Source organism: Coregonus clupeaformis, chromosome 37 (assembly GCF_020615455.1).
Source record: "Coregonus clupeaformis isolate EN_2021a chromosome 37, ASM2061545v1, whole genome shotgun sequence".
Classification (NCBI taxonomy): Eukaryota; Metazoa; Chordata; class Actinopteri; order Salmoniformes; family Salmonidae; genus Coregonus; species Coregonus clupeaformis.
The window spans coordinates 16,261,488-16,405,666 of NC_059228.1; the positions used below are offsets into that span (position 1 = coordinate 16,261,488).

At 42.9% G+C, this 144,179-nt stretch overlaps 7 protein-coding genes and 1 long non-coding RNA gene across 9 annotated transcripts; 6 read left to right on the forward strand and 2 right to left on the reverse strand.

Moving 5' to 3' along the window:
- The first annotated feature begins 12,202 nt into the window (after positions 1 to 12,202).
- Positions 12,203 to 16,212, forward strand: LOC121553250 (neurofilament light polypeptide-like). The gene is made up of 4 exons (XM_041866273.2): positions 12,203 to 12,994; positions 13,248 to 13,372; positions 14,707 to 16,040; positions 16,199 to 16,212. The coding sequence occupies exons 1-4, from the start codon at positions 12,203 to 12,205 to the stop codon at positions 16,210 to 16,212; spliced, it is 2,265 nt and encodes a 754-aa protein (XP_041722207.2).
- A 79-nt stretch (positions 16,213 to 16,291) lies between these two features.
- On the forward strand, positions 16,292 to 18,891 carry LOC123482735 (cell surface glycoprotein 1-like; the record flags this gene model as incomplete). Its single annotated transcript, XM_045211437.1, has 1 exon — positions 16,292 to 18,891. A coding segment is annotated over one exon (2,214 nt), but the record flags the coding sequence as incomplete, so codon positions are not given.
- Positions 18,892 to 29,731: 10,840 nt separating this feature from the next.
- LOC121553249 (neurofilament medium polypeptide-like) lies at positions 29,732 to 32,745 on the forward strand. The gene is made up of 3 exons (XM_045211476.1): positions 29,732 to 31,297; positions 31,565 to 31,689; positions 32,214 to 32,745. Exons 1-3 carry the CDS (start codon positions 30,269 to 30,271, stop codon positions 32,743 to 32,745), a joined length of 1,686 nt encoding a protein of 561 aa, XP_045067411.1. The 5' UTR covers positions 29,732 to 30,268.
- A 5,389-nt stretch (positions 32,746 to 38,134) lies between these two features.
- Positions 38,135 to 42,908, forward strand: LOC123482753 (neurofilament medium polypeptide-like). The gene is made up of 4 exons (XM_045211477.1): positions 38,135 to 38,811; positions 39,540 to 40,077; positions 40,161 to 40,773; positions 41,644 to 42,908. Exons 1-4 carry the CDS (start codon positions 38,135 to 38,137, stop codon positions 42,906 to 42,908), a joined length of 3,093 nt encoding a protein of 1,030 aa, XP_045067412.1.
- A 24,202-nt stretch (positions 42,909 to 67,110) lies between these two features.
- Positions 67,111 to 78,348, reverse strand: LOC121553204 (voltage-dependent anion-selective channel protein 2). The gene is made up of 9 exons (XM_041866208.2): positions 78,243 to 78,348; positions 76,730 to 76,801; positions 76,357 to 76,406; positions 73,741 to 73,893; positions 73,481 to 73,533; positions 71,522 to 71,749; positions 71,013 to 71,163; positions 68,281 to 68,338; positions 67,111 to 67,438 (listed from the first exon to the last, which is right to left on the reverse strand). The coding sequence occupies exons 2-9, from the start codon at positions 76,794 to 76,796 to the stop codon at positions 67,347 to 67,349; spliced, it is 852 nt and encodes a 283-aa protein (XP_041722142.1). The 5' UTR covers positions 76,797 to 76,801; positions 78,243 to 78,348; the 3' UTR covers positions 67,111 to 67,346.
- A 30,869-nt stretch (positions 78,349 to 109,217) lies between these two features.
- Positions 109,218 to 115,768, forward strand: LOC121553709 (solute carrier family 22 member 7-like). The gene is made up of 9 exons (XM_041867033.1): positions 109,218 to 109,595; positions 109,894 to 109,997; positions 110,785 to 110,939; positions 111,089 to 111,257; positions 111,376 to 111,499; positions 111,808 to 111,917; positions 112,263 to 112,477; positions 115,129 to 115,237; positions 115,510 to 115,768. Exons 1-9 carry the CDS (start codon positions 109,218 to 109,220, stop codon positions 115,763 to 115,765), a joined length of 1,620 nt encoding a protein of 539 aa, XP_041722967.1. The 3' UTR covers positions 115,766 to 115,768.
- A 1,503-nt stretch (positions 115,769 to 117,271) lies between these two features.
- Positions 117,272 to 137,524, reverse strand: LOC121553512 (cysteine-rich protein 3). Of its 2 annotated transcripts, none has more exons than XM_041866661.1 (7): positions 137,387 to 137,524; positions 133,606 to 133,700; positions 129,714 to 129,771; positions 126,233 to 126,358; positions 119,744 to 119,818; positions 119,327 to 119,421; positions 117,272 to 118,142 (listed from the first exon to the last, which is right to left on the reverse strand). In XM_041866661.1, the coding sequence occupies exons 1-7, from the start codon at positions 137,427 to 137,429 to the stop codon at positions 117,990 to 117,992; spliced, it is 645 nt and encodes a 214-aa protein (XP_041722595.1). In that variant the 5' UTR covers positions 137,430 to 137,524; the 3' UTR covers positions 117,272 to 117,989. The 2 variants fall into 2 exon arrangements, with proteins under 2 accessions (XP_041722595.1, XP_041722596.1); XM_041866662.1 differs by lacking the exon at positions 137,387 to 137,524 and adding an exon at positions 133,885 to 133,963.
- Positions 137,525 to 138,551: 1,027 nt separating this feature from the next.
- LOC121553701 lies at positions 138,552 to 141,559 on the forward strand. Its single transcript, XR_005997563.2, has 4 exons — positions 138,552 to 138,650; positions 140,854 to 140,921; positions 141,106 to 141,219; positions 141,350 to 141,559. It is a non-coding gene; the product is annotated as an uncharacterized LOC121553701 (long non-coding RNA).
- Positions 141,560 to 144,179: the final 2,620 nt, after the last annotated feature.

The window sequence follows — 144,179 nt, forward strand, 5'->3', positions numbered from 1 at the left end:
AACGTGATCAGAAGGAGCGCAGAGAGTCAGACCAACCTCAAGAGGTAGAGAGTGCTGTGACAACACAAGGGGCAGAGTGCGATGTGAGAACACAAGAAGAGGATCTCCCTGAGACCACAGAGAAGGGCATGGAATCCCCTGATATCACTGCAGAGCTGAAGAGCAGTTCAACCAAAGCGGCAGTGGAGCAGGTGAAGTCACCAGATGATTCTGGTGTAAAAACGACACAGGATGACACAACAGTAGGAAGTAAAATTCCAGACGGAATTCCCAGCACAACAAGTGAGTGTAAGGAAGAGCCTGTGCCAAAGAATCCTGAAAAGGAGGTGGGTCCGAAAGAGCCAAACGTGGGCAACAAGGATGATAGTGTAAAAAATGTTGAGCTGAATGAATCGAATGGCAGTGAAAAGTTCACAAAAGATGTCTCAACAGCTGAGGAAAAAGTGAAAAAATCTGAGACATCCCCTAAACCAGACAAAACCGTCACCCCAAAAGAATAAACATTCCCAAAACCAGACCCCACTTTCACCCCTAAAGAAGAAACATCCCCTAAACAAGATAACACTGTCACCCCTAAAGAAGAAACATCCCCTAAAACAGACACCACTGTCACCCCTAAAGAAGAAACATCCCCTAAACCAGACCCCACTGTCACCCCTAAAAAGGAGACATCCCCAAAACCAGACCCCACTGTCACCCCTAAAGAAGAAACATCCCTAAACCAGACCCCACTTTCACCCCTAAAGAAGAAACATCCCCTAAACCAGACCCCACTGTCACCCCTAAAGAAGAAACATCCCCTAAACCAGACCCCACTGTCACCCCTAAAAAGGAGACATCCCCAAAACCAGACCCCACTGTCACCCCTAAAGAAGAAACATCCCCTAAACCAGACCCCAATGTCACCCATAAAGAAGAAATATCCTCTAAACCAGACCCCACTGTCACCCCTAAAGAGGAGACATCCCCTAAACCAGACCCCACTGTAACCCCTAAAGAAGAAACATCCCCTAAACCAGACCCCACTTTCACCCCTAAAAAGGAGACATCCCCAAAACCAGACCCCACTGTCACCCCTAAAGAAGAAATATCCTCTAAACCAGACCCCACTGTTACCCCTAAAGAGGAGACATCCCCTAAACCAGACCCCACTGTCACCACTAAAGAAGAAACATCCCCCAAACCTGACCCCACTGTCACCCCTAAAGAGGATATATCCCATAAACCAGACCCCACTATCACCCCTAAAGGACAAACATCCCCTAAACCAGACCCCACTGTCACCCCTAAAGAACAAATATCCTCTAAACCAGACCCAACTGTCACCCCTAAAGATGAAATATCCTCTAAACCAGACCCCAGTGTTGCCCCTAAAGATGAAATATCTTCTATACCAGACCCCACTGTCACCCCTGAAGAAGAAAGTTCCCCGAAACAAGACCCCACTGTCACACCTAAAGAACAAACATCCGCTAAACCAGACCCCACATTCACCCCTAAAGAAGGAACATCCCCTAAACCAGACCCCACTGTCACCCCTAAAGAGGAGACATCCCCTAAACCAGACCCCACTGTCACCCCTAAAGAAGAAACATCCCCTAAACCAGACCCCACTGTCACCCCTAAAAAGGAGACATCCCCAAAACCAGACCCCACTGTCACCCCTAAAGAAGGAACATCCCCTAAACCAGACCCCACTGTCACCCCTAAAGAGGAAACATCCCCAAAACCAGACCCCAGTGTCACCCCTAAAGAAGAAACATCCCATAAACAAGACCCCACTGTCACCCCTAAAGAGGAGACATCCCCTAAACCAGACCCCTCTGTCTACCCTAAGGAAGAAACATCCCCAAAACCAGACCCAACTTTCACCCCTAAAGAAGAAACATCCCCTAAACAAGATAACACTGTCACCCCTAAAGAAGAAACATCCCCTAAAACAGACACCACTGTCACCCCTAAAGAAGAAACATCCCCTAAACCAGACCCCACTGTCACCCCTAAAAAGGAGACATCCCCAAATCCAGACCCCACTGTCACCCCTAAAGAAGAAACATCCCCTAAACCAGACCCCACTTTCACCCCTAAAGAAGAAACATCCCCTAAACCAGACCCCACTGTCACCCCTAAAGAAGAAACATCACCTAAACCAGACCCCACTGTCACCCCTAAAAAGGAGACATCCCCAAAACCAGACCCCACTGTCACCCCTAAAGAAGAAACATCCCTAAACCAGACCCCAATGTCACCCCTAAAGAAGAAATATCCTCTAAACCAGACCCCACTGTCACCCCTAAAGAGGAGACATCCCTAAACCAGACCCCACTGTAACCCCTAAAGAAGAAACATCCCCTAAACCAGACCCCACTTTCACCCCCTAAAAAGGAGACATCCCCAAAACCAGACCCCACTGTCACCCCTAAAGAAGAAATATCCTCTAAACCAGACCCCACTGTTACCCCTAAAGAGGAGACATCCCCTAAACCAGACCCCACTGTCACCACTAAAGAAGAAACATCCCCCAAACCTGACCCCACTGTCACCCCTAAAGAGGAGATATCCCATATACCAGACCCCACTATCACCCATAAAGGACAAACATTCCCTAAACCAGACCCCACTGTCACCCCTAAATAACAAATATCCTCTAAACCAGACCCAACTGTCACCCCTAAAGATGAAATATCCTCTAAACCAGACCCCAATGTTGCCCCTAAAGATGAAATATCTTCTATACCAGACCCCACTGTCACCCCTGAAGAAGAAAGTTCCCCGAAACAAGACCCCACTGTCACACCTAAAGAACAAACATCCGCTAAACCAGACCCCACATTCACCCCTAAAGAAGGAACATCCCCTAAACCAGACCCCACTGTCACCCCTAAAGAGGAGACATCCCCTAAACCAGAACCCACTGTCACCCCTAAAGAAGAAACATCCCCTAAACCAGACCCCACTGTCACCCCTAAAGTGGAGACATCCCCTAAACCAGACCCCACTGTCACCCCTAAAAAGGAGACATCCCCAAAACCAGACCCCACTGTCACCCCTAAAGAAGGAACATCCCCTAAACCAGACCCCACTGTCACCCCTAAAGAGGAAACATCCCCAAAACCAGACCCCAGTGTCACCCCTAAAGAAGAAACATCCCATAAACCAGACCCCACTGTCACCCCTAAAGAGGAGACATCCCCTAAACCAGACCCCTATGTCTACCCTAAGGAAGAAACATCCCCTAAACCAAACCCCACTGTCACCCCTAAAGTGGAGACATCCCCTAAACCAGACCCCACTTTCACCCCTAAAGAGGAGACATCCCCTAAACCAGAACCCACTGTCACCTCTAAAGAGGAGACATCCCCTAAACCAGACCCCACTGTTACCCCTAAAGAAGGAACATCCCCTAAACCAGACCCCACTGTCACCAATAAAGAACAAACACCCCCTAAACCAGAACCCACTGTCACCCCTAAAGAAGAAACATCCCCTAAACCAGAACTATCTGTCACCCCTAAAGAGGAGACATCCCCTAAACCAGACCCCTCTGTCTACCCTAAGGAAGAAACATCCCCTAAACCAGAACTATCTGTCACCCCTAAAGAGGAGACATCCCCTAAACCAGAACCCACTGTCACCACTAAAGAGGAAACATCCCCTAAACGAGACTCCACTGTCACCCCTAAAGAAGAAACATCCCCTAAACCAGACCCCACTGTCACTCCTAAAGAAGAAACATCCCCTAAACCAGACCCTACTGTCACCCCAGAATCAACAACCACCCATAAACCAGGCTCAACTCTCACCCCAGAATCAACGACCACCCCTAAACCAGACTCAACCCTCACCCTAGAATCAACGACCACCCCTAAACCAGACTCAATCCTCACCCCAGAATCAACGACCACCCCTACAGAAGAGAGTGAAACGATCAGCAGTGGTGACAAAGCTAAGACAATCACACCACCAGAGAAACAAGTGTCTGCAGTTGCAGAGAGCATGGATTCACACAGGGAGGTGCCAGAGAGCAAGATAACTCAGGAGAAACCAGAGGAAAGTATGGCCAAAGAGCCTGAGAAGGTTACAGATCCCAAAGATGAAACCCCAAAGACAGAGAGCGTGAAGACCAAGTCCTCTGAGTTAAAACCTGAACATGTGGAGATATCTATTACAAAGACATCTCCAGTGAAAGAACAGGACGTATCAGACATAGTTTTAAAAGAGAAAACTGTTGATGGTAAGATAACAGAACAGGCGCAATTTAAAATAGACGAGAACGGCTTTACAGGAGGTGATGGAGACAACTTTGAAGAAGACAACAGGACAAGATGCTGAGCCAATCGCAGAGATGCAAGCTAAACCTAAAACTTGGGACTTAACCTCTTTTTAGAATGACTCGATTTAGAGGTCAGTAGAGGTTTTCTGTAAAACTGCATGGTTAGTGCAAGCCTTTAAAGCAATATGAGCACTGCTCCGCCTTAAAAAATTAACTGACACTTAATATGTACAGTATCATGGTTCGTGACTGTCAATTATGAGGGACAGTTAATGAACTCCTGTGAGAGAGATGTACTGTAATATTGAATGTAACAAATCAAAAGCTGTATTTTGCTGTATCTATTTACTTCTGCCCAATGGATGATAATGTGCATAGGAATGAAAATGTGAATGGTTGATAATGTGATTTGATCATGCTTGAATGTGCTGAGCAATAAATGCTATTTGAAGAGCACTTCTGTTTCCAGCTATTCTGACATGCTGTGCTGTATTTCGCCTGATAAAATGCATCACATATAGAATTTCTCCCCTATGTAGAAGCTAGGTGAATTCCAACAACACTAGGCTGAGTTCAAAATAAATCTCCCCTTCCCCCGCATCCTATTTCCCCATAACATGGCAGAGACTCACGGTTGAGCCTTTTATACTGAACAACAATATAAATGCAACATGCTGAGTTACAGTTCATATAAGGATATGAATAAATGTATTAGGCCCTAATCTATGGATTTCACATGACTGGGAATATAGATATGCATCGGTTGGTCATGGATACCTTAACAAATAAGTTAGTGGCATGGATCAGAAAACCTGTCAGTATCTGGTGTGACCACCATTTGCCTCATGCAGCGTGACACATCTCCTTCGCGTAGAGTTGATCAGGCTGTTGATTGTGGCCTGCTGAATGTTGTCCCACTCTTCTTCAATGGCTGTGTGAAGTTGCTGGATATTGGCGGGAACTGGAACACGCGGTCGTACACGTCGATCCAGAGCATCCCAAACACGCTCAATGGGTGACATGTCTAGTGAGTATGCAGGCCATGGAAGAACTGGGCAATTTTCAGCTTCCAGGAATTGTGTACAGATCCACACTGCCCTTTCCCACCTGGACAAGAGGAACACCTACATCAGAATACTATTCATTGACTGCAGCTCAGCGTTCAAAACCATAGTGCCCTCAAAGCTCATCACTAAGCTAAGGACGCTGGCACTAAACACCTCCCTCTGCAACTGGATCCTGGACTTCCTGACTGGTGGTAATGGTAGGTAACAACACATCTGCCATGCTGATCCTCAACACAGGGGGCCCCTCAGGGGTGAATGCTCAGTCCCCTCCTGTATTCCCTGTTCACCCATGACTGCATGGCCAGGCACGACTCCAAAACCATCATTAAGTTTGCCTACGACACAACAGTGGTAGGCCTGATCACCGACAACGATGAGACAGTCTATAGGGAGGAGGATGTCAGAGATCTGGCCGTGTGGTGCCAGGATAACAACCTCTCCCGCAACGTGATCAACACAAAGGAGATGATTGTGGACTACAGGGGAAAAAAGAGGACTGAGCACGCCCCCATTTTCATCGATGGGGCTGTAGTGGAACAGGTTGAGAGCTTCAAGTTCCTTGGTGTCCACATCACCAACAAACTATCATGGTCCAAACACACCAAGACAGTCGTGAAGAGGGCACGACAAAGCATATTCTCCATCAGGAAACTTTTGTCATGGGTCATCAGATCCTCAAAAAGCTATACAGCTGCACCATCGAGAGCATCCTGACTGGTTGCATCACCGCCTGGTATGGCAACTGCTCGGCCTCCAACCGCAAGGCTCTACACAGGGTAGTGCGTACGGCCCAGTATATCACTGGGGTCAAGCTTCCTGCCATCCAGGACCTCTATACCAGGCGGTGTCAGAGGAAGGCCATAAAATTGTCAAAGACTCTAAACACCCTAGTCATAGACTGTTCTCTCTGCTACCGCACAGCAAGCGGTACCGTAAGGCTTCTTAACAGCTTATTCCCCCAAGCCATAAGACTCCTGAACAGCTAATCATGGCTACCCAGACTATTTGCATTGCCCCCAACCCCACCCCAACCCCCTCTTTTACGCTGCTGCTACTCTGTTTATTATTTATGCATAGTCACTTTAACTCTACCCACATGTACATATTACCTCAATTACCTCGACTAACCGGTGCCCAAGCACATTGACTCTGTACCGGAACTTCCTGTATATAGCCTCCCTACTGTTATTTTATTTTACTGCTGCTCTTCAATTAATTGCTATTTTTTATTTTTTACTTATCTATTTTTTACTTAACCCTTTTTTTTCGTTTCTTAAAAACTGCGTTGTTGGTTAAGGGCTTGCACAATTGAGAGCATCCTGTGCACAATTGAGAGTATCCTGTCGGGCTGTATCACCGCCTGGTACGGCAACTGCACCGCCCGCAACCGCAGGGCTCTCCAGAGGGCGGTTACCGGGGGCAAACTACCCACCCTCCAGGACACCTACAGCACCTGATGTCACAGGAAGGCCAAAAAAATCATCAAGGACATCAACCACCCGAGCCACTGCCTGTTCACCCCGCTATCATCCAGAAGGCGAGGTCAGTACAGGTGCATCAAAGCTGGGACAGAGAGAATGAAAAACAGCTTCTATCTCAAGGCCATCAGACTGTAAAATAGCCATCACTAGCACACTAGAGGCTGCTGCTGCCTATTGAAATCACTGGCCACTTTAAGAAATGGAACACTAGTCACTTTAATAATGTTTACATACCTTGCATTACTCATCTCATATGTATGTACTGTATTCTATAATATTCTACTGTATCTTAGTCCATGCCGCTCTGTCATTGCTTGTCCATATATGTATATAAATTCCATTCCTTACTTAGATTTGTGTGTATTGGGTATATGTTGTGAAATTGTTAGATATTACTTGTTAGATATTACTGCACTGTCGGAGCTAGAAGCACAACCATTTCGCTACACCCGCAATAACATCTGCTAAACACGTGTATGTGACATAAACATTTTGATTTGATTTGATTTGAGTTGTAAGTAAGAATTTAACTGTAAGGTCTACACCTGTTGTGTTCGGTTCATGTAGCAAATAAAATTAGATTTGATTTGATTTATCATGCTGAAACATGAGGTGATGGCTGCGGATGAATGGCATGACAATGGGCTTCAGGATCTCGTCACGTTATCTCTGTGCATTCAAATTGCCATCGATAAAATGCATTTGTGTTCATTCTCCGTAGCTTATGCCTTCCCATACTATAACCCCACCGCCACCATGGGGCACTCTGTTCACAAAATGGACATAAGCAAACCGCTCGCCCACAGGACGCCACACACGTGGTCTGCGGTTGTGAGGCCAGTTGGCCAAATTCTCTAAAACGGCTTATGATAGAGAAATTAATATAACATTCTCTGGCAACAGCTCTGGTGGGCATTCCTGCAGTCATCATGCCAACTGCACGCTCCCTCAAAACTTGAGACATCTGTGGCATTGTGTTGCGTGACAAAACTGCACATTTTAGAGTGGCCTTTTGTTGTCCCCAGCACAAGGTGCACCTGTGTAATGACCATGCTGTTTAATCAGCTTCTTGATATGCCTAACCTGTCAGGTGGGTGCATTATCTTGGCAAAGAAGAAATGCTCACTAACAGGGATGTAAACAAATGTTTGCACAGAATTTGAGATAAATAAGCTTTTTGTGCCTATGGAAAATGTCTGTGAAAATTTCAGCTCATAAAACATGAGACCAACACTTTACTTGCTGCATTTATATATTTTTTCGTTTTGTCAGACACCAGACAACACAATGACACAGATGTCTCAAGTTTAGAGGGATCTTGCAACTGGCATGCTGACTACAGGAATGTCCACCAGAGCTGTTGCCAGAAGTCATTTTAGAGAACTTGGCAGTATGTCCAACCGGCCTCACAACTGCAGACCACGTGTAACAATGCCAGCCCAGGACTTCCACCTCCTGCTTCTTCACCTGCAGGATCGTCTGAGACCAGCCACCCCGACAGCGGATGAAACTGAGGAGTATTTCTGTCTGTAATAAAGTCCTTTTGTGGGGAAAAACTCATTCTGATTGACTGGCTCTGGCTCCTAAGTGGGTGTGCCTATGCCCTCCCATGGCTGCGCCCTTCCCAGTCATGTGAAATCCATAGATTAGGGCATTATTTCAATTGACTGCTTTCCTTATATGAACTGTAACTCAGTAAAATCGTTGAAATTGTTGCATGTTCCGTGTATATATTTATTCAGTATATTATGAAAATATTATGAAATTACAATGCAAAAATTCAGAATAATTCTATGAGTAGCACCTTTCAAAGTGCAATTTGCAGAAACCGAATTGCTTTCAATGAGAATGACAGATCTATAAATCCAATCAAATTTTATTTGTCACATGCGCCGAATACAACAGGTGTAGACCTTACCGTGAAATGCTTACTAAAAAGCCCTTAACCAACAAGGCAGTTTTAAGAAAATAGAGTTAAGAAAATATTTACTAAATAAACAAAAAAAACAAGTAACACAATAAAAGAACAATAAAGAGGCGATATACAGGGGTTACCAATACCGAGTCAATGTGTAGGGGTACAGGTTAGTCGAGGTAATTTGTACAGAACTCCACCTACCCCGCAGGCCCAGAGAGCAAATCAAGTGCACCTATAGGCCTACCACTGGCCAATCAAATAGTTCAGATCACCTCGAGCCATAGACTGTTTAAACAGTAGCGATGCATGGGTAATATCACCGGGGAAGCCAAGCCAGATAAAAAAGCCATATTACAACCTATCTGTCGTGATAATTGCATTGTTTGCTCTATAACCTGTTAGTTCATATGCCTTGCCACCGTGATATATAGGCCTAAGGCCGAGACAATAAGAAGACAGTGGCAGAATAAATTCAACCACACCCTTTTTTCATCACAAAACCAGAGAGTAACCTCTGTCCAGTGAAGTCCTCAAAGCATATTGCATGTAACAAACAGTTAGTTACATGACCTACAGCATGGTCAAGCAAGTTAATGTTTCCAACATTTTCAGACTACTAAACAACTATTGATTTAGAGCCACCAATAATTATTGCAAGTTGCAAAGAAAACAGTTGCTGCCTCCACTATTCCAGCACCATTTCAACTTAAACATTTCAACATCATCAATTCACCTATGCTTAGTCTAATTCAACTAAAAGATACCAAAAACGATTTAGTCCAATCAACGTAAGCTAAATATGATGTGGCTGTCCATGATTCCGGTTTTGTGTGTGTGTGTATGTGTTTATGTGTGTGTGTGTGTGCATGTTCATGCAAGTAGATAAAACATGTTGACTCAACTTACTTGTAGAGAAATGTCAATGCCATCCTTCATATTGACGAGACGGTCTATGACTGTTATACAGTACACACTTTTATATTTTGTTGTCCTAGGCTACCTAGCTAAAATGCTTGCTCGCTAGCCTAACTTCCTTTCATGGGCAAAATTAGCTAGTTAACATTAGCCTTCTACATCTAGCTACAAAATGAACTTCCATCCTCTCAGGCCTCGGGAACAACAATGTATGAATTTATGGTTAGATCAGAATCGCCGTTATAATCATTGGCCAGTACAAGAATTAAGTAAAACCACAAGTCCAAATCCCTATCTCCATCCATGGCTAATTTAGGAAAGGGTCAATGACGTATTGCTCTCGATGTGATGTTATTGGAGTGAAGCCAAATCCAAACTGGCTTCACTTGACACTTTATTTTGGTGAGCCAGGACCATTCACAGTTGAGCTCACACAACATAATGCCACAGATGTTTCAAGTGTTGAGGGAGCGTGCAATTAGCATGCTGACTGCAGGAATGTCCACCAGAGCTGTTGCCAGATAATTGAATGTTCATTTCTCTACCATAAGCCACCTCCAACATAGTTCTAGAGAATTTGGCAGTACGTCCAACCAGCCTCACAACCACACTCCTCGTGTAACCTCGACAGCCCAGGATCTCCACATCCGGTTTCTGATACCAGCCACCTGGACAGCTGATGAAACTATGGATGAAACTATGGGTTTGCATAACCGAAGAATTTCTGCACAAACTGTCAGAAACAGTCTCAGGGAAGCTCATCTGCGTGCTCGTCGTCCTCACCAGGGTCTTGACCTGACTGCAGTTCAGCGTCGTAACCGACTTCAGTGGGCAAATGCTCACCTTCGATGGAAACTGGCACGCTGGAGAAGTGTGATCTTTACTGATGAATCCCGGTTTAAACTGTACCGGGCAGATGGCAAACAGCGTGTATGGCATGGTGTGGGTGAGTGGTTTGCTGATGTCAACGGTGTGAACAGAGTGCGCCATTGTGGCGGTAGGGTTATGGTATGGGCAGGCATAAGCTACGGATGACAACAAACACAATTGCATTTTATTGATGGCAATTTGAATGCACAGAGATACCGTGATGACATCCGAGGCCCATTGTCGTGCCATTCATCACCTCATGTTTCAGCATGATAATGCACGGCCCCATGTCGCAAGGATCTGTACACAATTTCTGGAAGCTAAACATTTCCCAGTTCTTACTGGGCCTGCATACTCACCAGACATGTCACCCATTGAGCATGTTTGGTTACAAATGAAATATTACAATGCCCCGAAATTATACAAATTTTGCCTATGAAACGTGTTAAAATATGTGAATCACTGTGTATCCTATTCTAACGTACATATATCAAGTGACAGGGATTTAATTTAGTGCTTATTGTTGTGATGATACACTATTTTACAATAAAATATATTTTTTCTGAGAAATTGCTTTGTTTTCTATTTAATATTCTCTTTTCATGTCTGATCAAGTGAGTAAATATCATATTCTGATATCATATTCATATGATTCATTCAAATACATCATTGATTTCTATGAGCAACCTACCGTATACTGCTTGTAGTGGGGTGCGAATGAAGGCTGTAACACGGGAACAGATCCAGGCCATTTGCTTGTTTTCTGGCTTTTCAGCCAAGCAGACCCATGCATTTTCCTCATGTAGACATTAGTAAAAAGGTGCAAGATTACAGGGCAACTCCACCCCTTTTCAAGCTCATTTTCACAGGTTTGGTGCTGGAGATGATGAATGTGAGGTTGAAAAGTGTCTGGAATGCCCTTTAAAAGTGCTGCTTGACTGAGAAATGGGAGCAGTTATGTCTAGGCTTAGGGTCATTCTTAATTACTATTTTACACTTGCATTACAGTCTCTTGTATACAGTAATATACAGTTCTATTACAAGGCAAGCACATTCAGCCAAACCAGAATTTGCAGCCCCTTTCGATAATATCAAGAAAATCATCAAAACAAGGAAAGCCCCTTGGATAAAACAATAGTCTGAACACCTGACAATTTATTGAAGACATATGACTTATAATTTTGAGGCGACATTGTTGACTGCCGACGTTTCCAAGTGAAATTATCTCCTATGCGTAACTGCTGTCTGCGACAAAACGATGAGGGAGAGAGAGAGACAGATACGCTCGCGTTGGCAGACAGCCAAGCCTACAGCTGATTCTATACATTTTCAGCACTATGGACAGTTCTATTCTGCAGCCCGAGCAGACTGAGGGGGTATAAAAGGTAGGAGCCGTGCTGTTTAGCCTGCACACCAACACGGCTGAGTCTTCTGAGACAATATGAGCCACAGAATGGAGTATCGTTCGGGCTCTCCGCATAGGGGAGCTCAAGCTGAGTATTCCCGCTATCAACTCAAACTGACTGGATCCCCCTCTGCGTCCAGGACAATTGGCTTTGAGTCGACTACCGCATCTATAAACAAAGGATATGCAAACACACTGAATAGCGAATTCGGATCCGTTCCGAGATCATCGGAGAGCTTTTTTTATTTATCAAACCCATTTACCGGGGTGTTGATGAAAACGAATGAGAAAGAACTGCTCCATGGGCTGAACGATCGTTTCGCCGGATTCATAGAGAAGGTGCGTCATTTCGAGCATCAAAATGAATTGCTCGAGAGGGAAATCGAGGAAATAAAACAGAAAGCACAGTCCCCTGCGTCTCTGGCCCAGGAGCACGAGCCGGAGCTTATGGATCTGAGGAAACAAGTTCATGACATCACCCTTCAGAAGCGTCAGATCGAGATAGAGCATCAGAACCTGGAGGAAGATTTCCTCACCTTGAGAGACAAGTACGAGCAGGAGGCGCGTGACCGCTCGGACGCAGAGAACGGCATCCTTGTGCTAAAAAAGGACGCCAACGATGCATACCTCGCCAAACTTCAGTTGGACAAGAAAGCGCAGTCTCTAGTGGACGAGATCCACTTCCTGAAGAAGAACCATGAGGACGAGGTATCGGAGATGGTGGCCCAGATCCAAGAGGCTCAGGTAACGGTCAAGGCGCACAACTTTGGCAAACCCGAAATCACTGCGGCTCTCTGGGACATCCGTGCACATTTAGAAGGTCACGCTGCCTCCGACATTCAGCAGGCGGAGGAGGGCTTCCGTGTCCAGTTCGCAAAGTTAACCAAAGCGGCAGAGAGCAACAGAGAGGCGCTGAAGGCGACCCAGCAGGAGATCCAGGAGAATAGAAGGCTGCTGCAGGGAAAAAATATTGAGCTGGACTGCGGGAAAGGAACGAGAGAGGCCCTGGAAAAACAACTACACGAGCTGGAGGAGCGTCACTATGTGGAAATGATTCATTACCAGGTAGGCTGTGGTTTATTTTGTACCTCTAATCAATGTAAATAAACATGTGCATTTTTATGATTCATATTTGTATTCAGGCCTATGTTGTAGGTGTCGGCCACAAATATAGGCCCCATGTGAACTATACCATTATTGGAATATAATTTCCTCATATAAATATTATTTCCCCCCCTAAATTTCTCCCTGTTGTCATACCAACTAAAGTGGCTGGTGGACACTATTATTGACTCTATTTGTGTGCTTTTCTGTCCAGGACACTATCAGGCAGCTGGAGAATCAGCTGACCAATGCTAAACTAGACATGTCTGGCTACCTGAGAGAGTACCAGGACCTGCTGAATGTCAAAATGGCTTTAGATGTGGAGATTCTCTCTTACAGGTAAGAGACATCAGCTCCGTCTATTAGGCTTGGTGGGGGACTCAGGTGCAGAGACGGACACACGGACAACAGAGGGTGAATTAGGATGTCGTTTATTCAGCGTGAATTGGCAGAGAGAAACAGTTCAGGGTGGAATAGCTTCAGACCGGGGTAGGAGCTGAGTGGGGGGGAGAGCCAGTAGTCCGGAGAGCTGGATGACGAGGATATCAGACAACAGATGAGCAGGTTGCGGCGTGGGAATGGCAGGTAGGCAGGCAGCAGGAACAGACGGGATCACAGGTAGTGTAGGAACGAACTGGCGCTGGAGAGGTGTCCAGCCCGGGTAGATAACTGCTGGTTGATTGATGACAATGAGCCGCAGCTGGAAGTAACGGAGCATGAGAGAGAATGGCCACGCCCCCTGACCTAGATCCTCTGACTGGGCTGCACAGCAGGGGGAGACAGACACAGACAACACACACACACAGGGGAAAAAGGAAAAGGGAAACAAGCGGGAACCGGACCAACAGTGCCGAACCGTAACACCGTCTCTACCATATATAATATCATTGACTGAGGAAAATACCATATATATCATAATGTGTTCCTGGATCTTTTTCTGAGGATAACCAAAGGGTGTGCATTTTATTCTAGCCCAGCACTAACACATCTGATTCAACTTAGTGCTGGGTTAGAGCAAAACTGCAATAGTGTTAGTGAGGGATTACTACAAAACACAGTAAATAGTGAACAATGAAGAAAGACCAATCAAAATAAACAGTAGACATTTTATTGAAATAGTTTGATTTCATATTTAACCTCAACTGACCATAGACCATATCACAACACAGAATGACACTTTAATCATAATATGGATATTCAGACACATCCACACACATTGGTAGCGTCGCAAGCCACCTGATCTGGCGAGCTCACATGGATGTGCACAGCGGTGATCAGTCTGGTATTTACGAGGCTAACACATTGTGTCTGTACACATGTCTGTAACTTGTGAGGTGTGGAAACATTTTGTTGCTTTTATGAATTTTGTCTTGCTGCTTTTTGTTCTATGTTGCTCGGTCTGTATGCTACGTCTTGCTTGTCCTATGTTGCTATGTCTGTATGCTATGTCTTGTTCTATGTTGTTATTGTCTATATTGTAATTGTTTTTAATAACCTGCCCAGGGACTGCGGTTGAAAATTAGCCGGCTGGCTAAAACCGGCACTTTTACTGAAACGTTGATTAATGTGCACTGTCCCTGTAAAAATAAACTCAAACTCAACTCAACTCAACATTGGGACATATCCATATTATAGTCATGACGGTAATAACAGGTCTTTCTGTCTCCCTATAGGAAACTCCTGGAGGGTGAGGAGTCCCGTCTGTACACCATCTCTGACACCCACATCTCCATGCCCTGCATCTACAACCAGCCCCCCGTCTACACCCTGCCTTGCCTGGCCCGGCAGGGAGGTCCCACACGCAGATCTGTGCCCCAGTACAAGTTTGTAGAGGAGATTAAAACTGAGACCACCAGAGAGGTGGAGATGTCCGACATCGAGGAGACAGGCTCTGAGGAGACAGAACCTAAAACAGGAAGTTCAATAAAGGGTGAACCACAGGTCCCCATGGAGGACATCTCCAAAGAATCCAAAAAGTTGTCAGAGGAGAGAAAAAAAGAAATAGATCTGAAAGAGGAGAGTTTTTCAACAGAGCAACAGCAGGATAGCCCAAAAGAAAGTCCCATCAAAGAGAGAAAAAAGGTAGATATGACAGAGCAGAGTGCCCCAACACCGGAGCAGAAACCTGATCAGAAGGAGCACAGCAAGTCAGACCAACCTCAAGAGGTAGAGAGTGCTGTGACAACACAAGGGGCAGAGTGCGATGTGAGAACACAAGAAGAGGATCTCCCTGAGACCACAGAGAAGGGCATGGAATCCCCTGATATCACTGCAGAGCTGAAGAGCAGTTCAACCAAAGCGGCAGTGGAGCAGGTGAAGTCACCAGATGATTCTGGTGTAAAAACGACACAGGATGACACAACAGTAGGAAGTAAAATTCCAGACGGAATTCCCAGCACAACAAGTGAGTGTAAGGAAGAGCCTGTGCCAAAGAATCCTGAAAAGGAGGTGGGTCCGAAAGAGCCAAACGTGGGCAACAAGGATGATAGTGTAAAAAAGGTTGAGCTGAATGAATCGAATGGCAGTGAAAGGTTCACAAAAGATGTCTCAACAGCTGAGGAAAAAGTGAAAGAATCTGAGACATCCCCTAAACCAGACAAAACCGTCACCCCAAAAGAAGAAACATCCCCTAAACCAGAGCCCACATTCACCCCTAAAGAGGAGACATCCCCTAAACCAGACCCCACTGTCACCCTTAAAAAGGAGACATCCCCAAAACCAGACCCCACTGTCACCCCTAAAGAAGAAATATCCTCTAAACCAGACCCAACTGCCACCCCTAAAGAGGAAATATCCCCCAAAACAGACCCCACTGTCACCCCTAAAGAAGAAACATCCCCTAAACCAGACCCCACTGTCACCCCTAAAGAGGAGACATCCCCTAAACCAGACCCCACTGTCACCCCGAAAGAAGAAACATCCTCTAAACCAGACCCAACTGCCACCCCTAAAGAGGAAATATCCCCCAAAACAGCCCCCACTGTCACCCCTAAAGAAGAAACATCCCCTAAACCAGACCCCACTGTCACTCCTAAAGAGGAGACATCCCCTAAACCAGACCCCACTGTCACCCCGAAAGAAGAAACATCCCCTACCCCAGAACCCACTGTCACCCCTAAAGAAGAAACATCCCCTAAACCAGACCCCACTGTCACCCCTAAAGAGGAAACATTCCCTAAACCAGACCCCACTGTCACCCCTAAAGAGGAGACATCCCCTAAACCAGACCCCACTGTCACCCCTAAAGAGGAGACATCCCCTAAACCAGACCCCACTGTCATCCCTAAAGAACAAATATCCCCTAAACCAGAACCCACTATCACCCCTAAAGAGGAAATATACTCTAAACCAGACACCACTGTAACACCAAAAGAGGAAATATCCTCTAAACCGGACCCAACCACCACCACTAAAGTAAAAACTTCCCCTAAACCAGACCCAAACATCACCCCTAAAGAGGAAATATCCCCAAAACCAGACCCCACTATCACCCCTAAAGAGGAAATATACTCTAAACCAGACACCACTGTAACACCAAAAGAGGAAATATCCTCTAAACCGGACCCAACCACCACCACTAAAGTAAAAACTTCCCCTAAACCAGACCCAAACATCACCCCTAAAGAGGAAATATCCCCTAAACCAGACCCCACTGTCACCCCCAAAGAAGAAACATCCCCTAAACCAGACCCCACTGTCACCCCTAAAGAGGAGACATCCCCTAAACCAGACCCCACTGTCACCCCTAAAGAAGGAACATCCCCTAAACCAAACCCCACTGTCACTCCTAAAGAGGAGATATCCCATAAACCAGACCCCACTATCACCCCTAAAGAACAAACATCCCCTAAACCAGACCCCACTGTCACCCCTAAAGAGGAGACATCCCCTAAACCAGACCCCACTGTCACCCCTAAAGAAGGAACATCCCCTAAAGAAGGAACATCCCCTAAACCAAACCCCACTGTCACTCCTAAAGAGGAGACATCCCCTAAACCAGACCACACTTTCAACCATAAACAGGAGACATCCCCTAAACCAGACCCCACTGTCAACCCTAAAAAGGAGACATCCCCAAAACCAGACCCCACTTTCACCCCTAAAGAGGAGACATCCCCTAAACCAGAACCCACTGTCACCTCTAAAGAGGAGACATCCCCTAAACCAGACCCCACTGTTACCCCTAAAGAAGGAACATCCCCTAAACCAGACCCCACTGTCACCAATAAAGAACAAACACCCCCTAAACCAGAACCCACTGTCACCCCTAAAGAAGAAACATCCCCTAAACCAGACCCCACTGTCCCCTCTGAAGAGGCCACATCCCCTAAACCAGACCCCACTGTCACCCCTATAGAACAAATATCCCCTAAACCAGAACCCACTGTCACCCCTAAAGAGGAAATATCCTCTAAACCGGACCCAACCACCACCCCTAAAGAGGAAATATCCCCTAAACCAGACTCAACTCTCACCCCAGAATCAACAACCTCCCCTAAACCAGACTTAACCCTCACCCCAGAATCAACAACCTCCCCTAAACCAGACTCAACCCTCACCCCAGAATCAACAACCTCCCCTAAACCAGACTCAACCCTCACCCCAGAATCAACAACCTCCCCTAAACCAGACTCAACCCTCACCCCAGAATCAACAACCACCCCTAAACCAGACTCAACCCTCACCCCAGAATCAACGACCACCCCTAAACCAGACTCAACTCTCACCCCAGAATCAACGACCACCCCTAAACCGGACTCAATACTCACCCCAGAATCAACGACCACCCCTAAACCAGACTCAACCCTCACCCCAGAATCAACAACCTCCCCTAAACAAGACTCAATCCTCACCCCAGAATCAACGACCACCCCTAAACCAGACTCAACCCTCACCCCAGAATCAACGACCACCCCTAAACCAGACTCAACCCTCACCCCAGAATCAACAACCTCCCCTAAACCAGACTCAACCCTCACCCCAGAATCAACAACCACCCCTAAACCAGACTCAACCCTCACCTCAGAATCAACGACCACCCCTACAGAAGAGAGTGAAACGATCAGCAGTGGTGACAAAGCTAAGACAATCACACCAACAGAGAAACAGGTGTCTGCAGTTGCAGAGAGCATGGATTCACACAGGGAGGCGCCAGAGAGCAACACAACTCAGGAGAAACCAGAGGAAAGTATGGCCAAAGAGCCTGAGAAGGTTACAGATCCCAAAGATGAAACCCCAAAGACAGAGAGCGTGAAGACCAAGTCCTCTGAGTTACAACCTGAACATGTGGAGATATCTATTACAAAGACATCTCCAGTGAAAGAACAGGATGTATCAGACGTAGGTTTGAAAGAGAAAACAGTTGATGGGAAGATAACAGAACAGGCGCAATTTAAAATAGACGAGAACGGCTTTACAGGAGGTGATGGAGAGAGCAAAGATGACACAACTTTGAAGAAGACAACAGGATAAGATGCTGAGCCAATCGCAGAGATGCAAGCTAAACCTAAAACTTGGGACTTAACCTCTTTTTAGAATGACTAGATTTAGAGGTCAGTAGAGGTTTTCTGTAAAACTGCATGGTTAGTGCAAGCCTTTAAAGCAATATGAGCACTGCTCCGCCTTAAAAAATTTACTGACACTTAATATGTACAGTATCATGGTTTGTGACTGTCAATTATGAGGCACAGTTAATGAACTCCTGTGAGAGAGATGTACTGTAATATTGAATGTAACAAATCAAAAGCTGTATTTTGCTGTATCTATTTACTTCTGCCCAATGGATGTGAATGTGCATAGGAATGATCATGTGAATGGTTGATAATGTGATTTGATCATGCTTGAATGTGCTGAGCAATAAATGCTATTTGAAGAGCACTTCTGTTTCCAGTGTGGTGTCGAGACAACGATGCTGATATGCTGTGTAGACAAGGAATCCGCTGACACTGTAATTGATTATAAAGATTTATTATATCAAAGGTTCCAGCATCAATTTAAAGATTTCTGCAGAAATCCGGAGAACAACTAACCCAATCTAAAAATGATTATTCTCCCAGTCCTTTGTTCAAACATGGTATTTATCCTATGTAACACAATATGGGTGTTTTGAATAGACCAATCCCTGGCTTCCACATATCCAAGTCTCCTCTGTTTCAGGGGGCCCCTATATTAATGTTTTCCAGATGTTTCAGCAAGGCAAAATTTGCAAACGTCAGCCAAAATTATAAACTGTTCAGATACTACATATTTCCCCCCTTCGAGACTAATTAAGTCTCGAAAACAAAAAGAATAGGATTATGACAAACAACAATTTTTCTTCTTGAGTAACTTCAGCAATACAACAAAATGTATGGAGAGTAAACACATTTTTATATAGACACATTTTTGTGGAGTGTAAACCAATTGTTATGGAGTGTAAGAGCGAAAAACCTGTCTTTCATTCCAAATATCCATCAATTAATCAAGACAGGAAAATTCTCTCACGGCCCCTCTGCCCCAGGCGACCACCTAAGTACTCCAGATCAATTTATAAATCTTTATCAATGCATTTTAAGCTATGATGCAATTGAATACACATGAAAACCTCCGAAAACAAAATACAATCAAAAATGTCCACATTCAGTCTGGTCGACCCATCGGACCCTCCTGTGGATTCTCTCTGTCCCTGCCTAGACCCAATATTCCTAAGCATTGTCGACTTTCAATGTAACGTCGATGATGGAATCTGAACATTTCCACACCTTCCTTGTTCCACTTCCTCCTGTCCATTCATATTGTCCATGTTTGAGTATTTGAATCCCACTCTACACATCCCCATATACTTCTGGAAGAAAAGAAAACACCAACCAGTATCTTTTGCAAAACAACACATGCAAATTAAAACATCAATATCAAAAATAATATAAAAATGATATATAAAATGAATCACATTCCATTTCCCCCCTTTGATTCATAAGAAAATACTAAATATCACAATAATATGTAAAGACGTGAAAAATGATTGGATATTCTAAATGGATATCTATCCATCAATACTCCATCCAGTCCCACTTGTTTATCTCCATCTAGATCAGTAAAAGTTAACAACGGCATCTGAGTGTTGTCTCCAGGCATCACAACTCCAACCATCTCAATATCATAGCCTTTGCAAAAGTCAATAACAAAGTACAAAAGCAAAATATCACACACAGCGCTACAAGAGCTGCTACTAAAATCTGAACTATCACTGCTCCCACTGGGCCTAACTGATCTTGCAACCAAGCCTTCGCTGACCATCCAGCTCCTTCAGATTGACCAAACGCATCCCTTATACTCTTCAATGCATCTATAACACTAGTGATATTATCGGAACTATCGGGGATCAAAGTATAATAATCGTCCCCCGTCAAGTTCATAGCCACACATAAGCCACCTTGTTTGGCTAAAATATAGTCAAGAGCCATGTCATGTTTCAATAGCGTCAGTCGGTGACTTTTCTGAGTATTTGACAGAAGGTTAAACCCTCGTATCATTTTGTTTGCAAAACCCTGCAACGTATAGGTAATATTATCAATATGATCAGCCAAAAATGTTACACCATACCATGGAAAAAGTCCAAGTCCCCACTTCTCTCCTAGACTTATCCTACAATGGTAAGATTCCAGATTATGAAATTGCGCCATTTCCCTTTTCACCCTATTTCCAGACCTAGAATCAGATTGAGCTGTGTCCGGTGCTTCCCCCTTTTGAATGGTATAAACCTCATATGGAAGCTTCAACGTCGACATGTAACAACATCCTATCCATCCATAGGGTAAGAATATATAGGCTTTATCACCACAAACCCACCAAATATCTCGAAAATTCCCTATAGTCACATTGCCAGGCAAAAGCTGATCTTTTACCATCAAAGTCCTGCTCTTCTTACTAAATTGAACAGAAAAAGTTACTTTATATATCTCATCACTAACCTTACGGTCATGCATACCCAAAGTCATCATATAATCATTACAATCTAATACTCCCATAAACATACCCGGTCCATCATATGTTTTATTTGAACAAAAACAGCTTTTAGCCCTCACACGTTTTACCTCCAGTGCTTCAGGAATCGCTGTTAACTTATTTTCCTTCCGATCTAACAAATTCACATAGGGTAATTCATTTAACCAAGAACAATTAAACCTAGGCCTAAACAAATGCTTCGACAACGACATCATTATATCTGTTAATGATTGTTGCTGATACAACAGCCATGATAAAGCATAAGATTGACACGCAGTTGATAGAGGTTGAGCCACCGTCTCTAAGATTGAACCCCATGTGCCTGGTGCTGGAATTCTCAACAGACATGGACCCTCAAGATTCCTCACTGATCTTACAGAATGAGTTAACTGCTGGAACCATAGATTCCTACCTGCCCATCCATCTTTAATTTGCAAAACAGAAGAATCATATCCATATGCCTTACATTTAGTTTCTCTCTTCCCTAACGAGCGGTATTGATCAGATATATCTTCTGTTGTTCCATCAAAATTAAAGAACTCATCCTGTACCTCCAGGATAGAATTCTGCACTATTTCAGATGAATCTTCATCATTCTCTGCTACCATCTGCTCTCCTATTTCAACACTGTCCTTACTGCCATTTACACCAATCTCCATCTGTATCATAGACTTCTGAGTTTACTACATCCTTTAATTTCAGAAAAGCTGTTGTTGGTGTCTGTGTCACATTTCCGAAATGTGTTATCGCCGTCGTAACATTAATCTCTTTCAGAGTTACTGTTAAGATAGTGGCTTTAGTTGATGTATTAACACTCTTAATTATTTCCAGGGGCAAAGTGGCAGATATCCTCTGTGTATTATTTACTCTTGGAGTGACTACTGTAATATACTGCTCCTGAACTCCTTTGGTGACTGTGGAAACTTCAACAGACTTTAAATCTTTCATCATAAGCGTCACCTTACGAGTTACATAGCCTTCTAACCAGTAATTCTTAACCGGAACAAATTTGAACGCTGGCTCTAAATAAGTACAAGTATATTCTCCCTGATCTTCCCATGTAACATTACGCAAAAGAAGTGAGCAATCACTCATAACCCTCTTCCACTTCATATCGTTGTACAAAATATACTTCCTTTGACTAGGGGGCACAGCTTCTACTTCTGTTCCTGATAACAACACTTCTTCTCCATAATTATCTCTCCATGTGGGAGGAATGTCACCACCCCCACTCCGTCTCTCACATCTACAAGGAAGATGAGCTGCACCACCCATCCTAACCCTAATGACAGTCTTTTTTTTCTAAAATTGGTGTTGGAGCGATTTTCTGAGGCGCCATTGTAATCAAATGTGATACATTTATAGCTTTAATAACTGTCAACGTTAAAAGAGTTGAATTGCTTCTCATTGTTGTTGTATTAGGCTGAAGTGTTGATGTCATTGTTGATGATTCATCTATTATCCCTACAGCTTTTAGCTCTTTACTTGTATTTCCATTTATCACCACTAGTGTCACTACATCAACTTTCAGTCCTGACTCTAATCCCTCACTTTCAAACTGTGGATTATAAAAAATACATTTATAATCACCTTGATCCTCCTGCTGGGAATTGTACACATAGAGACTGCAATCACCCTCAATCTTCAGTCTTCTTTTATCATTCAGCAACGCATACTTTCTCAATGCAACTGCTCCTAACAAATCTAAATTCCTTCCATAGCTATCTTCCCACTGAACTCTAAATTTCCCTTCACCACTGTTCTCTCTCGTACACTGACATGGGAGCTGAGCTGACTTTCCTAGAGTTACTTCAACCCTAGTTTTCGTAACGTTTTGGTCTGACTTTTTTCCTAACTGGTCTGGGGCTACTTTGTCTAACTGAATCACCAGCTTCTCCTGTAACAGAGTTGCCCTTGGTGATCTCTGCGGTTTCACATTCCACTGAAATATGCCCTGTTGTTTCTGGGACGCATTGAAAATCAATGTCCCCAAATCTCCTTTCCTGTCCATCCATTGCAGAGTCATCTCTGGCATCATCAGAAGTGTACACATCATCATCAACGTTGTCCACCGCATGGACAATCTCTCCTTCTGGGTTTTGACTCTGGATATTGTCATGCATCTCTCCTTCTGCCTGTTCTTCCCTATCTTCATCCTGCTCTCTTGAGCCTTCAACATCCTGTCTCTCTGCGCGTGGCACCTCTTCTCTAGGCGCTTTAACACAATGTGACAAATTATACCACGTTGGAGACCCTTTAACCTGGACAGCCGTTCCAGTACTACGAACAACTTCAAATGGTCCCTCACGACGTTCGTTATACCACTTCCTTCTAAATACCTTCACGAACACTTTGTCCCCAGGTTGCACTGTACTCCTTTTTTGCTCATCAAGCTTCTCCTGCACCTCTTCTTTTCTTTGCCTGTCAGAAACATATGTGGACAACTTTTTATGAAAATTGGCCATATATGTAACGTACGCTCTCATTTCATCTTCCAAAAGAGCCAAACTTGGACCCTTTCCGCTTGTTCGCAAACAAGGCGTAGGCATCCTTCTTCCTGTGACCAGTTCATGGGGTGTTATACGTAGATCACGCAACTCACTTGAGCGACACACCATTAATGCTAAAGGAAGCGCCGCTATCCAGTTTAGACCCGTATGCTGGCAAATTTTGACAATGCGATTTTTCAAAACACCGTTCATTTTTTCACAAATCCCTTGACTTTGTGGGTGATAAACTGCTCCAAGACGTTGCTTAATTCCCAATTTTTGCAACATCAATTTCACTGATTTATCCACAAATTCCTTCCCATTATCTGAGGATATTCGATCGGGAAGTCCCCACCTGCTTATGACTTCTTTACACAAGAACTTGGCAACCGACTGAGCGTCTTTTCGCTTGGTTGGACAGGCCTCCGGCCATCGTGGAAATCTATCCACAACCACCAGCATGTATCTTTTCCCTTCAACTGGTTTTATCATATCAACAAAGTCGATAACCAACTCACGCATAGGACCTCTCGGTGTAGGAATGTGACCAGGAAGAACAGTCACACCCCTGCGAACATTATTTTTCAGACAGATTGTGCACCTGCCTATGACATAGTCAACCTGTTCAAGCAAATATGGTGCCCAAAAACCATACTCCTTTGTAATCTTTCTCCTAACCACCCCCCCTTGCAACATGAGCTAACCCATGTGCTTCCTGAATCATCAGACCTAATAGGTCTAGAGGCGCTACTATCAACCCCTCATGGTTTCTCCAAAGACCAGTAGCATCTTTGATGGCACCTCGGTCTAGCCATAACTGTTTGTCGATCGTAGAAGCAGCTTCCTGCATCAAAATCACATCCTTAAGCGTAATTTTGTCTTCCAAGTCCACTCCATGAGTGACCAGAAAAACTTTGCCCAATTTGTCCGCTCCTGTGATGGCTTTTGCAGCTTCATCAGCAGCTTTGTTCCCTTGTGTGACTTTTGACACATCGGTTTTATGAGCTGCACACTTAGCTATCGCTATCTCTTTAGGCTTCATCATAGCATGCAACAATTTCATTATTTGCGCATGATGTTGTATTGGAGAACCATCCATTTTCTTAAACCCTCGACCTTTCCACACTGCTCCAAACAAATGACATACACTATGTGTATATGCTGAATCAGTGTATATCGTCACTCGCTTTCCTTCTGCTAACAAGCACGCTTCTGTTAGCCCCACAAGTTCAGCAAGTTGTGCAGACGCAGGCTGTGGTATTACTTCAGCCTTTTCAACAACAAATCCAGTTCCTTGGGCTTTAACTACTGCATAGCCAGCACACAATTTATCTCCCACACAATAACAAGACCCATCAGTCCAATATTCCAGGTCTGCCTCACGTGATGGAAAGGCTTGCAAATCTGATCTAAGCCTCTAGTATTTATCTGCTTCTTAAACAGAATCATGTGGCTCACCATCCTCTGAAGTTGGCAAATTCTCGGTTGGATTCACCGTATCACACCTCACTAGGGTGACATCTTCCTGCTCTAAGAGCCTATGATAGTCTCTGAGCCTAGGCATAGTCAATGTATATTACCCATAGTTCAGAAGATTTCTGAGACTATGAGGGGTAAGAATTGTTAAATTATAAACTGTTCAGATACTACACCAGCTATTCTGACATGCTGTGCTGTATTTCGCCTGATGAGATGCATCACATATAGAATTTCTCCCCTATGTGAAAGCAAGGTGAATTCCAAAAGCACTAGGCTGAGTTCAAAATAAATATCCCTTCCTCCGCATCCTATTTCCCCATAACATGGCATAGACTCACGGTTGAGCCTTTTATACTGAACAAATATATAAACGCAACATACTGAGTTACAGTTCATATAAGGAAAGCAATAAATGTATTAGTGATATAGAAATTAAAATATATACAGGTTAAAAGTAATGACTAAATGTTCCACCCTTAAATATAGTTGTGAAATGTTCTTGTTTTAAGTATGATTAGTACTTTCTTAGTAGTGACTAATTATTACACTCCGAAACTGTGTGAAAAGTGTTAGAATCATAAGACTATAAACTGATAATATGTGTAGCTTAGTTAGATGTACAATGAGGCAGTCAGAATATTGTGAGAACGGAGATAACTGAGGAATGCAGAGAGTAGACTATGATAAGAACATGTGTGTGTATGTATGTGTGTATGTGTAGTGTGTGTGTGTGTGTGTGTGTGTGTGTGTGTGTGTGTGTGTGTGTGTGTGTGTAGTGTGTGTGTGTGTGTGTGTGTGTGTGTGTGTGACCTGATGGTCAGGAGAGCAGTTTTCAAGTGGAAAACTACAACCCGCCTATAGAGGGTGGGATTTTTGTATGACGTGTGCGTATAAAAATATTTTACGACCATTTTGTGGCGGAATTCTCAATTAATAAAGATCTATGACTATGCAGACCGGAACTCTGTCCGTTTCTTGATCCAAAAGCATTACAACCTTTTGGGAGACACACAGAGACACTGAAATAGTTAGTTAAATAGTTCTCATAACAATTAGGCCCTAATCTGTGGATTTCACATGACTGGGAATACAGATATGTATCTGTTGGTCATGGATACTTTATCAAAAAAGTTAGGGGAATGGATCAGAAAACCAGTCAGTATCTGGTGTGACCACCATTTGCCTCATGCAGAGCGACACATCTCCTTCGCATAGAGTTGATCAGGCTGTTGATTGTGGCCTGCGGAATGTTGTCCCACTCTTCTTCGCTGCTGCTACTCTGTTTATTATTTATGCATAGTAACTTTAACTCTACCCACATGTACATATTACCTCAATTACCTCGACTAACTGGTGCCCAAGCACATTGGCTCTGTACCGGAACTCCCTGTATATAGCCTCCCTACTGTTATTTTATTTTACTACTGCTCTTTAATTAATTGCTATTTTTTATTTTTTTTACTTATCTATTTTTTACTTAACCCTTTTTTTAATTTTCTTAAAAACTGCATGTTGGTTAAGGGCTTGCACAATTGAGAGCATCCTGTGCACAATTGAGAGCATCCTGTCGGGCTGTATCACCGCCTGGTACGGAAACTGCACCGCCCGCAACCACAGGGCTCTCCAGAGGGCGGTTACCGGGGGCAAACTACCCACCCTCCAGGACACCTACAGCACCCGATGTCACAGGAAGGCCAAGAAAAACTGCTGCTGCCTATTGAAATCACTGGCCACTTTAAGAAATGGAACACTAGTCACTTTAATAATGTTTACATATCTTGCATTACTCATCTCATATGTATGTACTGTATTCTATAATATTCTACTGTATCTTAGTCCATGCCGCTCTGTCATTGCTTGTCCATATATGTATATAAATTCCATTCCTTACTTAGATTTGTGTGTATTGGGTATATGTTGTGAAATTGTTAGATATTACTTGTTAGATATTACTGCACTGTCGGAGCTAGAAGCACAACCATTTCGCTACACCCGCAATAACATCTGCTAAACACGTGTATGTGACATAAACATTTTATTTTATTTGGTTTGAGTTGTAAGTAAGAATTTCACTGTAAGGTCTACACCTGTTGTGTTCGGTTCATGTAGCAAATAAAATTAGATTTGATTTGATTTATCATGCTGAAACATGAGGTGATGGCTGCGGATGAATGGCATGACAATGGGCCTCAGGATCTCGTCACGTTATCTCTGTGCATTCAAATTGCCATCGATAAAATGCAATTGTGTTCATTCTCCGTAGCTTATGCCTGCCCATACTATAACCCCACCGCCACCATGGGACACTCTGTTCACAAAATGGACATCAGCAAACCGCTCGCCCCCAAGACGCCACACACGTGGTCTGCGGTTGTGAGGCCAGTTGGCCAAATTCTCTAAAACGACGTTGGAGGCGGCTTATGATAGAGAAATTAATATAACATTCTCTGGCAACAGCTCTGGTGGGCATTCCTGCAGTCATCATGCCAACTGCATGCTCCCCTCAAAACTTGAGACATCTGTGGCATTGTGTTGCGTGACAAAACTGCACATTTTAGAGTGGCCTTTTGTTGTCCCCAGCACAAGGTGCACCTGTGTAATGACCATGCTGTTTAATCAGCTTCTTGATATGCCTCACCTGTCAGGTGGGTGCATTATCTTGGCAAATAAGAAATGCTCACTAACAGGGATGTAAACATATTTGTGCACAGAATATGAGAGAAATACGCTTTTTGTGCCTATGGAAAATGTCTGTGATCTTTTATTTCAGCTCATAAAACACGAGACCAACACTTTACTTGTTGCATTTATATTTTTTTAGTTTTGTCAGACACCAGACAACACAATGACACAGATGTCTCAAGTTTTGAGGGATCTTGCAACTGGCATGCTGACTACAGGAATGTCCACCAGAGCTGTTGCCAGAAGTCGTTTTAGAGAACTTGGCAGTATGTCCAACCGGCCTCACAACTGCAGACCACGTGTAACAATGCCAGCCCAGGACTTCCACCTCCTGCTTCTTCACCTGCAGGATCGTCTGAGACCAGTCACCCCGACAGCGGATGAAACTGAGGAGTATTTCTGTCTGTAATAAAGTCCTTTTGTGGGGAAAAACTCATTCTGATTGACTGGCTCTGGCTCCTAAGTGGGTGTGCCTATGCCCTCCCATGGCTGCGCCCCTTCCCTGTCATGTGAAATCCATAGATTAGGGCATTATTTCAATTGACTGCTTTCCTTATATGAACTGTAACTCAGTAAAATCGTTGAAATTGTTGCATGTTCCGTATATATATTTGTTCAGTATATTATGAAAATATTAAAATTCAGAATAATTCTATGAGTAGCACCTTTCAAAGTGCAATTTGCAGAAACCGACTTGCTTTCAATGAGAATTACAGATCTATAAATCCAATCAAATTTTATTTGTCACATGCGCCGAATACAACAGGTGTAGGGTTAGTCGAGGTAATTTGTACAAAACTCCACCTACCCGGCAGGCCCAGAGAGCAAATCAAGTGCACCTATAGGCCTACCACTGGCCAATCAAATAGTTCAGATCACCTCGAGCCATAGACTGTTTAAACAGTAGCGGTGCATGGGTAAAATCACTGGGGAAGCCAAGCCAGAAAAAAAAGCCATATTACAACCTATCTGTCGTGATAATTGCATTGTTTGCTCTATAACCTGTTAGTTCATATGCCTTGCCACCGTGATATATAGGCCTAAGGCCGAGACAATAAGAAGACAGTGGCAGAATAAATTCAACCACACCTTTTTTTCATCACAAAACCGGAGAGTAACCTCTGTCCAGTGAAGTCCTCAAAGCATATTGCATGTAACAAACAGTTAGTTACATGACCTACAGCATGGTCAAGCAAGTTAATTTTTCCGACATTTTCAGACTACTAAACAACTATTGATTTAGAGCCACCAATAATTATTGCAGGTTGCAAAGAAAACAGTTGCTGCCTCCACTATTCCAGCACCATTTCAACTTAAACATTTCAACATCATCACTTCACCTATGCTTAGTCTAATACAACTAAAAGATACCAAAAACGATTTAGTCCAATCAACGTAAGCTAAATATGATGTGGCTGTCCATGATTCCGATTTTGTGTGTGTGTGCATGAGTTCATGCAAGTAGAAAAAACATGTTGACTCAACCTACTTGTAGAGAAATGTCAATGCCATCCTCCTCTCTTTCATATTGACGAGACGGTCTATGACTGTTATACAGTACACACTTTTATATTTTGTTGTCCTAGGCTACCTAGCTAAAATGCTTGCTCGCTAGCCTAACTTCCTTTCATGGGCAAAATTAGCTAGTTAATATTAGCCTTCTACATCTAGCTACAAAATGAACTTCCATCCTCTCAGGCCTCGGGCACAACAATGTATGATTTTATGGTTAGATCAGAATTGCAGTTATAATCATTGGCCAGCACAATAATTAAGTAAAACCACAAGTCCAAATCCCTATCTCCATCCATGGCTAATTTAGGAAAAGGTCAATGACGTATTGCTCTTGATGTGATGTGATTGGAGTGAAGCCAAATCCAAACTGGCTTCACTTGACGCTTTTCAGCCAAGCAGACCCATGCATTTTCCTCATGTAGACATTAGTAAAAAGGTGCAAGATTATAGGGCAACTCCACCCCTTTTCAAGCTCATTTTCACAGGTTTGGTGCTGGAGATTATGAATGTGAGGTTGAAAAGTGGCTGGAATGCCCTTTAAAAGTGCTGCTTGACTGAGAAATGGGAGCAGTTATGTCTAGGCTTAGGGTCATTCTTAATTACTATTTTACACTTGCATTACAGTCTCTTGTATACAGTAATATACAGTTCTATTACAAGGCAAGCACATTCAGCCAAACCAGAATTTGCAGCCCCTTTCGATAATATCAAGAAAATCATAAAAACCAGGAAAGCCCCTTGGATAAAACAATAGTCTGAACACCGGACAATTTATTGAAGACATATGACTTATAATTTTGAGGCAACATTGTTGACTGCCGAAGTTTCAAAGTAAAATGGTATCCTACGCGTAACTGCTGTCTGCGACAAAACGATGAGGGAGAGAGAGAGAAAGATGGAGAGAGAGACAGGGAGGACAGGTTAAGACGCGCGCGTTGGCAGACAGTCAAGAACAACAGCTGATTCTATACATTTTCAGCACTATGGACAGTTCTATTCTGCAGCCCGAGCAGACCGAGGGGGTATAAAAGGTACGAGCCGTGCTGCTTAGCCTGCACACCAACACGGCTGAGTCTACTGAGACAATATGAGCCACAGAATGGAGTATCCTTCGGGTTCTCCGCATAGAGGAAATCAAGCTGAGTATTCCCTCTATCAACTCAAACTGACTGGATCCCCCTCTGCGTCCAGGACCGTTGGCTTTGAGTCGACTACCGCATCTATGAGCAGAGGATATGCAAAGACGCTGAAGAGCGAATTCGGATCCGTTCCAAGATCATCGGAGAGCTTTTTTGATTTATCAAACCCATTTACCGGGGTGTTGACGAAAATGAATGAGAAAGAACTGCTCCATGGGCTGAACGATCGTTTCGCCGGATTCATAGAGAAGGTGCGTCATTTAGAGCATCAAAATGAATTGCTCGAGAGGGAAATCGAGGAAATCAAACAGAAGGCACAGTCCCCTGCTTCTCTGGCCCAGGAGCACGAGCCGGAGCTTAGGGATCTGAGGAAATTATTTCATGACATCACCCTTCAGAAGCGTCAGATCGAGATAGAGCATCAGAACCTGGAGGAAGATTTCCTCACCTTGAGAGACAAGTACGAGCAGGAGGCGCGTGACCGCTCGGACGCAGAGAACGGCATCCTTGTGCTGAAAAAGGACGCCAACGATGCATACCTCGCCAAACTTCAGTTGGACAAGAAAGCGCAGTCTCTGGTGGACGAGATCCACTTCCTGAAGAAGAACCATGAGGACGAGGTATCGGAGATGGTGGCCAAGATCCAAGAGGCTCAGGTAACGGTCAAGGCACACGACTTTTGCAAACCCGAAATCACTGCGGCTCTCCGGGACATCCGTGCACAGTTAGAAGGTCACGCTGCCTCCGACATTCAGCAGGCGGAGGAGGGCTTCCGTGTCCAGTTCGCAAAGTTAACCAAAGCGGCCGAGAGTAACAGAGAGGCCATGAAGGCGACCCAGCAGGAGATCCAGGAGAATAGAAGGCGCCTGCAGGTAAAAAATATTGAACTGGACTGCGGGAAAGGAACGAGAGAGGCCCTGGAAAAACAACTACACGAGCTGGAAGAGCGTCACTATGTGGAAATGATTCATTACCAGGTAGGCTGTGGTTTATTTTGTACCTCTAATCATTGTAAATAAACATACGCATTTTTATGATTCATATTTGCATTCAGGCCTATGTTGTAGGTGTCAGCAACAAATATAGGCCCCATGTGAACTATACCATTATTGGAATATAATTTCCTCATATAGGCCTATTGGGGTAGAACATTATCCCCCCCCTAAATTTCTCCCTGTTGTCATACCAACTAAAGTGGCTGGTGGACACTATTATTGACTCTATTTGTGTGCTTTTCTGTCCAGGACACTATCAGGCAGCTGGAGAATCAGCTGACCAATGCTAAACTAGACATGTCTGGCTACCTGAGAGAGTACCAGGACCTGCTGAATGTCAAAATGGCTTTGGATGTGGAGATTCTCTCTTACAGGTAAGAGACATCAACTCCATCTCTCCCATATATCATATAATTGACTGAGGAAAATACCATATATTTTATAGTGTGTTCCTGGATCTTTTTCTGAGGATAACCAAGGGGTGTGCATTTTATTCTAGCCCAGCACTAACACATCTGATTCAACTTAGTGCTGGGTTAGAGCAAAACTGTGCAAAAGTGTCATAGTGTTAGTGAGGGATTACTACAAAACACAGTAAATAGTGAACAATGAAGAAAGACCAATCAAATTAAACAGTAGACATTTTATTGAAATAGTTTGATTTCATATTTAACCTGAACTGACCATAGACCATATCACAACACAGAATGACACTTTAATCATAATATGGATATTCAGACACATCCACACACATTGGTAGCGTCGCAAGCCGCCTGATCTGGCAAGCTCACATGGATGTGCACAGCGGTGATCAGTCTGGTATTTACGAGGCTAACACATTGGGACATATCCATTCATAGTCATGACGGTAATAACAGGTCTTTCTGTCTCCCTATAGGAAACTCCTGGAGGGTGAGGAATCCCGTCTGTACACCATCTCTGACACCCACATCTCCATGCCCTGCATCTACAACCAGCCCCCCGTCTACACCCTGCCTTGCCTGGCCCGGCAGGGAGGTCCCACACGTAGATCTGTGCCCCAGTACAAGTTTGTAGAGGAGATCATAACTGAGACCACCAGAGAGGTGGAGATGTCCGAGATCGAGGAGACAGGCTCCGAGGAGACAGGCTCCGAGGAGACGGTCGGGGGACAGGGAGAGGAGCTGAGACAGAAGCAGGGAGAAGAGCGTGACAAAGCTGATAGGAGGAGTGGGGAAGAGGAGGATGAAGAGAAAGAGAAAGATGGAAGTAAAGTGGATCTTGAAGTGGACGCCCCCAGAGGAAAAAGGGGTGAACAGGAGGAAGAGTCTAAGAGACAGCAGATGGAAACATCAGCAGAGGTAGCGATGAATGGAGATGGAGTTAACCCTAGCGAGGGAGAAGATGGAGAGGAAGGAGATGACGAAAGAGAGGAGGAAAAGGGGGGATGAGCCAGATGAAGTAAAAAGACAGAGGACATTGACAGAGGTGAAAAAACACCAAGTGAAGTCAAATCAGCTGAGGCCACCCGTAAGGGAGAGAAGGAAAAACTGGACACAACCGAGGAGCTAGACACCAAGAAAAAGGAGACATTAGAAAAAGATGACGCCCCAAAACATGACGAGTCCAAACCAGAGGTTCCCATGAACGGTGACAGCTCAACAGAACCCAAAACAGGAAGTTCAATAAAGGGTGAACCACAGGTCCCCATGGAGGACATCACCAAAGAATCCAAAAAGGTGTCAGAGGAGAGAAAAAAAGGAAGTCATTTAAAAGAGAAAAAAGAGATAGATCTGAAAGAGGAGAGTGCCTCAACAGTTTTTTTGTTTTAAGTATGATTAGTACTTTCTTAGTAGTGACTAATTATTACACTCCGAAACTGTGTGAAAAGTGTTAGAATCATAAGACTATAAACTGATAATATGTGTAGCTTAGTTAGATGTACAATGAGGCAGTCAGAATATTGTGAGAACGGAGATAACTGAGGAATGCAGAGAGTAGACTATGATAAGAACATGTGTGTGTATGTATGTGTGTATGTGTAGTGTGTGTGTGTGTGTGTGTGTGTGTGTGTGTGTGTGTGTGTATGTGTGTGTGTGTGTGTGTGTGTGTGTGTGTGTGACCTGATGGTCAGGAGAGCAGTTTTCAAGTGGAAAACTACAACCCGCCTATAGAGGGTGGGATTTTTGTATGACGTGTGCGTATAAAAATATTTTACGACCATTTTGTGGCGGAATTCTCAATTAATAAAGATCTATGACTATGCAGACCGGAACTCTGTCCGTTTCTTGATCCAAAAGCATTACAACCTTTTGGGAGACACACAGAGACACTGAAATAGTTAGTTAAATAGTTCTCATAACAATTAGGCCCTAATCTGTGGATTTCACATGACTGGGAATACAGATATGTATCTGTTGGTCATGGATACTTTATCAAAAAAGTTAGGGGAATGGATCAGAAAACCAGTCAGTATCTGGTGTGACCACCATTTGCCTCATGCAGAGCGACACATCTCCTTCGCATAGAGTTGATCAGGCTGTTGATTGTGGCCTGCGGAATGTTGTCCCACTCTTCTTCGCTGCTGCTACTCTGTTTATTATTTATGCATAGTCACTTTAACTCTACCCACATGTACATATTACCTCAATTACCTCGACTAACTGGTGCCCAAGCACATTGGCTCTGTACCGGAACTCCCTGTATATAGCCTCCCTACTGTTATTTTATTTTACTACTGCTCTTTAATTAATTGCTATTTTTTATTTTTTTTACTTATCTATTTTTTACTTAACCCTTTTTTAAATTTTCTTAAAAACTGCATGTTGGTTAAGGGCTTGCACAATTGAGAGCATCCTGTGCACAATTGAGAGCATCCTGTCGGGCTGTATCACCGCCTGGTACGGAAACTGCACCGCCCGCAACCACAGGGCTCTCCAGAGGGCGGTTACCGGGGGCAAACTACCCACCCTCCAGGACACCTACAGCACCCGATGTCACAGGAAGGCCAAGAAAAACTGCTGCTGCCTATTGAAATCACTGGCCACTTTAAGAAATGGAACACTAGTCACTTTAATAATGTTTACATATCTTGCATTACTCCTTTCATATGTATGTACTGTATTCTATAATATTCTACTGTATCTTAGTCCATGCCGCTCTGTCATTGCTTGTCCATATATGTATATAAATTCCATTCCTTACTTAGATTTGTGTGTATTGGGTATATGTTGTGAAATTGTTAGATATTACTTGTTAGATATTACTGCACTGTCGGAGCTAGAAGCACAACCATTTCGCTACACCCGCAATAACATCTGCTAAACACGTGTATGTGACATAAACATTTTATTTTATTTGGTTTGAGTTGTAAGTAAGAATTTCACTGTAAGGTCTACACCTGTTGTGTTCGGTTCATGTAGCAAATAAAATTAGATTTGATTTGATTTATCATGCTGAAACATGAGGTGATGGCTGCGGATGAATGGCATGACAATGGGCCTCAGGATCTCGTCACGTTATCTCTGTGCATTCAAATTGCCATCGATAAAATGCAATTGTGTTCATTCTCCGTAGCTTATGCCTGCCCATACTATAACCCCACCGCCACCATGGGACACTCTGTTCACAAAATGGACATCAGCAAACCGCTCGCCCCCAAGACGCCACACACGTGGTCTGCGGTTGTGAGGCCAGTTGGCCAAATTCTCTAAAACGACGTTGGAGGCGGCTTATGATAGAGAAATTAATATAACATTCTCTGGCAACAGCTCTGGTGGGCATTCCTGCAGTCATCATGCCAACTGCATGCTCCCTCAAAACTTGAGACATCTGTGGCATTGTGTTGCGTGACAAAACTGCACATTTTAGAGTGGCCTTTTGTTGTCCCCAGCACAAGGTGCACCTGTGTAATGACCATGCTGTTTAATCAGCTTCTTGATATGCCTCACCTGTCAGGTGGGTGCATTATCTTGGCAAATAAGAAATGCTCACTAACAGGGATGTAAACATATTTGTGCACAGAATATGAGAGAAATACGCTTTTTGTGCCTATGGAAAATGTCTGTGATCTTTTATTTCAGCTCATAAAACACGAGACCAACACTTTACTTGTTGCATTTATATTTTTTTAGTTTTGTCAGACACCAGACAACACAATGACACAGATGTCTCAAGTTTTGAGGGATCTTGCAACTGGCATGCTGACTACAGGAATGTCCACCAGAGCTGTTGCCAGAAGTCGTTTTAGAGAACTTGGCAGTATGTCCAACCGGCCTCACAACTGCAGACCACGTGTAACAATGCCAGCCCAGGACTTCCACCTCCTGCTTCTTCACCTGCAGGATCGTCTGAGACCAGTCACCCCGACAGCGGATGAAACTGAGGAGTATTTCTGTCTGTAATAAAGTCCTTTTGTGGGGAAAAACTCATTCTGATTGACTGGCTCTGGCTCCTAAGTGGGTGTGCCTATGCCCTCCCATGGCTGCGCCCCTTCCCTGTCATGTGAAATCCATAGATTAGGGCATTATTTCAATTGACTGCTTTCCTTATATGAACTGTAACTCAGTAAAATCGTTGAAATTGTTGCATGTTCCGTATATATATTTGTTCAGTATATTATGAAAATATTAAAATTCAGAATAATTCTATGAGTAGCACCTTTCAAAGTGCAATTTGCAGAAACCGACTTGCTTTCAATGAGAATTACAGATCTATAAATCCAATCAAATTTTATTTGTCACATGCGCCGAATACAACAGGTGTAGGGTTAGTCGAGGTAATTTGTACAAAACTCCACCTACCCGGCAGGCCCAGAGAGCAAATCAAGTGCACCTATAGGCCTACCACTGGCCAATCAAATAGTTCAGATCACCTCGAGCCATAGACTGTTTAAACAGTAGCGGTGCATGGGTAAAATCACTGGGGAAGCCAAGCCAGAAAAAAAAGCCATATTACAACCTATCTGTCGTGATAATTGCATTGTTTGCTCTATAACCTGTTAGTTCATATGCCTTGCCACCGTGATATATAGGCCTAAGGCCGAGACAATAAGAAGACAGTGGCAGAATAAATTCAACCACACCTTTTTTTCATCACAAAACCGGAGAGTAACCTCTGTCCAGTGAAGTCCTCAAAGCATATTGCATGTAACAAACAGTTAGTTACATGACCTACAGCATGGTCAAGCAAGTTAATTTTTCCGACATTTTCAGACTACTAAACAACTATTGATTTAGAGCCACCAATAATTATTGCAGGTTGCAAAGAAAACAGTTGCTGCCTCCACTATTCCAGCACCATTTCAACTTAAACATTTCAACATCATCACTTCACCTATGCTTAGTCTAATACAACTAAAAGATACCAAAAACGATTTAGTCCAATCAACGTAAGCTAAATATGATGTGGCTGTCCATGATTCCGATTTTGTGTGTGTGTGCATGAGTTCATGCAAGTAGAAAAAACATGTTGACTCAACCTACTTGTAGAGAAATGTCAATGCCATCCTCCTCTCTTTCATATTGACGAGACGGTCTATGACTGTTATACAGTACACACTTTTATATTTTGTTGTCCTAGGCTACCTAGCTAAAATGCTTGCTCGCTAGCCTAACTTCCTTTCATGGGCAAAATTAGCTAGTTAATATTAGCCTTCTACATCTAGCTACAAAATGAACTTCCATCCTTTCAGGCCTCGGGCACAACAATGTATGATTTTATGGTTAGATCAGAATTGCAGTTATAATCATTGGCCAGCACAATAATTAAGTAAAACCACAAGTCCAAATCCCTATCTCCATCCATGGCTAATTTAGGAAAAGGTCAATGACGTATTGCTCTTGATGTGATGTGATTGGAGTGAAGCCAAATCCAAACTGGCTTCACTTGACGCTTTTCAGCCAAGCAGACCCATGCATTTTCCTCATGTAGACATTAGTAAAAAGGTGCAAGATTATAGGGCAACTCCACCCCTTTTCAAGCTCATTTTCACAGGTTTGGTGCTGGAGATTATGAATGTGAGGTTGAAAAGTGGCTGGAATGCCCTTTAAAAGTGCTGCTTGACTGAGAAATGGGAGCAGTTATGTCTAGGCTTAGGGTCATTCTTAATTACTATTTTACACTTGCATTACAGTCTCTTGTATACAGTAATATACAGTTCTATTACAAGGCAAGCACATTCAGCCAAACCAGAATTTGCAGCCCCTTTCGATAATATCAAGAAAATCATAAAAACCAGGAAAGCCCCTTGGATAAAACAATAGTCTGAACACCGGACAATTTATTGAAGACATATGACTTATAATTTTGAGGCAACATTGTTGACTGCCGAAGTTTCAAAGTAAAATGGTATCCTACGCGTAACTGCTGTCTGCGACAAAACGATGAGGGAGAGAGAGAGAAAGATGGAGAGAGAGACAGGGAGGACAGGTTAAGACGCGCGCGTTGGCAGACAGTCAAGAACAACAGCTGATTCTATACATTTTCAGCACTATGGACAGTTCTATTCTGCAGCCCGAGCAGACCGAGGGGGTATAAAAGGTACGAGCCGTGCTGCTTAGCCTGCACACCAACACGGCTGAGTCTACTGAGACAATATGAGCCACAGAATGGAGTATCCTTCGGGTTCTCCGCATAGAGGAAATCAAGCTGAGTATTCCCTCTATCAACTCAAACTGACTGGATCCCCCCTCTGCGTCCAGGACCGTTGGCTTTGAGTCGACTACCGCATCTATGAGCAGAGGATATGCAAAGACGCTGAAGAGCGAATTCGGATCCGTTCCAAGATCATCGGAGAGCTTTTTTGATTTATCAAACCCATTTACCGGGGTGTTGACGAAAATGAATGAGAAAGAACTGCTCCATGGGCTGAACGATCGTTTCGCCGGATTCATAGAGAAGGTGCGTCATTTAGAGCATCAAAATGAATTGCTCGAGAGGGAAATCGAGGAAATCAAACAGAAGGCACAGTCCCCTGCGTCTCTGGCCCAGGAGCACGAGCCGGAGCTTAGGGATCTGAGGAAATTATTTCATGACATCACCCTTCAGAAGCGTCAGATCGAGATAGAGCATCAGAACCTGGAGGAAGATTTCCTCACCTTGAGAGACAAGTACGAGCAGGAGGCGCGTGACCGCTCGGACGCAGAGAACGGCATCCTTGTGCTGAAAAAGGACGCCAACGATGCATACCTCGCCAAACTTCAGTTGGACAAGAAAGCGCAGTCTCTGGTGGACGAGATCCACTTCCTGAAGAAGAACCATGAGGACGAGGTATCGGAGATGGTGGCCCAGATCCAAGAGGCTCAGGTAACGGTCAAGGCACACGACTTTTGCAAACCCGAAATCACTGCGGCTCTCCGGGACATCCGTGCACAGTTAGAAGGTCACGCTGCCTCCGACATTCAGCAGGCGGAGGAGGGCTTCCGTGTCCAGTTCGCAAAGTTAACCAAAGCGGCCGAGAGTAACAGAGAGGCCATGAAGGCGACCCAGCAGGAGATCCAGGAGCATAGAAGGCGCCTGCAGGTAAAAAATATTGAACTGGACTGCGGGAAAGGAACGAGAGAGGCCCTGGAAAAACAACTACACGAGCTGGAAGAGCGTCACTATGTGGAAATGATTCATTACCAGGTAGGCTGTGGTTTATTTTGTACCTCTAATCATTGTAAATAAACATACGCATTTTTATGATTCATATTTGCATTCAGGCAAATTCATTCTTACAGGTAAGAGACATCAACTCCATCTCTCCCATATATCATATAATTGACTGAGGAAAATACCATATATTTTATAGTGTGTTCCTGGATCTTTTTCTGAGGATAACCAAGGGGTGTGCATTTTATTCTAGCCCAGCACTAACACATCTGATTCAACTTAGTGCTGGGTTAGAGCAAAACTGTGCAAAAGTGTCATAGTGTTAGTGAGGGATTACTACAAAACACAGTAAATAGTGAACAATGAAGAAAGACCAATCAAATTAAACAGTAGACATTTTATTGAAATAGTTTGATTTCATATTTAACCTGAACTGACCATAGACCATATCACAACACAGAATGACACTTTAATCATAATATGGATATTCAGACACATCCACACACATTGGTAGCGTCGCAAGCCGCCTGATCTGGCAAGCTCACATGGATGTGCACAGCGGTGATCAGTCTGGTATTTACGAGGCTAACACATTGGGACATATCCATTCATAGTCATGACGGTAATAACAGGTCTTTCTGTCTCCCTATAGGAAACTCCTGGAGGGTGAGGAATCCCGTCTGTACACCATCTCTGACACCCACATCTCCATGCCCTGCATCTACAACCAGCCCCCCGTCTACACCCTGCCTTGCCTGGCCCGGCAGGGAGGTCCCACACGTAGATCTGTGCCCCAGTACAAGTTTGTAGAGGAGATCATAACTGAGACCACCAGAGAGGTGGAGATGTCCGAGATCGAGGAGACAGGCTCCGAGGAGACAGGCTCCGAGGAGACGGTCGGGGGACAGGGAGAGGAGCTGAGACAGAAGCAGGGAGAAGAGCGTGACAAAGCTGATAGGAGGAGTGGGGAAGAGGAGGATGAAGAGAAAGAGAAAGATGGAAGTAAAGTGGATCTTGAAGTGGACGCCCCAGAGGAAAAGGGTGAACAGGAGGAAGAGTCTAAGAGACAGCAGATGGAAACATCAGCAGAGGTAGCGATGAATGGAGATGGAGTTAACCCTAGCGAGGGAGAAGATGGAGAGGAAGGAGATGACGAAAGAGAGGAGGAAAAGGGGGATGAGCCAGATGAAGTAAAAAGACAGAGGACATTGACAGAGGTGAAAAAACACCAAGTGAAGTCAAATCAGCTGAGGCCACCCGTAAGGGAGAGAAGGAAAAACTGGACACAACCGAGGAGCTAGACACCAAGAAAAAGGAGACATTAGAAAAAGATGACGCCCCAAAACATGACGAGTCCAAACCAGAGGTTCCCATGAACGGTGACAGCTCAACAGAACCCAAAACAGGAAGTTCAATAAAGGGTGAACCACAGGTCCCCATGGAGGACATCACCAAAGAATCCAAAAAGGTGTCAGAGGAGAGAAAAAAAGGAAGTCATTTAAAAGAGAAAAAAGAGATAGATCTGAAAGAGGAGAGTGCCTCAACAGAGCAACAGCAGGATAGCCCAAAAGAAAGTCCCATCAAAGAGAGAAAAAAGGTAGATCTGACAGAGCAGAGTGCCCCAACACTGGAGCAGAAACGTGATCAGAAGGAGCACAGAGAGTCAGACCAACCTCAAGAGGTAGAGAGTGCTGTGACAACACAAGAGGCAGAATGCGATGTGAGAACACAAGAAGAGGATCTCCCTGAGACCACAGAGAAGGACATGGAATCCCCTGATATCACTGCAGAGCTAAAGAGCAGTTCAACCAAAGCGGCAGTGGAGCAGGTGAAGTCACCAGATGATTCTGGTGTAAAAACGACACAGGATGACACAACAGTAGGAGGTAAAATTCCAGACGGAATTCCCAGCACAACAAGTGAGTGGAAGGAAGAGCATGTGCCAATGATTCCTGGAAAGGAGGTGGGTCCGACAGAGCCAAAAGTGAGCAGCAAGGATTATAGTGTAAAAAAGGTTGAGCTGAATGAATCGAATGGCAGTGAAAATTTCACAAAAGATGTCTCAACAGCTGAGGAAAAAATGAAAGAATCTGAGATATCACATAAACCAGACACAACCGTCACCCCTAAAGAAGACACATCCCCTAAACCAGACCCCACTGTCACTCCTAAAGAAGAAACATCCCCTAAACCAGACCCCTCTGTCACCCCTAAAGAAGAAACATCCCCTAAACCAGACCCCACTGTCACCCCTAAAGAGGAAATATCCCCTAAACCAGACCCCACTGTCACCCCTAAAGAGGAGACATCCCCTAAACCAGACCCCACTGTCACCCCTAAAGAGGAAACATCCCCTAAACCAGACCCCACTGTCACCCCTAAAGAGGAAACATCAAAACCGGACCCAACCATCACCCCTAAAGTAGAAACTTCCCCTAAACCAGACACAACCATCACCCCTAAAAAGGAAATATCCCCTAAACCAGACTCAACTGTAACCCCTAAAGAAGAAACATCCCCTAAACCAGACCCCACTGTCACCCCTAAAGAAGAAACATCCCCTATACCAGACCCAACTGTCTCCCCTAAAGAGGAAACATCCCCTAAACCAGACCCCACTGTCACTACTAAAGTGGAAATATCCTCTATACCAGACCCCACTGTTACCCTTAAAGAGGAGACATCCTCTATACCAGACCCAACCATCATCCCTAAAAAGGAAATATCCCCTAAACCAGACTCAACTCTCACCCCAGAATCAACGACCACCCCTAAACCAGACTCAAGCCTCACCCCAGAACCAACTACCACCCCTAAACCAGACTCAAACCTCACCCCAGAATCAACGACCACCCCTAAACCAGACTCAACCCTCACCCCAGAATCAACGACCACCCCTAAACCAGACTCAACCCTCACCCCAGAATCAACAACCTCCCCTAAACAAGACTCAACCCTCACCCCAGAATCAACGACCACCCTTAAACCAGACTCAAGCCTCACCCCAGAATCAATGACCACCCCTAAACCAGACTCAACCCTCACCCCAGAATCAACGACCACCCCTAAACCAGACTCAAACCTCACCCCAGAATCAACGACCACCCCTAAACCAGACTCAAACCTCACCCCAGAATCAACGACCACCCCTAAACCAGACTCAATCCTCACCCCAGAATCAACAACCTCCCCTAAACAAGACTCAACCCTCATCCCAAAATCAACGACCACCCTTAAACCAGACTCAACCCTCACCCCAGAATCAACGACCACCCCTAAACCAGACTCAACCCTCACCCCAGAATCAACGACCACCCCTAAACCAGACTCAACCCTCACCCCAGAATCAACGACCACCCCTAAACCAGACTCAACCCTCACCCCAGAATCAACGACCACCCCTAAACCGGACTCAATCCTCACCCCAGAATCAACGACCACCCCTAAACCAGACTCAACCCTCACCCCAGAATCAACGACCACCCCTAAACCAGACTCAACCCTCACCCCAGAATCAACGACCACCCCTACAGAAGAGAGTGAAACGATCAGCAGTGGTGACAAAGCTAAGACAATCACACCACCAGAGAAACAGGTGTCTGCAGTTGCAGAGAGCATGGATTCACACAGGGAGGCGCCAGGGAGCAACACAACTCAGGAGAAACCAGAGGAAAGTATGGCCAAAGAGCCTGAGAAGGTTACAGATCCCAAAGATGAAACCCCAAAGACAGAGAGCGTGAAGACCAAGTCCTCTGAGTTAAAACCTGAACATGTGGAGATATCTATTACAAAGACATCTCCAGTGAAAGAACAGGATGTATCAGACGTAGGTTTGAAAGAGAAAACAGTTGATGGGAAGATAACAGAACAGGCGCAATTTAAAATAGACGAGAACGGCTTTACAGGAGGTGATGGAGAGAGCAAAGATGACAAAACTTTGAAGAAGACAACAGGACAAGATGCTGAGCCAATCGCAGAGATGCAAGCTAAACCTAAAACGTGGGACTTAACCTCTTTTTAGAATGACTAGATTTAGAGGTCAGTAGAGGTTTTCTGTAAAACTGCATGGTTAGTGCAAGCCTTTAAAGCAATATGAGCACTGCTCCACCTTAAAAAATTAACTGACACTTAATATGTACAGTATCATGGTTCGTGACTGTCAATTATGAGGGACAGTTAATGAACTCCTGTGAGAGAGATGTACTGTAATATTGAATGTAACAAATCAAAAGCTGTATTTTGCTGTATCTATTTACTTCTGCCCAATGGATGATAATGTGCATAGGAATGATAATGTGAATGGTTGATAATGTGATTTGATCATGCTTGAATGTGCTGAGCAATAAATGCTATTTGAAGAGCACTTCTGTTTCCAGCTATTCTGACATGCTGTGCTGTATTTTCGCCTGATAAAATGCATCACATATAGAATTTCTCCCCTATGTAGAAGCTAGGTGAATTCCAACAGCACTAGGCTGAGTTCAAAATAAATCTCCCCTTCCCCCGCATCCTATTTCCCCATAACATGGCAGAGACTCGCTGTTGAGCCTTTTATACTGAACAGCAATATAAATGCAACATACTGAGTTACAGTTCATATAAGGAAATCAATAAATGTGCAATTTTCAGCTTCCTGGAATTGTGTACAGATCCTTGCGATACTGGGCTGTGCATTATCATGTTGAAACATGAGGTGATGGCGGCGTATGAATGGCACGACAATGGGCCTCAGGGTTCCTCGTCACTGTATCTCTGTGCATTCAAATTGCCATCGATAAAATGCATTTGTGTTCATTGTCAGTAGTTTATGCCTGCCCTACCATAACCCCACCTCCACCATCGGGCACTTTGTTTACAAAATGGACATCAGAAAACCGCTCGCCCACACAACGTCATACACGGGGTCTGCGGTTGTGAGGCCAGTTGGCCAAATTCTCTAAAACGACGTTGGAGGCAGCTTATGGTAGAGAAATTAATATTACATTCTCTGGCAACAGCTCTTGTGGACATTCCTGCAGTCAGCTAGCCAATTGCACGCTCCCTCAAAACTTGAGACATCTGTGGCATTGTGTTGAATGACAAAACTGCACATTTTAGAGTGGCTTTTTATTGTCCCCAGCACAAGGTGCACCTGTGTAATGATCATGCTGTTTAATCAGCTTCTTGATATGCCACAGGTGGATGCATTATATTGACAAAATGAGAAATGCTCACTAACTGGGATTTGTGCACAAAATGTGAGAGAAATTAGCATTTTGTGCCTACGGAAAATGTCTATGATCTTTTATTTCAGCTCATAAAACACGAGACCAACACTTTACATGTTGCATTTATATTTTTGTAGTTTTGTCAGAGAACATATTGCCACTGATGTCTCAAGTTTTGAGGGATCTTGCAACTGGCATGCTGACTACAGGAATGTCCACCAGAGCTGTTGCCAGAAGTCGTTTTAGAGAACTTGGCAGTATGTCCAACTGGCCTCACAACCGCAGACCACGTGTAACCATGCCAGCCCAGGACTTCCACCTCCGGCTTCTTCACCTGCGGGATCGTCTGAGACCAGTCACCCCGACAACGGATGAAACTGAGGAGTATTTCTGTCTGTAATAAAGCCCTTTTGTGGGGAAAACTCATTCTGATTGACTGGCTCTGGCTCCTAAATGGGTGTGCCTATGCCCTCCCAGGCCCACCCATGGCTGAGCCCCTTCCCAGTCATGTGAAATCCATAGATTAGGGCATTATTTCATTTGACTGCTTTCCTTATATGTAACTCAGTAAAATCTTTTTAAGGTGCAATTTGCAGAAACCGGTCTTGCCATTTCCTTTGGCAAAAAATCCAATCGTTTCAGTTTATGTGACAAAACAAGCAATGGATAGTTTAGATAATCATTGTACCATCTAAACCGCTGTGAAATATATTTTAATTAAACCAAAAATATTAGTTTTGCTGTTTGACACTGGTGTACAAACCCGAAAGTAAAAGACACAGAAATGAAACTTAAGAACGGGAAGTATAGGAATAGAGCACATAGAACAATTCTACCGCTTCAGATCTATAAATCCAATCAAATTTTATTTGTCACATGCACCGAATACAACAGGTGTAGACCTTACCGTGAAATGCTTACTAACAAGCCCTAAACCAACAAGGCAGTTTTAAGAAAATAGAGTTAAGAAAATATTTACAAAAAAAACGAAAATAAAATACGAAAATAAAAAGTTACTTTTTATATACAGGGGGTACCGGTACCGAGTCAATGTGCGGGGGTACAGAGGTTAGTCATGGTAATTTGTACATGTACAGTTGAAGTCGGAAGTTTACATACACCTTAGCCAAATACTTTTAAACTCAGTTTTTCACAATTCCTGACATTTCATCCTAGTAAAAATCAGTTAGGATCACCACTTTATTTTAAGAATGTGAAATGTCAGAATAATAGAAGAGAGAATTATTTATTTAAGCTTTTATTTCTTTCATCACATTCCCAGTGGGTCAGAAGTTTACATACACTCAATTAGTATTTGGTAGCATTGCCTTTAAATTGTTTAACTTGGGTCAAACATTTTGGGTAGCCTTCCATAAGCTTCCCACAATAAGTTGTGTGAATTTTGGCCCATTCCTCCTGACAGAGCTGGTGTAACTGAGTCAGGTTTGTAGGCCTCATTGATCGCACAGGCTTTGTCAGTTCTGCCCACAAATGTTCTATAGCAGGGGTGTCAAACGTACGGCCCGCGGGCCGGATCAGGCCCGCAAACGGGTTTAATCCGGTAAAGTATATAAATGCGCTGCAATTTTTCAATAAAATGAACTGCTGTTCCAATTGCGTCCACTGGATGGCGCAATAGCAATTGTGTTAAGCAAGCAAACTGTTTATACCGGGGCAGAGCAAGTAGGTCAAGCACGTGCAGCCAATGAGCTACTTTGTTTTGCCCGCGATATTTATTACGGCTTCTACTTTTAACATTATGTGCTTTGGCACCCTCATTGCCCCAATATGTCTCTGTCAAAAAAGAGAAAAGTGGACGCAGAGTGCAGAGTGTTCCAAGAAAAATGGTCATCCTATTTATTTACGGAATTGAATGGGAAAGCTGTATGTTTGGTGTGTTCAGAGCATGTTGCAGTGCTGAAAGAATATAACCTTCGTCGCCACTATGTGAGTCTTCATGCCGACAAATATGACAACTTTCAAGGACAGCGGAGATGAGAGAAGGTGAATGAACTGTTGGCGGGTCTGAAGAAACAGCAGTCTGTGTTTACTCACAGCCGAGACATCAGTGACGCTGCAGTGAAAGCTAGCTACCTCATTGCTAATGAAATCGCAGTGGCTTCAAAACCATTTAGTGAGGGTGAATTTGTAAAAACATGCATGATGAAGGCAGCGGAGATTGTGTGCCCTGAAAAGCGGCAGGCTTTTGCAAATATCAGCCTGACAAGAAACACAGTTGCAGACAGGATTTCCGATCTTTCAGTGGATTTGGACAGCCAGTTGAAGCAAAAAGTAAAGTCATTTATTGCGTTTTCGGTTGCAATTGATGAAAGCACGGACATTACAGATGTTGCACAACTGGCCATTTTCATCCGCGGAGTTGATGACACATTGACCGTCACCGAGGAGTTCGTGGAGTTGGTGCCGATGACAGATACAACGACAGCAGCTGATATTTTTACCGCACTCGTCGGCGCGCTGGACAGGGTCGGAGTGGACTGGTCCCGCGCTGTCAGCCTGGCTACAGATGGTGCGCCCTCAATGATCGGGAAAAAAGCAGGCGTTGTGACAAAGTTCAGAGAGAAAGTGCAATCTGCAAATGGAGGACGTGATTTTTTTATTTTTCACTGTATTTTGCACAAGGAGGCTTTGTGTTGCAAGTCATTAAAGATGGATAACGTCATGAAGGTGGTCATCCAAACTGTTAATTTAATCCGATCCAGAAGCCTGAATCACCGTCAGTTTGACAGCCTTCTCAGAGAGAAAGACCACATCTATGGCCTGCCATACCACACTGAGGTAAGATGGTTAAGCCGAGGTGCTGTGCTGAGGCGTTTTTTTGATTTACGAGAAGAAATTGAACAGTTCATGGAAGAAAAGGGCAAACCAGTGTTAGAATTTCATTCCGCAGAATGGATGCAGGACCTTGCATTTATGGTGGATGTTACAGAGCACCTGAATAACTTGAACAAACAGCTGCAAGGGCGCAACAAAGTTGTCACGCAGTATTATGACAGCATACGTTCTTTCAAGTTGAAGCTGTCATTGTGGGAGACGCAACTTGCCGGTGGTGATGCAGCTCACTTCCCCTGTCTGAAAAATGTGTGCGCCACCCAACATGTGGCAGACATGAAGCGGTTCAAATATAAAATAACGGGACTGTTACGGGAGTTTGAGCAACGCTTTCAGATTTATGTTTATATGTTTTTATGTTGATGTGCTATTGTTTTTAATTGATTTTATTTTATTTGTATATTTAACCTATTCTTGACTCTGTGGTTCTTGCACTTGTTTGGGGAACAGGATTTCATTATTTTTATCTACATTTCTGCCTGAGAAATGACACCCTGATATAGTTCTGTGATCTGTGATATACTTCTGTGAATCACTGAGGCATTGTGTGTTTGTGTGTTCTTTGTCCTCAGAACTTTCAAATAACTTGAGGTGTTTTATGATTAATAGTGATGTTGTGCTTTTGGACACTGTCCTCAGGCTCCAGCTTTATATTTATATGTTTTTATGTTGATGTGCTATTGTTTTTAATTGTTTTTATTTTATTTGTATATTTAACCTATTCTTGACTCAGTGGTTCTTGCACTTGTTTGGGGAACAGGATTTCATTATTTTTTATCTACATTTCTGCCTGAGAAATGACACCCTGATATAGTTCTGTGATCTGTGAAACAGTTCTGTTAATCACTGAGGCATTGTGTGTTTGTGTGTTCTTTTTCTTTAGAATTTTCAAATAAACTTGACGTGTTTTATGATTAATAGTGATGTTGTGCTTGTACTATTTTGGACACACTGTCCTCAGGCTCCAGCTTTATGTTGTATGTTGATAGTATTAAAATAAAGAAAACAATCTGAAGTTGTTGTTTTTAAGTTATATATACCATGATTTTTCCGGTCCGGCCCACTTGGGAATAGATTTTCCTCCATGTGGCCCCTGAGCTAAAATGAGTTTGACACCCCTGTTCTATAGGATTGAGGTCAGGGCTTTGTGATGGCCACTCCAATACCTTGACTTTGTTGTCCTTAAGCCATTTTGCCACAACTTTGGAAGTATGCTTGGGGCCATTGTACATTTGGAAGACCCATTTGCGATCAAGCTTTAACTTCCTGACTGATGTCTTGAGATGTTGCTTCAATAGCCACATAATTTTCCTTCCTCATGATGCCATCTATTTTGTGAAGTGCACCAGTCCCTCCTGCAGCAAAGCACCCCCACAGCATGATGCTGCCACCCCCGTTCTTCACGGTTGGGATGGTGTTCTTTGGCTTGCAAGCGCCCCCTTTTTCCTCCGAACATAACAATTGTCATTATGGCCAAACAGTTCTATTTTTGTTTCATCAGACCAGAGGACATTTCTCCAAAAAGTACGATCTTTGTCCCCATGTGCAGTTGCAAAACGTAGTCTGGCTTTTTTTATGGCGGTTTTGGAGCATTGGCTCTTCCTTGCTGAGCTGCCTTTCAGGTTATGTCGATATTGGACTCATTTTACTGTGGATATAGATACTTTGTACCTGTTTCCTCTAGCATCTTCACAAGGTCCTTTGCTGTTGTTCTGGGATTGATTTGCACCTTTCACACCAAAGTACATTAATCTCTAGGAGACAGAACAAGTCTCCTTCCTGAGTGGTATGATGGCTGCGTGGTCCCATGGTGTTTATACTTGTGTACTATTGTTTGTACAGATGAACGTGGTACCTTCAGGCATTTGGAAATTGCTCCCAAGGATGAACCAGACTTGTGGAGGTCTACAATTTATTTTCTGACATCTTGGCTGATTTCTTTTGATTTTCCCATGATGTCAAGCAGAGGCCCTGAGTTTGAAGGTAGGCCTTGAAATACATCCACAGGTACACCTCCAATTGACTCAAATGATGTCTGTAATGATGTCATGTCATAGTATTGTGTGGACCAGGGAAGAGTTACTAGATAAGTGGTTTGGGGCCATGGAGTCTACATTCCTTATGTCAAAGGAGATTACTGATGTTAGGATAGCATGATGGATGGACAGGATATATGACTTGGGGTAAAGAGTAATAACATCAAAGAATGGGAGTGCTCATTGATGATGACCAGATGTATGTGAAAGGAAGGATAACCAAGAGCATAAAAGCTGTGAGATTTGTGTGTGTGTTCAATTGACAAAGGGCAGAGCTATGTCCGTTTGTTAGATGAACCGACTAGCTCGTGATCCAATAAATACTTGGTATAAAATCTCCACAGAATGTCTAAGTAAATTCTTGCATCTTGAACTTCTCAATACCAGAAACTCATCATAACAGATTGGTGTCTTCACGAACAGGATGCAGTCTACAGCTCAACTAACAGGTAAGCAGACTTTCATTCTATTATTATGTTAAAATCTGCTTATCTGTGGTAAAGCTGAACTGTAACGAACGTTTGAAATTCAATATTTTTATAGGGGGACAATGAGTTGTATTGAGTTATGTAATGAGATGTAAGGAGTTAATTAAATTTGACGATAATAGGGTGCTATTATTCTAAACAGGGTTTGGTCTGAGTAAAGGACCAAACATAAAACAGAAGTAGTAGAGTGGGTTTTAACAACATTGGGTGTAGGCTCTTTTATTATGATAAGTTAGATTTGTGTCCTAAAGTAAGGTAGATGGGTTATGTCAGTCCCGTGACAACAGGATAGACATTATTAGATGCGAGGTTCAAGTCCTCAGCGATAAACGTCTTTGGTAGACAAACGTAGAAAGATGCAAGGTTCGAGTCCTCAGCGATAAACGTCCTCGGTAGACGAACGTAGAAAGGTCAGAGGTTCAAGTCCTCAACATGACGAGATTATACAGTGTACGACATCATGAATGTTTAAGGACATTAAGGATATGGTTTGAGGCCATGTATGTAGGTTTGAGGCCTACGGTTGAAGGTTACAGTCCTTAGTGCAGAGTTGTGAGGTTCGAGTCCCCAACAGAGCAGGAATAAAGGTTTGAGTCCTTTATTGTGATGTTTAACTAATAATGGTAATAAATAAAACATTATAAATTAGTGGGTTTGAGGCCCTTTTTGAATTAATATTTTGATGAATTACTCAAAATGGCCAGGAGATGGAGCCAATGCAATGTAACATATTGAATAAAAGCACCAAAATGGCAGAAATAGGCAAACAACATTTTAATACAGATGGGGATTTTATTTAAGAATTTAATTACTAATATTGCATGTACTAATAACAGTAATGAATGACCAGCTTAGTAGACCGGTATATATATATATATATATTTTTTTTAAGTCACCATTAAGAGTAAATCAGAGCTTCATTTAATTTGAAGTGAGAGATAGGAAATGACAGACAAAATGATTACAGGCAAATCCGCAGTTAGAATAAGTATTTTGTAAAAAATAATGTAAAGTTAAGTAATTGAATGGGACAAAATTGGCTATCTTATGAACAAAGAGCAGAAGGTAATTTGAATCTGAAGGGTGCAAAATAAGTTCTAAAAATGGGTATAATAATTTGATATAAGTTTGGATAAGAAGTTACGATATATAACATAATAAGGTCATAGAATATCAAGGAGTGGTAAATAGAGCTTGATGTTATTTTAGAGAGTTGTGGAAAGTCTGTGTTTTCTGGGACATGCATGGCAGTGTCCTTGGAAATTACAGGCTGTTTTTTGGTTCCGCTGGGAGAATGAATGAGAGGCTGATTTGGGTTGAATGAGGATTGTTAAACTAACTAAAGTATTCTTTGATGTGAGTACCTAGAAGTTTCTAACGGTCTATATGGAGTTTGTGACAAATGTGAAAATATGATCCATTTTACGTGTGGGTAGGTGATTATTAGAGATTTCATAAAATAATAATTGGAATAATAATTATATATTGGCTTGCTCACCCAAACGTAGACATACGTCATGGGTGGGACATAATTAATATGGGTTTTCTAAGTTTGTACCGTAGTTGGATAATGTGATCGAGGTAAGATTTAAGGAATAAACTGACTGTGAGTAAAGTGGTTAAAGACGTAAGTTATACTATTGTACAAAGCCAATTTAGGGTTTCCATCAAAATAAAACTCATTATGGAGCGAATATGATGTAATAAAGGGATTTCATTATGTCGCAAGGGAAAACATATTCCGTTTTATTAAAATCGCCAGATCTATTTCCAAATCAATGAATGTGGATTTGACTCGTTGATTGCTAATTTATTCATTTTGAGTATGTGAGATCTTTGCAAAGAAACACTTGAAATAGTTTTTTAAGGCTACTTTCTTGTAATTGTGTCGTTATTATGTACCAGAGGTTAAGACTACAAACCATTGCAGTTGGGCTATTTGTGGGACTTACAGTGGGGAAAAAAAGTATTTAGTCAGCCACCAATTGTGCAAGTTCTCCCACTTAAAAATATGAGAGAGGCCTGTAATTTTCATCATAGGTACACGTCAACTATGACAGACAAATTGAGGAAAAAAAATCCAGAAAATCACATTGTAGGATTTTTTATGAATTTATTTGCAAATGAAAAAATAAGTATTTGGTCACCTACAAACAAGCAAGATTTCTGGCTCTCACAGACCTGTAACTTCTTCTTTAAGAGGCTCCTCTGTCCTCCACTCGTTACCTGTATTAATGGCACCTGTTTGAACTTGTTATCAGTATAAAAGACACCTGTCCACAACCTCAAACAGTCACACTCCAAACTCCACTATGGCCAAGACCAAAGAGCTGTCAAAGGACACCAGAAACAAAATTGTAGACCTGCAGCAGGCTGGGAAGACTGAATCTGCAATAGGTAAGCAGCTTGGTTTGAAGAAATCAACTGTGGGAGCAATTATTAGGAAATGGAAGACATACAAGACCACTGATAATCTCCCTCGATCTGGGGCTCCACGCAAGATCTCACCCTGTGGGGTCAAAATGATCACAAGAACGGTGAGCAAAAATCCCAGAACCACACGGGGGGGACCTAGTGAATGACCTGCAGAGAGCTGGGACCAAAGTAACAAAGCCTACCATCAGTAACACACTACGCCGCCAGGGACTCAAATCCTGCAGTGCAAGACGTGTCCCCCCTGCTTAAGCCAGTACATGTCCAGGCCCGTCTGATGTTTGCTAGAGTGCATTTGGATGATCCAGAAGAGGATTGGGAGAATGTCATATGGTCAGATGAAACCAAAATATAACTTTTTTGGTAAAAACTCAACTCGTTGTGTTTGGAGGACAAAGAATGCTGAGTTGCATCCAAAGAACACCATACCTACTGTGAAGCATGGGGGTGGAAACATCATGCTTTGGGGCTGTTTTTCTGCAAAGGGACCAGGACGACTGATCCGTGTAAAGGAAAGAATGAATGGGGCCATGTATCGTGAGATTTTGAGTGAAAACCTCCTTCCATCAGCAAGGGCATTGAAGATGAAACGTGGCTGGGTCTTTCAGCATGACAATGATCCCAAACACACCGCCCGGGCAACGAAGGAGTGGCTTCGTAATAAGCATTTCAAGGTCCTGGAGTGGCCTAGCCAGTCTCCAGATCTCAACCCCATAGAAAATCTTTGGAGGGAGTTGAAAGTCTGTGTTGCCCAGCGACAGCCCCAAAACATCACTGCTCTAGAGGAGATCTGCATGGAGGAATGGGCCAAAATACCAGAAACAGTGTGCGAAAACCTTGTGAAGACTTACAGAAAACGTTTGACCTGTGTCATTGCCAACAAAGGGTATATTACAAAGTATTGAGAAACTTTTGTTATTGACCAAATACTTATTTTCCACCATAATTTGCAAATAAATTCATTAAAAATCCTACAATGTGATTTTCTGGATTTTTTTTCCTCATTTTGTCTGTCATAGTTGACGTGTACCTATGATGAAAATTACAGGCCTCTCTCATCTTTTTAAGTGGGAGAACTTGCACAATTGGTGGCTGACTAAATACTTTTTTTCCCCACTGTATTGTCTTTTCAAAAGGCATCGGTTCAATGGTACTGACTAAAATCTGTATTTCTGAGTGTAAGTTTTTGTCTGCGGGTGTTAATCATTGGGGCTCGCTGTAACGTGAGAGCGATGTAAGGGGTTGATGGTTGGTATGAAAGGGCTAGCTAGTTAGTGGTGCATACTTTTATTTTTTTATTTATTTATTTCACCTTTATTTAACCAGGTAAGCCAGTTGAGAACAGGTTCTCATTTACAACTGCGACCTGGCCAAGATAAAGCAAAGTAGTGCAATAAAAACAACACAGAGTTACATATGGGGTAAAGAAAAAAAACATAAAGTCAGAAAATACAACAGAAAATATATATACAGTGTGTGCAAATGTAGCAAGTTATGGAGGTAAGGCAATAAATGGGCTATAGTGCAGAATAATTACAATAGTATTAACACTGGAATGCTAGATGTGCAAGAGATTATGTGCAAATAGAGATACTGGGGTGCAAAAGAGCAAATTAAATAACAATATAGGGATGAGGTAGTTGGGTGGGCTAATTTCAGATGGGCTGTGTACAGGTGCAGTGATCGGTAAGGTGCTCTGACAACTGATGCTTAAAGTTATTGGGGGAGATAAGAGTCTCCAGCTTCAGAGATTTTTGCAATTCGTTCCAGTCATTGGCAGCAGAGAACTGGAAGGAATGGCGGCCAAAGGAGGTGTTGGCTTTGGGAATGACCAGTGAGATATACCTGCTGGAGCGCAGACTACGGGTGGGTGCTGCTATGGTGACCAATGAGCTAAGATAGGGCGGGGATTTGCCTAGCAGTGATTTATAGATGGCCTGGAGCCAGTGGGTTTGACGACGAACATGTAGTGAGGACCAGCCAACAAGAGCGTACAGGTCACAGTGGTGGGTAGTGTATGGGGCTTTGGAGACAAAACGGATGGCACTGTGATAGACTACATCCAATTTGCTGAGTAGAGTGTTGGAGGCTATTTTGTAAATGACATCGCCGAAGTCAAGGATCGGTAGGATAGTCAGTTTTACGAGGGCATGTTTGGCAGCATGAGTGAAGGAGGCTTTGTTGCGAAATAGGAAGCCGATTCTAGATTTAACTTTGGATTGGAGATTCTTTATGTGAGTCTGGAAGTTGAGTTTACAGTCTAACCAGACACCTAGATATTTGTAGTTGTCCACATACTCTAGGTCAGACCCGTCGAGAGTGGTGATTCTAGTCGGGTGGGCGGGTGCTAGCAGCGTTCGATTGAAAAGCATGCATTTAGTTTTACTAGTGTTTAAGAGCAGTTGAAGGCTACTGAAGGATTGTTGTATGGCATTGAAGCTCGTTTGGAGGTTTGTTAACACAGTGTCCAATGAAGGGCCAGATGTATACAAAATGGTGTCGTCTGCGTAGAGGTGGATCTGAGAGTCACCAGCAGCAAGAGCGACATCATTGATATACACGGAGAAAAGTGTCGGTCCAAGAATTGAACCCTGTGGCACCCCATAGAGACTGCCATAGGTCCAGACAACAGGCCCTCCGATTTGACACACTGAACTCTATCTGAGAAGTAGTTGGTGAACCAGGCGAGGCAGTCATTTGAGAAACCAAGGCTATTTAGTCTGCCAATAAGAATGCGGTGGTTGACAGAGTCGAAAGCCTTGGCCAGGTCGATGAAGACGGCTGCACAGTACTGTCTATTATCAATCGCGGTTATAATATCGTTTAGGACCTTGAGCGTGGCTGAAGTGCACCCGTGACCAGCTCGGAAACCGGATTGCATAGCGGAGAAGGTACGGTGGTATTCGAAATGGTCGATGATCTGTTTGTTAACTTGGCTTTCGAATACTTTCGAAAGGCAGGGCAGGATGGATATAGGTCTGTAGCAGTTTGGATCTAGAGTGTCACCCCCCTTTGAAGAGGGGGATGACCGCGGCAGCTTTCCAATCTCTGGGGATCTCAGACGTTATGAAAGAGAGGTTGAACAGACTAGTAATAGGGGGTTGCGACAATTTCGCGGCTAGTTTTAGGAAGAAAGGGTCCAGATTGTCTAGCCCAGCTGATTTGTAGGGGTCCAGATTTTGCAGCGCTTTCAAAACATCAACTGTCTGAATTTGTGTGAAGGAGAAGCGGGGGGGCATGGGCAAGTTGCAGCAGAGGGTGCAGAGTTGGTGGCCGGGTTAGTGGTAGCCAGATGGAAAGCATGGCCAGCTGTAGCAAAATGCTTGTTGAAATTCTCGATTATTGTAGATTTATCGGTGGTGATAGTGTTTCCTAGCCTCAGTGCAGTGGGCAGCTGGGAGGAAGTGCTCTTATTCTCCATGGACTTTACAGTGTCCCAAAACTTTTTGGAGTTAGTGCTACAGGATGCAAATTTCTGTTTGAAAAAAGTTAGCCTTTGCTTTCCTGACTGCTTGTGTATATTGGTTCCTAACTTCCCTGAAAAGTTGCATATCGCGGGGGCTATTTGATGCTAATGCTGTACGCCACAGGATGTTTTTGTGCTGGTCAAGGGCAGTCAAGTCTGAGGAGAACCAGGGGCTATATCGGTTCTTAGTTCTGTATTTTTGAATGGGGCATGTTTATTTAAGATTGAGAGGAAATTACTTTTAAGGAACAACCAGGCATCCTCTACTGACGGAATGAGATCTATATCCATCCAGGATACCTGGGCCAGGTCAATTAGGAAGGCCTCCTCGCTAAAGTGTTTTAGGGAGCGTTTGACAGTGATGAGGGGTGGTCGTTTGACCGCGGACCCGTTACGGACGCAGGCAATAAGGCAGTGATCGCTGAGATCCTGGTTGAAGACAGCTGAGGTGTATTTAGAGGGTATGTTAGTCAGGATGATATCTATGAGGGTACCCATGTTTAAGGATTTAGGGTTGTACCTGGTAGGTTCGTTGATAATTTGCGTGAGGTTGAGGGCATCTAGCTTGGATTGTAGGATGGCTGGGGTATTAAGCATATCCCAATTTAGGTCACCAAGCAGTACAAACTCAGAGGATAAATGGGGGGCAATCAATTCACATATGGTGTCCAGGGCACAGCTGGGGGCTGAGGGGGTCTGTAGCAAGCGGCAACAGTGAGAGACTTATTTCTGGAAAGGTGGATTTTTAGAAGTAGAAGCTCAAACTGTTTGGGCACAGACCTGGATAGTATGATAGAGCTCTGCAGGCTATCTCTACAGTAGATTGCAACTCCACCCCCTTTGGCAGTTCTATCTAGACGGAAAATGTTATAGTTGGGGATGGAAATTTCAGAATTTTTGGTGGCCTTCCTGAGCCAGGATTCAGACACTGCTAGAACATCAGGGTTGGCAGAGTGTGCTAACGCAGTGAATAACTCAAACTTAGGAAGTAGACTTCTGATATTTATGTGCAAGAAACCAAGACTTTTGCGATTACAGAAGTCAACAAATGATAGCTCCTGGGGAGTAGGAGTGATACTGGGGGCTACAGGGCCTGGGTTAGCCTCTACATCACCAGAGGAACAGAGGAGGACTAGAATAAGGATACGGCTAAAGGCTTTAAGAACTGGTCTTCTAGTGCGTTGGGTACATAGAATAAAGGGGGCAGATTTCCGGGTGTTATAGAAAAGATTCAGGGCATTATGAACAGACAAGGATATGGAAGGACATGAGTAAAGTGGAGGCAAACCTAAGCGTTGGGTAACACTGAAAGAGATAGTATCTCTAGAGGCATAAATTGAGTCGGTCTGTGAGTGTATGGGTGGAGGGACAAAGGGGCTAACCAAGGCAGGTTCAGCTAGGCTGGGGGGTCTACAGTGATATAGTACAATTAGAAATAACCGAAACAACAATAAACTAACCATGTTTGGGCTGAGGCTAAACATAAACAGGATGTAGTACCGTAAAAAGGAACAGTCCAGCAGATATCAGCTGTATAGCTGAGTTATCACAAGGTCCGGTGGTGAAGCGCCAGTGAGCAAGAGGCCACGGCTAGCGTGTGCTACGTCCGTTTTGTTGTAGCCAGCTGGTAGCGACGGAAAAACTGATATGTTCTGGGTCGACAACGCGCAGTGCTGACTGTCCGAATATCCGGCGATCAATGTCCAGTGATTAAAACCAATCCCGCGGGGAAAAAAAAAAATCAAATGTTCTGGGTGAAACACCGCCAGCTGTGGCCAATAGCAAGTAGCTAGTTCAGTAGCTAGTTCAGTTTAGTGAGTAAGCGTGTGCTAACGGGCCAGGGCTAGCAGATGGATGGAATCTTCGTGGTTACGTCGTAACCACATCAGACGATTTCGTCGGCAGACCAGTCGTGTAGGATCGGCGGGGCTCCGCGTCAATCCTAGGTGGTCCCGTCCAGTTGATAGAGAGGTAGATAGCCGGGAGATGGGCCTAGCTCAGGTTGATTAGCCAGACCACAGCGTCCGTTTTGTTGTAGCCAGCTGGTGGCGATGAATCCGGAGTTAGAGGTCCAGTGAATCAGTGAATCCGGCGGAAGAACTGATATGTTCTGGGTCGATAACGCGCTGTGCAGACTGGCCGAATATCCGGTGATCAATGTCCAGTGATTAAAATTAATCCTGCGGAAAAAAATCCTATGTTCTGGGTGAAACACCGCTAGCCGTGGCTAATAGCAAGTAGCTAGTTAGCTGGCTAGCTAGTTTCAACTGGAGATTCTAGATTCTGGATAAAAGGTAAGTCAATAATAGAATCCGTTCCACATTGAGTGAGGCAGGTTGCAGGAAAGTATATTTTGTAGAAGGATGAAAAGTCTGATAGGGAAATATGTACGAAAAATACAAAAAAACTGGGTATTTACAGGCTATTTACAGACACACGACAGAAACAAGACTGCACTACTTCGCCATCTTGGATACTAGTGACGTTTAGAGTGGTGACGTAACTTGCTATGCGACGTGGAACTAGTTGTTTAACCTTTTATGCAAGGATCACAGATTTTGTGGTACGGATAATGGTGTTTCGAGGGTAAATGTTGTCGATATGTGTAGAGAGTCCCTGGTTCGAGCCCAGGAATGGATAGAAAGCAAATATTCTACATTGATGCTATTGACGTGAATTACTGGTTTCATTGATAACATTATAGGAAAGATGTTGTCCTACCAGTCCATGTCGGATAGGATAACATAGTAATTAAAGTTGCATATCGGTGAATAGATGTTTTATTTGTTTTTACTATAACTTTACAATAATTTGTCATCTGTTGAGGTAACGTTATATGGAAAGGTAGCGATAGAGAATAATAGATATTGTAGAGGGTTTACAAAGTAAGTAAGTTCATAGAGTGATGAGACATGCTGAATTAATGTTGAATTGAATTGTTTGAAGAAGGTTAAGTAGGTTTATTGGGATGATATGAAGAACATGTCTAGATAGTTGAATATGGAACGTTATTTGATCATTGGTAATTATTATTATTACATTATATAGTTTGTTTAAACAACATTGAGTTATGCAGACAGTTCATTAATAAAAAGAAAAACGATAATCAGTTTATGGTATGTTGAATAATGGGATATCGTTTTTACTATTAGGATGATGGATTAAATAAATAAAAAAATTTGTGAGTTATGAAGTTATTAAACAATAGGTTTATATTTTATAACATCAATACAACAGGTAGCGAGGATTAAATTAATAGAAAGGGGTTATAGGTTTATATTAGAAGGTGTGGTGTACTTAATGAAACGTGATATTATCTAGTGTCTTCTACGTGGGAGTTTTTTTTCCAGGTTTGATGGAAGTCTACTATGGTATTGTGTTAAGGGTAAAGTAGGAGAAAACATATCAAACAAATTTTTTAAATAGATGCCTGGGATAAAATATAATGTCTTACTTAACCATGATTATATTGGCTAATGAATGTCACACCCTGGCCTTGAGAGGCCGGTTGTCTTTAGTTGGTTTGGTCAGGGCGTGAGTTTCTATGTGTATATCTATGTTTAGGTCTAGGTTTATATTTCTATGTTTGGCCGGGTGTGGTTCCCAATCAGAGGCAGCTGTCGCTCGTTGTCTCTGATTGGGGATCATACTTAGGTAGCCTGGTTGCCTACCTTAGTGTGGGATCTTGTTTGTGTTCCTGTTAGGCTTGTTTCTTGTATAGCCCATAGGACTTCACGGTTTCGTTGAGTTTGTTATTTTGTCTAGTGTTTATCCAGTTTAATAAACATGTTTGCATACCACGCTGCACCTCGGTCTGACCCGTCTCTCAACGATCGTGACAATGAATGACATATGACATGTACAGGGGTTAAAGGAACAATAGAAGGGTAAACAGATATTTCCTATGTTGTTGATAAAGTAAACGATAATCGATCATTTGATATGGGATCACATGGAGCAGATATTGGGTTCAATAATCATTGTGAGAAGTAAGGAGGATATGATCTGAAGGGTAATCAATTAAACATAATTATTGTATACTCAAGGAATTTTGAGTGGTTTTCATCTTTTGAGAGATTTTATATAATCTTTTTATGGAGTAGTTATGAGGAATTAGATTGATACAAATGATTATTGATGAGATAGGACTGTGTATATCTGTATCATGTTTTGGGTGTAATTACTATCTTTGGATTGCTGATTGTATGCTAATGAAATGTATACTTTCTCTTCCAGGAGAATGGGGATTTCCTTATATCTCATTGGGATGTTTCAAACGTCTGTAGGCTAGGTGGAACAGTTAGTAAAATTCAGTAGTCTTATTTTTAGGTCGTAAAAGGGAGCTACCAAATTAGGTAAGGCCTGGCTATTTTTGTTTGTTGTTTTTCAATTGGGTTTTTCATATAAAACACAACACACATAGTATGGTGTGTATAAAGGGTTGTTATTGTGATTTGAGGGAGTTTTCAACAGGTCAAAGGTGATAAGTGTTAAAGGAGCACACACAGTGAATTTTATTTTAAAAAATTGACTGAGTTTTGGGTATACAGTGGGGGAAAAAAGTATTTAGTCAGCCACCAATTGTGCAAGTTCTCCCACTTAAAAAAATGAGAGAGGCCTGTAATTTTCATCATAGGTACACGTCAACTATGACAGACAAATTGAGAAAAAAATATCCTGAAAATCACATTATGAATTTATTTGCAAATTATGGTGGAAAATAAGTATTTGGTCACCTACAAACAAGCAAGATTTCTGGCTCTCACAGACCTGTAACTTATTCTTTAATAGGCTCCTCTGTCCTCCACTCGTTACCTGTATTAATGGCACCTGTTTGAACTTGTTATCGGTATAAAAGACACCTGTCCACAACCTCAAACAGTCACACTCCAAACTCCACTATGGCCAAGACCAAAGAGCTGTCAAAGGACACCAGAAACAAAATTGTAGACCTGCACCAGGCTGGGAAGACTGAATCTGCAATAGGTAAGCAGCTTGGTTTGAAGAAATCAACTGTGGGAGCAATTATTAGGAAATGGAAGACATACAAGACCACTGATAATCTCCCTCGATCTGGGGCTCCACGCAAGATCTCAACCTTCGTGGGGTCAAAATGATCACAAGAACGGTGAGCAAAAATCCCAGAACCACACGGGAGGACCTAGTGAATGACCTGCAGAGAGCTGGGACCAAAGTAACAAAGCCTACCATCAGTAACACACTACGCCGCCAGGGACTCAAATACTGCAGTGCCAGACGTGTCCCCCTGCTTAAGCCAGTACATGTCCAGGCCCGTCTGAAGTTTGCTAGAGTGCATTTGGATGATCCAGAAGAGGATTGGGAGAATGTCATATGGTCAGATGAAACCAAAATATAACTTTTTGGTAAAAACTCAACTCGTCGTGTTTGGAGGACAAAGAATGCTGAGTTGCATCCAAAGAACACCATACCTACTGTGAAGCATGGGGGGTGGAAACATCATGCTTTGGGGCTGTTTTTCTGCAAAGGGACCAGGACGACTGATCCGTGTAAAGGAAAGAATGAATGGGGCCATGTATCGTGAGATTTTGAGTGAAAACCTCCTTCCATCAGCAAGGGCATTGAAGATGAAACGTGGCTGGGTCTTTCAGCATGACAATGATCCCAAACACACCGCCCGGGCAACGAAGAAGTGGCTTCGTAAGAAGCATTTCAAGGTCCTGGAGTGACCTAGCCAGTCTCCAGATCTCAACCCCATAGAAAATCTTTGGAGGGAGTTGAAAGTCTGTGTTGCCCAGCGACAGCCCCAAAACATCACTGCTCTAGAGGAGATCTGCATGGAGGAATGGGCCAAAATACCAGCAACAGTGTGTGAAAACCTTGTGAAGACTTACAGAAAACGTTTGACCTGTGTCATTGCCAACAAAGGGTATATAACAAAGTATTGAGAAACTTTTGTTATTGACCAAATACTTATTTTCCACCATAATTTGCAAATAAATTAATTAAAAATCCTACAATGTGATTTTCTGGATTTTTTTGTCTCCTTTTTTTTCTGTCATAGTTGACGTGTACCTATGATGAAAATTACAGGCCTGGGAGAACTTGCACAATTGGTGGCTGACTAAATACTTTTTTTCCCTACTGTACATGATTTCTTATGAGAAGAAATGTCATGAGGACTTAATGTACACTTGGGATACACAACATTTATGAAATGTTTTGAATGTTTTGAATGTTGGTAATGTTTAGTATACTATTGGATGGAACAATTCATTGAATGATTTCAATGACCTTTGCAATCGGTCCTGGCTTTATAGTATGACTTGATCACCCGCACTGTAAATCCTAGAGGCATGCTGAATTGGGGGTTAGTTATGATAAGGATACTTGTGAAGAAGTTTATAGTTTGGTAATAATATATACCATAAAATAACTAAAGAGAGAGGGGGCTATCCTGAATGTAGGATACCTGGTGCTAGTTAATTGTACTAATCTTGGATTCCTTTACGGGATAGAAGTAAGTTGTGGTATTATCCAATGTTGTCATTTTAATCTCATTTTTATGATGACTTAATAAACAATGTTGGTGTTTTGTTTTTGAAAGCATGTATCACATTGTGATTCATGTGTTCAGAAAGGGAGTAGTACTGATGGTATGAGGATTTATTGGTACATTTGCATATTGTATTAAGAATATGAGCAGTAGTAAGTAATGTGTTATGGGTTAGATTAAATGTTTTAGGGGGAAATGTATTTGTGGTATAAGGCAGAATTTAGAGGAGGCCTTTCTATGACATGAGTGGACTATAACAAGCTGCAAGCATGTGCACTTCCTAATCTAAAAGGCTTATCAGGACTGATAAGAAGAAAGGATGAAGTAGCATGCTGTGTCTCAACTAACAATGTTATGCAGACTTTCTTTCGAAAAAGGTGAAGGCAACTCTGCCAACATGAAAGGAGAATCTGGACATTTTCTGCGATTTGGAGACTATGTGGTGGTAAAGGATTAAAGAAGTCAGAGATGGACAAAACCCAAGTGGGAAGGTTAGTAATAGGTGTTGATGGCTACCTTGATGGAGGGGCAAGTAAGAGAGAGAGATTCCTAGATCTATATGTACCATTGTAGGACTTTTCTAACGCAGAGGAGGAAGATGGTACCGCTTCGGCTGGGAATTGTTTTGTTTTATTTGTGTGTTTTTGCAGCAGGGACTATTGGTACGCTGATAGAAGGACACACTCCACAGAGAGATGGTGATAAATGGAGAAGGACTCTGTATGATCATAGAACTAGTGAAGGAAGAAGGTTCATGCATCATCACACAGTCTACACCAACAGAGGTATGGATAGAGGGGAGATTGACCAGCTATCATGTCAACCACTGCAACAGATTGCTACGAGGAAACTGACGATCTAGACATGAGGGAGAGGAGGATGCTGTTGATGACAATTATCAGGTGATGGAAGACAATGTAAGAGGAATGATACTGATGAGCTGTGGGTTATGGCTGATTACCTCAGTGGAGGCACAGAGCTATAGACCTCCAAGAATTTCAAGATCTTCCAGATTTTTCAGGAATCAACTGGCTGTCATTCCATTCGGTTATATTTATTTAAAGGGTTTATCTAATAGAAATTGGGAAGTATATTAGAAATTGGTATTAAGAATAATTGTTAACACATAATAATTTGTCATATGGTGAATGTTTATATGGATTTATTGGTTTAGAAATGAAGTCAATTAAACTGTTTGTCTTCTAGTGAGATAAATACAGATGCTGTCTTGATGCATAGTAGGGATAATTTTGCCTAGCATGGTGTGAACCTAAATAATTAAAAGTAACAAACTATGAACCGGCTGAAGATGAATATCAGAGGCGTTGAAGACGTTTTTGTAAAATACCACTTCTACATGCAACTGGTCTACAATAACCCATCGAAGCTATCAAAGGATTTTCTCATGTTATTATCTCGAAGGAGTGGGAAAGGAGTCCACCATTGAGTGAGAATGGAGAAAGATATGTTTAAATGCAACATTTTCATGATGTGGGCATAAGGGTTGGCAAATGGAAAAGACAATGAGGTTGTGGAGTTGGTGGTGACTCAAATGAGACATTGTAGTTGTGACATTGTCATGGGCAAGTCATTTTGGAAATGTGAAGATGTCTGAAGAATGTAAGGAAGAGACGCAAGAATATTTAAATGCCGGGGGAGAAAAAGGGGTTGCTTAGCTGTGTTGATAATAAAATTGGGTTTATCCACATTTGATAATTTGGGTAGTAGGTACACACACTGCTAAATTAATAGAATTGAGAATGCATTGAGATAATGATCTGTATTTATTATCAGGATGAGGAAAGTCATAATTAAATTATGGATGTTTATAATATATGTTAATATAAGTGTACATTCTGACAGTTGTAATGGGTGATAAAGTTGAGGGTTTTAATTTTCATTGATAAGGATAAAGTGAATCAATAAGGATTGTCATTTTTAAATTTGGTTGAGTGAAGTAATTTGGGTTTGGTTATAATTTATAAGATGAATGAGTGATTTAAGTGAATTAGTGGTATGTATTAGTATAATTATTTTCAGAATGAAGGATATTGATTGTTAAATTGAGAAATGGTCCTCTGTAGCTCAGCTGGTAGAGCACGGCGCTTGTAACGCCAAGGTAGTGGGTTTGATCCCCGGGACCACCCATACACAAAAAAAAAAAATGTATGCACGCATGACTGTAAGTCGCTTTGGATAAAAGCATCTGCTAAATGGCATATTATTATTATTAAATGTTTTATATAGATATTAGGGGTTAAAACAGTGATGCATTATGGTAATGTCTTAAGATGCATATATATGATTTATTTTGAGTAGACATTGTTGAATCATACTGTTTCAAACATGGACAGATGACTATCTCAGTAGATCAGATAGAGCCCGTTGTGACCAGTGAAAAGCTTGGGGTTCATCTGATGGGGCATGGATGATGAAGACGGACGTTTATGTTATTTTTATATTCATGTGTTCAGATTATAATATCCATGTAATGGTTATGTATAATTGTTGTGGGGATGATGTCATGATGGTCACAATTTAGTTGATGTATGTTTTCTTGGTTGCATGGCTCAGAAAAAGGGGTAATTTTAGAATGGGGGATGTCTATGTGGGATTTTTCCTTATATATAAAAATAAGGTTTTGACTACATAGATTATTAGCATGAATATATAGTAGTTAATTATGTGTTTATCTTTTACTCAGACTGAGTTTATAGAGGTTTGAGAGGTTTGATATCGCATAAGATAGATGACTGAGAATGTATACCTTTGTTGATTAAATATATTGAGAATCAGGTTGGATTCAGGTATAAAAGGTGGAAAGGGGTGATTTCTCAGTTATCTAGCATAGTTTAGGATCTAGTCAGAGATATATATTGCTGATGCCCCATGGTGGCGGTGGGTTTATGGTATTGGCAGGCATAAGCTACGGACAACAAACACAATTGCATTTTATCAGTTGGCAATTTGAATACACAAAAATACCGTAACGGGATCCTGAGGCCCATTGTGAGGGCCATTTTTTTATAAGGTATCTGTTACGAACAGATGCATATCTGTATTCCCATTCATGTGAAATCCATAGATTAGGGCCTATGAATTTATTTCAATTGACTGATTTCTTCAAATGAATTGTAACTCTTTGAAATTGTTGCATGTTGCGTTTATATTTTTGTTAATCTTGTTTTATGTTCTGAATCTAGAAAAACATGGCAAAATGCTAGCGTATAATTTTTTTTGGGGGGGAGGTTTGTATTAAATACTTTAATAATCTTATGTTAGAATGAAACAATCAAGGCCTTTAAACACTTGGACAATAAATATAACAATTAAATGTGTTTTATGGTGTCTGATTGAGTTGACAAATCCAGTTAAGTGCATTTCATAAATTGTTTGAATAAGGTTGTTCCTTTACATCATATGATAGCTCGTACTTTTGTCTACAAACATATTTTAAATGTTAAATATTAAGAAATAATTGTCGGGATTGTCCCATCTTTCAATAATCCCTGATAAGCAAGACCTCCCAAAGCCAGAAGAGTTTATCATCACTCACAAAAAAAGTCAGGAGTTGGTTTGTGGAGCTCAAAGATTTTATTGAAAAGTTAAACCATACACGAAGGGACCTCCCAGGTTTCCTGTGATCGCTGTCTCAGCCAGCCCAGTGACCAGATGAAGCCCCTGGGAGAGCCTACACACACAGCCAGACAGTTTGGCATTACTGTGAACCTAAAACCCCTCCCTTAGTCATCATCAGCAAAGTAGAAAACAAAAGCAAGCCTGGCAGGTCAGCAAGAATTACAGGTATCCCCTAAACTTAGACTTTCTTACAGTTTCAAGCCACCCAAAAACTGTTCTGATTAAGCGAGGTCTTCATGTACAGCTACATCTCAAACCCTGATGGCCAACTGACGCTGAGCATAACGGTACAACATGGCGTTAAGCTTGTCCTTGTGGAAAGAAAACAAGGTATACGACAGTAATTAAATAACAGTGGGAGAAACCTAGTGTACTGAAGAACGCGGTTGCAAATGCAAATGAGAAATGTCTTCAGACCACAGAATATCAAATGATTGGTTAGAAGTGGTCAAATCAGAAAGAATGTATGACCAAAAGCACCCACCGCGTTTAACCAATCAACTGATGTCTCACCAAATAAAAACAATACTTCAGGGATAAACATAGGAGCTACAGGTGACCAACTGTACTGAGTAAAGGATCTGAATACGTATGTCAATGAGATAGTTTCCCATTTTTAATACATTTGCAGAAATAAATAAAAAACGTTTTTTTGCTTTGTCATTATGGGGTATTGTGCAGATTGATGAGGGGGAGAAAAAAAACTATTTAATCAATTTTAGAATCTGTTAAGAGATAGATGGCTGGTGTTGAACAGAGTTGAAGGATGGGACTAATAACAAGATAACTAATAATGTAAGCATACTGTGTCCATAATAAGTATATAGGTTGTAGGTTGGGAGCTTTTGTGAAAGAGCACAGTTAGAAAGATATGGCATATAGAAGCAAACCGGATGGACATCATGAAAATGATCGGAGAGGTTGAGAGTAGAAGTAGTTCAGGAGAAAAAAACTAAATATAATTATTGTAAAATTGACTGTGTCCATAAAATATATATAGTAAGTATAAGCTGGAAGTAGAGGCCTAAGCATTGTTGTTCACTAGTTTACTCCAATTAGGGAAAGGGTGGTGGGGTTGGAAAGCAATAAAGGGGAATATATTTTTTTAAAGGTATATATAAAAACATGGGGGATTGGAAGTGATGCAGACAATTACATTGATGGAAGTTACAATCTGCAATATTAAGCTGATCTACCCCCTCAAAAAAAAAAAAAAAAAATAATGTATGACCAAAAGCACCCACCGCGTATAATCAATCAACTGATGTCTCACCAAATAACAACAATACTTCAGGGATAAACATAGGAGCTACAGGTGACCAACTGTACTGAGTAAAGGGTCTGAATACGTATGTAAATGTGATAGTTTCCCATTTTTAATAAATGTGCAGAAAAACAACAACTGTATTTGCTTTGTCATTATGGGGTATTGTGTGTAGATTGATGAGGGGAGGTCTGAATACTTTACGAATGCACTGCAAGTTAAGTTTCTGGTCACATTGGGAGGAGAATGGTGTGGTGCATTTCATTGTCATGGCAGTGTTGGATAGATACAATGAGAAGGTGTATAAATTACTGACCCACTGCAAGTGTCTTTTAATGGAAACAACTACAAAGCAAGCATGTACACCAAAGAATGACGGAAGTAGCTACCGTCGTAAAACGGTAACTAAAAAAGTGTTTATTTCTCTTGTTCTTGTAGCCTCTGAACACACCCCTTCAATGATATATCTGGTTTGAGTTGGAAATACATTAAGGCCAGATTCTGCTGATATTCTCGTCCCCGACGCCGTGAGGAGAGTTTAGGCCTCCAGTTCCAACCCCAGGCCCAGCTTGTGGCCTCCAGCGTTGATGCTCTTTCCGTCCACCAGGGCAGAGAGGGTGAGTTTCACACCTGCAACAGGGGAGAGAGACAACGTCAGGGTCGCATTCAGGATGAGGGTAAAAAAGGAACTGAGAAAACTAGGATGTCAACTAGAGATGGAAATGAAGCAAGCCCACTAGCCTGAGGCTAGTACTGTTGAGAAGGGTGCCATACTAGCCTGCCAGGGCAGTGAAATCCTTACGTTCTATCCCTGGTGTCAACATTCTCATCATTGCAGATAGAAATCTCTCTTATAGAGCTGACAATGATTTCCTTTTTCAAATGAAAGAGAAACTAGTCTGCTCTACATAACGGACTTCTATCTGAGCCTTCTGTAGCACTGCAGGAGTGCATCTATAACAAGAACAGTACTCCGAGACGCATTGAGAGCAAAATGAATAGGATGTTGCATTAGTGGGGACTCACACTTGCAGAGATAATCAAGTGGAGATCGCCCTACAAACAGCATGTATGATGGCAGTCGATGAAATTTACATAAACTTGGGAATGTCTGGTCGCTAGCTCTCTATTGACCGACCGTCGCTTTGAGTCTCCTTTCATTTAAAATTACTGGTAGCTGATCATCTCGCCACATGTGAGTCCCCAGTAAAGCATCATCTTCAAATCGATTTTGGTGCAGTGTGGAGTGTACACTTTTTATTTTTTTTACACACTGTGTAAGAGTCACGTTGAGCACTTTGGTTCAGGAAGAGAAGAGGATGTTGCATTATGAAGTGTGGGTTGCTCATAGAGAAGCAGTGGGCTACAGACAAGAGTGGTACGCCACACAAATCTAACATTACAACTTGAGGGAACTTGTAGTAACAGCAGTAAGGGAACAATTATATCTATTGTAAAACGAGAGGTCTTACCTGGTCTCAGCGTCTGAGTGTAACCAAGACCGACCAGGCTGATGTTGTTCACTTTAGCCTGGAAAGACAGAATGAAAGACTTACAATCCAAAAAGGCAGAGGAAAGTTCCTAACAACAGCAGTCTTCTAAACTAGAGTGGGCAGCTCTGATCCTGGAGCGCCAGACAATGTAGTGAGTGGCAGACAGCCCTAGTAAGCACAGTTGAAGTCGGAAGTTTACATACACCTTAGCCAAATACATTTAGTTTTTCACAATTCCTGACATTTAAACCTAGTAAGAATTACCTGTCTTAGGTCAGTTAGGATCACCACTTTATTTTAAGAATGTGAAATGTCAGAATAATAGTAGAGAGTGATTTATTTCGGCTTTTATTTATTTCATCACAATCCCAGTGGGTCAGAAGTTTACATACACTCAATTAGTATTCGGTAGCATTGCCTTTAAATTGTTTAACTTGGGTCAAACATTTCGGGTAGCCTTCCACAAGCTTCCCACAATAAGTTGGGTGAATATTGGCCAATTCCTCCTGACAGAGCTGGTGTAACTGAGTCAGGTTTGTAGGCCTCCTTGCTCGCACACGCTTTTTCAGTTCTGCCCACAAATGTTCTATAGGATTGAGGTCAGGGCTTTGTGATGGCCACTCCAATACCTTGACTTTGTTGTCCTTAAGCCATTTTGCCACAACTTTGGAAGTATGCTTGGGGTCATTGTCCATTTGGAAGACCCATTTGCGACCAAGCTTTAACTTCCTGACTGATGTCTTGAGATGTTGCTTCAATATATCCACATAATTTTCCTTCCTCATGATGCCATCTATTTTGTGAAGTGCACCAGTCCCTTCTGTAGTAAAGCACCCCTACAGCATTATGCTGCCACCCCCGTGCTTCACGGTTGGGATGGTGTTCTTTGGCTTGCAAGCGCCCCCTTTTTCCTCCAAACATAACGATGGTCATTATGGCCAAACAGTTCTATTTTAGTTTCATCAGGCCAGAGGACATTTCTCCAAAAAGAACGATCTTTGTCCCCATGTGCAGTTGCAAACTGTAGTCTGGGTTTTTTATGGCGGTTTTGGAGCAGTGACTTCTTCCTTGCTGAGCAGCCTTTCAGGTTATGTCGATATAGGACTTGTTTTACTGTGGATATAGATACTTTTGTACCTGTTTCCTCCAGCATCTTCACAAGGTCCTTTGCTGTTGTTCTGGGATTGATTTGCACTTTTCGCACCAAAGTAGGTTCATTTCTAGGAGACAGAACACGTCTCCTTCCTGAGCGGTATGACGGCTGCGTGGTCCCATGGCGTTTATACTTGCGTAGTATTGTTTGTACAGATGAACGTGGTACCTTCAGGCGTGTGTGGAGTGGTTGAAAAACGGGTTTTAATGACTCCAACCTAAGTGTATGTAAACTTCCGACTTCAACTGTATGTAGTGAGTGGTAGACAGCCCTAGTAAGTACGTAGCGAGTGGTAGACAGCCCTAGTAACTACGTAGTGAGTGGTAGACAGCCCTAGTAACTACGTAGCGAGTGGTAGACAGCCCTAGTAACTACGTAGTGAGTGGTAGACAGCCCTAGTAAGTACGTAGCGAGTGGTAGACAGCCCTAGTAGGTACGTAGCGAGTGGAAGACAGCCCTAGTAACTACGTAGCGAGTGGTAGACAGCCCTAGTAACTACGTAGCGAGTGGTAGACAGCCCTAGTAACTACGTAGCGAGTGGTAGACAGCCCTAGTAACTACGTAGCGAGTGGTAGACAGCCCTAGTAACTACGTAGCGAGTGGAAGACAGCCCTAGTAAGTACGTAGCGAGTGGTAGACAGCCCTAGTAAGTACGTAGTGAGTGGTAGACAGCCCTAGTAACTACGTAGCGAGTGGTAGACAGCCCTAGTAACTACGTAGCGAGTGGTAGACAGCCCTAGTAACTACGTAGCGAGTGGTAGACAGCCCTAGTAGGTACGTAGCGAGTGGTAGACAGCCCTAGTAAGTACGTAGCGAGTGGAAGACAGCCCTAGTAACTACGTAGCGAGTGGTAGACAGCCCTAGTAACTACGTAGCGAGTGGTAGACAGCCCTAGTAACTACGTAGCGAGTGGAAGACAGCCCTAGTAACTACGTAGCGAGTGGTAGACAGCCCTAGTAAGTACGTAGCGAGTGCTAGACAGCCCTAGTAGGTACGTAGCGAGTGGTAGACAGCCCTAGTAACTACGTAGCGAGTGGTAGACAGCCCTAGTAACTACGTAGCGAGTGGTAGACAGCCCTAGTAACTACGTAGCGAGTGGTAGACACCCCTAGTAACTACGTAGCGAGTGGTAGACACCCCTAGTAACTACGTAGCGAGTGGTAGACAGCCCTAGTAACTACGTAGCGAGTGGTAGACAGCCCTAGTAACTACGTAGTGAGTGGTAGACAGCCCTAGTAACTACGTAGTGAGTGGTAGACAGCCCTAGTAACTACGTAGTGAGTGGTAGACAGCCCTAGTAACTACGTAGTGAGTGGTAGACAGCCCTAGTAACTACGTAGTGAGTGGTAGATAGCCCTAGTAACTACGTAGTGAGTGGTAGACAGCCCTAGTAAGTACTTGAGCGTTTCTTGCATGTGTTCTTAGGACACAGTAAGACCACCACAAAGGGACGGTTTCCTGGACACATTTAAAAAAGTGAATTCAATGGAAAATCTCCATTGACAATGCTTTTTAGTCCTAGGCTAAAGCTCTGTCTGGGAAACTGCACAGTACTTACACTGATGGAGGCGCTCTTGTCCAGCTGGTATTTGGCTGCGATGCCGAAGCTTGTGCTGTTGCTGCCGGCAGTCCAGGCAAGGTTGACCGCTGTCTCCAGCGCCGGGCTCACCTTCTGGTAGATGGAGCCACCGAATTGTACACCGTCATTTCTGTAACAACAACCAGGGAAAAGATTAGGGAGAGAAGGAGTGATATGAAAATATTTGTCTGTAGTGCAGTTCGAAATCAAGTCCTAGCCTTTACCCTGCTATGCAGTTTGTAGGGCCTGACGTTTTGAACCCTGTTTAGGTGCTTTGGTTAAATCATTAGATATTCAATGATTACTACAATTTCCAGGTTGACTACAGCTGTCCAGTCATCTATGTACATTGTTTTTGCGTGTGGGTGTGCATATTTTTTTAAACAATTGAATAGACAATGTTTGCCTTTGAAGGTAATTGTTCTTGTATGCACATAGCAGAGGACTGGAAATTCATACACTTGTATACATTGTATGCTCTCACTTACACGTTGGTGTGTAGCTGGAAGTCCCCGGTCTTGTATCCCACAGCGAAGTTGTTCTGGGTCATCTTAGACTTGGCCGTGTCAAAGGTCATCTCGTAGCCGGCGAGCCAGCCCTCGTAACCCACGACGGCCGCTCCATGGATAGCGGGGCCAGCGAAGTCAAAGTCGACGTCACAGCCCAGGTTGACAAACTCGCGCTTGTAGGCGGTCTTGACTTTGCCGCTCTTCTTGCTGTCGTTGGAGCGGAAAACATATTTGGTTAGCCTTAGCCTACATTCTGAACTGAAATATTTGTATTGAGCAGCCAAACAGCTCAGGCCTAATATAACCAGTCTGATGGAAATGTAGCAACCTTAACAGAATATGAAAACAATTGGGAAAACCAAGAGCTGGAAAACCTCACTCCAGTAGTACTTCACCCATACACTCTCTTATGTTCATAATCAAGAGTCCACAAGCAATACCAATCCTGAGCAATGTCTTTCTGGATCGTCATTACACACTAGCCAACGAGGCTTACAGTAAGTGCACACACACAACTCCATTCACTCACAGCATTAGCAACTAGGGATTACAATAATAATACTTTATGAGCCCCTTAAAATGCTAATGTTACATGACACTAAACCCAGTTCTAAACTGTTAGCCTAGGCAGTGTGACTAACTGAGAAGCTGTAGCATTCAGTGGAGTGAAGTTGCCCTTAGATGCTGATCTTGGGTCAGTTTTGCATTCCCCCCCTCCACTAACGGTTAAAGTTAAGATTCGGGGAGGGGAAACTGATCCTAGATCTGTACCTAGGGGAAACTCCTCCCCCGGAGCTCAGTGGACATGCAGCGACAGCGTGACGACCACCCCCTCCTCCCCAACATGTAAGAGGAGACTCCTCCACTGGCCCACCATGTGTCACTACTAGGCATGTGCCATATTCCATCCCACAGGATTTACACTTCCAGGAAAGCCAATACTATGTGGACTGGCTGGGGAGGCACTACTGAATAGGATTTGGTCACACCAACATTAAATGTCCTAAAAAAACATTGTTGCATACTACCCAACGATGTCTATATAGGCCTATGCAATGACCGCAAATTGCAGATGCGTGCATCCGGTGCTCCGTATACGTCAGCACTATACCAGTTACTTTGGTTAAAAAATGCTAAAACAGTCAATATTGAGAGTTGAGAAATAAAATGTAATACCTACAGAAAGCTGAGACCCCTTTCTCTTCAACAGACTATTTTGTTCCTCCCTCTAACCTACTCTGAGCGTGCAGAGAAAAACAGCCACAGGGGCTGGGCAGGGCAGAGACTTTCATGGAGGAATCCGGATTTTGGGATTTTATTAGGATCCCCATTAACAGACGCCAATGGCGACAGCTCATCTTACTGGGGTCCGACACAACGAAAAAGACATTACAGACAAAATACTTTACAATTTACATACATTAACATATATTAATGCACATTAGGCTACTGCTTGACCAAATCAAGATTTTAGTTGCCCCAAAAATAAAAACATCTGTTTAAAATGGTCAAAGTCTGGAGGCCAACTAGGAGAATAAACACCTCCATTCAAATATACAAGCAAAAAAACAACAGTAACACAATCCATGGCTTGGATGTGGATAATAATAAATACTACACAGATGAGTGCCTTGTCAGGCTAAAGTTAATTTGCCTGACCCGTCACATCAGATCCACCCACGAGCCTGTGAGGAATGCACACCTCAGATCATGTTACCTTCATGCAAGGACACTACGTGCTGGACTGACTCTTCTGGTCTAGCTATATGTTAATACCATCGGCACCCATATGTCCGAACACATGAAACACTGTTTTAAGTACTATAAGTACATTTTTACATTTTAGTAATTTAGCAGACGCTTTTATCCAGAGCAACTTACAGTAGTGAGTGCATACATTTTTCGAACTGGTCCTCTGCATTGAAATTGTAATTTTACCCAGTGTTTGGTGAGAAGGTTGTGTCGAATGTCAGCTTCAGACCATTGACAATCTAAAGGAAACAAGAACAAAGAATCAGACTGGTAACACAAGGTTGATCTACCTGCATTTTATGTGATCACTACATATTGAATATTCATTATTTGTTAGAATCCTCTCTCTTTTCAATTGTGTGTCAAGGCTATTGTGAGAAACTCCATACACAACACCGATTGTGTTACAAAAAGCATTTAAAATAAAATCTTTGTTGAATCCAAACCTGGTCTTCGACGGTGATCTCTGTTCCCAGGGTGTTGTCAATGTTCCACTTCTCTGTGAAGGTCAGGCCGTACTCTGACCTCTTGTATTTGGTTTCCAAGCTGCCCGCCACCTTGCTGGTGTCCGTGTTGGTGGAGCCAGCTGTTTTGAACTCCTGCAGAACATTTGTAAAAGGGTTCACATCAGGATATGAATAAAAACAAATGTTGTAAAAAATATCTGAATGCAATTGGGTTTTTATCATAAAGACCATAAACACACACACCCACATATATGTGGGTGTGTGTGTAGAGATATATATATATATATATATATATATCTCTACACACACACACATACATATATACACCTTAGCCAAATACATTTAAACTCAGTTTTTCACAATTCCTGACATTTAATCATAGTAACAATTCCCTGTCTTAGGTCAGTTAGGATCACCACTTTATTTTAAGAATGTGAAATGTCAGAATAATAGTAGAGAGAATGATTTATTTCAGCTTTTATTTATTTTATCACATTCCCAGTGGGTCACAGGTTTACATACATAAAAAGAGGAGTGGGAGGCCCCGGTGCACAACTGAGCAAGAAGACAAATACATTAGTGTCTAGTTTGAGAAACAGGCGCCTCACACGTCCTCAACTGGCAGCTGCATTAAATAGTACCCACAAAACACCAGTCTCAATGTCAACAGTGAAGAGGCGACTCCGGGATGCTGACCTTCTAGGCAGAGTTGCAAAGAAAAAGCCATATCTCAGATTGGCCAATAAAAAGAAAAGATTAAGATGGGCAGTCTGAGATATGGCTTTTTCTTTGCAACTCTGCCTAGAAGGTCAGCATCCCGGAGTCGCCTCTTCACTGTTGACATTGAGACTGGTGTTTTGCGGCTACTATTTAATGAAGCTGCCAGTTGAGGACCTGTGAGGCGTCTGTTTCTCAAACTAGACACTAATGTATTTGTCTTCTTGCTCAGTTGTGCACCGGGGCCTCCCACTCCTCTTTTTATGTATGTAAACCTGTGACCCACTGGGAATGTGATAAAATAAATAAAAGCTGAAATAAATCATTCTCTCTACTATTATTCTGACATTTCACATTCTTAAAATAAAGTGGTGATCCTAACTGACCTAAGACAGGGAATTGTTACTATGATTAAATGTCAGGAATTGTGAAAAACTGAGTTTAAATGTATTTGGCTAAGGTGTATATATGTATGTGTGTGTGTGTAGAGATATATATATATATATATATATATATCTCTACACACACACACATACATATATACACCTTAGCCAAATACATTTAAACTCAGTTTTTCACAATTCCTGACATTTAATCATAGTAACAATTCCCTGTCTTAGGTCAGTTAGGATCACCACTTTATTTTAAGAATGTGAAATGTCAGAATAATAGTAGAGAGAATGATTTATTTCAGCTTTTATTTATTTTATCACATTCCCAGTGGGTCACAGGTTTACATACATAAAAAGAGGAGTGGGAGGCCCCGGTGCACAACTGAGCAAGAAGACAAATACATTAGTGTCTAGTTTGAGAAACAGGCGCCTCACACGTCCTCAACTGGCAGCTGCATTAAATAGTACCCACAAAACACCAGTCTCAATGTCAACAGTGAAGAGGCGACTCCGGGATGCTGACCTTCTAGGCAGAGTTGCAAAGAAAAAGCCATATCTCAGACTGCCCATCTTAATCTTTTCTTTTTATTGGCCAATCTGAGATATGGCTTTTTCTTTGCAACTCTGCCTAGAAGGTCAGCATCCCGGAGTCGCCTCTTCACTGTTGACATTGAGACTGGTGTTTTGCGGCTACTATTTAATGAAGCTGCCAGTTGAGGACCTGTGAGGCGTCTGTTTCTCAAACTAGACACTAATGTATTTGTCTTCTTGCTCAGTTGTGCACCGGGGCCTCCCACTCCTCTTTCTATTCTGGTTAGAGCCAGTTTGCGCTGTTCTGTGAAGGGAGTAGTACACAGTGTTGTAACGAGATCTTCAGTTTCTTGGCAATTTCTCACATGGAATAGCCTTCATTTCTCAGAACAAGAATAGACTGACGAGTTTCAGAAGAAAATTATTTGTTTCTGGCCATTTTGAGCCTGTAATCAAACCCACAATTGCTGATGCTCCAGATACTCAACTAGTCTCAAGAAGGCCAGTTTTATTGCTTCTATAATCAGCACAACAGTTTTCAGCTGTTCTAACATAATTGCAAAAGGGTTTTCTATTAGCCTTTTAAAATGATAAACTTGGATTAGCAAACACAACGTTCCATTGGAACACAGGACTGATGGTTGCTGATAATGGGTCTCTGTACGCCTATGTAGATATTCCATTTTTTTTTAATCAGCCGTTTCCAGCTACAATAGCCATTTATAACATTAACAATGTCTACACTGTATTTCTGATCAATTTAATGTTATTTTAATGGACAAAAAAAATTGCTTTTCTTTCGAAAACAAGGACATTTCTAAGAGAGCTCAAACTTTTGAATGGTAGTAAGTGTGTGTGTGTGTATATATATATATATATATATATTAGAGTAGAGATAATTCTACATTCATTTTGAAAGTGCACACATGATTAGAAAGAAAATAAGTCAACTTACCACTCCGCTGCTGGACTTGGTCTTCACATCAAGCTTCACCAGGCCGAACCCTTCAGGGAGAAAGCAAAGTTAGTCAACCACTGATGCATATTTCACAAATGGGAAATAGTCATGAATGTAATCATTGTCAGCAGATAATGTAATCCTTCATACACTAACATCTTACAGGATGACATGCAAAGCCGAGATAAAATATATATATATATATTTTATGTATCTATCTATCTCTCTATAGATAGAGCGCTCTCCCATCCTGCCTATTGGTTTCGCATCCCTCAAACAAACTCACCCTATTGGTTATTCCTGTTCTCACACAAGGTTTTTAATTAAAACCACCTTAAGTATATTTGTTTCAGAGTGAAATGTACAGTACCATAGCCCTTGTTGAAGATGTCCTTGGCAGATTTGCCGAGGTCACCATATGATGGAGGCACAGCCATTACACCTGCAGCAGGGAGAAAAGATGCATACATTACCCAATAGTCAGAGTTCATTTTGATTTACATAACGCCTGCTTTGGAAACCAATTTCTTTTGAATCTATGAACAGGGCCGGCTCCAGGAATAAGCGGTAACTTAGGGCCCAGGACCCTAGCGGCCCCCCAACCCACTCAAAAAGTGTTATTTGTATTGTTTTTAAAGGTACTCAGGTCAGGGTCTCAACTTACTGTTTAGAGTTTGAATAGTAGAATACACAAGGCTAAAGTTCAAAATGTGGTTGTGCATCAGAAATGTCTCTCTTGTTCTGTCAGTCACTCAATTAGCCATGTCAGCTAACAATTTTGAGATTGGTAAATTAGTCTAGCCAGGTATCATTGCAGAATACTGACCGGTTACGCAGGGCACGTGCCCAGGGGCCCTGACCTCTAGGGGACTACCATTGATTTGTTAGTCACTCTCACTCTGATATCATTAACATGGCATAAGTCAAGGCAAGATGTATATTGCAGGAAATTCACTTTAAATGTACATTTCTCTCCACTGTCAAAAGGAGGGCCACTAAAATGCTTGAGATGGCCCTGTCTATGAACATAACTACTCATCCAACACAGCTAGTCATCCTTTGGGCTAAAAGTTTATTTCCCCACTATATTAACAGGGCTCTCCAACCCCAGTCGTAACTAACCTGATTCAGCTTATCAACCAGCTAATTATTAGAATCAGGTGCTCTAGATTAAGGTTGGAGCAAAAACCTACTGGGTGGTAGCTCTCCAGGAACAAGGTTGGAGAGCCCTGCACTATACAATAAAAAGTGTGGTTGCCTGTCTATAGCATCCAACTCTATCAGCCCAGAGCAAGGTTTCCTTGCAGATGTTGATAATCTGAGTGAGTATGATAAGTGGCCTGTCTGGTTCTGGATAGCTCTGCATGGCTAATTTATCTGAACTGACGCTAGGCTACACCTCAGTGACTCACTCAGTTAAGGCCAGGCGGAGGAATGTAGGTCTGGGAAGCGCTCCACTCAATTAAATTCAAATGTTCTTTATTGGCATGACGTTTTGATACATATGTCCACTCTCCAGCCAATTACTGGCCCCTACCCGGTCTGTCCCATTAAATCAATCACTGGGTATGGTGCAATTCAGAGACTCCATTAACGTTACTAGCTAGCTATTCTCCTAGAGCAGCTCCAAGTAACAACAAAGTAATCCGGCTGAACTCCATTTAACACACATGTGCAGTGGACATGAGTTGTCCTTTCTCGTGTAAGGTTACAGGTCCAGTAGCAAAGCTAATTAGTTAGATAGCTAATGCTAACCGGTTAGCTAGCTAAGCACATTTAGCAATTGCGTGTCAGGCAGTCCTCGAGCAAGCGTGGTCATAAACCACGGCAAATATGTCGTTTAGTTCCTCTACAATAAAAGCCAGTTTAGTTGCTTTACTTACCAGTAAAAGACGGGGCTAGCTGTAAACTTCACCGGTTGGAGGGCGAACTGAAGGAGACTGCAATGTAATGAAATCCAGCCTTTCACCCGAAGGACCCCTACCTATCACGTGTTTGCCTGTGTAAAATATACTTGCAGATTCATTACAAAATCAACAACGGTAAAAAGGCTTTTTTGGGCTGTAACTAGATTTTTTCTGTCAATACCAAAACCATTCTTACGCACTTTGTTTTCTTATGCATAGAAATATGTATTTATCATATATATATATCAATTTCTGGGTGTAACTTCTCATGGACAACTTTGTTTGATCCCGTGGAGTACAATTCAAGTTTGAAGAATAGAAGTTGCTCCTAACTACTGATAGGATCAGACGTTTTATCCCCTCACACAAACATTGGTAAAATAATACAACATTTAATTAATTCTCATTGACAGATCAATTTATTACTGAGATTCACATTAAACACATTCACATTGAGATTGATAAAGGATAATGATGCCAAATGTAGAGTGAATATATCAGAAAAACTAGCTGGGTTTCCATCCAGTTGGCGACGGAGTTTCATGCGAATATTCTCAAATCAACATAAATAAAATATGCGCATTTTCCCACCAGAGATGTGTTTTCATAAAATGTACTTGTTGTGGATAAAAGTATGTGCGTGATGACGTAGTGCACATACAAATAGCTTATATGGTTAAATTCCCATGTACTGAATAAAAAATACCAGTTAAATGGGTTTCCATTGCATTTAACTCTGCTGATGGTTTGGCCTATCCACAGGGAGTACTTGAGAAGACTCATGAGACCATAGTCCTACTGATAAAATGCACTTCAAGGGTAGGCCTACTCTGGGCAAAGCAACCGAAAAAAATTGGGAACCACTGGCCCCATATTATTATGGACAAAAGACCTAGATTATTTTAATTTGTCAAACGGCAGCCAAGCATCATGGCACCAGAATAAAACCCTCGATATTTATTGGAAATGAGCATCGAGGCTGCTCATCTCCTTGCACTTTCACCACCCTGTGAAGTTAATAATTTATTTAATCTGTAACCTACTAATAAACTGCATGCTTTCCAGAGTCGTAGTGGGAGGACCACGCAACATGTCGTGACTCAAAGTTTACTTTGATATGATGGTTATTATATCAATATTTGCGCATAAAAGCGTTTCCACCGCCATTTATCGCATAATTCATTTTACCGACAACCCTGGCGTTGCAAGCGCCATGCTCTACCAACTGAGCTACAGGGGACTAGCCGTTATTTACTTTACTTCCATAAAAAGGTTGGATGGAATCCTGGTTATGGTTTGATATTATATTTCCATTCAAATTCAAAATTGCCCTTCAGATAAAGACTCTTTCTGTGGGGCCAGGGTTTTTGCAAGAACTACTCATTCACTGCTGTACTGCTGCCCTCTGCTGGAATATAGTAATTATTACACAAAGATGGATGATGCAGAGGTGTCATGCACCACATTTTCTTAGGGGGCACTGGTGGCCAAATTCAATATATTTGGATAAATCCTGAGTAGAAGAAAATACACCCAGTGGTCCGTTTATTAGGTACACCCATTTAGTACCAGGTTGGACCCCCTTTGCCTCCAGAACAGCCTGAATTCGTCAGGGAATGGATTCTACAAGGAGTCGGAAAACATCCACAGGGATGGTCCATGCTGACGCAATGACATGACGTAGTTGCTGCAGAGTGGAGGGCGGGACATTCATGCTGCAAACAGCCCATTCCATCTAATCCCAAAGATGCTCTATTGGGTTTTGTCAGCAACAATGTCCAGATACACTGTGGCCTTCAAATCGTTGCTCAATTGGTATCAAGGGACCTAACATCAAATCAAATTTTATTTGTCACATGCGCCGAATACAACAGGCATAAACCTTACCATGAAATGCAGTTCAATAAATAGTTATTTAAATATTTACTAAATAAACTAAAGTAAAAAAATCTAAAATAATAATACCACAAGAAAATTACATAACAATAACGAGGCTATATACAGGGGGTACTGGTACAGAGTCAATGTGTGGGGGTACAGGTTAGACGAGGTAATTTGTAAAGTGACTATGCAGAGATAATAAACAGCGAGTAGCGGGGGGGGGGTCCGGGTAGCCATTTGATTAACTGTTCAGCAGTCTTATGGCTTGGGGGTAGAAGCTGTTAAGGGGCCTTTTGGTCCTAGACTTGGCGCTCCGGTACCGCTTGCCATGCGGTAGCAGAGAGAACAGTCTATGACTTGGGTGACTGGAGTCTTTGACAATTTTTTGGGCCTTCCTCTGACACCGCCTAGTATATACGTCCTGGATGTCAGGAAGCTTGGCCCCAGTGATGTTACGGTTCGGCACTGTTGGTCCGGTTCCCGCTTGTTTCCCTTTTCCTTTTTCCCCTGTGTGTGTGTGTTGTCTGTGTCTGTCTCCCCCTGCTGTGCAGCCCAGTCAGAGGATCTAGGTCAGGGGGCGTGGCCATTCTCTCTCATGCTCCGTTACTTCCAGCTGCGGCTCATTGTCATCAATCAACCAGCAGTTATCTACCCGGGCTGGACACCTCTCCAGCGCCAGTTCGTTCCTACACTACCTGTGGTAACTTGGCCCCGTACAGCAATCTCAGTCTAGTTGTTACTATCTCAGCATTATAGTTGTTTCTGCCACGTTTTGTAACCTGTCTCTCCTTCGACCAGATCCCGTCTGTTCCTGCTGCCTGCCTACCTGCCATTCCCACGCCGCAACCTGCTCATCTGTTGTCTGATATCCTCGTCATCCAGCTCTCCGGACTACTGGCTCTCCCCCCCACTCAGCTCCTACCCCGGTCTGAAGCTATTCCACCCTGAACTGTTTCTCTCTGCCAATTCACGCTGAATAAACGACATCCTAATTCACCCTCTGTTGTCCGTGTGTTCGTCTCTGCACCTGAGTCCCCCACCAAGCCTAATAGAACGAACTGGCCAAACATGGACTCAGCAGAGATGCCACATGAAACAACGGGTGATGGCGTACAACGCGCCCTCCATTCACAGGGAATGTTATTGGGACAACACGACCAACTCATCCGGACTCTTGTGGATAACAACCAGCAGTTGTTGGATCAAGTATCTCATCTCACCTCTCAGGTAGCTAACCTGGTAACACTCACTACCCTTCCTCCCTCTGCTTCTCCTCCGCCTGTTCCTCCTACAGTGGCTCCAGGCTCGGCTTCCGCTCCTGCCCTTCGGGAACCCCCTACAACCTCACCCGAACCTTTCACCGGGGACCTGAACAAATGCCGTGGTTTCCTGCTTCAGTGCCGCTTGGTGTTCCAACAGAAGCCCCTGTCTTTCTCCACGGAATCCTCAAAGGTACATTACGCACTGGGGTTAATGAGGGGCAAAGCTTTGATTTGGGCAGAAGCGGCTTGTTCTACTCAGCAGATTGCCAGCCTGTCGTTTGACGATTTTTCCTCTCAATTGAAAGTTGTGTTTGATCACCCGGACCATGCCGGGACCGCCACAAAGAGACTATTGAAGCTACGACAGGGCACGGGTAGCGTGGCTGAATACGCCATTGATTTTTGGACCTTGGCAGCCGATTCCAAGTGGAATGACGAAGCTCTTCAGGGAGCGTTTGTTAACGGTCTAAGTGACACGATTAAGAATGAACTAGCTGTTCGTGATGAGCCTGCTAACCTTCATGTTCTCGTTTCCCTTGCTACACGAATAGACAACAGGCTACGGGAGAGGAGACAGGAGAGGGGCGGTCGGGTCCACACCGCAGGCGGGGCCCCCTCGCTTTCTGCAGCCCGAGCTACACCACCACTCGGACACCGCCCACACACCGCAGCGGATCCCTCCACGGAACTAGACGAGCCCATGCAGCTGGGCCGTGCTCGTCTGTCCCCTGCCGAAAAGGAACGGGCGCATGCGGGCTGGTGAGTGCATGTACTGTGGGGACCGCACTCATTTCCTGGTTAACTGTCCGGTTCGCCCAAAAGACCAAGCTCGCAGGTAAAAGTGGGCATACTTGCGAGTGCTACACCTGACTCAATGCCCACAGCACCCCCGTCTAGTTATCCCAGCTACAGTCCAGTTCAGGAATCTATCTCTCCCACTAGCTGCTCTCATCGACTCTGGTGCTGAGGATAGTTTCCTTGACGTTAACCTGGTCACTCAGGCTGAGATCCCTGTTAAGCCCCTGCCTAAGCCTATAACAGTAACCGCTATTGACGGCCATCAGTTTGCCAACATCACCCATCAAACTGTCCCCGTTTCTCTCATGCTGTCCGGCAATCACAAAGAAACCATCCAGTTTAAAGTAGTCTCCTCCTCGGCCTCCCCCCTTATCCTCGGTTTCCCTTGGCTTAGCATTCACAACCCCCATATTGACTGGCAAAACCACAAAATACACAGTTGGAGCACTCACTGCCATTCTGTTTGCCTTGGGTCGGCTATTCCGCCCTCGGTAGGTTCCCCTGCTTCCCCTGTCAAAACCCCAGACCTCTCTTCAGTCCCTGAGGAATACCTGGACCTGGCCGAGGTATTCAGTAAGTCCAAGGCACTTTCATTACCACCTCATAGGCCATACGATTGCGCTATTGAGTTACTGCCTGGAGCCCCTTTGCCGTCCAGTCGGCTTTTCAATCTGTCCCGTCCTGAGAGAGAAGCTATGGAAACCTACATAGGCGACTCCCTAGCCTCTGGCATCATTCGTCCCTCATCTTCCGCTGTTGGTGCTGGGTTCTTTTTTGTAGAGAAGAAGGACAAAACATTACGCCCCTGCATTGACTACAGAGGACTTAATAACATCACAGTCAGAAATACGTACCCCCTGCCTCTCATCAACTCAGCATTTGAACCCCTTCATGGTGCCACCGTGTTTACCAAACTCGACCTACGTAACGCTTACCACCTTGTTAGGATCAGGCCGGGAGACGAATGGAAGACTGGGTTCAATACCCCTCTCGGACACTTTGAATACCTAGTCATGCCATTCGGTCTCACTAACGCCCCAGCAGTGTTTCAGGCCATGGTTAACGATGTGTTGAGGGATTTTCTACACCGTTTGTGTTTGTCTATTTGGATGACATTCTAATATTCTCTAAGTCACAGGATGAACACGTCTCCCACGTCCGTCTGGTTCTCCAACGCCTCATGGAAAATAAACTGTATGTGAAAGCAGAAAAATGTGAGTTCCACCGGCAGTCCGTCCCCTTTTTGGGCTTTATTATCGAGCGGGGACAAGTGTCACCAGACCCTGACAAGATCAGAGCGGTTGTGGAGTGGCCCACACCCACGTCTCGGAAGCAGCTACAACGCTTCCTGGGCTTCGCCAACTTCTACCGCCGCTTCATCAGGGGTTTCAGCCGAGTGGTTGCCCCCTGACCAAGCTCACCTCCCCTAAGGTGCCATTCCTGTGGACGCCTGAGGCCGAGTCAGCTGTGAGTACACTGAAGGAACTGTTCACCACCTCACCTGTTCTTATTCATCCAGACACTAGTTTGCAGTTTATTGTGGAAGTGGACGCCTCTGATTCGGGGGTGGGGGCAGTCCTGTCACAACGTTCCCCACGGACCAGAAGCTCCATCCTGTGGCCTTTTTCTCCAGGAGATTGACCCCTGCTGAGAAGAACTACGACGTGGGTAACCGGGAGTTGCTTGCTGTCAAGTTGGCGTTGGAGGAGTGGAGGCACTGGCTAGACGGAGCAGAGCAACCCTTCATAGTCTGGACAGACCACAAGAACCTGGCTTACATCCAGTCATCCAAGAGGCTGAACTCCCGTCAGGCCAGATGGGCTCTGTTCTTCAGCAGGTTCAAGTTTATTTTAACATATCGTCCTGGCACACGTAATGTCAAGCCTGATGCTCTCTCTCGCCAGTTTACAGACAATGAAGACTTCAGCAATCCTGAACCTGTTCTGCCCGCTTCCTGTTTGGTGGCGGCTGTTCACTGGGAAATCGAGTCCCTCGTCCGATCGGCACAAGAGTTGGAACCTGGACCGGCCGATGGCCCCCCCGACCTTCTCTATGTTCCCGCAGCCGTGCGGCCGCAAGTGCTCAACTGGATCCACACCTCACGATTCTCCTGCCACCCTGGTATGAACCGTACACTGTCGCTACTTAAGAGGCACTTTTGGTGGCCATCCGCCGAGGCTGACGTCCGGGGAGTACGTGGCGGCCTGTTCCATCTGTGCCCAAAATAAGGCTTCCCACAGGGCTCCTTCGGGCCTGCTGCGGCCTCTCCCAGTCCCGAGTCGTCCTTGGTCTCACGTGGCCTTGGACTTCGTCACTGGACTTCCTATGTCTGAGGGTAATGACACCATACTCACCATCGTGGACAGATTCTCTAAATCTGCCCATTTTGTTGCATTACCAAAATTACCGTCTGCCAGTGAGACAGCCGACCTCTTTGTCCTACATGTATTCCGTCCCCATGGAATACCTGTGGACATAGTGTCCGATAGAGGTCCACAGTTCATTTCTCGGGTATGGAAGGAGTTTTGTTCGGCTCTGGGTGCCTCTGTCAGTCTCTCATCAGGTTTCCATCCCCAGTCCAATGGCCAGACTGAGAGGACCAATCAGGACCTGGAGGCTGCTCTACGCTGTGTGACATCCCAGAACCCGTCCACCTGGGCCAAACATCTCCCGTGGGTCGAATATGCCCACAATTCCCTCACCTCATCTGCCACCGGCCTCTCACCTTTTGAGGCGGCTTTGGGGTACCAACCGCCATTGTTCCCGCTCTCAAGAAAAGGAGTTAGCCGTCCCGTCAGTTCAGGATAACCTTCGTCGCTGCCGCAAGGTGTGGGTGGACACCCGTGAGGCCCTTCTACGGACAGCAGAGCGTAACAAGAGGGTGGCGGACAGGCGCAGGGTAGTCGCTCCCCAGTTCCAGCCTGGTCAGCGAGTCTGGCTCTCCTCCAGCAACATCCCCCTGCGCACTGACTCCCGTAAGCTGTCGCCCCGGTATTTGGGTCCTTTCGAGATCGACTCCATCATCAACCCTTCGGCTGTTCGGTTGAAGCTTCCCCAGGCCATGAGAGTCCATCCTACATTTCACGTGTCCCAGCTGAAGCTGGTCTCCTCCAGCCCTTTGTGTCCGCCTGTGGATCCCCCTCCGCCACCGCAGATATTGGCGACCATCCAGCCTACACGGTGCGGAGACTGCTGGACGTCCGGAGGCGTGGTAGAGGGCTTCAGTACCTGGTGGACTGGGAGGGATACGGTCCCGAGGAGAGGTCCTGGATTCCCCGACGATTTATACTGGATCCGCAGCTGGTGGCTGACTTCCATAGGGACCACCCTGACAAGTCGGGTGGGTCGCCGGGTGGCGCCCGTTGAGGGGGGTACTGTTACGGTTCGGCACTGTTGGTCCGGTTCCCGCTTGTTTCCCTTTTCCTTTTTCCCCTGTGTGTGTGTGTTGTCTGTGTCTGTCTCCCCCTGCTGTGCAGCCCAGTCAGAGGATCTAGGTCAGGGGCGTGGCCATTCTCTCTCATGCTCCGTTACTTCCAGCTGCGGCTCATTGTCATCAATCAACCAGCAGTTATCTACCCGGGCTGGACACCTCTCCAGCGCCAGTTCGTTCCTACACTACCTGTGGTAACTTGGCCCCGTACAGCAATCTCAGTCTAGTTGTTACTATCTCAGCATTATAGTTGTTTCTGCCACGTTTTGTAACCTGTCTCTCCTTCGACCAGATCCCGTCTGTTCCTGCTGCCTGCCTACCTGCCATTCCCACGCCGCAACCTGCTCATCTGTTGTCTGATATCCTCGTCATCCAGCTCTCCGGACTACTGGCTCTCCCCCCCACTCAGCTCCTACCCCGGTCTGAAGCTATTCCACCCTGAACTGTTTCTCTCTGCCAATTCACGCTGAATAAACGACATCCTAATTCACCCTCTGTTGTCCGTGTGTCCGTCTCTGCACCTGAGTCCCCCACCAAGCCTAATAAGTGATGTATTGGGCCGTACGCACTACCCTCTGTAGCGCCTTGCGGTCAGATGTAGGCCCGCCTGTTAGCTTGCACGATTCTTTCCATTCTCCTTCGACCTCATCAACGAGCTGTTTTTGCCCATAGGACTGCCGCTGACTTGATGTTTTTTGTTTGTCGCACCATTCTCTGTAAACCCTAGACACTGTCGTGCATGAAAAGCCCAGGAAGGCGGCTGTTCTGAGATACTGGATCCGGCATGCCTGGCACCAACAATCATACCACGCTCAATGTCGCTTAGGTCACTCATTTTGCCCATTCTACCGTTCAATCGAACAGTAACTGAATGTCTTGATGCCTGTCTACCTGCTTTGTATAGCAAGCCATGGCCACGTGACACTGTCTGTAGGAGCGATCCATTTTCGTTAACGATGTTGTGTAGCTAAAACAGGCCATTGAGTGTATATCTTAAAAGCATTACTTTTTTTCCTCAGACTAGAACTACATATAATTTAAGGGGCAAATAATTAAATATCTATTAGTGCTTAGGCCTACAGATGTAGTTGTTCCCCATGGTCGTACGTTACAAATAGCCCAGTGTTAGGCGACTTACACTGTTAGATGTCTTACCTATGCACAATGTGTGTGTCAAGGACCAAGGCACGAAAGAGAATTTGACTACTTCCTATTATCTACTTAGACATAAGTCTATTCATGCGTCTGTTGGAGTGTATACAGTGGGGAAAAAAGTATTTAGTCAGCCACCAATTGTGCAAGTTCTCCCACTTAAAAAGATGAGAGAGGCCTGTAATTTTCATCATAGCTACACGTCAACTATGACAGACAAATTGAGAATTTTTTTTCCAGAAAATCACATTGTAGGATTTTTTATGAATTTATTTGCAAATTATGGTGGAAAATAAGTATTTGGTCACCTACAAACAAGCAAGATTTCTGGCTCTCACAGACCTGTAACTTCTTCTTTAAGAGGCTCCTCTGTCCTCCACTCGTTACCTGTATTAATGTTCCAGGATGAACATTTACATTTACATTTTCGTCATTTAGCAGATGCTCTTATCCAGAGCGACTTACAAATTGGTGCATTCACCTTATGATAGCCAGTGGGATAACCACTACAATATATCTTCATTTTTTTCCTTTCAAATTTTTTCTTTTTTATTGTATTTATTTTTTGGGGGGTTGGGGTAGGGGGAGGGTATAATGATTACTTTTATCCTATCCCAGGTAGTCCTTAAAGAGGTGGGCTTTTAAGTGTCTCCGGAAGGTGGTGAGTGACTCCGCTGTCCTGGCGTCGTGAGGGAGCTTGTTCCACCATTGGGGTGCCAGAGCAGCGAACAGTTTTGACTGGGCTGAGCGGGAACTGTGCTTCCGCAGAGGTAGGGGGGCCAGCAGGCCTGAGGTGGATGAACGCAATGCCCTCGTTTGGGTGTAGGGACTGATCAGAGCCTGAAGGTACGGAGGTACCGTTCCCCTCACAGCTCCGTAGGCAAGCACCATGGTCTTGCAGCAGATGCGGGCTTCAACTGGAAGCCAGTGGAGTGTGCGGAGGAGCGGGGTGACGTAAGAGAACTTGGGAAGGTTGAACACCAGACGGGCTGCAGCGTTCTGGATGAGTTGTAGGGGTTTAATGGCACAGGCAGGGAGCCCAGCCAACAGCGAGTTGCAGTAATGACAAGTGCCTGGATTAGGATCTGTGCCGCTTCCTGTGTAAGGTAGGTTCGTACTCTGCAAATGTTGTAGAGCATGAACCTACAGGATCGGGTCACCGCTTTGATGTTAGCGGAGAACGACAGGGTGTTGTCCAGGGTCACGCCAAGGTTCTTTGCACTCTGGGAGGAGGACACAACGGAGTTGTCAACCGTGATGGCGAGATCATGGAGCGGGCAGTCCTTCCCCGGGAGGAAGAGCAGCTCCGTCTTGCCGAGGTTCAGCTTGAGGTGGTGATCCGTCATCCACACTGATATGTCTGCCAGACATGCAGAGATGCGATTCGCCACCTGGTTATCAGAAGGGGGAAAGGAGAAGATTAATTGTGTGTCGTCTGCGTAGCAATGATAGGAGAGACCATGTGAGGATATGACAGAGCCAAGTGACTTGGTGTATAGAGAGAATAGGAGAGGGCCTAGAACTGAGCCCTGGGGGACACCAGTGGTGAGAGCACGTGGTGCGTAGACAGATTCTCGCCACGCCACCTGGTAGGAGCGACCTGTGAGGTAGGACGCAATCCAAGAGTGAGCCGTGCCGGAGATGCCCAATTCGGAGAGGGTGGAGAGGAGGATCTGATGGTTCACTGTATCAAAGGCAGCAGATAGGTCTAGAAGGATGAGAGGAGAGAGAGTTAGCTTTAGCAGTGCGGAGAGCCTCTGTGACACAGAGAAGAGCAGTCTGAATGACCAGTCTTGAAACCTGACTGGTTTGGATCAAGAAGGTTATTCTGAGAGAGATAGCAGGAGAGTTGGCTAGAGACGGCACACTCAAGAGTTTGGAGAGAAAAGAAAGAAGGGATACTGGTCTGTAGTTGTTGACATCGGAGGGATCGAGTGTAGGTTTTTTGAGGAGGGGTGCAACTCTCGCTCTCTTGAAGACAGAAGGGACCTGGCCAGCGGTCAAGGATGAGTTGATGAGTGAGGTGAGGTAAGGGAGAAGGTCTCCAGAAAGGGTCTGGAGAAGAGAGGAGGGGATAGGGTCAAGCGGGCAGGTTGTTGGGCGGCCGGCCGTCACAAGTCGCAAGATTTCATCTGGAGAGAGAGGGGAGAAAGAAGTCAAAGGGTAGGGCAGTGTGAGCAGGACCAGTGGTGTCATTTGACTTAATAAATGAGGATCGGATGTCGTCAACCTTCTTTTCAAAATGGTTGACGAAGTCATCCACAGAGAGGGAGGAGGGAGGGGGAGGAGGAGGAGGATTCAGCAGGGAGGAGAAGGTGGCAAAGAGCTTCCTAGGGTTAGAGGCAGAGGCTTGAAATTTAGAGTGGTAGAAAGTGGCTTTAGCAGCAGAAACAGAGGAAGAAAATGTAGAGAGGAGGGAGTGAAAAGATGACAGGTCGGCAGGGAGTCTAGTTTTCCTCCATTTCCACTCGGCTGCCCGGAGCCCTGTTCTGTGATCTCGCAATGAGTCATCAAGCCATGGAGCAGGAGTGGAGGACTGAGCCGGCCGGGAGGATAGGGGACATAGAGAGTCAAAAGATGCAGAAAGGGAGGAGATGAGGGTTGAGGAGGCAGAATCAGGAGATTGGAGGGAGAAGGATTGAGCAGAGGGAAGAGATAATAGGATGGAAGAGGAGAGAGTAGTGGGAGAGAGAGAGCGAAGGTCGCGATGGCGCATTACCATCTGAGTAGGGGCAGAGTGAGTAGTGTTGGAGGAGAGCGAGAGAGAAAAGGATACAAAGTAGTGGTCGGAGACTTGGAGGGGAGTTGCAGTGAGATTAGTAGAAGAACAGCATCTAGTAAAGATGAGGTCAAGCGTATTGCCTGCCTTGTGAGTAGGGGGGGGACGGTGAGAGGGTGAGGTCAAAAGAGGAGAGGAGTGGAAAGAAGGAGGCAGAGAGAAATTAGTCAAAGGTAGACGTAGGGAGGTTAAAGTCACCCAGAACTGTGAGGGGTGAGCCATCCTCAGGAAAGGAACTTATCAAGGCGTCAAGCTCATTGATGAACTCTCCAAGGGAACCTGGAGGGCGATAAATGATAAGGATGTTAAGCTTGATTGGGCTAGTGACTGTGACAGCATGGAATTCAAATGAGGAGATAGACAGATGGGTCAGGGGAGAAAGAGAGAATGTCCACTTGGGAGAGATGAGGATTCCTGTGCCACCGCCCCGCTGACCAGATGCTCTCGGGGTATGCGAGAACACATGGTCAGACGAGGAGAGAGCAGTAGGAGTAGCAGTGTTTTCTGTGGTAATCCATGTTTCCGTCAGCGCAAAGAAGTCGAGGGACTGGAGGGTAGCATAGGCTGAGATGAACTCTGCCTTGTTGGGCGCAGAACGGCAGTTCCAGAGGCTGCCGGAGACCTGGAACTCCATGTGGGTCGTGCATGCAGGGACCACCAGGTTAGAGAGGCAGCAGCCACGCGGTATGAGGCGTTTGTATGGCCTGTGCGGAGAGGAGAGAACAAGGATAGACAGACACATAGTTGACAGGCTACAGAAAAGGCTACACTAATGCAAAGGAGATCGGAATGAAATTAACTAAACATCTGGGGAAACGAGGCCTCCCTCACTAACCTTTCACTGAAACACTCAAATACAACACTTCCAACTTCCACTTTAGAAATTATAATTGCTGTAATCTACAGTAGTTCAATGTTTCCAGGAATAGACTAACTTAGTTTATTCAGCTAGCTAACTTGGTACAGTATTCTTCTGTGAAAACGGCCCAGGGCACTGTATCCTATGACGCCATAGCTAACTAGCATGCTAGCATCCAATAACACACGGATTAGCACCAATACTTGGTTACAACAAACTACCAATGGATCATTCATGTCCGTGTCTAGTTCCTTTCATAATGCAGAAGTAATTAAACGTTGGCTAGCTAGCACAAATTCAGTCATGCTAGCTACACAAGTGGACTACACATCTCGAATGTTCAGAAAGTGAAGCTTACGTTGCAAAATTGGAGCCTAAGCAATCCGCTCCACGGATGTCCAGTCCAGCTCCAGCAAGCGGGGCCAGACCGGACCAGGGGCGCTACGGGGGGATTGTTGGAGGGTGGTGGTCAAGCCCGGAGCCGGAACCGCCTCCGAGGAGGAATGCCCACCAGGCCCTCCCCTGTTCGGTTTATGTTTGGCGCGGTCGCAGTCCGCGCCTTTGGGGGGTACTGTCACGCCCTGGCTCTGGGACTCTGTTATGTTGAGCCAGGGTGTGTAGTTTCTATGATTTTGTGTTCTAGGTTCATTATCTAGCTGATGTGTTTTCTATGTTGGCCGGTGTGGTTCTCAATCAGAGGCAACGTGAATCAGCTGTTGATTGTTGTCTCTGATTGGGAACCATACTTAGGCAGCCTGTTTTGCCACAGTGTTTGTGGGATCTTGTTCCGTGTATGGTTTGTGTCTGTTACTTAGGACTTCACGTATCGTTTTGTTGTTTTCTTCGTGTGGTGAATCTAAATTAAAAGTATGTTCACTCATCACGCTGCGCATTGGTCCACTTCCTCCAACGATCGTGACATATATGCCATGTCTTTCTAACTGTGCTCTTTCCCAAAAGCTCCCAACATACAACCTATATACTTATTATGGACACAGTATGCTTACATTATTAGTTATCTTGTTATTATTTGTTGTTATTAGTCCCATCCTTCAACTCCATTCAATACCTCCCATCTATCTCTTAACACCATCCATATAGGATTTCTATTTGCCATATATATTTCAACCGTGATGTTTTACAAAAGTTCTGAACCTTTCTATTCTCATTGCTTCTACAGATTGTGAATTAAAAATAAACATTTTTGCTAAAAGTATTATATTATTGATCGATTGACTATGACTTTTCAGATCACCCAGTAATGCTATCTGCAAGGTTAGCTCCAGGTAAATATTGCAATCCTTTAGCCACTCATGGACCTGTGTCCAAAAACAAGCTACAAATGGACAGAACCAAAACAAATTGTCTAATGATTCTGTCTCTTCACAGCTAAATCTGCAGAGCTGGGAAGATTGTATCCCCCATATAAATAACATTCTATTGGTAGCAAGAATTTTATATAATAATTTAAATTGAAAGATTCTAATTTTTGAATCCGGTGTCGTTTTGCGTGTCAGTTCATAAACACTATGCCATGGGATCGGTACGTCAAAAATCTCTTCCCAACTATTTTGCAATCTATATGGGACGGCTGTCAATCCTTTGGTCCTTAAGTGAAACTGATATACTTTTTTATTTATCACAGTTTTCCTTAACCAATTATGTTCTTTAATGCAAGGCCGACAGACAAGTTCCTTACTTTCTCCCCCTTCCACTTTCCTCTTCCACTTTTGCAGTAAGGCTGCAATTATTTGGTTGTAATTTTGGGTAGAGCAGACATTTCCATATGTTTTTGTTAGCTGCATGTGCGACATAACTCCACCAGTCCTGCCGATGATATCATTTACGATGATTTCCTTTTCAAATAACTGAAAATGAGTTGTAATCTGAATAAAGAGAAAAAGGCCATTCTTGAACATTGGGTGAGACAATCTTACTAATTTGCTTGAGAACCAGTTCGGATTTAAGTATAACTTTTGTATGACTGAAGCTTTTAGTGATAGGTATAATGCTTTAATATTTAATCATTTCTGTCCTCCGAATTCATATTCATTATATAAATAGGCCCTTTTAATTTTGTCTGGCTTGCCGTTCCAAATAAAATTGAATATTCTTTTCTCATATAATTTAAAAAACTGTTCGCTAGGCGTAGGCAAGACCATAAGCAAATAGGTAAACTGGGATAATACTAAAGAGTTAATCAGGGTGATCTCCGTCTTCAAGAGAGCGAGAGTTGCACCCCTTCTCAAAAAACCAACACTCGATCCCTCTGATGTCAACAACTACAGACCAGTATCCCTTCTTTCTTTTCTTTCCAAAACTATTGAGCGTGCCGTCTTTAGCCAACTCTGTTGCTATCTCTCTCAGAATGACCTTCTTGATCCAAACCAGTCAGGTTTCAAGACTGGTCATTCAACTGAGACTGCTCTTCTCTATGTCACGGAGGCTCTCCGCACTGCTAAAGCTAACTCTCTCTCCTCTGCTCTTGTCCTTCTAGACCTGTCTGCTGCCTTTGATACTGTGAACCATCAGATCCTCCTCTCCACCCTCTCCGAGCTGGGCATCTCCGGCGCGGCTCACTCTTGGATTGCGTCCTACCTGACCGGTCGCTCCTACCAAGTGGCGTGGCGAGAAGCTGTCTCCGCACCACGTGCTCTCACCACTGGTGTCCCCCAGGGCTCAGTTCTAGGCCCTCTCCTATTCTCGCTATACACCAAGTCACTTGGCTCTGTCATATCCTCACATGGCCTCTCCTATCATTGCTACGCTGACGATACACAACTAATCTTCTCCTTTCCCCCTTCTGATAACCAGGTGGCGAATCGCATCTCTGCATGTCTGGCAGACATATCAGTATGGATGACGGATCACCACCTCAAGCTGAACCATGGCAAGACGGAGCTGCTCTTCCTCCCGGGGAAGGACTGCCCGTTCCATGATCTCGCCATCACGGTTGACAACTCCGTTGTGTCCTCCTCCCAGAGTGCGAAGAGCCTTGGCGTGACCCTGGACAACACCCTGTCGTTCTCCGCTAACATCAAGGCGGTGACCCGATCCTGTAGGTTCATGCTCTACAACATTCGGAGAGTACGACCCTGCCTTACACAGGAAGCGGCACAGGTCCTAATCCAGGCACTTGTCATCTCCCGTCTGGATTACTGCAACTCGCTGTTGGCTGGGCTCCCTGCCTGTGCCATTAAACCCCTACAACTCATCCAGAATGCCGCAGCCCGTCTGGTGTTCAACCTTCCCAAGTTCTCTCACGTCACCCCGCTCCTCCGCACACTCCACTGGCTTCCAGTTGAAGCTCGCATCTGTTACAAGACCATGGTGCTTGCCTATGGAGCTGTGAGGGGAACGGCACCTCCGTACCTTCAGGCTCTGATCAGTCCCTACACCCAAACGAGGGCATTGCGTTCATCCACCTCTGGCCTGCTGGCTCCCCTTCCTCTGCGGAAGCATAGTTCCCGCCCAGCCCAGTCAAAACTGTTCGCTGCTCTGGCACCCCAATGGTGGAACAAGCTCCCTCACGACGCCAGGACAGCGGAGTCACTCACCACCTTCCGGAGACATTTGAAACCCCACCTCTTTAAGGAATACCTGGGATAGGATAAAGTAATCCTTCTACCCCCCCCCCCCCAAAAACAAAAAAAAACAAAAAAAAAATACATTGTAAAGTGGTTATCCCACTGGCTATAAGGTGAATGCACCAATTTGTAAGTCGCTCTGGATAAGAGCGTCTGCTAAATGAAGTAAATGTAAATGTAAATGTAAAAAATTTCAACAAATTGACAGGTATATCCTTTCCATGGTAGCAAGATCTTATCTATTTTTGCAAACTTTCGCTTAAAATTTATTGAAGTGAGATCATTTATTTCCTTTGGGATATGTATTCCGAGTATATCCACATCACCATCAGACCATTTTATTGGTAAACTGCATTGTAATGTCAAAATTGTATTTTTTAGTGATCCAATACATAATATAGTACATTTGTCATAATTTGGTTGTAATCCAGAGAGGTTAGAAAATGTATCTAGATCCTCTATGAGGCTGTGGAGGGATTCTAGTTGTGGATTTAAAAGAAAACATGAATCATCAGCGTACAATGACACCTTTGTTTTTAAGCCCTGGATTTCTAATCCTCTGATATTATTATTGGATCTGATTTTAATAGCTAACATCTCGATGGCCACAATAAATAGATATGCTGATAGTGGACAACATTGTTTCACTCCGCTTGACAGTTTAAAACTCTCTGAGAAATAGCCATTATTTACTATTTTACACCTAGGGTTACTATACATGATTTTGACCCATTTTATAAGAGATTCTCCAAAATTGAAATGCTCCAGGCATTTATATATAAACCCCAGTTGTACTTTATCAAATGCCTTTTCGAAGTCTGCTATGAATAGCAGGCCTGGTTTCCCAAATTTTCCATAGTGTTCTATTGTTTCCAATACTTGCCTTATATTATCTCCAATGTATCTTCCATGTAAAAAACCTGTCTGATTAGAATGAATAATATCCGACAATACTTTTTTAATTCTATGCGCTATACATTTTGCTAGAATTTTTGCATCACAACACTGAAGTGTAAGGGGCCTCCAATGTTTTAAATTGACTGGATCTTTATATTTTCCACTTGTGTCCTGTTTCAGTAATAATGAGATCAGACCTTCTTCTTGAGTGTCAGATAATCTACCATTTACATAGGAGTGGTTAAAACATGCTAGTAACGGTCCTCTTAGTATATCAAAAAAGGTTTGGTATACCTCGACTGGTATGCCATCCAACCCTGGAGTTTTCCCGGACTTAAAGTCTTTAATTGCATCCAGAAGTTCCTCCTCTGTAATTTCACCTTCACATGAGTCTTTCTGTATGGCTGTTAATTTGACATTATCAATAGAAAAAAAATCTCTACAATTACCTTCAGTTAGAGGAGATGGAGGCGACTGAAAAGAAAACATATGCTTAAAGTACTTTGTTTCCTCCTTCAAAATATCATTTGGTGAATCATGGGTGACTCCGTCAATTGTAACCCGTTTCATTAAGTTATTTTTGGTAGCATTCCTATGTTGAAGATTAAAAAATTATTTTGTGCATTTTCCCCCATATTCCATCCAGTTTGCTTTATTTTTATAATATATTACACTTGATCTTTCTTGAATAAGTTTCTCCATTTCTTTTTGTTTTTCCTCTAATTTATTCTGAGCCTCTATGTTACAGTTTTTATTGCCATCTATCTCTTCTGTTAGACTTTCTATTTCCTTTGTTAGTATTAACTCTTTTGACCTAAATTGCTTTTGTTTTCGAGATGAGTACTGAATTGCATGGCCTCTAAAGGCACATTTAAAGGTGTCCCATACAGTAAGGGGATTTGCTGTACCTATGTTATGTCGGAAAAAGTCAGTTATAAATTCCTTTGTTCTAATTATGAATAAATTATCATCCAATAGGTTTGATTAAATTTCCAATATCCTCGCCCACTTGGAAATTCAGTAAGAGTAATGTATATGCCAATTAAATGATGGTCCGACCGCATTCTGTCCCCTATCAACACTTTTTAAACTTTTGGTGCCAACGAGAATGAGATAAGAAAGAAGTCAAGACGACTAGCTTGATTGAGTCTCTGCCATGTATATCTCACTAGATCAGTATATTTAAGCCTCCATATATCTACTAGTTCTAATGTATCCATGACATTCACAATTTCCTTAAGAGCATGTGGGTGATTGTTTGTGGTGTGATTTCCTTTACGGTCCATTGAGCTATTTAAAACAGTATTATAATCCCCCACCATAATAATATTGTCTTGAATTGCTTGCAGGGTTGATAATTTATTATACAGTGGGGAAAAAAAGTATTTAGTCAGCCACCAATTGTGCAAGTTCTCCCACTTAAAAAGATGAGAGAGGTCTGTAATTTTCATCATAGGTACACGTCAACTATGACAGACAAAATGAAAAAAAAAATCCAGAAAATCACATTGTAGGATTTTTTATGAATTTATTTGCAAATTATGGTGGAAAATAAGTATTTGGTCAATAACAAAAGTTTCTCAATACTTTGTTATATACCCTTTGTTGGCAATGACACAGGTCAAACGTTTTCTGTAAGTCTTCACAAGGTTTTCACATACTGTTGCTGGTATTTTGGCCCATTCCTCCATGCAGATCTCCTCTAGAGCAGTGATGTTTTGGGGCTGTCGCTGGGCAACACAGACTTTCAACTCCCTCCAAAGATTTTCTATGGGGTTGAGATCTGGAGACTGGCTAGGCCACTCCAGGACCTTGAAATGCTTCTTACGAAGCCACTCCTTCGTTGCCCGGGCGGTGTGTTTGGGATCATTGTCATGCTGAAAGACCCAGCCACGTTTCATCTTCAATGCCCTTGCTGATGGAAGGAGGTTTTCACTCAAAATCTCACGATACATGGCCCCATTCATTCTTTCCTTTACACGGATCAGTCGTCCTGGTCCCTTTGCAGAAAAACAGCCCCAAAGCATGATGTTTCCACCCCCATGCTTCACAGTAGGTATGGTGTTCTTTGGATGCAACTCAGCATTCTTTGTCCTCCAAACACGACGAGTTGAGTTTTTACCAAAAAGTTATATTTTGGTTTCATCTGACCATATGACATTCTCCCAATCCTCTTCTGGATCATCCAAATGCACTCTAGCAAACTTCAGACGGGCCTGGACATATACTGGCTTAAGCAGGGGGACACGTCTGGCACTGCAGGATTTGAGTCCCTGGCGGCGTAGTGTGTTACTGATGGTAGGCTTTGTTACTTTGGTCCCAGCTCTCTGCAGGTCATTCACTAGGTCCCCGCGTGTGGTTCTGGGATTTTTGCTCACCGCTCTTGTGATCATTTTGACCCCACGGGGTGAGATCTTGCGTGGAGCCCCAGATCGAGGGAGATTATCAGTGGTCTTGTATGTCTTCCATTTCCTAATAATTGCTCCCACAGTTGATTTCTTCAAACCAATCTGCTTACCTATTGCAGATTCAGTCTTCCCAGCCTGGTGCAGGTCTACAATTTTGTTTCTGGTGTCTTTTGACAGCTCTTTGGTCTTGGCCATAGTGGAGTTTGGAGTGTGACCATTTGAGGTTGTGGACAGGTGTCTTTTATACTGATAACAAGTTCAAACAGGTGCCATTAATACAGGTAACGAGTGGAGGACAGAGGAGCCTCTTAAAGAAGAAGTTACAGGTCTGTGAGAGCCAGAAATCTTGCTTGTTTGTAGGTGACCAAATACTTTATTTTCCACCATAATTTGCAAATAAATTCATAAAAAATCCTACAATGTGATTTTCTGGATTTTTTTCCTCAATTTGTCTGTCATAGTTTATGTGTACCTATGATGAAAATTACAGGCCTCTCTCATCTTTTTAAGTGGTAGAACTTGCACAATTGGTGGCTGACTAAATACTTTTTTCCCCCACTGTATATATTGTCAAAGAATTGTGGATAATCATTATTTGGTCCGTAAAGGTTAATGAGCCATATCTGTTTATGGTCCAATTACATATTTAAAATAATCCATCTACCTTGCGTATCTATTTGGACAATTTGCACATTCGGATCGAAATTACTATTAATTAATATCATCACCCCTTTTGAATTTCTTTGCCCATGGGAGAAGTAACCCCCCCCCCCCCCATTTCTTTTCCCACGCAACTTCATCTCGAATTGTTGAATGAGTTTCCTGTATACAATAGATATTATATTCAGGGGTGCACATAACTTTTTCAGTGAGTTACTCAGGTGAGTACCAGCAGATGGTGTCTGGTACTCATCCCATATGTAGCGTGGTCTTAATAAGTGCAGTCTTCCTCGCTGTCCTCCTCAGTGTCACCCCCACTGTCCTCTTCAGTGTCGCCCCCACTGTCCTCCTCAGTGCCGCCACCACTGTCCTCTTCAGTGTCGCCCCCACTGTCCTCCTCAGTGCCGCCACCACTGTCCTCTTCAGTGTCGCCCCCACTGTCCTCTGCTTCAGCTTCCTGCATGGTAGATGATGAAGATGCTGCAGATGCACCTCCCTGTCCTTGGTTGAGCCTCCGATTGGTCAACAGCAGGCTTTGGGTCAAATGTCTCTGTGGTCTGCTTTGACAGGTGAATGTGCATCAGGGCTGAGAGACGAGCATGTGACAGACGAGATCTGTACTTGGTTTTTATTATGTTGAGATGTGAGAATCCCCTCTCACAAGCTGCACTGCTTAAAGGCAGTGTAAGAGACAGCTTAACCACCTTGTTGATGTTGGAGTAAGCATCTAGGTTACTTGTATTTACTATTTGGACCAAGTCATACACAGAAGAGGCTCCCAGGTGTTTTCCTGCCTGCTTTAAGCGCATCCATTCTGTCACAGTGGTATCTTTGTCAAGTTGCAAAGTGGCCTCATATTTCTTGAGAATGCTGCAAACTGTTGTGTTTCCAAAACTGTGGAGGTCTTGCATTTCCTGAGGCCATGTTGAAGGATCAAATACTAAGAAATGATCACATGACTTGAGGGAGTCATATCTGATTTCAAACTCTTCAATTAACCCCCTGAGTAAGTGTGTCTTGTCTCTGTCAGCATCAGCATTGGAAACAGTGTGTGCCCTGTGGCTTTCTGTCACGATCGTCATAGGGAACAGACCAAGGCGCAGCGTGATGAACGAACATACTTTAATTAGTTAAAGTGTAAACACAATGCAAAACAAGAAACGACTCGTGAAGTCCACGGTATCAATGACCGAACACGGAACAAAAACCCACAAACACAAAGGGAAAACAGACAGTTTAAATATGGCTCCCAATCAGAGACAACCAGCCAACAGCTGACACTCGTTGCCTCTGATTGGGAGTCACTCAGGCAAACATAGAAATCAACAAACTAGAACCCCCAACATAGAAATAAACACATAGAATAAACACACCCTGGCTCAACAAATAGAGTCCCAGAGCCAGGGTGTGACAGTACCCCCCCCTAAAGGCGCGGACTGCGACCGCGCCTCAACTAAACAAAACAGGGGAGGGCTGGGCAGGCATACCTCCTCGGCGGCGGTTCTGACTCCGGCGTTGACCACCACCCTCCAATACACCCCCCATAGCGCCCATGGTCCAGTCTGGCCCCGCCGGCTGGAGCCGAACTGGACTTAGCAGGAGCGGTTAGCTTCAGCTCCATCGTGGAGCAGTTGACCGGTACCTTACCAGGCACCGGTGACCCAGGCACGGGTTGTGCTGGACTGACGACGCGCACCCCTGGCTTGGTGCGTGGAGGAGGAACGGGCCTTACCAGGCTGACGACGCACACCCCTGGCTTGGTGCGTGGAGGAGGGACGGGCCTTACCAGGCTGACGACCCGCACCCCTGGCTTGGTGCGTGGAGGAGGGACGGGCCTTACCAGGCTGACGACTCGCACCCCTGGCTTGGTGCGAGTGGCAGGAACAGGCCGGGCCGGGCTGGCGACGCGCACCGTAGACTTGGTGCGAGTGGCAGGAACAGGCCGGGCCGGGCTGGCGACGCGCACCGTATACTTGGTGCGAGTGGCAGGAACAGGCCGGGCCGGGCTGGCGACGCGCACCGTATACTTGGTGCGTGGAGCAGGGACAGGCCGGGCTGGGCTGTCGACGCACACCGTAGGCTTGGTGCGTGGAGCAGGGACAGGCCGAACCGGGCTGTGGAGACGGATAGGAGCCCTGGAGTGAAGAGCGGCCACAACCCGTCCTGGCTGAATGCCTACCCTCACACACTCTGTGTGAGGCATCCGCACAGGACGTACAGGGCGGTGTATCCATAACCTGGTGGCCTCCAGAATCCGCCCCTTTTTTGCCTCCGTCAGTACCGTCGTCCATGCCGTGTGCCCCCCCCTAAAAAATTTCTGGGGTTGCCTCTCGACCGCCCGACGACGACCCTGATCACGCCGTTGCTCCTCTCTACGGCGCGCCTCCACCGTCTCTTCTCCCGGCGCTTCCTCCCATGTCCAGCCCAAGAGCTGCCCCTGGACACGCTGCTTGGTCGTTGCATGGTGGGTTTTTCTGTCACGATCGTCATAGGGAACAGACCAAGGCGCAGCGTGATGAACGAACATACTTTAATTAGTTAAAGTGTAAACACAATACAAAACAAGAAACCACTCGTGAAGTCCACGGTATCAATGACCGAACACGGAACAAAAACCCACAAACACAAAGGGAAAACAGACAGTTTAAATATGGCTCCCAATCAGAGACAACCAGCCAACAGCTGACACTCGTTGCCTCTGATTGGGAGTCACTCAGGCAAACATAGAAATCAACAAACTAGAACCCCCAACATAGAAATAAACACATAGAATAAACACACCCTGGCTCAACAAATAGAGTCCCAGAGCCAGGGTGTGACACGTTCACCATCAAGCAGAAGTGTGAACTGTCCAATGGCCACCATGAGTTCATCCTTACATTCTCCAATGGTCAGCTTTTCCTTCTGAAACCTAATGGATGTGGTCTTCAAAATGTTGCAAATGTCAAGCATGTTTGACAGAAAGCACTGAAAACGCTCTGTGCAGAAATGCTGCAAGTCACTGTTATCGCTCGTAACCAGTTGCATTTTAATGGCTGGCAATAGTCTTGATATTTTTAAGTGTTTCATGCCTCCATGCAGACCATCTGATATTATGAAACTTACCCAGTTTCACAAAGGATATCCCATTTTCTTCACATAGCTTATTCAGTGCAGCAGTTTTTTTTGCTGCACCTTTTTGTAAATAAAACTGCAGCAGCTTGACCACAGAGCGATTAAATGTCTCACAGTAAGGAACGTTGCGATCAGCTGATTTCGTGCAATTCTCCAGTGTGTGTGCGGTGCACAGAATGTGCACAAGGGAGTCTCCAACCGCAGCAAGTTGCCGGAGTTTTGGCACAACGCCGTTGTAGATACCTACGTTAACAGCAGCCCCGTCTGTGCACACAGCGACCAACTTTGTTGTTCAGTCATCCAAGCCTGTGTCCTGGAAAAGTCTCACAAGTCCGTCTGTTATGGCCTGCGCGGTTCGGTCAGCACCCAATTCAATCAGTCCAATAAAGTCCGAAGTAAACTCTCCGTTACTGGACACAGACACAATGTAAACGATTTCCTGCTCAGTTTTTGTGATGTCCTCAGATCCATCAAATAGCAGCCCCCAAAATTCAGCAGACTGCAACTTGGCTCGTAACTTCCCGCTGATGGTGTGAGCGATGCTCTGCATGATCCGTGTGCCCCCTTCACGTGAATGATATGCACCTCCGACATTTACTCCTAGCCGCTTCAGTAAAGGAACATCCTCAGAATAGGAAGACATGGGACGTGCGTGTTTAGCTTTATGGAAGGCGAGGAGAAAAATATTAAACAGAGCTTGCCGCTGTTCTTCATTCAGCTTGTCTCGCCATCTGGCAAGTGGGCGACTGGACATTTCTTCTCGGCTAGCTTGTTTAGCAATGCCTTGCGCCACATTCGTGTGCTCCTTGCTCTTTTCATGTTTGTCAAATAAAGGATGGTTGAAATTCTTTGAGCCTTTATAAAATGCACCTGTTTTGTCTGCTAGATGTGGATTTGAGCGGCAAATCTTGCACCACATTTCAGTGCGCTCATCGTTAGCTTCAAGCCACTGCACATCTTGGAGCCACTTTTCCGGAAAAAATATTTTCTTCGGCTCTGGCTCCAGCTGGCGTTTCTTTGTAGGTGGCGAAACGCCAAAGAAGCTGCTTAATGTTTGTTGCTTTTTGGACATCCCTGACAGTAGTTGACAAGCAACGTGTCATGTGTAAGGTTAGATGAGAAGATCGGTCAAGTACGCAAAGGCGCGTAGTAACACAAGTGGCATTACGCATTCCTGATTTTTGTCGCGCTTGCATACCTGCGTACCAGTTATGTGCATCCCTGATTATATTCCTTCTCTTTGAGCCTTGTAAATATTGTTCTTCTTTTGTTATTATCAGCTAAGCCATTACAATTACAACTGGCTATACTTATTTCACCATACACCATAATGAGATACACGTTTCAAGTCTATTTATCATTATATATGTTTGTAAATGTACCAATAAAAAAATAACGTAATGATTGAGTGTCCATATAGCTGTACCGTGATATTTGCATTACTACTGAGTAACCCTTCAATTGTTCTCCACTAATTCCCCCGCTAAAGCCCCTCCCCATCCCAAGTTGAGCCATCATCCCAGTGATCGGCATCCCACCCACGTCCCTCCGGATCCCTAAGGCCCCGAGAGGCCAGGACCCATCCATTGAAAACAGCACACAGTGCCACCCACAAAACAGAAGCAGATTAACCGCCAAAAGCATTTCCAATGCTGTCACCTCTCTCTCTCTCTCTCTATATATATATATATATCTATATATATATATATATATATAACTATTTATAAAAAATTATGCATATCCTATTTTCCATCATTATCAATTAATATGCGCAATAATGTCGGCAGTTCATGCGTAGGATTTTAACATATAACCCGGATTGCCATTGTATTACATTTAATTTATTGACAAGCAATTATTATCCTAGCAAATAATTCCCGTGGTCCATCCCATACCCCCCCACCCCCCCACCCCCCCCACCCCCAACATCCCCACAACAGATGCCGGACAAACACACACACACATACTCACATACTCCAACACACTCAACCACTCTCCTCCACAATCCACCATAAAATCAGATACTCAACAGCTGTTATATCCCAGAGCCCAACTCAAGAAAGAACCTGATTTACGAGTGCACATACAGTTAAAGCTGATTGAGAAAGCATGCAGATTGAGCAGAAATTGACAACAATGTGAGATTTGATTAATCTATCTACTTAATCTATGTCAAGTCCTAGGTGATGGAGATCAGATCCACCCTCTTCACCTGAGACACAAACACTCTGATCCCCTGTTGTAACCATTTTCCCAAGCATCTCCGTGCGGTCAGACCTTTGATTATTTTGTGCCACCTGGTCCACAATGATAAACCCCCTCTCTGATTGTCCGAGTGTGACCCCCTCCCCATGGGTTACTGCAGCCAGTGTTGCCAGCACTGCCACTACCTGGGTGGGGGTACCCCACCGGAATCCCCACCGGCTAGGTAAAAGATCGTCAAGGTTCTCATTAGCAGCTTTGAGAATTTCCTTGTATATAATGCTCTCCCATCAGGGGGCTCTGGCTTTGTAGGACCAACCCTGCCAGGCAGGCTCAGAATCTTGAGGGGGCGGTGCTGCTCAAGTAGGTCTCTGACCGCATTTATTTCTCTGTTTAGGCTGCATACTCACAGCAGGTCCATAAAAGAGATGGGAACTTCTCTTTGGTGTATGGGTCGCTCAGGTGGGTGTCCAGGTTATAGGGTTAGGGATCTTTCCATCATGATAGGACAATAAAAAATTAGATTAGATGTATACTATATTTAAAAATGTATATCCCTCATCTACACAAAATTGAAAGCTCTCTCTCACTACCCCTGCTCATAGACCCCTGGCGGCTCTGGGATATGCAACCATATCCCCTTTCACTCACTTAACCCTGCATCTTTTCAAACGCAAAAATGCACACCACATGGTTGACTGTGGAAGAAATGGGCAGAGCGTGCAAACGCACCCACATCCACACCTGCCGCAAGGGGGAAAGGACGCCAGAGAGAACACAGGACCAACCACAACAACCTCCCGCCAAAAAAGCCATGTTCTAATTAGTTGTATTTGAAGATGTATTATTCTGCTTGTTATCTTTTCTTGTTATATCATTTTATCCTTTTATAAAATACTATACTTACTATAAATGTTCTTTAATATTACAATCCCTATCATTGCTAGGATTGGGTGCTCCATTATTCGACTCCTCTATTACAACTTTTAGAATAGCCATGGAGTAGTCTTTGTGTCTCTGAACATTTGGTTGTCGATATACAATTTATCCACCACGAGTGCAACATGTTTCCCTTTTAATCTGTTTTCCTTGAAGATTGGATATAGAACTTTGCGCCTTTCTGCAATCTCCCTCGGGAACTGATCATTCATGCCTATTTTCGTGCCAGCAAGTCTTTTCCCTAGGCTTTTAACCATTGCTTTATCTTTAAAAAAAGCAAATTTGGCAACGATTGGGCGCTCATATTTCTGTCCTCTTTTTCCGAAATGGTGTACACGTTCGAGTTGGATTTTATCGACAGCCTCGAGTGGGATTTGTAGCGCTGTATGCAGGAAGTCCTTCATAATATTCTCTGTCATTTCTCCCTCCTTTTCCTGAATACCCGTAAGTACTAGATTTTCTCTCATCGATCTAGTTTGGATGTCTAGTAAGGCTTCTCTCAGAAGGTTGTTCTCCTTTTTAAGTTCCCTAACGTCCGTTTCCATCTTAGAGACTGTCACTTTTAATTTTTTGGTTTCTTTCTCCATTACCAAAGCTTTTTCGTCACTCATTTGAAGACTCTCTTTCAACTCTTTTACGTCCTTACTGACCAATTCTAGTATGCCCAATTTGTCATTTATCGACTTCAACAGGTCGCTTTCCACACTTACCAGACCCAGTGGTGAAAAACATATATCATCTGTATCAGTCGATGAGTCACGTTTCCTCTTGGAGATCGGCTCTCCACGCTTATCTTCCGCCATGTTTGGGTGTTGCGTGTTGTTGTAATATTTGTCGATATATTTCTCTAGCCTTATGATCTGTTTTGTGTTATTATCCAGATTGAATTATATTAACTGCGAATATATGAAATGCTAATATTTAGTCTAACTTACTGATTTTGAATATTATGTTTTTATCTTGAGGTGGTTTGTACCACTTTCTATTCAATACGCCATCTTGTCTACGCGCGCCCCGCCCTCTAACAAGGTATTTGTTGGTTCCTAAAATATATTGTTAACAAATAATGTATTATTCGACTTTGCAACAGTGTGCTACATGTGTTACATTTTTTGTATACTTACTTACTTACCTTTGAGTTCTTTGTGGAACTTAGGCCATCGACGCAGTATGTTTTCATTGTGCACTTGTATTTTGAGCCCTTGGTGGTATTTGTCAGTTGTTAGCCTTAGATTCAGTCATCCATGTTTTCATATCTTCACTGAGGTACAGTGCATTTGGAAAGTATTCAGACCCCTTCACTTTTTCCACATTTTGTTACGTTACAGCATTATTCTAAAATTGATTTTTTTAAAATCATCCTCATCAATCTACACACAATACCCCATAATGACAAAGCAAAAACAGTTTTTTAGACATTTTTGCAAATGTATTAAAAATAAAAACAGAAATACCTTATTTACATAAGTATTCAGACTCTTTGCAATGAGACTCGAAATTGAGCTCAGGTGCATCCTGTTTCCATTGATCATCTTTGGTCTGAATGCCAAGCGTCACGTCTGGAAGAAACCAGGCACCGCTCATCACCTGGCCAATACCATCCCTACGGTGAAGCATGGTGGTGGTAGCATGGTGGTGGAGACTAGTCAGGATCGAGGGAAAGATGAACGGAGCAAAGTACAGAGAGATCCTTGATGAAAACCTGCTCCAGAGCGCTCAGGACCTCAGACTAGGGCAAAGGTTCACCTTCCAACGGGACAACGACCTTAAGCACACAGCCAAGGCAACACAGGAGTGGCTTCGGGACAAGTCTCTGAATGTCCTTGAGCGTCCCAGCCAGAGCCCGGACTTGAACCCGATCGAACATCTCTGGAGAGACCTGAAAATAGCTGTGCAGCGACGCTCCCCATCCAACCTGACAGAGCTTGAGAAGAATGGGAGAAACTCCCCAAATACAGGTGTGCCAAGCTTGTAGCATCATACCCAAGAAGACTCAAGGCTGTAATCACTGCCAAAGGTGCTTCAACAAAGTACATTTTACATTTACATTTTACATTTTAGTCATTTAGCAGACGCTCTTATCCAGAGCGACTTACAGTTAGTGAGTGCATACATTTTTGTATGTTTATTATTATTTATTTTTATACTGGCCCCCCGTGGGAATTGAACCCACAACCCTGGCGTTGCAAACGCCATGCTCTACCAACTGAGCTACATCCCTGCCGGCCATTCCCTCCCCTACCCTGGACGACGCTGGGCCAATTGTGCACCGCCCCATGGGTCTCCCGGTCGCGGCCGGCTACGACAGAGCCTGGATTCGAACCAGGATCTCTAGTGGCACAGTGTCTTAGACCACCAAGTATTCAGTAAAGGGTCTGAATACTTATGTAAATAGGATATTTCCTTTTGCAAAAACTTCTAAAAACCTGTTTTTGCTTTGTCATTATGGGATATTATGTGTAGATTTATGAGGGGAAAAAACAATTTAACCCATTTTAGAATAAGGCTGTAAAGTAACAAAATGTGGAAAAAGTGAAGGGGTCTGAATACTTTTCAAATGCACTGTATGTGGGTGTTTCGTACCATCATGGGTCTTTTTGGGAAAAGCCTGTCAGAAACGTCCTTCACAATAATGTTCCTTTATACCACTGAGCTCTACCCAACAGTAGTTCGGTGAGTGACCAATAAACTATATCACATTTGTTCACTTAATGTAATGACCAGTAGTCCTGGGGTGTATTCAGTGTGGTGAAATGTTGTTCACAATGTTGCAGATAGAAATGTAACATCTAGAGCTAACATGACCCCTACTTCACAGACAATCAACTCTGTTCTAAATCATACATTTCTATCTGAAAGTTTTTGTTTTGTAACGTTGTTTGTTGTCATCCTGAACTGGACCCCTTTTGGGTTATGATGTTTATAGAAACAGAAACCCAATATCAGGACTGGTTTGTTGGGTTGCTCTTTAAAGTTGCCTCTTTATAACACACATTGTTGACTTGATTTGATTTGACTTGATTTGATTTGATTTGACTTGATTTGACATTGTTGATTTGAAGTTTCTAATTAAATCACGCTGCTACATTATAAAGAGGTTTACTCTATTTTTTTCTCTCTCACAGATCTGTCCTCTTTTGCACCCTAAATAACTTGTTAGTTTGGTCCCTCAGGCAGAGCGGCATTGACTACACTTTGTTTGTGGGTCGGCCGGGCGTATCCATCGCTCCCCTCATCGCACTATTGGACGATGTTTGGGAGGTCCTCCCTGCTGTAATATATAGCTTGGTGGCTGTTGGTACCGGACTAGTGGCTTTGCTCCTCCCAGAAACACTCAATGTTCGCCTGCCAGAGTTCAAAGAGGACATAAGGTGACCAAGGTAGAGCAGAAATTGTATTTGCTAACACTGTATTTAAAGCCTCCAGCTATATGATTGATTGATTGATTGATTAATTATTTATTTATTTTATTTTAGTGGCATAAACTATTTAGTGCCCAGCTCATATGGGCTTATAACACACTATTCATCAAGTTCTTAAATTGTACATTTATGATGAGGTTATATAATGCATTGTAAGACTTGTCATGAGCCTGGTTATAAGACATTATAAAGGCTCATACATACTTATAACAAGTTGTAAAGCATTATACCTTGATGCTTTAAATAAAGGTTACCCAGTATTTAATCAGTATTCGGAATTGGATGAATGGCCATCTAACATCTAATTGCACCTTTCCTGCTTTGCAGAGCAGAACTGGATTGAGAGAGTGCCATTCCACTGAAGCAAATCACTTCTGATGAAAACAGAAATGGAACAGTTGAAGTTACATGAATCCACACAGAGATTCTATTAAATTACAAAGGGATTCTATATGTAATTCTATGTGAATCCATGTCACTCAGAGAGACGGCAGTTTTCAAGCAAGTGGATGAAAGATGAACACAAAGCAGAATATCTACCTAGAATAAAGATAATGAATGGACCAAAGCATAGATGTACTAGGGCCCTACTAACGTAACCAAAACAACTCAAAACAACCAAAAAACAACAATATAACCATTTAAGTAACATGCATGATAAAATCCTTGTTAACCTCTGAACTATCAATTAGTAATAGTACTTACCTGATTATAACACGGTGAAAGAGCATTGTAAAATGAATTGTAGCCCATTTTTCTCACATGGTCATCAATTAATCTACTGTTTTGTTTTTCATAAATACTGGTGTTGGTGTGTCTTACTATGTGGCTTGGCAATAAACCCATGTTCTATAGATCTGTTTTCTATACTGAGTTACCCTAAGGGTTAGGGTTAGTTCCTTCCTCTTAAACCGCTGTCACGAGTTGGAACTTGTATTTCGGATAATTCGGACAGCATACTATATTCCATGCAGTTAAATACCTTTATTGTGGTGGCATAGAACTAAATATTTTTAAAAAATGTGATGCGTTTCAGTATATCTAGCCTTCGCCTCTTTTCGCTTTTTTCTACAAACTTGTGTGGGAACTACCATCATGCTATCAAGTCCTTGTTACCCACCCATTGTCATGGTACAGTGTATGTTTGGCTTGACAATGAGCAATGGAGTTGGCAAGAGCACAAACATAATGTCCTATTCTCATTTTGAACTTAGAAATGTTAACATATTATTGAATTCTAGAAACTTTGAAATTGTGAAATATTCTTTAGTTGCTCAAGCAACTCCTTGCTGTCAATGCGTCACCAATTAATGTAGATGAAGGCATTCTTTCACAAACAAAGGAGGTTTATTTAAGTGGTTTTGCACTGTCAAAGATTGATCCATTTCGGATGGTTTACCTAACAATGAGACAATGGGACCAACAGACAACCTTTAGACTTGGTCAAAGATTATGACATATTTTCTTGGATTCAACGTTGGTAAGTGAATGAGAGAGTGATTGCTGTTGATATTACAAGTCTGTGGACAAGAAGTCTGTGTGGACCAAGTGGAAGACAAAGATGAAGTTTGAACACCTACTCTCGCTTGTCAATGGATTTGGACGGTTCCAGATGATGATCATTATCATCAGCTTTATTGGTCGATTCACCCTGCCGTGTCACTTCCTGCTGAACAACTTCATAGCGGCCGTGCCCTCTCACCACTGTGATCTCAGCGCTCTGGATGATGGCAGCGTCTTTGGGAATCTGACCCAGGAGCAGAGACTGACTGTCAGTGTTCCAGTACAGGAAGACGGGACTCCAAGCTCCTGTAAGATGTTCCCAGAGCCCCAGTTCCACCTCCTGTCCAACTCCAATAACAGTGACCTAGCTACAGTCCCCTGTCAGAATGGATGGGCATATGACAACAGCACCTTCAAATCCACTCTGGCTACAGAGGTAAGTCTTTCTGTCTCTTTGTCACTAGACTATAGAAGTCGGAAGGTCATGTTGTAGTCATTGAATGTCTCATTGAATGAAAGGTAATGTTGTACTCATTGAATGTCATTCTTTGACCACGACAGATGTTGCATAGAAATGAAGTGTTATTTGTAGTTTCAAATCTCTTTGAATGCATATTTGAATATTGTTGCATTGCTAGCTACTCAATGAAAGTATTTCACAAAAGGAAAGTAGAGAGGCCGTTCTCATGTTGAAGGAGTTGTCTGTTTATTCTTCTTTCTACCTCTCTCATCAGTGGGACTTGGTGTGTGACCAGAAAGGGCAAAATAAGGCGACAACAACCATCTTCTTCATAGGCGTGATGTTCGGAGCTATGACCTTTGGAAGTCTGAGTGACAGGTAAGTTAACAGTCATTTATTCATTCACAGACAGTGGATTTTAGAGTCACCTTAAACCTAATCTCTGATGTACAGATGCACGTAACATAACTGCTATGGTAGTGTCTGTCAACAGACTGTGGGATGCTACGACTGTCACTGATCATTTGGAAAAATCACGATTTTGCAGGTGTTAGCAGCTTTTGGCCCATAGCCTTGTTTCTTTTTGACCATTTTAATAGAATACTGTTACAGTAAGGTACTTAATTGTTACCTAGAAATTGTTTGATATTGATATAAAAACAGCTGCATTTTGACTTTAATATTTTTAAATCAATCAAATTAAGAGGAATTTTGTATTTGTATTCTCTCTACAAACTCTTATCTTATTATCTTTTTAATCGAAAGAGGGGAACTGCCTCGCACTACAGAAACAGGAGATAGGCTCCTGCCCTATGGGCCGTTCTGGCTCGGACAAGGCTACTTAATGTACAGATGTAGGATCTTAATTTGAGCCAGTTTTCTATAGAAAAGAATCCTGCAGCAACAGGAAATGTGAATTATTATGTGGATTAGAATTAATGGAAATTTTTGTAGGGTTTGATCATTTTTTTTGTAAGTAAAACATCAAGTCTGAAATTTCAAAGTGGAAATCAGAAGCCTTTTTAAACCTCAAATACACTACAAGTTTTACATTTCCTGCATTGCAGGGAAGTTCTCCTGCAACATGGTGATCAAATTAAGATCCTACATCTGTATGTAGATGTTTCTGTTCACCTTCTCTTCAAATGTTGTCTTTTGTCTCTAGGTTTGGTAGGAAGACCATGCTCCTGGTGTCCTATATCTCTGGCATGCTCTTTGGTATTGCCAGTGCTTTCTCCACCTCCTTCATCATGTTCGCTGTGCTCAGGTTCTTCACTGGGTTCGGTATCACCGGCATCGTCATCGTCTCATCAGTGCTCAGTGATTATACACACGCACACAGGCACACACACACTCACACTCGAATATGAAGCCCACCCACTAGACAAATACAGATAACCCAAGTTGCACCACAGATACTACCCTCTCCTCATCTGGGGTTGTGTTGTGGTGCTGTCCCATCTCTTCAGGTGTGGAGTGGGTGGACATTGAGCACAGGAAGCTGGTGGGAGTGATTGATAGCCTATCCTGGACATTTGGTTACTGCATGATTCCAGCCATAGCCTACTGTGTGACCGACTGGAGACAGCTGACCATAGCGGTCACCTCACCTCTCGCTCTAGCCATACTCATCTGGAGGTTAGAGGGAGGGAGGGAGGGAGGGAGGGAGGGTCTGACTGATGGACTGACAAAAAAAGGAATGGACAGTTAACCGTTGCTGTGTAATTGTGAATGACATCTTTACCTCCTCCAATAGGTGGATTCCTGAGTCAGCCAGGTGGCTCATAGCCAATGGGAAGTTTGAGAAAGCTTACTTTTATTTGCAACAATGTGCCCAGATGAACCAGAAGGAGGAGTTTGGATCCAAAATTACACCAGAGGTGAGCGAATGTCAGGATCGGATAAATTTTTGCAATATGGTAATTCCTTCACCTTTCCTTCTAGCCTGGTCCCAGATCTGTTTGTGCCTTCTTGCTAACTCCTATGGTCAGAGTTGGCAAGACAGCACAAACAGATCTGGGACCAGGTTACTTTCCCTCTGCTGGGCTGGGTGGGATATATTTTTGCCATGTTGCTTATACTGATTCAAATGGTTCAGATGTACACGAGGCCTAGGTGGTAGAGTCTAAGGGTTAGGGGTTGATTTGGGATTCAGCAACTGATCCGCCTCTATTTTTCTCCCCACCAGACTCTGTCCAGTATCATTGTGACAGAAAGAAAAGACAGAACTCACTCCTACCTGGACCTGGTCAGAACCCCAAAGATGAGGAGACTGGCTCTACTAACAGGCATAGTGTGGTGAGTATCCCCGGTCTCATATCTGGCTCTAATAACAGGCATAGTGTGGTGAGTATCCCCGCTCTCATATCTGGCTCTACTAACAGGCATAGTGTGGTGAGTATCCCCGGTCTCATGATGTCTGTTACAAATCGCTTTAGTAGATTCGTGTTCATCAAGTCTGGCTAAACATAACAATGTAAGAGTAATGTAAGAATGTATTGATTAATTTAAGTTGGGTAACATTTCATTTGAAAATGTCATGAAATTTAAATGTTTAGCTCAACTCAAACTGTCACGACACATCACATCAGTCTACACAGTTTAACAACACCAACAATGCCAACCTGATTTCTCCTCCCAAAGGTATGGTGTGGCGTCAACATTTTATGGCATTAGCTTCAACATCACTGGATTTGGACTCAACATCTATCTAACCCAGTTTGTGTACGGTGCCATAGAGCTGCCAGCCAAACTGTCAGCGTACTACCTTCTGGATAAGGTGGGCAGGAGAAACACTGAAGTGGGATCTCTGCTAGGAGCTGGAGTCTGTCTCGCTATCAATATCTTTATACCCAGAGGTGAGGACCTCTTTTTTTTTTGATCAGGGAGGTGGGCAACTCCCATCCAGGAACAATATCATCTTTATATAAACTGGGTGGTTCGAGCCCTGAATGCTGATTGGCTGACAGCCGTGGTATATCAGACCGTATACCACGGGTATGACAAAACATTTATTTTTACTGCTCTAATTACGTTGGTAACCAGTTTATAATAGGAATAAGGCACCTCGGGTGTTTGTGGTATATGGCCAATATACCACGGCTAAGGGCTGTATCCAGGCACTCTGCGTTGTGTCTTGCATAAGAACAGTCCTTAGCCATGGTATATTGGCCATACAGTGAGGGAAAAAAGTATTTGATCCCCTGCTGATTTTGTACGTTTGCCCACTGACAAAGAAATGATCAGTCTATAATTTTAATGGTAGGTTTATTTGAACAGTGAGAGACAGAATAACAACAAAAAAATCCAGAAAAACGCATGTCAAAAATGTTATAAATTGATTTGCATTTTAATGAGGGAAATAAGTATTTGACCCCCTCTCAATCAGAAAGATTTCTGGCTCCCAGGTGTCTTTTATACAGGTAACGAGCTGAGATTAGGAGCACACTCTTAAAGGGAGTGCTCCTAATCTCAGTTTGTTACCTGTATAAAAGACACCTGTCCACAGAAGCAATCAATCAATCAGATTCCAAACTCTCCACCATGGCCAAGACCAAAGAGCTCTCCAAGGATGTCAGGGACAAGATTGTAGACCTACACAAGGCTGGAATGGGTTACAAGACCATCGCCAATCAGCTTGGTGAGAAGGTGACAACAGTTGGTGCGATTATTCGCAAATGGAAGAAACACAAAATAACTGTCAATCTCCCTCGGCCTGGGGCTCCATGCAAGATCTCACCTCGTGGAGTTGCAATGATCATGAGAACGGTGAGGAATCAGCTCAGAACTACACAGGAGGATCTTATAAATGTATTTTCATTTTAATGAGGGAAATAAGTATTTGACCCCTCTGCAAAACATGACTTAGTACTTGGTGGCAAAACCCTTGTTGGCAATCACAGAGGTCAGACATTTCTTGTAGTTGGCCACCAGGTTTGCACACATCTCAGGAGGGATTTTGTCCCACTCCTCTTTGCAGATCTTCTCCAAGTCATTAAGGTTTCGAGCCTGACGTTTGGCAACTCGAACCTTCAGCTCCCTCCACATATTTTCTATGGGATTAAGGTCTGGAGACTGGCTAGGCCACTCCAGGACCTTAATGTGCTTCTTCTTGAGCCACTTCTTTGTTGCCTTGGCCGTGTGTTTTGGGTCATTGTCATGCTGGAATACCCAATCCACGACCCATTTTCAATACCCTGGCTGAGGGAAGGAGGTTCTCACCCAAGATTTGACGGTACATGGCCCTGTCCATCGTCCCTTTGATGCGGTGAAGTTGTCCTGTCCCCTTAGCAGAAAAACACCCCCAAAGCATAATGTTTCCACCTCCATGTTTGACGGTGGGGATGGTGTTCTTGGGGTCATAGGCAGCATTCCTCCTCCTCCAAACATGGCGAGTTGAGTTGATGCCAAATAGCTAAATTTTGGTCTCATCTGACCACAACACTTCCACCCAGTTCTCCTCTGAATCATTCAGATGTTCATTGGCAAACTTCAGACGGGCCTGTATATGTGCTTTTTTGAACAGGGGGACCTTGCGGGCGCTGCAGGATTTCAGTCCTTCATGGCGTAGTGTGTTACCAATTGTTTTCTTGGTGACTATGGTCCCAGCTGCCTTGAGATCATTGACAAGATCCTCCCGTGTAGTTCTGGGCTGATTCTTCACCATTCTCATGATCATTGCAACTCCACGCCCCAGGCAGAGGGAGATTGACAGTTATTTTGTGTTTCTTCCATTTGCGAATAATCACACCAACTGTTGTCACCTTCTCACCAAGCTGCTTGGCGATGGTCTTGTAGCCCATTCCAGCCTTGTGTAGGTCTACAATCTTGTCCCTGACATCCTTGGAGAGCTCTTTGGTCTTGGCCATGGTGGAGAGTTTGGAATCTGATTGATTGATTGCTTCTGTGGACAGGTGTCTTTTATACAGGTAACAAGCTGAGATTAGGAGCACTCCCTTTAAGAGTTATTTCCCTCATTAAAATGCAAATCAATTTATAACATTTTTGACACGCGTTTTTCTGGATTTTGTTGTTGTTATTCTGTCTCTCACTGTTCAAATAAACCTACCATTAAAATTATAGACTGATCATTTCTTTGTCAGTGGGTAAACGTACGCAATCAGCAGGGGATCAAATACTTTTTTCCCTCACTGTACTAGATTACAACTCTACAAGAGTTATCACGACTTTACAGGAGTTATCACGACTCTACAGGAGTTATCACGACTTTACGGGAGTTATCACGACTCTACAGGAGTTATCACGACTCTACAGGAGTTATCACGACTCTACAGGAGTTATCACGACTTTACAGGAGTTATCACGACTCTACAGGAGTTATCACGACTTTACAGGAGTTATCACGACTTTACAGGAGTTATCACATCTAGTAATGCTGGGGTCTGTTCCAGTCTGTTTCAGTTATTTCTGGTCTCATCTTAAAGATTGAAATAAGGTGTGTAACTTTGAGTTAAATGAAAGGTCATGTTGTTCCCCTCCTCTCTTTCAGACATGTCTGTTTTAAGGACGGTGGTGGCGGTGCTGGGGAAGGGTTGCTCGGCAACATCCTTCACAACCGTCGTGTTGTACAGCTCTGAGCTGTTCCCTACTGTGGTCAGGTAAATCCCTCTCCGGTCTCCTCTCAGAGGGATATTTGTCTAGCGTAGTGGTTGCACTGACGACTCCAAACCACATCCCCACGGCAATGGGGGTTCCCACCTCGGCTACTTTCCTATCTATGCCCCTTTACTTTAAACTTTCCTGTGGAAATGCCATTAAGAATGGAGAAAATACAGTAAGAGATCAGCATCGGGAGATTGGGATTCCGATTTAAAGTGTAACTAAAGACCGGTCAAAACGTGTGTTCGGTATCTTTCTCTCCGTCTCTCAGGCAGAATGGCATGGGCTACAACTCATCTATGGGTCGTCTGGGAGTGTCTCTGGCCCCTCTGATCCTGCTGCTGGACGAGGTGTGGAGGGACCTTCCCCAGGTCCTTCTCTGCTCCATAGCCCTGCTGGCTAGCCTGGTGGCCAGGATGCTGCCTGAGACACGGGACCGCTGTCTACCAGAGACCATCCAGGACGTCGAGGACGGGCAGACAGGGTACGATATAGACTCTGATAGCCTCTGTGATACAGACACTTAAGGTTGGATTCAATAGAGTACATTATAGAGCAGCGCACTAGACTGCTAACAACGAGCCTTGTAAAGGTCCAATATGCAGAAATCACTCCGCCATTGCGTGGTTGCTAAAATTCTAAAATGTTTTCCTATAATTTCAATTTATGTGACAAAACAAACAATGTACATTTACATTACATTTCAGTCATTTATAGAGAATCATTGTCCCATCTAAACCTCTGTGAAATATACTGTATTTTCAATAACCCAAAATATAGTATTTTCTACTTTTTAAAGCTGGTGTACAAAACCTAAAGTAAAAGGATGCAAAAACTAAACTTAAGGAAGTGAAGAATAAAAACTTGCGCACACAGAACGGATATACCGCTTATCAGACATGCTTTCAATGAGAATGACAGGTCTATAACTTACATTTTTACATGAATTTGGTTGGGTTGAACACAATGCTTCATATTGCGCCTTTAAAGGCATTTTCCCCAACGTTTGGGGAGATCGCATTCATGGTAAACACTTCGCATGTCGCCTCAAGCGTAAATGACCTTTAAAAGTCTGTTATTATGGGCTGCGTTATAGCCTACCTTGGATTGAATCCCAGCCTTAGGCCCAGACCAACGGACTTGATCTCCATATCAAATAATTTCGGGGTAACAGTAAAGTTACTTAGTATAGTTTTTAGTCAAAATGGTCAAGAATTTAATTAAATAGCTGTTTTACAAACCACTATTTCTCAAGCAAGCATTTTGCCAGGTTGCAATCTGTAATTTCTTTCTAAACATGATTGTTGATCATTATGAATATCATAGTAAATGTTTTATGATTTGTGTGTCTATTATTTTAATGTATCATTCTAGGAAAAGTTTGGCTGGATCGCAAGTTTTGGAAATGACGGATATCCCTCTCAAATCAAAGGACAACGTTGAGGTGGAAAATGGATACTAAGATTCTTTCTGTATGTATTTTTGATATGCCCAAATGTGCACCAACAATTTAAGAGAACAGCTTTTCAAGTAACCTCATTGTACACTGAATGTAGAAAACATTATGAACACCTGCTCTTTCCATGACATTGACTGACCAGGTGAATCCAGATGAAAGCTATGATCCCTTATTGATGTCACCTGTTAAATCCACTTCAATCAATGTAGATTAAGAAAGTGTAGATGCCTTGAGACAATTGAGACATGGACTGTGTATGTGTGCCATTCAGAGGGTGAATAGGCAAGACAAAATATTTAAGTGCCTTTCAACGGGGTATGGCAGTAGGTGCCAGGCACACCGGTTTGTGGTGTCAAAAACTGCAAAACGCTGCTGGGTTTTTTTACGCTCAACAGTTTCCCGTGTGTATCAAGAATGGTCCACCACGCAAAGGACATCCAGAAAATCCAGACAACTTTACATAACTGTGGGAAGCATTGGAGTCAACATGGGCCAGCATCCCTGTGGAATGCTTTTTACACCTTGTAGAGTCCATGCCCATGTTCTGAGGGTAAAAGGGAGGGGTGCAACTTAATATTAGGAAGGTGTTCTTTAATGTTTTGTACACTCAGTGTGTTTGCTACACATCAAAAACAACATTAAAACCTAGCACTGATCTTATAAAACAAGAGAAACGAGATACATGAGAACAAAAGATACAAGAGAAAGAGAAAGCCTGAAGTGTGAAGAATAATTAGAATTGTATTCGTCATATACAAATTATAATTTACACTTAATTCCAATATTACATTATCTTATTTAGAAAAGACTCCCTTTCTGTTTCATATAAACGAGGAACAAGATATTATCTTTGATAATGTATCATAACTCTTTATGCATTATTCCTCACCATTACCATTGGCAAATGTATGCAATCAATCCTTAATATTGAATATGAGCCTATTGTTAAATACATATTTTATGAATCAGTGTGCTAAGTAGGTTGTAAAAGTGATTTCAATATTCTTAATCATTACTACGTTAATACATTAGAATAAAATGCAGTCCGTTTTTTGTAAATATCCAGTCCGTGTGATATAATTTCTGTGACCATGAAAACAAATAAAGAAACATGACCTCATGTTGATCTGCGAGCGCGTGGTCGGTTCCATCGCAATACCTGTCAATTCAGTCAATGAATCACTTCAGTCACTCAATTCAGTAATTTCAGTCACTGATATGACCCCAAATCAAACCGAAACCCCAAACGAGGACTATTAACCAGAGTTTTCTATTGGCTATTCATCTCACTTTCAGTGTGTGGCTAGGACTGGCTGGCTGGGTATTTCAGTTTGCGCCATGCCTTCTTTCTCGTAGATGTAACAGCCCACGTTGCCGATGTTCACTCCTTTTGGTCCATATAGGATGCCGTAGCAAGGGACGTGGCAGTAAGGTATCCCTTCATGCTGCAGCAAGGGAAACATCAGCAATGTCATGTTTTAGTTTTTAATCTGATTGAGGTATTATTATTCTAAAACCCATTCTTTATCATGAGGCTTTATCATGACCCTAGACTACAGTTGTCAGAATAAGACATACATGAAGGGGCATTTAGCTCTTCTTAATTGCCCCTCCCTGAGGGGATGAATACACGTATATTGGTTTGATTCAGTCTGATTTAATTTACCAACATCAATGCATCTTCAGATTGTGTTATAAATCCATGTTGGCTTTGCATCCTGAAGATGCAAGAGACGTTAATAATAAAATTAATCAAATCACCTTACTTGCACATTTCATTACAAAAATACTGATGCGGGTCTTAAAAGCACCCCTGGCTTCTATCATCTACAGGTTCCCAAACTTTTTCACTCAGGCCGCCCTTCCCACAGCTCTGCAGTGGTCACTAGCTGGCACAGCCACAAAGTCATAACATCTGATTTTAATCCTAATCCTAACCTTAAAGGGATACTTCGAGATTTTGGCAATGAGGCCCTTTAACTACTTCCCCAGAGTCAGATGAACTTGTGAATACCATTTTTATGTCTCTGCGTGCGGTTTGAAGGAAGTTGCTAACTAGCGCTAGCGCAATTGCTAACTAGCGTTAGCGCAATGACTGGAAGTCTATGGGTATATGTAGATACCCATAGACTTCCAGTCATTGCGCTACGCTAGTTAGCGTTGGCTCACAAAACTACCTCTTACTTCCTTCAAACTGGACACAGAGACATAAAAATGATATCCACAAGTTCATCTGACTCTGGGGAAGTAGATAAAGGGCCTCATTGCCAAAATCTAGAAGTATTCCTTTAACCCTAAACTTATCCACACTGCTAACCCTAATGCCTAACCCTAACCTTAAATTAAGCCAATTTTGACTTTGCAGCTGGCCCATCTAGCAGAAATCACTCAGGTCTGGCTCCAGGGCAAAATTCATGACAATAAACGTCAACCTGCGTTTTAAAGCTAATTTCTTGCAATTCTACACATTTTGCCATGTCTTATGTGTGTTTATGTGATATCTGAGTGACTCAAAAATTACAACAAAATCAATGGGCAAAGAAAACCTAGCTAAAAGAACGTTAGCTGACATGGGCTCACCCAACAGTTTGGGAACCACTGATCTACAGTAATAATGTGGATGTAATACCTCAGCATGTCCACCAGAGGTCAGTGTCTTCTTACACCTCTCACAGCGCAGGCAGGGTCTGTGCCAGTTCCTACCCAGGGACATCACCTTCTCTGCTGCAGAGACACACAGATAAACACGTCGCTACGACCACCTCATTCAGCTGGCATGTCAGGATAATTAATAACCAGTGCACATGGTTCTGTGAACTCAGTTGGTAAAAACATGGCGATTGCAACACTAAGGTCGTGGGTTCAATTCCCACAGGGAATCACATACCAAAAATGTATGCACTCACTGTACTGTATGTCGCTTTGAAAATATAAAGGTCTGCTAAGAGAACGACCTATCAGTACAAGTCCATTGTAGTAGACAACATAGAAAATAAACATAAGAAAGCAAATGTTGAAAATAATAACTATTTAAAAAAATGCATACCAAAATAGACCACTTTTCCGCAGCCAGGACAGAGTGAGGTCTCTCCAGCAAATGTCCTGGTCTGAGGGGGAAGAACTGGGAAAACAACAGTGACTGGAGGTTATTCATAAATTCACCCCACATAAACTCATATGTTAACCCCACAGAAACTTGCAGATTGTATTCCTCCAACCAGACAGCAAATATAAGGACAAACCACTGCAACAGACACAAACTCAACATACTAGTGACCAAGTCCAGCTGCTACTGTAAAATAAATGTAATCTGCTACTTTACAGATTTATTCAATATACACAATTTATCTATTCACGTTAACCACACATAAACCCACAGTTTGCAGTTTGAATAGTAACGTCATGTGATACATAGCAAAAAGGTTGGATGTACAGTACCAGTCAAAAGTTTTAGAACACCTACACATTCAAGGGTTTTTCTTAATTTTTTACATTGTAGAATAATAGTGAAGACATCAAAACTATTAAATAACACATATGGAATCATGTTGTAACCAAAAAAAGTGTTAAACAAATCAAAATATTTTATATTTAAGATTCTTTAAATAGCCACCGTTTGCCTTGATGACAGCTTTGCACACTCTTGGCATTCTCTCAACCAGCTTCACCTGGAATGCTTTTCCAACAGTCTTGAAGGAGTTCCCACATATGCTGAGCACTTGTTGGCTGCTTTTCCTTCACTCTGCCGTCCGACTCATCCCAAACCATCTCAATTGGGTTGAGGTCAGGGGTTTGTGGAGGCCAGGTCATCTGATGCAGCACTCCATCACTCTCCTTCTTGGTAAAATAGCCCTTACACAGTGTGGAAGTGTGTTAGGTCATTGTCCTGTTGAAAAACAAATGATAGTCCCACTAAGCCCAAACCAGATGGGATGGCGTATCGCTGCAGAATGCTGTGATAGTGCGCCTTGAATTCTAAATAAATCACAGACAGTGTCACCAGCAAAGCACCCCCACACCATAACACCTCCTCCATGCTTTACGGTGGGAACTACACATGCAGAGATCATCCGTTCACCCACACCGCGTCTCACAAAGACATGGCGGTTGGAACCAAAAATCTCAAATTTGGACTCCAGACCAAAGGACACATTTCCACTGGTCTAATGTCCATTGCTCATGTTTCTTGGCCCAAGCAGGTCTCTTCTTCTTATTGGTGTCCATTAGTAGTGGTTTCTTTGCAGCAATTCGACCATGAAGGCCTAATTCACACAGTCCCCTCTGAACAGTTGATGTTGAGATGTGTCTGTAACTTGAACTCTGTGAAGCATTTATTTGGGGTGCAATTTCTGAGGCAGGTAACTCTAATGAACTTATCCTCTGCAGCAGAGGTAACTCTGGTGGCTAGTTTCATCAAAGTTCTTGACATTTTCCGTATTGACTGACCTTCATGTCTTAAAGTAATGATGGACTGTCGTTTCTCTTTGCTTATTTGAGCTGTTCTTGCCATAATATGGACTTGGTCTTCTACCAAATAGGGCTATCTTCTGTATACCCCCCTATCTTTTTTTTTTTTTTTTTTTTTTTGTTAGGGGGGATGGATCAGCTTAATATTGCAGATAGATTGCATCTTCTATCAATGTAATTGTCTGCATCACTTCCAATCCCCCATGTTTATTTTTATATATATATTCCCCTTTATTACTTTTCAACCCCACCATCCTTTCCCTACTTGGAGTAAATTAGTGAACAACAACGCCCAGGCCTCTACTTCCGGTCTATACTTACTATCTACACCTTATGGACAGAGTTAATTTTACAATAATTCTATATCTATATATATATATATATATATATATATATATATTTATTTATTTTTTTGCTCCTGAACTTCTTCTACTCTCAACCTCTCCGATCATTTTCATGATGTCCATCCGGTTTGCTTCTAAATGCCATATCTTTCCAACTGTGCTCTTTCCCAAAAGCTCCCAACATACAACCTATATACTTATTATGGACACAGTATGCTTACATTATTAGCTATCTTTGTTATTATTTGTTGTTATTTGTTATTAGTCCCATCCTTCAACTCTATTCAATACCTCCCATCTATCTCTTAACACCATCCATATAGGATTTCTATTTGCCATATATATTTCAACCGTACTGTGATGTTTTACAAAAGTTCTGAACCTTTCTATTCTCATTGCTTCTACAGATTGTGAATTAAAAATAAACATTTTTGCTAAAAGTATTATTATATTATTGATTGATTGACTATGACTTTTCAGATCACCCAGTAATGCTATCTGCAAGGTTAGTTCCAGGTAAATATTGCAATCCTTTAGCCATTCCTGGACCCGTGTCCAAAAAACAAGCTACAAATGGACAGAACCAAAACAAATGATCTAATGATTCTATCTCTTCACAGCAAAATCTGCAGAGCTGGGAAGATTGTATCCCCCATATAAATAACATTCTATTGGTAGCAAGAATTTTATATAATAATTTAAATTGAAAGATTCTAATTTTTGAATCCGGTGTCGTTTTGCGTGTCAGTTCATAAACACTATGCCATGGGATCGGTACGTCAAAGATCTCTTCCCAACTATTTTGCAATCTATATGGGACGGCTGTCAATCCTTTGGTCCTTAAGTGAAACTGATATACTTTTTTATTTATCACAGTTTTCCTTAACCAATTATGTTCTTTAATGCAAGGCCGACAGACAAGTTCCTTACTTTCTCCCCCTTCAACTTTCCTCTTCCACTTTTGCGGTAAGGCTGCAATTATTTGGTTGTAATTTTGGGTAGAGCAGACATTTCCATATGTTTTTGTTAGCTGCATGTGCGACATAACTCCACCAGTCCTACCGATGATATCATTTACGAAGATTATACCTTTTTTAAACATTCTGTCAAAAAATAAAGGTTTTTTGTCAATTAATATATTTGAATTTAACCACAATATTTGTTGCATTATTTGTTCTGTCGTTTCTGGAGGATTAAATTGAAATTGAAACCAACTTTCTATGCCTTGTTTTAGAAATAGTGACATTTGGGAGATTATTTCCTTTTCAAATAACTGAAAGTGAGAGGTTGTAATCTGAATAAAGGGAAAAAGGCCTTTCTTGAACAGTGGGTGAGACAATCTTACTAATTTGCTTGAGAACCAGTTCGGATTTAAGTATAACTTTTGGATGACTGAAGATTTTAGTGATAGGTCTAATGCTTTAATATTTAATAATTTCTGTCCTCCGAATTCATATTCATTATATAAATATGCTCTTTTAATTTTGTCTGGCTTGCCGTTCCAAATAAAATTGAATATTTTTTTCTCATATAATTTAAAAAACTGTTTGCTAGGCGTAGGCAAGACCATAAGCAAATAGGTAAACTGGGATAATACTAAAGAGTTAATCAGGGTGATTTTTCCACAAATTGACAGGTATTTTCCTTTCCATGGTAGTAAGATCTTATCTATTTTTGCTAACTTTCTATTAAAATTTATTGAAGTGAGATCATTTATTTCCTTTGGGATATGTATTCGAGTATATCTACATCACCATCAGACCATTTTATTGGTAAACTACATGGTAATGTAAAAATTGTATTTTTTAGTGATCCAATACGTAATATAGTACATTTGTCATAATTTGGTTTTAATCCAGAGAGGTTAGAAAATGTATCTAGATCCTCTATGAGGCTGTGGAGGGATTCTAGTTGTGGATCTAAAAGAAAACATGAATCATCTGCATACAATGACACCTTTGTTTTTAAGCCCTGTATTTCTAATCCTCTGATATTATTATTGGATCTGATTTTAATAGCTAACATCTCAATGGCCACAATAAATAGATATGCCGATAGTGGACAACCTTGTTTCACTCCTCTTGACAGTTTAAAACTTTCTGAGAAATAGCCATTATTTACTTTTTACACCTAGGGTTACTATATATGATTTTGACCCATTTTATAAGAGATTCTCCAAAATTGAAATGCTCCAGGCATTTATATATAAATTCCAGTCGAACTTTATCAAATGCCTTTTCGAAGTCTGCTATGAATAGCAGGCCTGGTTTCCCATATTTTCCATAGTGTTCTATTGTTTCCAATACTTGCCTTATATTATCTCCAATGTATCTTCCATGTAAAAAACCTGTCTGATTAGAATGAATAATATCCGACAATACCTTTTTAATTCTATGCGCTATACATTTTGCTAGGATTTTTGCATCACAACACTGAAGTGTAAGTGGCCTCCAATTTTGTAAATTGACTGGATCTTTATATTTTCCACTTGTATCCTGTTTCAGTAATAATGAGATCAGACCTTCTTCTTGAGTGTCAGATAATCTACCATTTACATAGGAGTGGTTAAAACATGCTAATAACGGTCCTCTTAGTATATCAAAAAAGGTTTGGTATACCTCGATTGGTATGCCATCCAACCCTGGAGTTTTCCCGGACTTAAAGTCTTTAATTGCATCCAGAAGTTCCTCCTCTGTAATTTCACCTTCACATGAGTCTTTCTGTGTGGCTGTTAATTTGACATTATCAATAGAAAAAAATCTCTACAATTAGCTTCAGTTAGAGGAGATGGAGGCGACTGAAAAGAAAACATATGCTTAAAATACTTTGTTTCTTCCTTCAAAATATCATTAGGTGAATTATGGGTGACTCCGTCAATTGTAACCAGTTTCATTAAGTTCTTTTTGGTAGCATTCCTATGTTGAAGATTAAAAAAGAATTTTGTGCATTTTTCCCCATATTCCATCCAGTTTGCTTTATTTTTATAATATATTACATTTGATCTTTCTTGAATAAGTTTTTCCATTTCTTTTTGTTTTTCCTCTAATTTATTCTGAGCCTCTATGTTACAGTTTTTATTGCCATCTATCTGTTCTGTTAGACTTTCTATTTCCTTTCTTAGTATAAACTCTTTTGACCTAAATTGCTTTTGTTTTCGAGATGAGTACTGAATTGCATGGCCTCTAAAGGCACATTTAAAGGTGTCCCATACAATAAGGGTATTCGCTGTACCTATGTTATGTTGGAAAAAGTCAGTTATAAATTCCTTTGTTCTAATTATAAATAAATTATCATCTAATAGGCTTTGATTAAATTTCCAATACCCCCCTATCTTGTCACAACACAACTGATTGGCTCAAATGCATTAAGACGGAAAGAAATTCCACAAATGAACTTTTAATAAGGCATATCTGTTAACGGAAATGCATTCCAGGTGACCACCTCATGAAGCAAAGCTGTCATCAAAGCAAAGGCTGGCTATTTGTTTAACACTTTTTTTGGTTACTACATGATTCCATATGTGTTATTTCATAGTTTTGATGTCTTCACTATTATTCTACAATGTAGAAAATAGTAAAAATAAAGAAAAACCCTTGAATGAGTAGGTGTGTCCAAACCTTTGACTGGTAGTGTATGTTTTTTATCAAAAGGCAAAGCTTCAACAGATTATAAATCATTATAATCATGACATCGATCAATCGGCAACTCCCCCACCCCTTCTTTCAAAATAATGTGAATCTCCAAAGGAAATGCTAAACCCAACAAAAGGTGGAGAATATCTTTTAAAAAGATTTGTTGGTCAATCTTGTAATCAGAGATGGTTGTTTAAAGGCATAGAGTTAGACATCTCTTGTGCTGCAAATCACTTCAAAGTTCATCAATGGTCATGATTTAGAGGGTTTATATTTTATAAATGTACCTTAAATACAAGTCAGCCTTTTATATAACTCAAAGTAATGTGTCAATGTTACATGGAACATTGCGTCCCTTGTCACATGTGCAGTGTCACTAACAAAATTGGCCCGTCTCTCGGAAAAGCCTCATTAAGGGAAAATATTTCAGGAAGTGAGCCAATCAATGCTGGCCAATGAAAATTCCTCATTCCTCCCCAAGTGACGAAGAGAGAGAGGGTCATTACAAGTGTGTGTGTGTTTGCAGGTGTGTGTGTGTGTGTGTGTGCGTGCAAGTGTGTGTTTGTGTGTGAAACAAGACAGTCATTACAACTGTTTGGTGGTGAGTAACCCTCTCTCTACTCCATTTATGTTGCTATATTTAACCCTTAATGGTCAAACTTCAATCAATCAATCACATTTTATTTATAAAGCCCTTTTTACATCAGCAGATGTCACAAAGTGCTATACAGAAACCCAGCCTAAAACCCCAAACTGCAAGCAATGCAGATGTAGAAGCACTTGGAGTACTTGGCAAGGCCAGTTTATTTGAGCAGCCCTGATTAAAAGGACTGGTTCCTGTGTGTGTGTGTGTGTTTGTATGAATGTGTGTGTATGTGTGTGTGCGCGTGTGTGTGAGGTTGTGAGAGCTAAGGAGGGTATTTGTTTTTCATCAAGACAATATGCTACTCTAAGCTCCCTTAATTAATAATACCACTACTCCCCCTCCGTCGCTTTAGCCTGGTCCCAAATCGATTTGTGCTGTCTTGCTCAACTGCTATGGTCATTGTTTAGCATGACAAACAGATCTGGGATCAGGCTACCGTCCCTTGCCTTTGGGCTGGTTCCAGGTGACCTGCATGGTGGTCCATGGTGTGGTGGGGGATCCCTCTGAGGGGCAGTCGAAGGTGGGTTGAGGAGTGTCGTAGATGTAGGAGCCTGCCCCTCCGATGTTCACACCTGGAGGAGAGGAGAGGAGAGGAGAGGAGAGGAGAGGAGAGGAGAGGAGAGGAGAGGAGAGGAGAGGAGAGGAGAGGAGAGGAGAGGAGAGGAGAGGAGAGGAGAGGAGAGGAGAGGAGAGGAGAGGAGAGGAGAGGAGAGGAGAGGAGAGGAATTTGGTTGCCAGTGTTTTATTTTAAAAAATGAAACTTTTTAAGCCCCAGTAGAGGTCCTACTACATAACTTCCATCTTGGATGATAAACAGAAAACAGAGGAGGAAGAGGCCAAGGGGAAATGCCTGTTGTTTTTCAGTTGGGTTTGAGGTTCCTTTATTTAAACATCCAGAACCAAACCACGACCCCATCCTACCCAAACCACCAGAGGCACACACATTCCAGACAAATTCCTTGTTTCTGTATGTATGGATTGGGTCAACTCAACTGTAATGTAGGATGATCTCATTCTTTATGGATAATCTATGAAGCTACTCAAAATCATTTTCTTAGATATGAGTGGAAGTTTGTAAGATATGTAACCCACTTTACATTTAGCTTCCCCAGTCTAATTACCCTCCCCTATGTATTGGCCCCCTAACTGATAGAACCAAGGTCCCATCTAGGAAATTAGATGTTGCCGCCTAACTTTCTCCTCCAGGTTCTGTGGCAACCCCACAACAATCATGTGATATGCAGGCATTGTAATATTAGGTTGGTGGTTGCCTCTGTAGTCATTTTTTCAATAGAGTGACTAAGACCTTTGGTTTCGAAACATTGCACTCAATAAACTGTGGTAGCTTTCAACAGTGTGTGGATATCTATCTTTCTTTCAGTTCTTCAATAAGCTCCTGGGTTCATACACTACTAAACGATTAAAGCATCACATTGGGGAATAATCCAATTAAAGTCTTAGTAGTGAAATCATGTCTGTCTCCTGTCCGAACTGCACCCTATTCCCTTTATAGTGCACTACATTTGACCAGGGCCCATAGGGCTTTGGGCAAAAGTAGTGCACTATACAGGGAATAGGGTGCCAATAGAGATGCGCGCCATGTCATAATTACCCAGAATAATACCTATATTTCTAAGTACACCCCCGCTGTAGTCAGACAAAAATGTTATAATGAGCTTATAAAATCCCCTTTTGTGGTTCTTTTTACTTTTAAAAGGGAAGCACCTAAGATTACATCAGAGTTCATTCATGCATTCATAAACCCAAAGTTGTATGTATTTCTTCCATTGCGTAGACCTACGTGATGTAATGTGGTGCGGTGTGATGTGTACACCAAAATTATGAATCAACTTTTTTAATGGCACACACAAATCATAGGATTTTGGGGTGGTCCAAATTTTTGTCAAAGATTTCATTAACTTTGAAACAAGGCCAACTTCTTAATCAACTTTGAAATTTAAGCAACTTTAAGAAATGAGGTCCACCTGGTTAGGAGTAGCGATTGAATAGGCTCTGGCCAGGCAGCATTACACCAGGGCAGGAGGTCATTATGGATCTATAAATATCCATCTGGGCCCCTGAGGAGGTCATGCACTTTGCTGCATGGGAAATGCCTTGTATGACCGTATAGTATCTGTGTGATGAAATGGTATAATGTTTTTAACATTGTTTACTTATTCAATCAACTACTTTTATGGCTGTTTGTGTGAGTTGGGAAAGAAGTGCATTTGTGCTACTGTATGTAGTGTGTGCGTGAGTAGTGTGTACTGGGTATAGTGTAAAACATTTTTTATCAGCAGCACTGAGTATCCAAGACAATTTCCCCTTCTGGGACAATAAAGTTTACCGCATCCTATATGGCACACTATAGCCATTCTTCCTCATCATATACAGTACCAGTCAAAAGTTTGGACACACCTACTTATTCCAGGGTTTTTCTTTATTTTGACTATTTACTACATTGTAGAATAATAGTGAAGACATCAAAACTATGAATTAACACATATGGAATCATGTAGTAACCAAAAAAGTGTTAAACAAGATTCTACAAAGTAGCCACCCTTTGCCTTGATAACAGCTTTGCACACTTTTGGCATTCTCTCAACCAGCTTCATGAGGTAATCACCTGGAATGCATTTAAATTAACAGGTGTGCCTTGTTAAAAGTTAATTTGTGGAATTTCTTTCCTTCTTAATGCGTTTGAGCCAATCAGTTGTGTTGTGACAAGGTAGGGTTGGCATTCAGAATATAGCCCTATTTGGTAAAAGACCAAGTCCATATTATGGCAAGAACAGCTCAAATAAGCAAAGACAAACGACAGTCCATCATTACTTTAAGACATGAAGGTCAGTCAATCCGGAAAGAAAAAACCATAAAGCGCTATGATGAAACTGGCTCTCATGAGGACCGCCACAGGAAAGGAAGACCCCAAGTTACCTCTGCTGTAGAGGATAAGTTCATTAGAGTTAACTGCACATCAGATTGCAGCCCAAATAAATGCTTCACAGAGTTCAAGTAACAGACACATCTCAACATCAACTGTTCAAAGGAGACTGCGTGAATCAGGCCTTCATGGTCGAATTGCTGCAAAGAAACCACTACTAAAAGACACCAATAAAAAGAAGAGACTTGCTTGGGTCAAGAAACACGAGCAATGGACATTACACTGGTGGAAATCTGTCCTTTGGTCTGATGAGGTCTTTGGTTCCAACCGCCGTGTCTTTGTGAGATGCAGGGTAGGTGAACGGATGATCTCTGCATGTGTGGTTCCCACCGTGAAGCATGGAGGAGGTGTGATGGTGCTTTGCTGGTGACACTGTCAGTGATTTATTTAGAATTCAAGGAACACTTAACCAGCATGGCTACCACAGCATTCTGCAGCGATACGCCATCCCATCTGGTTTGCGCTTAGTGGGACTATCATTTGTTTTTCAATGACCCAAAACATACCTCCAGGCTGTGTAAGGGATATTTGACCAAGAAGGAGAGTGATGGAGTGCTGCATCAGATGACCTGGCCTCCACAATCACCTGACCTCAACCCAATTGAGATGGTTTGGGATGAGTTGGACCGCAGAATGAAGGAAAAGCAGCCAACAAGTGCTCAGCATATGTGGGAACTCCTTCAAGACTGTTGGAAAAGCATTCCAGGTGAAGCTGGTTGAAAGAATGCCAAGAGTGTGCAAAGCTGTCATCAAGGCAAAGGGTGGCTACTTTGAAGAATCTAAAATATATTTTGATTTGTTTAACACTTTTTTGGTTACTACATGATTCCAGATGTGTTATTTCATAGTTTTGATGTCGTCACTATTATTCTACAATGTAGAAAATAGTAAAAATAAAGAAAAACGCTTGAATGAGTAGGTGTGTCCAAACTTTTGACTGGTACTGTATTTGTGATGAGGCTTTTTTAACAGTAATCTCTTACCTTTGGGTCCAAAGAGAGTTCCGTAGCATGGTTTGTGACAGTAGGGCAGTCCATCATGCTGAAAGACAGAGAATGTCTAATATTAACACATAATATATTATCATAAGTAATAGCTGAATATGATTAATTAATAAAAACAAAAATAAACTGTTTACTGAAGCTGAAACTACTGAAATAGTTCAGAATTCACTGAAATTGAACTTTACAGTCAGTCAGCGTCAGTATAAAGCATTGGGTTTAAACCAATCAGACAGCGGTTATATTTCAGGAATGTGACCGCTGACCGGTCACTGGCATCATCACAAATCGCACCCTATTACATTTATAGGCTCCCGAGTGGCGCAGCGGTCTAAGGCACTGCATCTCAGTGCTTAAGGCGTCACTACAGACCCCCTGGTTCAATTCCAGGCTGTATCACAACCGGCCGTGATTGGGAGTCCTGTTGGGTGGCGCACAATTGGCCCAGCGTCGTCCGGGTTTGGCCGGTGTAGGCTGTCATTGTAAATAAGAACTTTATTTAACTGACTTGCCTAGTTAAATAAAAATAAAATAAATAAATAGCGCACTGCTTTTGACCTGGGCCATAGGGCAGCCTTTGTCTTTCAAATGTATACAAATGCCTTCTCCTCCTGACCCCTTCAAGTTAATTATGGAGGAGCTCTCTCTGTCAGTCCTAAAATGGATTGGGCCGAGCAGAGCAGAGAGATCCTTCCAACCCAAATTCCTGTCAAACACCTCCCCAATTCAGACTTTCATTTGAGCAAACTGCTTCCATATGCTCTAGCTAGCTCCCTCGCATTTCGGGGCATGAACTGGCCCATAAAACAATATTTAGACAACTAACACCCGTCTGATAGGAGGATAGGAGAGATTTAGGATGCTGTGACCTCAGCAGGCTCTTGTGTGTGTGTGATATATGTGTGTGTGTGTCCTCAAGCAGAATAGTATTTAATTACTCTATAAACTCCCTTACGCTTCAAGAACAACAAAGTAAGAAAAACCCAAGCTCCAAAGAAGATTCTCTGTAGCTCAGCTGGTAGAGCACGGCACTTGTAACGCCAAGGTAGTGGGTTTGATCCCCGGGACCACCCATACACAAAAAAATGTATGCACACATGTCTGTAAGTCACTTTGGATAAAAGCGTCTGCTAAATGGCATATTATTATATTCTCCAAAAACACTGAAGTCACTCTCTAATTAAATACTCTTTGGTGCCAAAGTTGTTCACTGCGTAAAAAGCTTTAGATCATCCCAGTATAACATATAAGGTTAATACATTGTCAGAAACAGTGGTAACACCGTGTAGGTACATATTCATAAATGGCATTTACAGTGGAATTGTTTGCGGGTCAATTGCATTGATGTGGACACAGGGCTCTAAACTGTGCGACCTGGTGTTTTAATTTGTGAGCACCATGCGACAAAAAACAAAACAAATATTTTGTACATTTATTTTTCATAATCATTTTTGTAATGATAAGGCCTCACTGTACCATAGTTTCCCGAGCGTAGATTCATTAGCGTCATGCTTGCACCATTAATACAGCAAAAACTGACCATAGGGTAACATTTAGAAAGCAAAAAAAAAAGCTATAGTATTCCAAAATACGCACATGATTTTGATAGTGAATCACTGCATGTGTCGCATATACACACTGTTAACTTCAAAGTTAAATCATCACTTCGTGTATACAGTGTCTTGCAAAAGTATTAACCCCCCTTGGTGTTTTTCCTATTTTGTTACATTACAACCTGTAGTTTAAATTGATTTTTATTTGGATTTCATGTAATGGACATACACAAAATAGTCAAAATTGGTTAAGTGAAATTTAAAAAATAACTTATTTCAAAAAATTCTTTAAAATAAATAACGGAAAAGTGGTGCATGCATTTGTATTCACCCCCTTCGCTATGAAGCCCCTAAATAAGATCTGGTGCAACCAATTACCTTCAGAAGTCACATAATTAGTTAAATAAAGTCCAGCTGTGTGCAATCTATGTGTCACATGATCTGTCACATGATCTCAGTATGTATCCATCTGTTCTGGAATAAATGGAATGGTATCAAACACAGGTATGGTAAATGATAGGGGACATCTTGAATCAGGTAGACAGGTATGGTAAATGATAGGGGACATCTTGAATCAGGTAGACAGGTATGGTAAATGATAGGGGACATCTTGAATCAGGTAGACAGGTATGGTAAATGATAGGGGACATCTTGAATCAGGTAGACAGGTATGGTAAATGATAGGGGACATCTTGAATCAGGTAGACAGGTATGGTAAATGATAGGGGACTACTTCTGATACGTTTATTTCTGGGATTTGCTTATTTGCTTATCTGACTGTGTGGATGAGGCATCCTTTAACAGGTACGGTTACTATGACTGTACAGTATAGCTGCTTTCTTTCATTTTACAGGATATACTGTGCATGACTAGGCAGAAGTGTGGGGTCCTGGGGGATCATACAATATGATTACACTGTTAATACTGTACTAGGAATAACATAACCCTACACTTTCTAGGTACTAATGGAATTACTTCGTTTCAAACATCTGGGCTCATATTCACAAAGAGTCTCAAATTAGGAGTGCTGATATAGCCTCGGTTTTGCCTTTTAGATCATAATGAATGAAGATTACATGGACAGGGGGACCTGATCCTAGATCAGCACTCCTACTCTAAGATGTTTTGTGAATACTGGCCCTGACCCTTACTGAAGTCGTAATACTTGCATTCCCCAACCCTTCGTTATTTCCATCCATCATCCTCAGTGTCATATTTGCCTTGAGGAAGAAGCACCCTGGTGAAACAAGAGACAAATCCTCTTGACCGTTCCATTAAACATTCACTCGAATTAGAGACGTCCCCTGAGCTAACATTCCATTCCACTACTGGGCTGGCTAACTGCCATGCTTAGGGGAGGACACACTGTGTTTGTGTGTGTGTGTGTGTGTGTGTGTGTGTGTGTGTGTGTGTGTGTGTGTGTGTGTGTGTGTGTGTGTGTGTGTGTGTGTGTGTTCATGTCTGTGAGATGGGGGTGCAGTCAGATATACAAGTCCTAGATTCTGAACTAGAACGATTCAGCTCAGTGAGCTAGAAAATTCCCTAAGTCTTCTGAGTCTTCTGAGCGGGACAATGAAAGGTGGTATGACACAGGCTGCGTTCTAAATGTCACCATATTCCCTATATAGTGCCCTATGTAGTGCCCTATATTCACTGTAAGTTATCGTAAAAACAACAGGATTTTATTTTTACAGTGTAGGGAATATGGTGCCACGCAGACACAGTAGAAAGAATCTGGGTCACGATGCCTGGTGAGGGATCGGAGTGGACAAAGGATGAGTGTCAGATTATTCTAAAGCCACGCTTTGGTTCACAGACCAGCTACAATCAAAGGGACCCACAAAGACATAGCCACTAATCAGTGTCATTCTTGAGATGATTGGAATTTCTAGGCCACTGAATTTCACAGCCACTGTTATCTGACTTCTACTGCAGATGCGCCACAGCAACTTTTACTTTGAGTTGATATATGGGTCTAAAAGCAACTCACTTAACTGACAACACCCCTTAGTTGTGATACAGTTTATGCTCAAATAGCTTTACATTGTATGGGGGTTAGTGGCCTGTCCTACTCCCTCCGTCCCCATGCAACCCCTTCCCTCTCTCTCCCATGCTCTTGTGTAGGATAGCACATTCTCTCTCTCTCTCTCTCTCTCTCTCCCTCTCTCTCTCCTTCCCTCTCTCCCTCCCTCCCTTCCTTCCTTCCTTCCTTCCTTCCTTCTGGGGTAAGTTAGCACACCCATTCCCTAACACTCTCTCTCTCGCTCTCCCTTCCTTCTCTCTCTGTAGATAGGATATTACGGCCACAGGGTTCCCTTTACCTCAGCGTGGTTGCCAGCCGACAGGGTCTTGTTACAGCGTTTGCATTTCAGGCAGAACCGGTGCCAGTTCTTTCCCAGCGAGCTCACTTTCTCAGCTGCAGGACAGAAAGAGAGAGAAAATGACAACAAAATATAAACAATGGAGTTATTGTTTCCAGTAATTAACATATTTTGTTGCACCCCTGAGTGAGAATGCTGTACAAATATAACTCCAATGTGGTTATAGTGCCTCATCAATTTAAAATGTATAGGGGACAGATAGGAGTAAAGATGCTACACCTAGAATCTCCCCCGTGTGGAAGCTAGGCTGCATTCAAAACCAATCTCCATCTCCCCCGGATCCCATTTCCCCGTAACATGGCGGAGACTAGCACTTGAGACTTTTACTTTCGGTTTTGTTCCACCAGCTTCAAACAGCTGTAAAAACTATATTTTTTGTTATTGAAAATATATTTCCCAGCAATTTAGATGGTACAATAATTCGCTACACTATTCAGTGCTTGTTTTCTCACACAAACTGAAATTGAGCGAACAGTGTAGAATTTTAGTAAACAGGAAATGACAGAGCGATTTCTACAATGGCCACTTGAGCCGATTTCCACTAGATAACACAGCCACAAGGTCAAAACAGCTTTCCCATTTTGAAAAAAACAATAGGCAAATATCACAGCCAATCACAACACTGGCAGGTTAGTAATACTGTGAAACACTATCATTCAACTATTACTGCAGATATATTATGGACATTTTCAGAAATTGCAATGCAATTGTTTTACTAAATGGTATCTGTAGCACCTTTAAACCTTAAATGGTTGAGCATTTTGCCATGTAGTCACTGCCAGTTTGGAAGCCTTTGTTAAGGCCTCTAGAAGTGCAAGAGATATAAAACATATTCATGAATATGCTTTAATGTTTGTAAACACTTTACCTAGCAGCCAACCTGCCTGCACTAATCCCCTATAATTACACTAAAATACTGTGAAATACAAACCCCTCCCCTCATTAATTAATTCATCCATTTATTTATTCATTAATTCATTTACATTTACATTTTAGTAATTTAGCAGACGCTCTTATCCAGAGCGACTTACATTTATTCCGATTATGGTACCGTCTACATTTTTACAGTATAATACAGTCAATATTACAGTATTGTACCTTACACAGTACTTGCTTTGATACCGTATTTATATTACAGTAGGTGTACTGTAATATTAAATACAGAATTTTACTTCCCACCAAGCTGCCTGTAAGCTACTGTCAAAATCACGGTAACCCCTTTACAGTGTACATTGCATTCGGAAAGTATTCAGACCCCTTGACTTTTTCCACATTGTTACATTACAGCCCCCCCATCTATCTACACACAATACCCCATAATGACAAAGCAAAAACAGGTTTTTAGAAACTTTTGCAAATGTATAAAAAATAAATAAAAAAATTACATAAGTGTTCAGACCCTTTACTCAGTACTTTGTTGAAGCACCTTTGGAAGCGATTACAGCCTCGAGTCTTCTTGGGTATATGACGCTACAAGCTTGGCACACCTGTATTTGTGGAGTTTCTCCCATTCTTCTCTGCAGATCCTCTCAAGCTCTGTCAGGTTAGATGGGGAGCGTCGCTGCACAGCTATTTTCAGGTCTCTACAGAGATGTTCGATTGGTTTCAAGTCCCGGCTCTGGCTGTGCCACTCAAGGACATTCAGAGACTTGTCTCGAAGCCACTCCTGCATTGTCTTGGCTGTATTCTTAGGGTCGTTGTCCTGTTGGAAGGTGAACCTTCTCCCCAGTCTGAGGTCCTGAGCGCTCTGGAGCAGGTTTTCATCAAGGATCTCTCTGCACATTGCTCCGTTCATCTCCCAGTCCCTGCCGCTGAAAAACATCCCCACAGCATGATGCTGCCACCACCATGCTTCACCGTAGGGATGGTGCCAGGTTTCCTCCAGACGTGATGCTTGGCATTCAGGCCAAAGAGTTCAATCTTGGTTTCATCAGACCAGAGAATCTTGTTTCTCATGGTCTGAGAGTCTTTAGGTGCCTTTTGGCAAACTCCAAGCGAGCTGTCATGTGCCTTTTACTGAGGAGTGGCTTCTGTCTGGCCACTCTACCATAAAGGCCTGATTGGTGGAGTGCTGCAGAGATGGTTGTCCTTCTGGAAGGTTCTCCCATCTCCACAGAGGAACTCTAGAGCTCTGTCAGAGTGACCATCGGGTTCTTGGTCACCGCCTTGACCAAGGCCCTTCTCCCCGATTGCTCAGTTTGGCCAGGCGGCCAGCTCTAGGAAGAGTCTTGGTGGTTCCAAACTTCTTCCATTTAAGAATGATGGAGGCCACTTTGTTCTTGGGGATCTTCAATGCTGCAGATCTGTGCCTTGACACAACCCTGTCTCTGAGCTCTAAGGTCAATTCCTTCGACCTCATGGCTTGGTTTTTGCTCTGACATGCACTGTCAACTGTGGGACCTTATATAGACAGGTGTGTGCCTATCCAAATCATGTCCAATCAATTGAATTTACCACAGGTGGACTCCAATCAAGTTGTAGAAACATCTCAAGGATGTTCAGTGGAAACAGGATGCACCTGAGCTCAATTTCGAGTCTAATAGCAAAGGGCCTGAATACTTATGTAAACAAGGTATTTCTGTTTTTTGTTTTTTTTGCAAAGATTTCTAAAAACCTGTTTTCGCTTTGTCATTATGGGGTCTTGTGTGTAGATTGAAGAGGGAAAAAATTATTTAATCCATTTTAGAATAAGGCTGTAATGTAACAAAATGTGGAAAAAGTCAAGGGGTCTGAATACTTTCCGAATGCACTGTATATCTCCTTTTTGGAAAATTATACAAAGGGTTTCCTTTATGTTGTTTCACAGGGTAGGCTATAACCAACACAGACTTTGTACTCTACCCTCTCCCTGAAATGTTATTGGACATTTCGACCCCTCTCCCTCTGCCTATAACGGGTCACCACGCTCCAGCATAAATAAGGGTTCAATTTGCAGACAATAAATCAATAGACAAAAGTGTAACGTTATTTCAGCTCAGTTTTTCACTTCAAGTTAAAAACCTTGCGTTATAGCTATATTTTGCCCTGAAACAAATGTCTGAAAGAGACGAGAGTGAAAACAACCAAGAGCTGCAGCCTATAGCCTCCTTCCTAATCATCAAGATTCAACAAGTGGTTTAACTGATATAACCCGTGTAACCTTGCCTATAGGTTACGTTAAAGTAAAGCTACCTTAAAGTAAAGGAACATGTCAAGTGTTAACTCATCCTCGTTGAATGTCTTTCAATAATCAGTCAACATTCCAGAGACATCTGGTAAAGAATGTATGCGCAATTTTCACCAAACGTCACCTTTACCGTGTGAAAAGAGTCCTATTTTATGATAACAAAGTCTTCACGTATAGCCTATTCTGACGGTTCTGGATGAAAAACTCTACGAATCCAACGTAATCAGTCGGTACAACTTGGCATTCACGCCTCCGCAGCCCGCCAACACTCTCGGGGTCCCCCCAATGCCAAACAGTTTACATAACACATATTTTTCTCCTCTTCACAAAGGCATTTGCAAGACATACAGGGTTTGGATTCAATTATATTCTATTCATATCTGCACAAATTCTCCCTACAATAACCATTTCAATTTTTTATTTAATTTTCATTTAGTTATCGTAAATCATTACCATCACCCTTAAAAATATGCAATCCAAATTCTCTGATCATCTTTAATATTCAGATTATTTTTCATTGGCGCGGGCTATACATTTACAAAAATTATTCCTTACCAAAAAACACATTTTTTGTGCATCTGGGGCACCTCGACGTCATTCTTCAACAAAGCTTTGTCCAGCTGATGATCTACTCCCACTCCAAAGACCTTAAAATTCGACCTGTGAGGTTGGCCTAATGATGCAGTGCCTTCAACTGTGTTCAACTTCAAGTAAAGGGACATCGGGGCTCCGCCTCCGAATGGGAGGTCTGGAGTAGGGTGCAGTTGACCCTAGATGCTGATCTTGGGCCAGTTTAGCATTTTCCCCACTTATTGTTAAGGTTTGGATTCAGGGAAGGGAAACTGATCCAAGATCTGTAGGCCTTCATAGGGGAAATTTCACCCCAGAGCAATGGGTGGTGTAGCCTACCGTGCCATCCTATTGAATGATCACACCCACTCTATTAAGAACAGGACATTGGAAACCTGTGGTACCCTGACATGAACCTGGGCTCGCGGCAGCAATCACCAGTGCTGTTGTGTCCATAACCAATTTATTTTGTAAGCCTACATGAGAAACATGTTTCCACCTGGGAAAGTGTAAAGGCATACCCTAACATCAACAATCAGAAACCCAGAATAAGCTAAATGTGTCGTTGAAACAAAAACATTTTACTGTATCCACTTTGCCCAGTGGAAAGAGGACCTCCCATCAGCATCAGCTCTCACAGACGAACTCAAATCAAGATGACGCTACAGTCAGGCCAATTTCCTCCAAGTTGCCTACAATCCGAACCGTGTGTGGCTATCTGTCCCCACTCAATGGACACCGCTATCACACACCACACAAACTGCGTATGATTGATACGATCGTAGACTTTGTAAAGAAATTATAGGAGCATCAAATCATGTTTATAAGGGTAGCCTAATGTTGATATTGGCTAATAACCCTATGGAATTTCCTGTGGTATTTAATTTATTCGTTGAAATTACTATTAATTTTACAGACTGTGGCTTTACGTTATCCTCTCATGAACAAATATCTTGGCATATTGATATTAAAAATATTAAAATTACATCAAAGGGTCTGCATTTTCTTTGACACAGAATTCATTCATTCAGGTCATTGTAATTGAACAAAATCACTGTCGCCAAGTCTACAACAGCCAATCAAAAGCCTTGGGAACAAGCGCCAAGGAACATGTGGGCAGTGATTTCCTGAATCCTGAGTGGTCCGACAATTTCCAAAGGTAGCGTCAAATCTATCTGTGGTAGCGGTGTTCACTGTACAGACAAGGCGGAAGATGTAGCCGGAGGCATTTGTTTGTTGTATAATGCATGTGAGTAGCAGTTGTGTATCTCTGTTTTAACCAATAGGCCTCAGTAAACAGCTGTAGGACTATTCGTGCCTTAGTCGCACTCGCACATAAGACGCGTTGCTACAGTGCAAACGGTGTCAAACGAGCAGGCTAAACTTCTAAAATCGGTTCATTTCGAATACAACTCCATGCACTGCACACGCGAACACATACATGTGGGCTTTTTATTCCCTGTTTCTGAAACACGATCAGTCATTAGCGGGGTCTAGTCTTTGCCACAATATGTAGGCTGTTTCCTCCAAACGTGGTCCTCACTCGCTGTTCCCCATCCCACCTCTGGCACAAAATTAGTTGGATGTTTTATTAAACTATTTAAAGGCACAGTCTGTTAGGTGTCTACTAATCTCAAGTAATTAATTAAATACATATGCTACCCCCTTTTTTGAAAAATATGACAAAACCTAAATACAACTGACATATATATATATATATAAAATATATATATATATATATATATATATATATATATATATATATATATATATATATATATATATATATAAATTACTTAAATAGCCATAACCTTATAACCAGGTCATATAATGAGTCTACACCATTGTTTTTGTTGTCATAGCAGACTGTAAAAAATTATGCATCAACTAAATTTAAGAAATAGCCTACACGTAACCTGTAACTTCAAAACATGTCTCTCACCTACTCTTCACCAGGGTCGCTCCAGTCTTGGTAGTGATGGCCAAACAGAGCTCAACACTGGGTTCTCCCTCTTGGCTCCCATCTCTACTCCTTCTACCTGACTTAAGACAGTCTCTTTGGTAAAAAAGTATATCAGTTGGGTCATTTCACACAAAATTTGCTAAGTCTGCTGTATGCAAGATACCTACCTGATTTACCAGACTTTGTAGCCCTGTATTACTAAGTGGATGCCTCAGCTGTGATGTGTTGTTTTGCCACTAAGTGGGGCTGTGGTACTGTGTTGTTTTGCCACTAGGTGGGGCTGTGGCACTGTGGTTCATGCGCCTTGTAGAAAAGTGAGCTGGGGATGATTACAATTTACTCCCTTTCTGTTGTTATGGTTGACTCCCTCTCAAAGATCTGATTGGTTTGGATTGGTATATACCATAGCGCTACAACTACATACTTCTGTCCCTCCCTGTTATGTTTAAAACGAAACCATAGGACTCAAAACAAATAATACACTGGGTGGTTCAAGCCCTGAATGCTGATAGCCTGACAGCCGTGGTATATCACGGGTATGACAAAACATTTACTTTTACTGTTCTAATTATGTTGGTAACCAGTTTATAATAGCAATAAGGGTCCTCAGGGGTTTGTGGTATATGGCCAAAATACCACAGCTCTTAGCCGTGGTATATTGGCCATATACCACACCCCCTCTGGCCTTATTGCTGAAATATATCGTAATGATACCACAATGCCCAGGCAGGAAGGGGGACAGAATCTGATAGGTGAAAATAATTAATTGTATCCATTCTGATCTGAATTTTTACATTCTGAACTAGGCCGATGATATTGGTATTCAAGGGGTTACATGGGCAGGGCTGGGGAGAGGTGCAGTCCCATCTCACTGTGTTGCATTTCTATGCAGGAAGCAATGCCTTTTGTTTAGGTGATAAGGCAATTCGCCCCATGGAACGATAGTGGAAAAATGGAGAAAAGGAGAGCGATAGAGGGAAGAATGCTAAACAAGCTGATGCTGCATTGCAGAGAAGGAGGTGGGGAGGAGGAGGGAAAATACTGGTAGTATTAGGCTATGCCCAGGGATTCCCTGTGTTTTGCCGTGTTTCTCCTAGCTAGGTTATTTTCCAGATGGGGTGCAAAGGCCCCAAATCAACATCCAGGGCATCTTTGACCAAAATTATCAATTGAAACCCATTAAAGCCAAATTATTTTAGGCAGGGGGAAAGTGTTGGTGTCAGCCCACTCCTCCCCTCCTATAATGTACAATGGTAGGGGAGACGCTGGTGTGTTGTCATCACAATGATTACACCCAGCTCTCTTGAAAAAGCCTTGATGATTATTATATTATTATAGTGTGTTATAAATATTGTATATTTCCCCACAGAGCTTGTCATACTTCATAGTAGAGTTCTTCAAACCTCCTGGCAAAACTCCGGAATGAAAATAGAATGATTGCTTTATACAGTCTCATTGTGTGAGAGAGAAATATGCTCTCTTTTCCTAGAACATGAAGCAGGATTGGAGAGACAGTTCCAACTGGAGAAAGGCTTTCTAATATGTGGGTATAAAAAGGTAAGTATCATTTACGGCCGTTGGGGTCTACAAACATTGCACGACTTTCCAAGCTGCGTAAATGTATTTCCAATTTTTTCCATAGTTGCGTAATTTTTTTCCCATTCCTAAGGTGCGTATATTTTTTTTAAGTGCCATGATGTTTTCAGACTGGGCTCATGGTAAAATGATTTCTCTTTGACAGGACCCCACATACTTTGAGTGGAGTTTCTGGAGTCACTTGGCTAGGAAGGCTCTGCAATGGACTCTGTTGGGCCATGCCGTGGTCTCCAGACTAGCCAGCTTCTTCGTTCCTAAGGTATAATATACAAGGAAAACACTAGCTGAAGTGGGACCTTAAAATGTTTTACCCCCATTTTTTTCTACAGACAAATTAGAACCAAAATATTGTAGCGTTGATGCTTTTTTGCTTTCCCCCTACCCACCAGTTCAGAGTGACATCTCTGTCGGCCTGCAGTGCGTTGCGGATTAAAGGAGTGGGCGTGGTCCTGGCCCATCTGGGCCTGTCATTGGCTGTTGCCCAGCTGCGTAAACCTGCCCTGTCCTGGAGCTGTGCCCTGCTGCTGCTCTCCACCCTCCACTTCTCTCTCTGTCTCTGTCTCTCTCTCTGTCTCTCTCTCTCTCAATTTAAGGGCTTTATTGGCATGGGAAACGTATGTTAACATTGCCAAAACAAGTGAAGTAGATAGTAAACAAAAGTGAAATAAACAATAAATATCAACAGTAAACATTACACTCAGAAGTTCCAAAATAATAAAGACATTTCAAATGTCATATTATGTATATTTACAGTGTTATAATGATGTGCAAATAGTTAAAGTACAAAAAGGAAAATAAATAAACATAAATAGGTTGTATTTACAATGGTGTTTGTTCTTCACTGGTTGCCCTTTTCTTGTGGCAGCAGGTCACAAATCTTGCTGCTGTGATGGCACACTGTGGTTTTTCACCCAGTAGATGAGGAAGTTTATCAAAATTGGGTTTGTTTTCGAATTCTTTGTGGATCTCTGTAATCTGAGGGAAATATGTGTCTCTAATATGGTCATACATTTGGCAGGTTAGGAAGTGCAGCTCAGTTTCCACCTCATTTTGTGGGCAGTGTGCACATAGCCTGTCTTCTCTTGAGAGCCAGGTCTGCCTACGGCGGCCTTTCTCAATAGCAAGGCTATGCTCACTGAGTCTGTACATAGTCAAAGCTTTCCTTAAGTTTGGGTCAGTCACAGTGGTCGGGTATTCTGCCACTGTGTACTCTCTGTTTAGAGCCAAATAGCATTCTAGTTTGCTCAGTTTTTTTGTTAATTCTTTCCAATGTGTCAAGTAATTCTCTTTTTGTTTTCTCATGATTTGGTTGGGTCTAATTGTGTTGTTGTTGTTGTCCTGGGGCTCTGTGGGGTCTGTTTGTGTTTGTGAACAGAGCCCCAGGACCAGCTTACTTAGGGGACTCTTCTCCAAGTTCATCTCTCTGTAGGTGATGGCTTTGTTATGGAAGGTTTGGGAATCGCTTCCTTTTAAGTGGTTATAGAATTTAACTACTATTTTCTGGATTTTGATGAATAGTGGGTATCGGCCTACTTCTGCTCTGCATGCATTATTTGGTGTTTTTCGTTGTACACAGAGGATATTTTTGCAGAATTCTGCATGCGGAGTCTCAATTTGGTGTTTGTCCCATTTTGTGAATTCTTGGTTGGTGAGCGGACCCCAGACCTCACAACCATTAAGGGCAATGGGTTCTATAACTGATTCAAGTATTTTTAGCCAGATCCTAATTGGTATGTCAAATGTTATGTTCCTTTTGATGGCATAAAAGGCCCTTCTTGCCTCTCAGAACGTTACCTGTGGCGCTGATGTTTAGGCCGAGGTATGTATTGTTTTTTGTGTGCTCTAGGGCAACAGTGTCTAGATGGAATTTGTATTTGTGGTCCTGGCAACTGGATCTTTTTGGAACACCATTATTTTTGTCTTACTAAGATTTACTGTCAGGGCCCAGGTCTGGCATAATCTGTGCAGAAGATCTAGGTGCTGCTGTAGGCCCTCCTTGGTTGGTGACAGAAGCACCAGATCATCAGCAAACAGTAGACATTTGACTTCAGATTCTAGTAGGGTGAGGCTGGGTGCTGCAGACTGTTCTAGTGCACTCGCCAATTCGTTGATATATACAGTGAGGGAAAAAAGTATTTGATCCCCTGCTGATTTTGTATGTTTGCCCACTGACAAAGAAATGATCAGTCTATCATTTTAATGGTAGGTTTATTTGAACAGTGAGAGACAGAATAACAACAAAAAAATCCAGAAAAACGCATGTAAAAAAAGTTATACATTTATTTGCATTTTAATGAGGGAAATAAGTATTTGACCCCCTCTCAATCAGAAAGATTTCTGGCTCTCAGGTCTCTTTTATACAGGTAACGAGCTGAGATTAGGAGCACACTCTTAAAGGGAGTGCTCCTAATCTCAGTTTGTTACCTGTATAAAAGACACCTGTCCACAGAAGCAATCAATCAATCAGATTCCAAACTCTCCACCATGGCCAAGACCAAAGAGCTCTCCAAGGATGTCAGGGACAAGATTGTAGACCTACACAAGGCTGGAATGGGCTACAAGACCATCGCCAAGCAGCTTGGTGAGAAGGTCACAACAGTTGGTGCGATTATTCGCAAATGGAAGAAACACAAAATAACTGTCAATCTCCCTCTGCCTGGGGCTCCATGCAAGATCTCACCTTGTGGAGTTGCAATGATCATGAGAATGGTGAGGAATCAGCCCAGAACTACACGGGAGGATCTTGTCAATGATCTCAAGGCAGCTGGGACCATAGTCACCAAGAAAACAATTGGTAACACACTACGCCGTGAAGGACTGACATCCTGCAGCGCCCGCAAGGTCCCCCTGCTCAAGAAAGCACATATAGAGGCCCGTCTGAAGTTTGCCAATGAACATCTGAATGACTCAGAGGAGAACTGGGTGAAAGTGTTGTGGTCAGATGAGACCAAAATCAAGGTCTTTGGCATCAACTCAACTCGCCGTGTTTGGAGAAGGAGGAATGCTGCCTATGACCCCAAGAACACCATCCCCACCATCAAACATGGAGGTGGAAACATTATGCTTTGGGGGTGTTTTTCTGCTAAGGGGACAAGACAACTTCACCGCATCAAAGGGAGGATAGACGGGGCCATGTACTGTCAAATCTTGAGTGAGAACCTCCTTCCCTCAGCCAGGGCATTGAAAATGGGTCGTGGATGGGTATTCCAGCATGACAAT

Bases quoted from the DNA above. Each gene is read 5' to 3' on its own strand.
- LOC121553512 (XM_041866661.1), bottom strand. From the start codon at position 137,429: ATGACGTCGAGGTGCCCCAGATGCACAAAAAATGTGTTTTTTG. The intron at 126,359-129,713 runs GTAAGAGATTAC...CCTCTCCTCCAG, and splicing joins AACTCTCTTTGGACCCAAAG to GTGTGAACATCGGAGGGGCA. The intron at 119,422-119,743 runs GTATGCATTTTT...GTGTCTCTGCAG, and splicing joins CGGAAAAGTGGTCTATTTTG to CAGAGAAGGTGATGTCCCTG.
- LOC121553249 (XM_045211476.1), top strand. From the start codon at position 30,269: ATGAGCCACAGAATGGAGTATCCTTCGGGTTCTCCGCATAGAGGAAAT. The intron at 31,298-31,564 runs GTAGGCTGTGGT...TTTTCTGTCCAG, and splicing joins TGGAAATGATTCATTACCAG to GACACTATCAGGCAGCTGGA. The intron at 31,690-32,213 runs GTAAGAGACATC...GTCTCCCTATAG, and splicing joins GTGGAGATTCTCTCTTACAG to GAAACTCCTGGAGGGTGAGG.
- LOC121553250 (XM_041866273.2), top strand. From the start codon at position 12,203: ATGAAAACGAATGAGAAAGAACTGCTCCATGGGCTGAACGATCGTTTC. The intron at 12,995-13,247 runs GTAGGCTGTGGT...TTTTCTGTCCAG, and splicing joins TGGAAATGATTCATTACCAG to GACACTATCAGGCAGCTGGA. The intron at 13,373-14,706 runs GTAAGAGACATC...GTCTCCCTATAG, and splicing joins GTGGAGATTCTCTCTTACAG to GAAACTCCTGGAGGGTGAGG.
- LOC121553709 (XM_041867033.1), top strand. From the start codon at position 109,218: ATGAAGTTTGAACACCTACTCTCGCTTGTCAATGGATTTGGACGGTTC. The intron at 109,998-110,784 runs GTAAGTTAACAG...TTTTGTCTCTAG, and splicing joins TTTGGAAGTCTGAGTGACAG to GTTTGGTAGGAAGACCATGC. The intron at 115,238-115,509 runs GTAAATCCCTCT...TCCGTCTCTCAG, and splicing joins CTGTTCCCTACTGTGGTCAG to GCAGAATGGCATGGGCTACA.
- LOC121553204 (XM_041866208.2), bottom strand. From the start codon at position 76,796: ATGGCTGTGCCTCCATCATATGGTGACCTCGGCAAATCTGCCAAGGAC. The intron at 76,407-76,729 runs GTACTGTACATT...TTCTCCCTGAAG, and splicing joins CATCTTCAACAAGGGCTATG to GGTTCGGCCTGGTGAAGCTT. The intron at 73,534-73,740 runs GTTTGGATTCAA...TGTTTCCTTTAG, and splicing joins AGATCACCGTCGAAGACCAG to ATTGTCAATGGTCTGAAGCT.
- LOC123482753 (XM_045211477.1), top strand. From the start codon at position 38,135: ATGAATGAGAAAGAACTGCTCCATGGGCTGAACGATCGTTTCGCCGGA. The intron at 38,812-39,539 runs GCAGGTAAAAAA...GTCTCCCTATAG, and splicing joins CAGGAGCATAGAAGGCGCCT to GAAACTCCTGGAGGGTGAGG. The intron at 40,078-40,160 runs GTAAAAAGACAG...AAGGGAGAGAAG, and splicing joins AGGGGGATGAGCCAGATGAA to GAAAAACTGGACACAACCGA.